This window comes from Rutilus rutilus (genome assembly GCF_951802725.1).
Source record: "Rutilus rutilus genome assembly, chromosome: 1".
Lineage (NCBI taxonomy): Eukaryota > Metazoa > Chordata > Actinopteri > Cypriniformes > Leuciscidae > Rutilus > Rutilus rutilus.
In genome coordinates this window covers 5877691-6010213 of record NC_140209.1, presented here as the reverse complement: position 1 = coordinate 6010213, position 132523 = coordinate 5877691, and the positions used below count along the sequence as shown (strand labels likewise).

The window sequence follows — 132523 nt, the reverse complement described above, 5'->3', positions numbered from 1 at the left end:
AATAAACTGGTCTGCCGGAACATACGGTCAAACTTCATACAAGCTGTCAACTCATCCGCCTTGTTGACAAGGGAGCGGACGTTCCCCATAATAACCGAAGGTAGAACAGGTTTGTATCCCCGGCGGCGATTTCCTACCCGGACACCTCCTCTGCTGCCCCTCTTCCTTCCTTTAGCACTAGGCTTAATATCTGTCAGATCAGCATCTTGATCCAGTGATCCTGGTACAGAATCACGCAGTTGAAGAAGCTCATGCCGGCTGTACGTTATGAGAGGCGGGCCAGGCTCTCTCATCACCTGGAATGTTGATGTTGTTTGTGCGGCTTTCCAAACAATCAGTGTCCACAGCCACAGAAGGCAAACAACAGTACGATTGTTGAATACAAACATAATTATGTCGTCAGGGATCGATCACGCTAATAATCCAGAATTAAAAACTTCCGAGGAATAACAAAAACACATAAAAAACACAGATGTTCTGACACAATGGTAGCAGAGTCGCCAGCAAGGGGGCGGCGCCTCCGTATATGGTTATTATGTGTGTGTGTGTGTGTGTGTGTGTGTGTGTGTGTGTGTGTGTGTGGGTGCGTGCGTGCGTGCGTCAATGAAAGCAGCATGGTGTCTAATGTAAAGGAGTAGCCCGAAAGGTTCGGCCTATAATTAAAGGGACTATAAAGCCCATGCAGAGCGGCCGGGATTTACAGCTTTTGCATCGTTCAAACATCGGCCGGAGATCATTTGCGATCAGATGCCGACGTCGGGGCGACATATTGCCGATTAGCAAACGCTCTCTGACATCGGCCAGACGTACGTGTGCTATCTGGGATTTGTTTGTTATAATATATATTTATATTTATGTTATTTGTTTGTTATTATTCTATTGTTGCGGGCCAAAAGCTAAATGGAAAGGATGTATTACTTTATGTATTAAAGTTCAATAACATGGCTGAACCCCCACCCCCCATGTATTTTTGCATAATTTGTATGATTTTTGTGTTATGAAAAATATTCACTGTACAATAACTTCACTGTTACGCAGTGTCTTACAGTTAGGTTATATTTTTCATAATAAAAATCATAATTATGCATTAATTACTATCTTACGGTAGGGTAGTGTAGATTAACTTTGTTTACGGCTGACAGAAAATGGCGGTCGGTGCACTGGCCTGCTTATGACTGCATGCTTCAAGCCAAACTGTGTCGCACTCAACATGTCCTGCCGTACGCGTTTTTTTAGAAAAATCTATTCGTTTAGTCATTCCAAACAAAGTCTGATTTCAAAATAGCTCTCTACTTTTGATTATCGCCGTAAAATCGCCCATTTTGTGTTTAGTTTCGGTTTCGTTTCATTTCGCTGCTTTCGTCTGCATCCATTTCGCCTTATAAATTACTACGAAATAAAGTTGATATTGCAAACTAAACGTTAACGGGACCCCAAAACACATCACAATATTACACTAGTCTGCCCTTGTAGCAGTCCAGGGGTGCGTTTCCCGAAAGCATCGTTGGCCAACTATGCTCGCAAGTTCCGTCGTTACTAACATAGTCCAACGATTTGGTGTTTCCCGAAACCATAGTTCAAACGAACATCGCAAACTTGTGTGTTTGGAACGACAGCTCTTGACCTGTGGTTAGAAGCAGTTCCTTGTTAGTTTGTTGTGTCGACGTCATTGATTTCGCAGCAGCTGGGATGTGTGCTATTCAGAGCTATCGACCCTATAGCCTATTTCTTTCGAAGCTTTCACCATCCACTTTAAGTGATTTGGATGACTTAAAGTCGAGGTGCTCAGGTTTTACACAATTTACTTTCTTTATTACAAATTATTTGAAACGATATAAGAGCGTGACGATCGCAATTATTCTCCCTTCGAAGTGCCCTCCGAAAGGGTTATTTATGCCGGTTGGGACGCAGCCTTGGTTTCGTTTGTGCGAAGAAACGGTGAGTGTGCAAGTGAGTAGCTTTGTTAAATTCCCAAAGACAAATTGTCATATAACAATATTTTACAAAAATTATTTTAGGGGTTTACCCTTAAATATTAAATTGTATCTGTACTGTAGCCTACACATATACGCAACATATGCAGTGCTTAGCGCTAAGGAAACGTAGGCTAATTTACATATTAGGCTATTTAAAATATTACACACTCAAACCACAGTATTTTTTTATATATAGTCAATGAATTAAGAAATTTTTTATAAATAAGCAGTTTTGTGTAGTAGAATATAATATTCTCATGGCGTTATAAGAAACAAATACATATTTATTGTTTGCAAAAGTATTTAAGTGAAGTCTGCTGGGGGGAAACATAGCTAAACAACATTATTTATTAACACAAGTTATGTCAGATTAAATTAAACAAATAATAGAAAACACAGTATCCAAACTGTATAATATTAGCCTACCATCCAAACATATTCTGAATTAAAAGTTCTCTGACTTCTGCTCCTGCAGGATGCATTCTGCCTTGATGTGGGTTCAAAGGATCATTATCATCATCATCAGAAACAGCATCTTCCTCACCATCGGCTCCAACGGCACCAACTTCCTCCTCAGGAAGCTGGACATTTTCCCTGACTGCAATGTTGTGGAGAATTGCAGTAACCACAATAACAGAACAGCTTTTGGTGGGGTTTAGCTTCAGGCCACCACTGGACTTGCTGAAGCAGCGAAAACGTTGTTTCCACAGTCCTATAGTCCTCTCCACTATAGAGCGTGTCCTTCCATGGGCCTGATTAAACCTTTCCTCTGCAATGGAGGCTGGATGCTGCACAGGTGTCAAGAGGATATCCACTGTCTCCCAGGAGCCAGCTATCACCAAAGCCACCTTCTTCAGCCATCTGGCAAATTGCAGAATTGGCCCATGCAAAAGAGTCATGTGTGCTTCCAGGACATTTTGGCACCATGTCAGTGAACATTCCCTGGTGATCCACACACTACTTGAACATTAATGGCTGGATAGCCCTTCCTGCAAATGTACAAGGGCTCATTTATTAGGGCTTAATACTGGGATTAGGGTGCCATCAATGATGCCAATCACTCTGGGGATGTTGTCAATATCATAGAATTGTTGATTGGCCAGCTGTATTTCCTCAGGAGTTTTGGGGAAAACCAGGATGCTCTTCATCAGCTGTAACAGCAAAGGTGTTACTGTTGTCACAGTTTTGCTGACTGAAGACTTGCTGAGCCCCAGGCCATCACCCACCACCTCCATAAAACTTCCAACAGCAAAATAACGCAGTGTAGCTAACAACTGCACCTCTGGACTTAAGGCCTAGTTTATTCTTGTTGCCCTCTGAAGGTGTGGTTTCACTATCTGAAATAATTCAAGGATCTTGGTCCTTGGAAGACGGAATTTTCTTAAAATTGCATCATTAGATGGTGAGTCAAGAGGGGTCAAATTTGTCCTTATGTGGGCATTTATATAAACTGATTGACTTCTCAGTCGCCTTCTGTGCTCCAGCTGTAAGAATCTTTGTAAAGCTGCCATTGTTGAGCACTTGAAACACACATACACACTGTTTTATTAGGAGAGGCATTAGTACACCAGCTTTTGATGCACCAGAGTTAATAGAAACACCTTAGCTAATAACCATTCTATATTAAATTACTACAATTAATTATTACCATCTTTGATCTGTTATAGTAATATGGTACAACATTAATATATTGTATATGTTGATTTGTTTTAAAATAGGCTGTTGTCATTCTGTTATTTCATATTTTTCATTCTTCTCTTAAGAATGGTCTAAGTACTTTGTGTTATGTTTGGCTTATATTGTCATTGATGATATTAATTTTGTGAATTAACAAAATTTTCATTTACTTTATGGTTTATGTGATGGTGGCTCACCACTTCAAAATAAAAGTTCCATTCCATATGTTTCATTATCAGGCTGATAAACTTAATTATTTTCAATAAATTCTCAATAAGAAGGTTTGTATGAAAGAAATAAAGTCAAACTGGACTGAAATAAGTCAAGTTGCTGAGATCTAGAGAGATATGTTAGTGTTTAATGTCATGTGATGTGACGTGTTTTCAGAAGGAGATTTTACTGTAATTTTAAGGTTTTTGTTTGGTAGCCGTTGCTGCCAGTCATTTGACTGTTTTATCATCTAACTTATCATCTAATTCGTTATTGTATTAATTACAGATTATATTTGTAATTTTACATACGTTTGAATGTAATTTAGGAAAACAGAAAAGTAGGCTACTGTATAAAAATACACTATTTGTTCTGTATAAAATAGTAACTGTCATTAATGTCATAATATTTAAAACAGACGAGTTTAGAGATAATTTTACAGAGTTTTGACAACAATTTAAGATAAAAGAAAACAACCTGAAAAAAAAAGCAGTTATTTTCTGTAATTTTTTTTTTTTTTTTTTTTTTTACAGAGTACAGTGTATTTCCTGAAGATAACGTGGTTCTCAACTTTTTGCCCCCTATAAGGACATATTCCAGGCCCCCCACAGCAGACTCTTATGGTAGAGATGGGGAAATGAAGCCTCATGAATCACTGAGGCTTTCCCCTGACTGTTTCAGGAACAGATTCAAAGCTTCGAGAGTGTCGAGAACTGGCCGAGAACAGCGCCACCTGGTGGTTATTTAAAATAAAGCAGCCAGAAGCCTGTTTTAAAAGCTCTGGCAGATGAAGCAACCACAACACACTCCATAGTTTCAATGTTATGTGTACAAATAAAAGCCTTACATGTTTGTGTTTGATTTGTTCATTAAATAAATTAACTTTACCATTAAAGTGTGACAATAAAATATAATATAAGCTTATATAAATCAATAAGATTTAATGTAGGCCTACTCTCTGTCTCTAGGACATTGTCTGATAGGATCATCTGTTATTAAATGTGCTTATGACACTTGTTACTGATATTGCTTATGTTAGGAATGACAGAAAGGTGATAAAGTTTTTAAATATTTTTATTTAGAAATAAAAGTTGTTTCACAGTGTTGGGGCTGAGTCTATTTCTCCTCTTAGACAGTACTTACCCAGCCTTAGAGAACACTCTTTCACATGGTACTTCCTTTTTTTTTTGGCTGTTGCCATTGCTCTAAATACAAACCCTTCACCAAACAACACCAACACCCTATCCCCTCTCCCCTAATCCCACCCTAAACCCAAATACCAACACCAAATTACCTAAAATAACCAAAAGTGCAAAGATTTTACAAAAACAAAAAGACAGAACAACAACAAAAAATAATAGCCTAAGTGGTGAAAAATTAATTTTGGTTATTTATATTTATGTAATATATTGATTAACTTTCAAAGTACAGCACTCTCCTCACAAACCCATCAACCAGACTGAGGCAACAATGACTCGTTAAATACGATCTGGAGTTTGAGCCTTCTGACACCCAAAGCGAAACGCGCACGTGACAGGACAGAAAGTGAGGCTTCGTTTGTCGTCGATCACGTGACTCAAGTAAACCAATACACACCCCGATACAGGGCTTCACTAGAAATTGTGTCGCTTGTGTGATCTTTAACAGTTATTGCATTAATGGTAATTGATGAACACCATGTGCTGCCAGTTTATGTTTTTTTTTTTTTTTACAGTGTATTTTAATGTCATTTTTTTTATCATTTCCCAAATTACACTAAGAGACTAATAGAGAGTTAGAGAGCCTTTAAAGAATTATACAGGGGTTTAACGGGTTCTTTGTGGCAGCGGTGCTTTATCCTTAAACCCCAAAGAACCACTGAAGAGCCGCTGAAAAAACACAATGGGTCTCATTCATGAAACACGAGCAGAACGATTTTTTTGTGTAAATCATGTGTAAAGTGGTTCTGGCGTAAATTTTCGGATTCATTAAAATGTTCGTATTTCCCAAATGTTTGTTGGTACGAAATAAATCTACACCTGGTCCCAGCCACGCGTAAATAGTGCGTTTAACATCCGAACGTTTTGCTCATTAATAAGGCTGCCTTTTAATTCACCGTAATAGGGTACATATTTACACAGCATTTTGAAAATATATATATAGTAATTACATACGGTTTTTCTTTTTACTTTTATTACGAGAGCCAGTAATAGCATCTGCAAACGGAACACAAGTCCGCAAGTCTTTTTTTATTTTTTATTTTTTTATTTATTATATTCAAGCTGTTTATTCTTTTTTTTTTTCTTTTTTTTTTTTTTTTTTACAAGTCCGCGGCGCAAGTTACAAGTGTTGCAGTCAAGCTTCATGTCGAACCATTTTCTTTTCACTTCTGGGACTGTTCGATTAACAGATGAAACTCCATTAACTGCATCTGTAATATGCTGCCAAGCATTTTTACCTAAAGCATTTAGGTATTACCTAAAAAATCCTTTTTTTAGGACCTGATACTCCACTATGTATACGCTTGAAAATAAAATGTGGCGTTTTGAATCAACTTCTGATAGTAAAACTTCAATTTCTGCATCTGAGAAATTTCTCTTCTTCATTCGCTTTTGAGAAGACATGTTGAAATCCTTCGTTTCGTGTCATAATATGATGCCCATATATAGTTGTCAGTCGGATTTAATGGGTGGGATTTATGGTAATTAAGAATGAGCGTGCACGCGCGTCCCATTTATGACTGATTGGAATTCATTAACACCAACACACATTTCACTATCAAATCTGACGTTTACTAAGTATTTGTGGATCAGGAGAAGAATTTTTGGGAATGTCTCTTTACGCGCAAATCACTCACATATTTACTCGTATATTTACGAATGTTTCATGAATGAGACCCATTTTCTGTGTGTGTACAAGACCATGGAGCATTAGAGAATTTGATCACAGTATTGTGTAATAAACATTATTTTTATGAAATACATTTTAGTAATGTCTAAGTAATGAATTGGATGAATATCTGCTATAGATCGTTACAGTTTTATACTTTCAATTCCAAAAATGTAATTTTACGATACGAGAACACGTGTGCACGATTTACCATCTCCTCTCTTTCACTGCTCTGTGTGCAGGGAAATAAAGTCGGCTGTCATCCACATTTCGAGTGTGTGTGCTAATGAAGGGTGGGACAAACCGGGTCGAATAAAAAGCAAAGGTCACACCAGCTTTTTTCCATTTTTCAGCCTTTTTGCCTGGTAAATGTGGTACATTTAGGCCTAAACATTTGCATAATAATATCGTTAATGGTTGTTTATTCCGTTATATATATGTGACGTCATTCTAAATGTAGGCCTATTGTTCAAACAATGTCTTTGTGTAAATACCGTTAATTCAGTTATAAATGCGTGACGTCATTTGCGCTAAGGGCTTGCCTGTAAGCGCACAAGCTCCCTCTCACACACGCTGTAACGGTCACCAGCTGGAGTGCCCTTGAGAGCCACCAGAGGGCACTCCACACCAGACTGTCATGTTCACTCTCAAACTACATTTCCCAGAACTCACTGCCCGGACTCATCAGCACTGATTGCATTCACCTGTGTCTCATCACCCTGTTAGTCTCAGCCTATTTATCACTCATTCACTCATTCACTCACTGCGAAGTTTTGTATGTTGTTGCACTGCACTTCTGAGCATTTTTCCCTGGTCGTTTTGTTTTGTTTTGTTTTGTTTTGTTTTGTTTTGTTTTGTTTGTTTGGACTGTCTACTTGTGTTTTGACCCGTTGCCTGTTTATTGGATTTCGTCTTTGGATTACCCCTTAATAAAGCTGCATTTGGATCCTCAACCTTCGTGTCTCGGAGCAGTCGTAACACACGCTGAGAGAGCTATAGTTAAACTACTACTGCTGATATACTACTACTACTGATAATAAATAAATAATATTTTTTCATAATTATAGGCTCATGAATCTTTTATCTTTTGATTAATCAACCATGCATTTTTACAATGAAAATAAAACATGTAGGAAAAAAGAGGAAATGTCAGAAATCACATTCAAATTATAATTAATTACAAGAATGAAAATTCATAATATTATTATTAATGCAAATCAATGTATTTTAAACGTGCATACACAATATTTGACTCATTCAGTAATATTTTGTATTTTCTTTGCTTTGTTTGTCAACAGCTGCTAAAGAACACGCCCCAAAAATATCATCAAAAGTAGGCCTAAGTATATTTTTTGACTGACTTTTAGACATCTTCTCAGTATTTGCATTTAGAAAAGTCAATGGTCATAATAATAGCTATAATTGTTGTTGTTGTTTTTTTTACTAAGATATCTGTTATGTTTTTCCTTACCCCCAGAATGGCCCATCCATACGCGACACCTGATAAAGTGTCAGTTAAATGTGTTAGGACACATGTATTACCACAGCTGTCTCATTTGTGAGCAAAGGCTCACAATTTGAAAATGCATCATTCTGTGCCCTCACAGATGGGAATAGGGCCATTCTGCATAAGAAGAATGGTCCTACTCCTGAATTTGAGGAGGGACACTCATATAATAAAAAACTGTTGCAAGGTGGAGAAAGTGAGTAGATATCTATGTATTTATCTATCTGTCTGTATGTTCATCCGCTCTTTTTTTTAATATGGCATTATAAATTAAGAGATACTGTACATGTTATTGTACTAAACCACTGTGCTTTATTTTTTGCAGCTACAGAAACCAAGGATGACCAGGATGGACGTCCCGATTCGAGACCTCAAGCTGAGGTGTGGGGAAACCCTTCTTGACGTCTCTCTATGGAGGGAGCACTTATCTATCTATCTATCTATCTATCTATCTATCTATCTATCTATCTATCTATCTATCTATCTATCTATCTATCTATCTATCTATCTATCTACCTATCTATCTACCTATCTATCTATCTATATTCTTTTTTTCATGATTGGAACACATTCATTCCTTATCTAACACACACTTGCACTAGTAATCTGTAAAAAAATTTTTTATGAATCCAGATTGAAGAGATCGAACCAACTGAAGAGGAGATCGAGGTACTGGGGGTGACTGAGGTGGAAAACTCCTGCCACATTTTTCAAATTCCACAGCAGCTGTACTACGGTACAATAGAAGCAATAATTAGCGAGCTGCCTATGAAGATTACATTGGTGCACAAAAATTACAGAATTATTAGTTTTAAATAAAAATCGGAACAGTTTTAAAAATGTAAATAGTTTTTTTTTATGTTAGTAAGTTGTAAGTTATGTATGTTTAAGTAATTAGTTATATAATGTTTATTATTATTCAGATGTTTTTGTTCAGTATATTCATTATTGTTTTTTGATATATTGTTCCATTGTTTACTATATATATATATATATATATATATATATATATATATATATATGAAGAGTTCAGATGCAAAAGCCTCTAAATGCCATCTGAAATTTTCTTATAGAATGATCATTTTTATCAAGCTCGTATATTTAAATTCAATAATTTCACTTAAATGACAATGAAGATTACCTATTATTTGTAATTTAAGTGAAATTACTGAACTTATATATACAAATATATATATACAAATATACAAGCTTGATAAAAACGATCATTTTATAAGAAAATTTCAGATGGCATTTAGAGGCTTTTGCATCTGAACTCTTCATATATATATATATATATATATATATATATGTTTTTTTAATATATTGTTACATTGTTTACTATATATATATATATATATATGTTGTTTTTTATATATTATTACATTGTTTGTTACTTTATTATATATATATAGCCTATGTGTATATATATGTCTATATATATATATATATAGTTATATATTGTTATTTATTGTTTTATAAAAAAAACATATTGCACAATCATTAAGGATGTGTCTGTGACTTCACCACCCCACAGATGGGGTTCAAAAACATAAATCTTAATGCTAATGGCCAAAATTTTGAATATTAAATTTTTTAAATACTTTAAAATATATATCTTATACTAACCAACGCTGTAATATTTTGATACAAAATTCAAATATTATTACAATTTAAAATAACGATTTTCTATTTTAGTAATATATTTTCTATAACATGGTTATATATGGGAGCACCTGGAGATGCTGCTTGGTATAGGCCTACTCACACTTTATGCGGCACACTTATCAAGCTGTCGTCATCAATGAAACAAGTAGTGCTATCTGTATTCAGGTACAGATATTGAACAATCAAATGTAAAATAAGACTATACTCTTCTTCACTGTATAAATGAAATATAATTCATGTAATTAATACAATTTATCTATGTTAAATGAAAGTTATTCTCTTTGCTGTTTGATTAACATTGGTGGTGGTACCAAACAGCTGTTGGTATATTAGGCTGCTATCAATTGCACAGACAATATCGGTTTTCTTTCTCAACAGTTCAGTGTTTATGAGGATACTTGCCAAAACAGGCATTTTGACTTATTGTATAGCCTATATACTAATAATATACTATACTACTATACGTGTCTGCGTGGCTCTGTGTGCGCGCTCAAAACAGCGCGTGAGTTCCAGTCTTGTTCTTGGCTTGATGTTTAAACTGACAGGACTTAAAAACACATGCAAATGGTAAAATGTCACTCTATGATTTCACTCTATAGCTAAATTAATAAACTCTGAACTTTTAAACTCATTTAAATGTATAAACTCTAAACTCAAAAACTCGTACACTTATAAACTTATAAACTCTAAACTCATAAACTGAGTGTGCGTGTGTGTCTGAGTGAGTGTGTGAGCGAGTTAGTGAGTGTGTGTGTGTGTGTGTGTGTGTGTGTGTGTGTATGTGAGCGAGTTAGTGTGTGTGTGTGTGTGTGTGTCTGTCTGTCTGTCTGTCTATCTATCTATCTGTCATAAACTTCAAACCACTTTAAAGTTCTTAGGTTTAAAGCTCCCAGCTCCCAAGCAACTCCATAGTGCGATATTATATATTTTTGATTTTGGCAGATCAACTCCTCACACTACAGTTCATCATCAGTGAAGCTCCTCCCACATCAGTCACATCATCAGTGAAGCTCCTCCCACTGCAGTCACATCATCAGTGAAGCTCCTCCCACTGCAATTCTCCAATAAATGCTGTAAATCCCCATCAGCTACAAGTGAAGACGAGCATCAGAGCATCAGGAAGAGCTGAAATCTGCAAAGACTGAGTTTATTAAAGAGGACAGAGAGAACATGAGTGATCCAGAACCCTGCAGAATGAAACACACTGAAGATCCTGAAGAACAAAGAGGTTGGTGTTTATTCTTCATTCATTCATGATGCTGAAGAACATTCATGTTAGAAACTATGTCTAGCCAGCGGCTTGTTCTCCAGCAGCAGTTGAAGATACAATAGTTCCTTTGTATTTGTGGATAATGACTCTGGTCACGGCTCTCTCATGTGGTCTGAGAGATGCAGAGATGAACAACAACCTCTTTATTCAGTGTGTGACAGTTGTGACAGTTTTATATAAAAAAAAAATAATAATAATAATAATAAAAAAAAAAATATATATATAAAAACATGTCTGTATTAAAGGAAAAATTATTGATAAACACATATTTGGACTCAAATTACATCCAGTTTATTAGCAACACCGTGCACAAGCGTGAATATCCGTCTTTGATCTCACAGGTGTCAGATCCACTGCGAGAAGAGAGAACTGCCGTTGTGCTTTCTCTTCGTCTTCCCCTTTAAGCATTCGCGCTTAAGGCCTCATTATGCTTCTGCGTCAACTCCACGGCGTAGCTACGTCGTCACTCCTACGGCGTCGTGGCTGTTTTATGGTTCTGCGTCGGGTTGCATTGCATCGCGGTGCATTTCACCGCCAGAACGCTAGGTGGGGTGTGGTTCGCGAATCTCTTTGCTAGTTTGTTTTGGTTCCGTGCGCTGGTTCCGCGCGAGCGAAAGAGAGAGAGTGTTGTTGCCCGTCTATGGTTGTTGCAGCTGGAGCTAATCGACTTGAACAACAAATGTAAATAAACTTTTTTTCAAAACAACCATTGATCTATTAATGTGCAATGAGTAAAAAAGCACGCCAAGAACAAAGGGCAAAGGTTTAAGTATACAATAAAAAAAATAAATAAGAGTAATAGGTACAAGAAACACACAATATAAAACTGAAACACAATATAAGTTAACCGTAATATAAAACATTATCTAAGAAAATGAACTATTTACAATAGTGCACTGAATCACGAGGATGCAAATGTTCAGTCTTGCTCTCTGCTCTCATACACCAATCACAGCCCTTGCGGTCTGCGTCGCCTCGACGCGTAGTTACAATTTTTTGGAGGTGCACGTCGAGCTACGGCGGAGGGGTTGGAGAGGGGTTCGCGGCGACGCAGAGGGGTCTGCGGGGGTACGCCGTCGATTCGACGCAGAAGCATAAAACAGGCTTTAGTCTCACTGTGGAAGCAGACGGGATCACGGGAAGCACAGTATCTTTCACTCTCTCTCTCATACACATGTGCTATTTACCGTCTCTTGTAACTTTATCAGAGTGAACATCGTGTTAAAACATTGTTGATAAATACTTCAAGACGTGTATCCGTGTAATTAGCGAACTCTCTCGTTGAAACTGGCGCTTTTAATCGTGATCTGTCTATCTCTTCATTCGTGTGTTTGTCCATGCAGGAGTGAGAGAGCACTTGTTTTGCTTATTTTGCCTCTTACTACTCTCCTTTAAGGTATGTTTGTACTCTTAATGGTTATATAAGTTGTTTTAAGTTTCAATGTGATTGAATAGCAGTCTAAGATATAATATTTGTTTGATTAACATCATCAGTTAGGCTCACTCTACAGAAACGTCCATTTTTGGTATCCTCCTGAGTCCCTGCGTCCTCATATGAGGACATTACATTTTTGCCTCTTGACACAATGATAGTCAAATTTGTAAATCTTAGACATGTTGGCCACATTTAGGGACACTGCCCACACCATCTTGTGGTGATATAACAACATTACACCAATGTCAGTGAGAAGAAAATGGCTGGAAAATCAGCAAAATATCAGCAAAACACTTCCCGAAAGAAAAATGACCCAGGTAAAAAATCTATTCAAATTATATGAATGAAACAAATGTATTTATGTACAATACTGTCTCCATCATCATATGGGGATTAAAATTTGACATATTTTAGTAATAGTAGCACTCCAGGACATCAGTAAATGTGAAGTACTCGTTTGAGGACATTGGGACTATATTACGTTATTTATTCTACCATGTGGTTAGCTAAACTTGGGAATTTTTAGACGGATCACAATAGCATTGAAAAAACAACATTTGTCTGTGTGTGTATGTGTGTGTGTGTGTGTGTGTGTGTGTGTGTGTGTGTGTAAGCATGAATTATTGAGTTAACATGGAAAAACTGGTTTGCTGTAGTGCAGAAAACTGGTAAAAATCAAGAATTTCAAAATGAAAGTGAGCCAATAAGTGGCCTTCTACTGCTCCCTGCTGGCCATTACCAGTACTATTATAAAATTTTATAATAGTAAATAATAATATATAATAGTAAAGATTTTGTCAAGTGTTTATCACTTCATTTGTACTGACACTTCACATAATTGCTAGTAAAATGGTAAATTATAGACCCACTGTCCTTGCATGAGGACATCTTAATGGTAAAACATAGACCCACTGTCCTCGCATGAGGACATCATTTTCTGCAAAAACTACTTCCAGTACAAAAACAAATTTTAGTTATTATACTTATTAGGTCCAACTTATCCCAAATAGCAAGAACAATTATAAAATGCACACCAGGCAAGCTCTCGGGTCTCATTTAAGGCAAGATGTCTTAAAATTGATTTTTTTTTCTAACATTTAAACTTACACCACATTATTAGATTGCGATTTTGACTTTATGAATACGCATAAATGACAGCTTAATGATTTTTTATATTCTTTGTACATTTATTTAAAGACCGCATGTACCATTTTTTTTGTCACTGGTGTTACCTTACTTCTTTGGCAATATTAAAGGTTTTTATGAAATATTATTTCTAATTTTTTTCAGCACATGAAGTCAGAGTTAGCGAAAAATAATAATAATGCAACAAATAAGGAGATTATGTTTTATTTATTTTAATCAGGTTTGTTAAAAGTGTGCTTGAATGAGGTTAGTTCATCTGCGCTACCATCTATTTGCTATAACAATGAAAATATTTGAAAACCAGTTAAAATCACGTAATGATGCAATCCTTTAAATCTTAACTTTTGAGTGTAGCAGAATTAAATGGATGTAACATTATTACTATGTCACATGTGACATTGCATTTAATGTGACAGAAAAAAGACAGTGACACGATAAAGTTTATCTATAAATGGAAGTCAGTGACAATGAACCAGTGGAAAAAATGGAAAACCAGTGACAATTTTCATGAAAAATTAATTTTACAAAATGGCTGCTGCAAGGTAACAAACCACATCTTGTTAATCATGACATACTAACTAAATCAAGTAGTTTAATCTATTTGTATTCTAGTTTTTTACAATTACCTAACAGTAAAGTAGGTCATACCAGTGACTCCATTAAAAGCTTCATATGAAATCATGAGATAAATGAGAAGATTTCTGATAACTGAAAAGAGACAGTGGATCTAGCATGGGCTTTTCTTCATAGATATTCAGGAAATTGGAAGAAGAAAGTCAAGTGATGTCATCAGTGTGATTTTTATTTCAAAATAAGAGATTTTTGTTTAACGGTAACACCAGTGACACAACTCCAGGGGACCACTACTTTCATTATAAATTTTATAATATTTATTCTGCTTTTTTTTTTTATATATATATATCATTTACATAATATATTTGATAGTTATGTATACATTATTGCATTTTAAATGGTGTAAAAATCTGTTATTGACCTGAAAATAAAGCATTTCCCCTCTGTACATGACTGTGGGGACGAGCACTTCTGTGGTGCTTGGAATTCCATATAATTAATAAAAATCAAATATTGCCACATTGATGGCTCAAGAAGGTGTAATTGTTCAAATAACATATTGTTTTATTCTAAAATGTAAAGAAATTGTAACCCTAAAGTGTTTTTTAAGTGTAATATTTCTGTAAAGGCTAGGGACAGAAAAATGGACATTTTCATAGAATGACCCAGTTACCGTATGGTTCAATCTTATTCAATGACACGGCATGATTGTACCAAAAAGACTTTATATCACACAACACACATTTTCTTGATGTGTTTACATGATGGAGTGTTGCAATTATGCTTAGTATTTTTTATTTGCATTAACATAGTTACTTTTTGTGAAACACTGTTATATTTTGTTGCCTACGGTATTCATGTCTTTGAGCATTCACGCTTGCGGTGTGTTTTTGCTAATTTTGCCTCATACTACTCCTAAGGGATAATGTACATCCAGCCAGACGTTCTCTCAAAATAACCCCCGACAGCATAATTAAAGAACTACACAAAATATTGATTTGACTGAGTTTTAATGCTTTATTTAGCTCACCAAACGCAAAACTTCCACAAAGAAAAAACATTCCTAGCACTGCTGACTACAGTGACCTGGATGAGCCTGCGGTATCTGTTCTCAGCGGTTGTTATCTGGGAATAATATACCGCTGGATGTCGATATTTACCAATCAGAATCAAGTATTCCACAGAGCCGTGTAATAAAAGAGAATAAATTCCATCACTCATCCCATCCGTGCGTGATCATGCTTCTCTCCTGAGGATCTGCTTGATATCTGCTATAGTAGCATGAACACGACGGCTCACAAAACTGTCAGATTAACTAAGGAATATGACATCTATTCGTTAAGTTTAAGTAAGACGTCTTTATAAAATATGTGGGTTTATGTGTTAACATGATGCAAACAGGTCTATTTGATGTGCAGTTTAGCCTAAACATACAGAAAACGCGTTTCAAAACTGCTTGAAAGTATGCTTAGCAGATGTTTACACAGCTTTCCAGATGAAGTGTTGAAAAAGGCTACAGAAGTGGACGTGGTTAAGCTGGAGGAAGAGGAGAGACTGACAACACAGCAACCGTTTCTGATTCAGACCGTTTCATTTCGCTCTCATTAAAAGCATCAAAGCTTCACACAAATGCACGCTGCAGATTACTATTATAGACTTATTTTGCTGTGGTATACTGGGACAAAAAATCGGCCCTGGCATTTTGACTAGAGACCGGCCCACTATATGATCATCAACACCAACGATCTTTGCACGCCCTTAAATATATGCATACCAACTCCTATTCCTTAAAACCACTAATGTCATGTAATGAGTGGAGTATAGGAACGAGTGAGAGTTAACAGATGAAATAAGTAAGAATTTGACATTTATTAATACAGTTGAACTATACTCCACAGTGGTGAATCCTAAAACAAGCTATAAGCTGCGTTGGCATAGCAATACCAGTGTTTCCCACAGGATGTGTGTTAAATCTGTGGTGGGTGGACGCCGGGTCTTCTAGGGGGGTTCGGGGGCATGCCACCCTGTGAGAGAATGTTGTGCATTTTAATGTTAAATTCATCAATCTGGTGCACTTTGAGAGTTCAAAATTAAAAGCTCCAACCCATATTCAGTGTGCAAATTAAACAGAAAAATTGAAACCTCTTTTAGTTACAGTGTCTATTTACATTACACCTAGGCTACTACATAATAATAGTTATAATATTAATCCAATGACAGTAATAGCCATATTTTGTAAAACAAATGCACTAAAAAATAAAGGAAACTTTAAGAATTAGTTTTGTACCAATTTCTATACTTGCCGGTCTGTCAGGGAAAAAAACTAACGCTGAGTTTTTTTGACCAGTGCATTACACTGGCACTAACCCAGCGCCGCCAATTAAGCAAAACAAAACAAAACGAATGGGCCGCCGATGTACAAGTTTATGGGCCGTAAAAAAAAAAAAGAAGAAAAAATAATAATAATAACAATTATGTTTTTGAGTATGAGATGTATCGGACCAAAAAGCACGTCGGCCCACCGGGAAAGTGCCCGGTATGCCCGATGGCCAGTCCAGCCCTGGTATACAGTGTTTCCCACAGGATTTAGTGAGACTGTGGTGGGTGGACATTGGTTCTTCTAAGAACATTTTGTACATTTTAAATTTAAATCTTGTGCATTTTTAAAGTTAAATTGAGTGACTAGATCAATGAAGAAATTTGTTCTCTTGTAAACATGTTTGTGCTCTATAAAATTTTAAATATGGATATGTTTCTTACACGAACGCATCGCTTTGCTTCAGAAGGCCTTTATTAAACCCCCGGTGTGTATATATTTTTTTTATTATTGATGGATCTACTTTTTGGGCTTCAAAATCATGTCCACTCTTCTTTCCCATTACAAAGCTTGGAAGAGCCCCAGGATATTATTTAATATATAACTCCACTTGTGTTCGTCTGAATGTAGAAAGTCATATACACTGGCATGCTCCCCCAGAAGAAAGTTTTGTACATGTAATTTTTTTAGTTGATTCTTAGCAAAAAACACTTAGTTCTTTCAAAAATATATGCTCATTAATGTATATTTACTTCTTTCAAGTAATAAAGTTCTCGTTCTCGTAAGTTTATAATCTGCCATTGAAAGTACATACGGGTGAGGGGTTCGAATGCCGGTCGCCATGTTGCCCCTCCATCTTGAAACTACATTAGCCAAAGAGGGACATGCCTGTAAATTCAAGCTTCGCCTTTTGCGTTTTTCACTCAGTGACACCGTGACGAATGCGAGGGGGGGATTACTCGCGAGTTGCGACTGCCGGCAGATTTGAAAGATAGTGTGGTGTGTGTGTGTGTGTGTGTGTGTGCGCGTGTTCACTCACATTTGAAAGAGAGAATTAAAACGTCAACGCGACAGGCAAATCAGCAAGACCAAAGTCAATATTGGAGTAACTTTTCCCAGATGGAAAGAGCTCATGAGGAGCAAAGATTTTAAAACGGACGCCGAAGTTGCCCGCTTTCTTCTCGACAGGTAATTCAGCCTATTTGTGTAAATTAGAAGTTTTATAGTTGCTTGTCTAACCATAGCATGGTTGTGCATAACGCCAGATGGACCTCTAGTATAACTTCATCGTCGCGTCAATGGTGAAAAAGTATTGTTTACCTTGTAACATAAATCTGTGCTGCGACGGATCACAGGTGATGAATAGTTTTAAAGGCGCATTTTTTTTAAGATGTATATAAAAAAGACACTGTAAATTTTACTTATTTTTAATTGCTTTTTCTTTGTACACATTGTAACATTAGCCTAATCTGATTATGCTGGGATAGCCGATTCCAAGGGTGATGTTAACCTCCTGACATCTGTCCTGTAGTTTTATTAATTTTAGACGTATTATTGTTTATTATTGTCATGGACGAAGTCGATAACTGGAAGCCATGTTAATCTTGGAATAATACGGCCACCGTAGGAGTTAAAACGCCCTCGGAATTGAAAGGAACAGAAACTAATATTCACTGGGTAGTCATATACAATTTCACCGCTAGATGGGGGGAAAAAAATTCACACAGTGTAGCTTTAAAGACACATTTATTAATCCGGTGCTCTTTGAGAGTTCAAAATGATGAGCTCCAACCCATGTTCAGTGTGCAAATTGAACAAAGAAAAGTGCATGGACTCAGTGGCGGTTCTACATTGAATTACACCCTGGGCGAGACCCCTTTCGAGGGGTAGCTCGAATTATTAATTATTATTAAGCATAGCAAGAATCATAGCAAAAAGGCTAACAAATAAGAGTTATACCCACCAATTAATATTACCCCTTCATTCATGACATGGATACCGTAATCATATAGAGAAAACATAGTTGCATACCTTTATCTTTCGCTCGTTTCTAAATTGGGAACCTAATGGCTTTGACCTTTCTTGTCCATCTCTTATTTGGCACTCTACATCCACAATCAACAGATCCCCTGATCCCCCCATAACTGTCACTCACGCTCACGAGTCACGACCATAGACTGTAAAAAATAGGTTACGACCAGAAGTCAAGACTAAACCAATTCACCTTGGTGGTGGTGACCAAGTAATCGTTTTGTATGACCTATTTTTATTAGCCATTCAGACCATTCAGAAAAACAAAAATGTGCAGGAAATATAGAGGCCCGTATTTATAATATTATGAATGAAATGTGCGTTATTTGGAAGAAAGTCGAGGTGTGACTGACTTCGATAACTATATGGACCCCCCCCCCCTTGTCTGTTCCATTTGGGAGAGACCCAGAGGTGAACTGTCATCCGCGCCCGCGCCTCCGCGCCCCCTCCCCTTTCCCCTTCTCAAACAAACAGCTTCTGTGCGCGGCATCTTCTCAGCAAGCAGGGGCGCCTGCAGCTGAGAGGGGGCGCAAATTTGCCAATTCCCCACACAGTGAAATGATAGATAATAGAAACCCGCTTCGCGGTGCAGATTTTTTTTTTCTGCGCGTGCCGGCGGTGCCGCCCCCCCAAAAATGCCGCCCCGGGCGATTGCCCAGTTCGCCCATGCCTAAAACAGCTACTGCATGGACTTGTACCTGAACTTTAAAGTTTTAGCTTTAACTCACACCTGAATCTGCTGTCAAATATAAATCCACACGCCAACCGCTCTAACCTATGATATTCTTTGATTTAGATATCTGATCATCACATTACAATTCTTCAAATTCTCAGTGTTAAAGGTGGTATCAGTGATTTCAGGCCCAATTTTTTTTTTATCACATTCATCTAATTTTTCCTAACGATCCGCTAGCTGCCCGCCCCATAAGCATGCCGTCAAAAAATCACGTCTTTGTAGGCAGCCTAGGCTCTGAGATCTGCACACAAAAACAAATGGTTTCACCAACCACTCAAAACCAAAACAAATAGTTTTTGTGTGCAGATCTCAGAGCCTAGGCTGCCTACAGAGACGTGTTTTTTTGACGGCATGCTTATGGGGCGGGCAGCTAGCGGATCGTTAGGAAAGATTGGATGAATGTGATCATTTTATTTTGGGCCTGAAATCACTGATACCACCTTTAAGCATGATGATATGGTAACATATCGCACTGAAGTAGGTCACAAGCAAAATTACATTTCCTTAGCCTATAAACACAGGCTTTACTCCCTTCAAACTTAAAATGTCACTGTTTCAATACATAATTGTTTCATGAAAAAAAAAACGCTTATCAGAATAATTCCTGTTAAGTTTGTGTATAGTTTTAGTTAAAGGGCTCCTGAAATCCGAATGTAAGTTTTTTTAGCTTTTCGTATGAATATGTTAGGCTTAAGGTTATGAATTCAAAACTCTCTCACTTCCGCTAAAATGGATCAGGGAATTCTATGACATCACCGCTGACTTCAGCTTCTCATCACATCTTCTGTCCAATCAAATGCTCTCTAGGATCTAAAGCTCCGCCCCCTCTGCTATAAACACCACCTGGCCAAAGCGGCCATCGTTGACACGTCGCGGCGCAATATGCAGGCCTGATAGCACTCCGGCGCCACGCCGGATTTCCGGCGTGTACAGGCGTGTCTGCGAAAAAAAAATATATAAAAAATCAGGTTCGCGTGATCTGACAATTATCCCAAGATCTGAGAAGCGCTTTTTTACTAAACCACACCAGTAAGCCTACTTCAGCCAATCGGTAATAGGGTAGGGGCTGGTCTTGGGTTTTGGCCAATCAGATTGATTCAGCAGTCACTCCACGTGCGAATTTGTTTTGTGTTTCACATACACTACGAATGTGTTTCCCACACTGGCAGCGCGAAACATAGCCAAAGTAATGGAGTGCAACTTTATTAAGCCAGGGGAAGACACCAAACTTGTCGATAAAGGCATAAAGAATAAATGGACTTGGATAGAGGAGGTGGGTAGAGCTGGTGTCAAAAACTCCAGCAACCAGGAGCATGTTTCTGCACTTTGTGCAGTGGCACACTGGCTATCATTTTTAATGGTATTATTTTAATGTTTGTGTAAACAAAAAGTCCATATTGATGCTTTATTTGTTATTTGCTGGTTTTCGACATAAAACTTGGTGAATTGATTTCATTGTGTAGTATTAGTACTTTTTGAACAGGATTCTGTGATAACGTGATAATTTGTCACTATAATCATGAAATGAAATGTTCATGCCATTTCATCTCTTGTTATGATCAACTAAAATCAACTAATTATGTGGTTTTTTTACAGTATAATATGCAAAGTACAATTTTCTATAAAAAAATGATATCTGATTCTGTTCTTTTCTCTGACACGCGTTGTCGGGTGTGAAAGGTCAGCCGTTTGTTGTAGTCCTTTTCTTTAAAAGCAAATATCTTCCTTTGCTTTGATCTTTGAGCGTTGTAACTTTGCAGATGTTGTTTATGCTCAGACAGCAGCATTACACACTAACTAAAGTAGAAAAGTAAAATCATATTCAACCACCCCTTTATGTATGTTAGTAATAGTAGAGATTTGAAAACGCATAGTGTAAGAGGGGTCACAAACAGAAAGATCAGATGAAAAGTTGTGTAGAAAAAGAAAATTTAATAAACAACAAGAAGTTAATACTCAAGTGCCTTATCGGTGTCCTTGCTCGGTGGAGTCGCACAGATAGAGTCGTTGGTCTTTACACTCTTCGGTCTTCAGACGAGGGCTGCTGCGGTGCACTAACCTATTTTATACATGCCTAATACTTCGTTATTGAATACAGAAGGCCACGCCCTACTATTTAGCCAAGCGAAACTCGCATAAAAAAAGTCACGACACACAAACAAAAGCCACGCGGGCGCGTTTTACCAGAGAAAAACACAGTAAATAAAACAAACTTTCCCAGCAACTAAGAGCCGTGCTAAAATCTACTGGGAAAAGTAAACACTCACAGACTGATGTTCTCTCCTGTTGTTCGACTGCTTCTTCTGTGCACTCTAAACAACTATGGGACTCAATGAGGATAGCAACAAATATGAAACGGACAGGGAAACCCTTGCATGTCATAGATGAACTGACAAAAGCAAATGAGTTGAATTATTTTTATAAGAGGTTTGATAATCGTGATTTCTTGGTTGAATGTGATATGGTGCTTTGCAGTATTGTTCTAAAGTATTATTGTCAGAAAGATCGGATGAAGAGTTGTGTACTTTCTACTCGTCTTTACAAAAGAAAAAGTTTATAAAAAATGTCAATAATTATTGTTATCGAACAATATGAAACATTATATCGTGATATATATATATATATATATATTGCTATATTGCACAGCCCTAATTGGTGTCCAAATTATGACACCATTGTATATTTTTTTATGTATTCATATTACATTATATAATTGTTGTTGATCAAATATATGTAATAGTTCTCACTAGTGAAATATGGTATTTGTATATAATGTTTTAAAAATAATAATTGAAGATCAATGTACCTCATTCATGTAAATTTTCAGGGACGTATAATTTATAAAAAGGCATAAAAATTGTTATATTTATAGCACTTGTTTACTTTGTTACATTATGGTTCACTTTTATGTCTATTCACTTCATATATCTCTTGGAATTGTTTTGTTGTACTGAAAATGAAATCATTTTTCTCTTTGATTTCAGACCTGATGGAAGAGATCGAGGAGAGTGAAGAACTGAGTGAAGTGGAGGAGGAACATCATGTCCAACCTGGAGGAAAACCTTTGAGTCGCTCAAAGACTAAAAATAATTTTTTTAAGAAAAGAAGATCCAAGAAATCTTTCACCTGCACTCAGTGTGGAAAGAGTTTCACAACTAAACAAAATCTTGAGATTCACATGAGGATCCACACCGGAGAGAAGCCGTTCACATGTGATCAGTGTGGAAAGAGATTTACATTAAAAAATTATCTTCAAGTCCACATGAGAGTTCATACTGGAGAGAAGCCGTACACATGTGATCAGTGTGAGAAGAGTTTCACATGCAAACATCGTCTTAAGTGTCACATGAGAATCCACACCGGAGAAAAGCCGTTTAATTGTGATCAGTGTGGGAAGTGTTTCACACAATCAGGACACCTTAAAGAACACATGAAAATCCACACAGGAGAAAAGCCGTTCACATGTGATCAATGCGGAAAGAGTTTCCCACAAAAGCAGACTCTTAATGTTCACATGAGGATCCACACCGGAGAGAAGCCGTTCTCATGTGATCAATGCGGAAAAACATTTCTTAGTGCATCAGACCTGAAGTCACACCTGACAGTTCATATGAAGGAGAAGCCGCATTCATGTTCTGTGTGTGGAAAGAGTTTTTCACGGCTGCCAACTTTACATAGACATGAGAAAACTCACACAGGTGTGAGAGAGTACATGTGCTTTGAGTGTGAGAAGACTTTTACTACAGCGGACGGTTTAAAACTGCACCAGAGAATTCACACTGGAGAAAAACCTTACAAGTGTTCACACTGTGACAAGAGATTCAGTCGATCAGAACATCTGAAAACACATGAGAGGATCCACACTGGAGAGAAACCTTACAAGTGTTCACACTGTGACAAGAGATTCAATCATCCAGGACATCTGAGATCACATGAGATGATCCACTCTGGAGAAAAACCTTACAAGTGTTCACACTGTGACAAGAGATTCAGTCGATCAGAACATCTGAAAACACATGAGAGGATCCACACTGGAGAGAAACCTTACAAGTGTTCACACTGTGACAAGAGATTCAATCATCCAGGACATCTGAGATCACATGAGATGATCCACTCTGGAGAAAAACCTTACAAGTGTTCACACTGTGACAAGAGATTCAGTCGATCAGAACATCTGAGATCACATGAGAGGATCCACACTGGAGAGAAGCCGCACACGTGTGATCAGTGTGGGAAGAGTTTCTCTATTAAAACTCACCTAAAGCAACACATGAAGATCCATGCAGTGGAGAAACCACATCACCTCAGTCTGAGATCATGGTAAGTTATTTTATATCTTTATGTGCTGAGCAACAAAATCTGGAATCTTGAAGTTAGTTTGGCTTGTGTGTAGGGCTGGGCGATATGGCCCCAAAAAAAAATCACGATATTTTTTTTATATCAGTCGATATCGATAATTATCACGATAAAAGTCAAATCTTTATTTCTTTCAAGAATAAAGGCAGATTTTTGCTCCTAAGTGAAAGTTGTAGAAACCAGAGCGTTAATTGTGGGTTTAAACTACTCTTTATTGTCAGAACATATCAGGACAAACACTTGCCAAACAGGTGAACATTTCACAAATCTGAGGTAGAACATTCAAACATTTGTTATTTTTCCTTAACAAAATAAATATCTTTATTGGACAATTCATTTCTTAGTTTCTGCATGTGCTAATTTTTATTTGGTCAAATGTAATATTCTGACTGTTTGAGTTTTATTAAACTTAACCATTGGTCATCCAGTATCATGCATTTAGATCATGACAACCTCACCATCATGGCAAAATGTAACTTTATGGTTTCTATGGTATTTGTATGAAAAACAGTAGCCTAAATACATTATTAAATACTGTAATTATATTCCATCAGTCCTTTAATACATTGTCTACATTAATAATATAATACAATTCAATATGTATATCCCACATTTCATGGTGCAGTTAATATTGCTAGGCTAATGTTACAGTAAATCCATGGTAAATGATGGGAATTTGTTGACGGAAAACCCTTCTGACAGTATCGTTGCGCTCAGTGTTTCTCCTGTTTGTCAGCGCTGTTTCATCTGCCTTTAAACTGGTTCTGCCTTTAAATCACGGAGACGTGTGTGCTCTTCGCTGAATTCAAGCGCTTCTCGCTGGATCTCGTGAGCGAGAGCGATAAGAGTAAACGTATCTGCTCTGGTGAGCTCGTGCTGCGCTGCTGTTTGGACTTTGAGCCGAGCGGATAAACGGTCCGTGTGGTGCGCGGTTCAAATGAGTTTCGTTCCGCTTTTGGCGCATAAACATTATCGAACATTTATCAAACTCTTGTTATCGTTTTATCGAGAAAAATTATATCGCGATAATTATCGTTATCGTTTTATCGCCCAGTCCTACTTGTGTGCTTTTCCTGCAGCAGCTTCACCATGTGACCTTTATTTTTCATATACATTTAGTCCATAGAAATTGTAGTTACTGGTAGATGTTATGTAAGGGATAATGTAGAGCGAGGTGGTTGTTATAGCGAATACAACCCCGACGGGTAGAATTCGCTATAACAGCCGCCTCGCTCTACATTATCCCGCTTATTACATGGCTGCCTACCAAATAAATCAATAATTTTACACAAAATATTGATTTTAAAAAGGAGTTTATTGATTTAAAAATGACTGTATTGCTTCCGCTAAAGAAAATAGTCCGTTCCGTCTCTACGGTTAGAATCCTGTGTCCATAGCAACGCTCTGTTTTTCATGGCAACGGTGTGTTATACTTAGCAGTGGTGTGATATCAAGAAATAACACACCGCATTCTACATTAGAATTCAACCAAGCCATGTAATAATGGTAGATGGTATACAGATGTATGTAGACATATATATAGACATATTGGTAGATGTTTTCACACAGTGACCCTCATTTACTAAACAAGTGTACAACACAAAATTGGCATTTATCAATATGGACTTGAGCAGTAGCCATGTTTAAATCTCACGTTAGGTCTGAGATTGTGTTATTGTAAACGCAGTCTGGTGCAGGATTGGTTATGGGTGCATTTACTGTACATTATTGTCCTGACCAACAAGCGCTCAATAACCACACAATTAAAATGTCAAATTAAAATGAAATGCAATAGATGAGTATCCGTGACCCATTAAAATACCACAATATTTTTTTGTTTAGCTTTGCATGCACAAATAGCAGCATCAACAAAACATTAGGATTCACACATCACGCAGCTGCAGCGCTTGTGTGAACGGAGAAAAGCGTCTCGGTTACGTATGTAACCCTCGTTCCCAGAAGGCAGTGGTAGGAACCTTGGGCACCGATCCGGGCCGGGGTCTCAGGATCATGTGAGAGTTAGCCGGGCCGAATTTTAGGCACGATTTGTCGACCAAAAAAGCATGCAGGTCCCCTACCCTCTCTCTGCTGATTGCAAGGCTCAAAGGGTGGTCTCTGAAGTGCCGAAAGGACCAGAGACAAATCCCAAAAGGGTATCGAGAGTCGGCGAGGTGGATTTAGTCTCCTCGCTCCCCTCAGGAACCAGGGGCCGGTTGCACCAGCTGTGCGTAAGTTATAACTTAGCCTAGTTTTGACGTAAATGGACACTAAGTTACGACTTGCGCACTTCTAAATATTTTTGCGTTGCACCATTAAACTTAGTTGAAGCGTAACTCTACGTATAAACGAAATATTTACGGCAGCCTCCGATCAGGAGTAACGGATGGAATAAAATATCAGACAGACTGAACTGCATCAATAAGCTCTTGATCAAGTAGCCTTAATGGAAACTTACCATTACCGTTAGTAACGTGAGGCAAAAGAATGAAGGATAAACTGAAATTCACAGCATTTCAACACAACATCTGCTCACGTATTTGAAGGCTGCTATTGGATCATCGAGGCTAAACGTCATATTATGCGACTACGCATTACTTTACAGAGAGCTTACGACCTACTAGCTACGTTCTGCCTTATGAACAAATGGTGCAACGGAATAAAGCTCAGAGTTAGTTACAAACTAGCTAGTAGTTACTAAGCCTCTAGTGTGGACTTTACTTTCCAATTTAAGAAAGAACTTACGAACGGCTGGTGCAACCCTACCCAGATGATCAGGTTGTGCTTTCCTAACGACTTACCCTCAACTGCATCGTGATGTAAGGGGATAGCGGCAACATACACTTTAAGGGTGGAGGGAGACAGCCTTCGCACCAACCCTTCTTGCAGGACGGAAAGCACAGCTCTGAACGAGCAAGTTCGGGGGTTCTCCTTCTTCAACAAGAAGAACACCACTCAAAGAACAGGTTCCACTTCAATGCATAGAGGCGCCTCGTAGCGGGGGCTCTAGCGGAAGTGATTGTGTCAAATATCGCCTGGGGTAGGTCACCTAGAACCTCTGCGTCCCGTCCAGGGACCAGACATGGAGTTTCCAGAGGTCTGGACGTGGGTGCCATAGGGTGCCCGTGTCTGAGAAAACAGGCCCTCCCTCAGAGGAATGGGCCAGGGAGGGGCTGTCGCGAGGAGCACTAGTTCTGGGAACCGGGTCCGGTTGGGCCAATACGGCTCATGTTTAAATCAGGTGTGTTTGATTAGGGATTGAAAGAAAACGTGCAGTGCTGGGGGTCCTTCAGGAGCAGGGTTGAAGAACACTGATCTAGAGAGTCATTACCAAACTAGTGACTTATAACACAAATCATCTTCATGGCGTTAAAATAGTTCATAACCGGCTCAGCAGTTGTTGACCAGATTTGATGAGATTAAAATGACTATTGAACTCATCAGTGATCTTGACTTTGAGCTTAACTTTTCATTTCATATTTGTCTCTCATTTGAAATATCACATGATATAATGTTTTTTTTCTTTTAGACCTGATGGACGTGAACAAGAAAGGAAAAACAGAAGCCAAAAAATCTGTCTCCTGCCCTCAGTGTAAATCAAGGCTGAAGATTCACATGAGAGTTCACACTGGGAAGAAGCGGCTCAGGCTTTCACTCTGAAATCACATCTTACATGATTATACTGTACTGGATGAGAACTCAAATACTGCTAAACTTCACATTAGCATCCATTCCATCATGTGTGTTTCAGTGCTGGAAACTATGAAAGATTCTTGTAATACTAATATGTTGCACAGCTATCAACATATCATATACACAATCATTTCAATCTTCCAAGTCCCAATTTATAGAGCCCAAACATGGTTCTATTATAAAATACACAGTATCAAAACAATAGTATTAAAATGGGATGATATGTCCCAGAGCGAGTTAAATATAACAAATAATTGTGTCTGATTTGCCTCAGTTGTTACAACAGTAGGAACAAAGAAAGGCCCTAAGAAAAAGACCATCTTTAAACATTGGCTTAGAACCATACAAAGGGACAGGAAACTGTAAGGAACATGTCCTACATATCTCCTTATTCACCCAGGGAACTGTGATGGGACGTGATGGATGGACACTTGGAATGCAATGACTCAATTTGTCTCACTGTGAGGCGGGAGGAAGTAGGAAGGCAGGAATTAGTAATCGCCTTCCCAACTGGAAGTTTATGTTTCACATGGTCGGGTGATCAGTCCTGCGATGGGCTACGTCTTCCACTGGTATCTTTCCGCTCGCAGTGGGGGAAAACTGGATCGCTTTTCACCAGTTGCAGAGCCACACTGAGAAAGAGAAACCTCTTCCCAAAGGCCTTGGCATTAGGTTGTTGCTATATTAGATTGGTATTTGTGTATAGACTGTATCTAGGGTCAGCATATACAGATATATACTTTAGACATGTTATCTGTATTCATTGTACATTCATTGCTTCATCCAATTTGCTGCTCATCTACTTGGAATTCATTGTTATCATTCATTTGTGTAGTTGTTTGTAGTTTCTGTTTGATTATTGATTCAATTTTCATAGTAGTTTAGTAATTTTCCTTAGTAGTATTTAGTGAGTGTGATATTTCTCTCATCTATATTTTTTTTTAATAAATTCATTCTTATAGCAACTGTGTCATTCTTGTGTTGATAATCAGAGGCTCTACAAGCTCACCAGAATCTCACTAAATCCTTCAGATTGATCAGATGATGAACTTCCTATACTTGCTATTCAACAATCTTCCATGACTGTTCTTCATTGTCAAGGTGAAATTCCACAGTTGGTGCCCTGTAATATAGGAAGGAATCATCTGAAACTGTCACACTTGCCTTAGTGTGAACAAAAACTAAATTAATAATAATTAATACCAAAAACTAAATTAATACTAATATAGAGACTATAAATCACTACAACACCATTTTCACTAGTGCACTGAGGCATCTTCTCCATTGACTTGTATTCCAACCTGTCTCCTCATTACAATGTAAATGCATTACTCCTCATTACAGTAAACTGCATCTACATATATGTGTATCTGTGGCTGGCAAACCTTTCTGTGGTAAACGCAGAGGTAAGTGCACTCCCTCAGACAAAATTCAAACATTTTAACCATTTTGACCAGATGCGTTTCAAGATATTTTAAATTATATTTAAATTTAAATTATATTAAATTATATAAAGAAAGCTCCCTTTCCTATCGCCCGAGCTGTCAATCAAACAGCGCGAGTGTATCTGGACACTTGCCAAAATTCAATCACAGCAGTGGGCGTTTACACTGAAGCCTCACAGCCTATCACAGCAGTGGGCATTTGCAAAGTCTCACACAGACACGCCCCTTAATACATTCAAATCAAAGGCTAAAACCAGGCTTGGAAAAATGCCTTTTATTTCTAAATAAATTGTTGATGTTAAAATAATACTAACATTATAAGGGAACCCCAGGGACCATTATGAAATAATAAAATAATGCACTCTATCACCAATTTAAGAGTTTTTCCTAAGTTTGCAAATATAGCGCAGTCTAGCTTTAAAAAGCATCTGATATTTTATGAATACTTCAACTTTGATGACAGCCAACAGCACCGCCCTAAGAGCTGATAGCGGAGAAAGAGAAAGTAAAAAAAACAAAAAAAACAGCATCCTCTGAGCACGTAACAGATGTGCATTTGATCTAATATAACTTTAGAATGTTAGGAGATGCATTATATGAATGCTAGGCTAAAGAGATGCATCCTTAATCTAAATTTAATCAACAAGACGTTTGACTAATGGATGTCGTCGCCTAGAGTTTTTCCTTCAGAATGATCTGAAAATCATCCTGCCTAATCATTCACAAAACAATACATTGATTTCAATTTTGTAAGACACTTTCTGTTTGGAAAGGCAATATGGGCGTCAATGATCCAATACCATCATGCATATTTAGTGATTCACACCTGAGGAGACAATGGGGCCCGCATACTTAATGAGCCATTCATTCAGGTGTGTCACTGAGCCACAAGAAAGAATGCAAGAGCAATATATATATATATATATATATATATAGAGAGAGAGAGAGAGAGAGAGTAATCAAATAATATATTTTCCCACAAATTGTGCATGCAAATTGTATAATATCCAAGGAAAACATGTCTAGTAATTGTGCAGTTAATTCTCATACTGTATTCTCATAGTTTCTCATATTCTCATTTTCAGTTTTGGAATATGTATCCTCTCCCCAAATTTGTCACTAATAAAACACAATAAAAATTATTTAAAGGCGTCATATAATGGTGACGTCACAAAATCGACGCCCCTCCCACGATTGTGATTGACAGCACTGCGTTTCAACACAGACCCGCCCTCGCTAGTGAGCGAGCTGTCTATCATCATAGTGCATTGATATGCTGGAGAAGAATGGCGTCTAAGTGTTGTACGATTGTGGCGTTCTGTTCTTGGGTGTAGCCTAATAAGGAACACAGCAGTCATTTTGATGTTTCTGATGGAATATTCCTAAAGCATTGACGCGGGGTTCCCTCGCGGGGATTCCCCACGATCAAAGCAGTCATTTCACACCAGACTGCTTTACAAAGGAGGGTCAGTAAAGCTGGTTTTGCTAAGAGGTTGTTCCTGAAAATAGGATCGACCAACTATTCGTGTTCCTGCTGCACCTCCAGAAGAACTGAAGTGAGTGTAACGTTTTATTAACCTTTATATTAATATTTATATTAATCTTTGCCTATCGCTTGCTGCATGCTTCATGATGAATGCGGCTGTTTACACTCAAGGTACATTACAGCATGTTTTCTATGTAGGACGTTCTCAATATAATTCATAATCCCACGTTTATAATGAACAATGCGTTATGGTTATTGTGTTATTGTATTAGAAACGTATACGCACAGAACAGAGGGCGGGGTGAGCAAAGCTCATTATCATTTAAAGACACATGCACTTAAACGGCGTGCTGAAAACAGAGCTGTTTTTGATCAGGTAAAATAAGTGTTTTCTTACAATACTAATGAGAATTTTTCATTAAAGTATATTACAAACTTTTAATTTAGACCCTAAAGAATCATATTAGCTTGTACAGAAATGGCATTATATGACCCCTTTAAAGGAGTCATAATGTAGAAATTTCACTTTTCCACGAGAATCAATGTATGTTATGATTGCATAATGATTATACACTGGCCGGGAAGCCGATATTTAAAAGTGAAGCGTTTGTTTACCTCGGGGTTTGTAAAATAGGCCACGTGCACGCGCACGAAAAAACGAGATTTTGATTTCTTCCCCTTCTTGACGTCAAGACGGGGGAGGATATACCAAATATGGACACCGCAAACCTATGCCGCGGGAAGCCCGCCCCTCTCCCCCTCTCCCCCTCAGATTCAGTTTAGTTGACTCGAGAAAGATGGAGAAATCGAGTGCACACCTGAGATGCTCTGTGGGTGACTGCCACAAACAACATGCAAATGTGTTTTATCTACCAAAAACGGACAAAACTATCAGGGAACAGTGGATGAAATTCATTTTTAATGACGCTGTCCCAACAACTCTTTCAAGTGGCGTATCGTTAGGTGTGTGTGCTAAACATTTTACACCGGAATCTTTTACAAATTTGGGGCAGTATCAGGCGAACTTGGCCTCGAAGCTCCGTTTGGGAAAAGGTGCCATCCCAACCATCAGGGACTTGCCAGAAATTGAAAAGGTAAGACTGTGTTTTTATAGCTCTACTGTGGTTAACAAATAGCTGCTAACTGCTAATGCGGCTATTGTATGTAACGTTACCTTCGAGGTAAACACGGGGAATGGACTCTACGAATGCTAGCCACATCTTTCCACTTTGTTTTACACTAGCAGCTACAGTAGTGACGGTACAGGAGTCCATGCTCAGTGGCTAAAACTGTTTAAATGCAAGTATGAAAACAATATACCACTAAACATTATTAGCCAAACTCATGCAAAACATGCAGTTTGAAAATAGCTTTCAGTTAGTGGGGCTTCTGTAAGAATGTATCTGGCAATGGTGTATTTTTTCTTTTTTCTTTGGTTGTGATTACAATTTCACTAACAATAAGTACCGTCACATTTATTGAGCTATTGCAGTATTTTGTCTATGTTTTTGTACCGCTTGGAAGTAGTAAAATACATTCCTGCAACCAATCAACGCGCCCCTCATTTGCATTATTATAATGACCGTCCACGACAGCCAAAACATCGCATCAGATCTCGCGAGACAATAATGCCTTTAGAAATAAGGGTCTGAGGGGCTCTGTGTTGATTTTTTTTCCACTTTTCTTTTTTAGAAGTGCCTAAAATACTATAATAGAGCATTTGGGTATCCAAGGTAACACAACATTATGACTCCTTTAAAGAAAAGGCTTATATTTATTTACCTTTTAATAGTTTGTTTACATCTACCTTGTAAATATATTTTTTTATTAAACAGGTTACAATTACAACAACAATTCAAGTGTAATCTTTCTTTGTAAAAACTAAAGTATACATTTTATCATACATATTTCGGTAACACTTTAGAATACTGTATCTTACTTACTGCATAACTAATAAGTAATTATTGAAGAACTAATAGGTAATTATTCATTAACTACTTCTTCACTACTGTTAACTACTAAGGAAGATGTGTTAACTAATCAGTATGTAATATATTTTTATGATTGTGTTAAGTAACAGTTAGTTAATCAATAAATAATGAATTATGTCATAACTCTTGAAAAACTACTACTAATTATCTACTAATTAAGGTTCAAGAAAAATAACTAAGAAGTAACTACTAATGAACAGTCATACAAAACTAACCTCAGATTAGTTTTTATATTTTATATACAGTACTGTGTGTGTCTGTTTTCCTCAGCATAGAATGCCATTGAGTAAATTCATGTTTGAGGCAATGACTGAGGGAAACTGAAAATATAGGGAACTTATTTGTAATTCATAAATAATTATCAAATAATTCTGCAGGAATTACTTAGAACCTGGAACAGTATTCTAAAGTGAGAATATAGGGAACTCATTAGTAATTAATAAATAATTATCAAATAATTATCCAGGAATTAGGCTACTTATAACCTGAAACAGTATTCTAAAGTGAACATATAAGGAAATTAATTGGTAATTAACAAATAATTATTAGATAATTCTTCAGGAATTACTTGGAACCTGGAACAGTATTCTAAAGTGAGAATATAGGGAACTCATTAGTAATTAATACAGAATTACCACATACTTCTGACTCAAATCAAACTTACTGAAAAAAACACATTATTAACGGTATTATCTAAACCTTTGTAAAATAGATAAGTTATCATACCATTATGATACATTTTGCTAATTAAATAAAAAGTTTGCTTATTTGCAGATCAATATATAGCCTAGTAAATGTCTGCACTTATCTTTCTTATTAGTGCTGAAGAATGACTAAAACTGGCTAGAAAATAAAATAAAAAACATTGATCAGTGCTTTTTACTTTTCAAGTAATTACCTTTGTACATTTACTAAGGTAATTTTGAAAATGAATTGGCCAATAGTTTATCATTTTACTGGAGTAATATTTTATTGGGTTATCTGTACTTTTACTCAAGTACTTGATTTGTGTACTTCATCCACCACTCCACTGCTAAAATAAAACGGTTTATTACCACTGTGTATGACTGTTCATTAGTAGTTACTTCTTAGTTATTTTTCTTGCACATTAATTAATAGATAATTAATAATAGTTCTTCAAGAGTTATGACATAATTCATTAGTTATTGATTAACTAACTGAAACTTAACACAATCATACATTTCTATTACATACTAATTAGTTAACACATCTTCCTTAGTAGTTAACAGTAGTGACTTAAGTGTTAATAAATAATTATTTATTAGTTCCTCAATAATTCCTTATTAGTTATGCAGTAAGTAAGATACAGTATTCTAAAGTGTTAAGGATTCATTACTTTGAATATAGCCTACATTGGAACAAACACTATAATAACATATTATTTGATGACTTTATTTTTGACAAAACATACTATATTTAACATATGAGCAAAAATTGGCAAACAAAAAAGCTTATTTGAGGTGGCAGATATTTTAAAGTAAAAAATTATAATCTATCCAAACTTGTCAACGAAATGTTGTCTTTCATATGTCTGTAACATGCCTATCGTTTTTATTATAGGGAATATACAGTTTAATTTGCAGTTTAATACGTTGCTTATACAAATACATTTTATTTAAACATATTTCAGTCGATTTTTACTCATCTCAGTATAGCAATATAGTTTGCTAAAAGCTGTTCATTCATTCACACACAGAAACGCGATTCACTTGAGAATGAATAAAACTTACCACTGTATTCCTCAGCTCAGCTGGATCCGGTGCTCCTCGAAATACCAGCACTTCTGAGGTACATTTTCCATTATTATTATTACGATAGTACTAATACAATATAAATATATATATATATATCACAATACAATATGATAAAAAATACTTCATTTAAAAGAAGAGAATTCAAGCTTCATGCCTGTGTGCCTGTGTGACTGAGTATTCGCTGAGTTATTGTTCATTTTCGGACGCGTTTCAGAATGGACTTCACTGACAGAGAGAAAGCAGAACTCGCATCATGTTTATTTTTATTTATTTGGCAAAAAGCACAACACTTGGTTTTTATTGTGAGTATACACAAAAAAAATACACACTTAACAGGATCGATTGATGTACAACACAAGTACGTAAGATCAAAATCAAAATCAGCATTTTGAATCTCTTTCGCACTGATAAGGAAAAAAACGAGCAGATCACGCCTGCGTGATTGCCGACCTCAGGGGGTTAACCTGCAGGTAAGGGCAATCTATGATTGTAGTAGGTTCTGGGAATGTTGTAGAAGGATTTAGAGGTTACAGCGATATACAAACACAACAGAGTTTCAAAAATACGACAGATGACGAGGTTCAGGCTTTATCAAGCTTATATGCAGAGGACTCACACAGATGTTTACATGCACAACTTTTGTTTTAATCTGAATGAAGTCATTTTAATGAATCCAAATGTAGTGTTTACATGAATGCTAAATAAAGTAATATATAATGCTCAATCATCACTCAGTTAATCACTTAATTAGCTCATTAACCTTTAACACTCATATTTTAACAGAAATGCAAAGTAGAAAATTTAGTAGAAAATGCAAACATACTACATAACATATTAGATTTCTTCCACAATTCCCCTCTTTTTATCATTCATTGATAACTATTATAATAATACACCAAATTTAAGTCATCACATTTATACTCTTCATCCCTGATTTTCATAAAAATGATCAGTCTCTTAAATTTGTGAAAGAAGATTTAAAAGCAAGTAAATACTTTATCTGAATGAATAAACACTGTTATCGCACTCCTGACACTAGATCAGACCCGCAGTCACTTAAGTATAAACAAGAAATAGTATAGATGTTAAGAATAGAAAAAACATATCTTAACTCAATTAATACATTTCACTGTAACTTCTGCTGGTCGTGTCGTCATCGAATTTCTGTGGTTTTGGACATACATCTTTGAATCGATCCTCATAATTAGACATTTGAAGCATTTGATATGAAACTTTACTTTTCACCATTCTCTCCACTAAAGCTGAAATACATTGTATAACACATGGCGCACACACTAACACCAAAACTCTTATCTACTATAACTGGCAGAACTGTATGGCATATCCAATATTATATCCCAGAGGTTGGTCAACCATTCAAACCAGTTATCATTTCTTCTCAGCATTTCCCGTCGTGCTTTTGATCATCAGTCGGTGGATAGAAACGGCAGAATCCGACACGGCCACCTCGCGAGAGTTTTTTGACATATGACAGCATGACATCAGAGCAAGGTGGGCCGTACTCGACACATTTATAACTTTATTACATTAATAAACTCTCGCGAGTGCGGATTCTGCAGTCGAGCGCAGTTGCTCTCCACCGACTGATGATCAAAAGCATGATGGGAAACGACTTGCTGACGACACAGCTTAATGCTTATTGGTTTAAACGACCGTGATGTATTGATCTCTTTTCAAATGTTTGATTTTCATGTTTTATGTGTATGTAAGGCGGTATATATATCTGTGTTGTCCACAAGGTGTCCCCATAACGCTATTGAATTAAAACAGATTCAAGTGCCTTTAGCGTTGTTTGGGCCTCGTCATGTACCGTAGCGTTGATACGGGAGTATTGCGTCATCTTTTCCTCAGTTCATGTTGTCAACGCTATAGGTAAGCCATGTTAATGGTAGTGGGGAAAATCAATGTAAAATATAGTTGTTGTTTTCGCACTAAAGATCAGTTAATTAAGATATTTTGTGTTTTAAACTGTAAAAGACCTAAATGCAGATTAATAGAGAGTTGAAATGGTTTGTTTTTCCTTTAAAATGTGATTAATGCATGGTGGCTAATGTATGATAAAACAAGCAGCACAAGCTTACTGTTGAATTGCATATGCATTGAAATATACTTTGCTGGTTTAAAACTTAAGCTGAGTTCATGTTGTCAACGCTATAGATGCCGTGCTGTGGAATAAACGGTCAAGCCACAATCCCGAACCAATCTGTGTCTGAGTCCCCGCTTTCTACCACCACCCACGAATATATAACACAACGCAGAGCAGCGGAGGTGCTAGAGTCCAGTGAGCATGCGGAGAGAGAGAATCAGAGGGTTACATCTTTGGTGCCGTGACCCGGATTGTGGCACTTCTAGACCGAAGAAGAAGAGAATTCTACAGCCAGTGGTTTGAATACTGAACTATATTAACAAACTGAAATTCAAAACAGGACTGGTGATTTTGGGGTTACATATCTGCCCTCACAGCTATATCCTTTACAGTCTGCTGGGTAACATAACTGTTATTTAACTGTTTTAAATATCAGCAATTTGCTGTGATGTAAAATTTATTTGATAGTTTTATTGAAAAGTGAGTTTTTTGTTTTTTTTTGTTTTTTTCTATTGAGATTTGTGAAACTATTTACTGAAAAAGGTTACTGTGCATCTGCTTAATACTCAGTGAGACTTTAGTTTAAACCGTTTAAGTTTAAACTTTTCATTTTAGTTGAGGAGCAGTTAACTTTCTTGGATAAGCTGGTTACATTTTTCATTGTGCTCACCTCACTGAAACATATAGCTTACTTTAGAACAAATTTATTTATATGGGATTGCATTATTTTACATAGATTCAACATCTCATAGAACCTAATTACTTTGCATTACATTACATAACCTGCTTGCACATAGTAAACACATTGTGATTTTAAGATGTCGCAGACCTATGCAAACTCCCCACAAGACATACAGTGCTCCTCCACCAGTGCATCTAGTCTCCCGACGCCAGCGGGGCATGTCACCATTGGCCCACCAGCCCCTGTGAACTCGCCCTATGCTGACCAGTATGTGTCGCCAGCCCATGCACGAAGGCTGACAGGCCCTGGGGCCTCAGGGCAGGTACCGCCACTTTGTTTCGACGACAGCCCAGATGCAAGACCAGGTGGCCAGATAGATATGACGATTGATGCCTCTGTTCGCAAACGCAGTAGACATGGGCCCTCAGAAGCTATGCCTTGGCAAGATTCCACACATCATGTCATTGTTGAGAGGCCAGTTGTGCAGCAGTCGCTCCAACCCTACCCAGTTGCTGTGCCACATCCAGCCCAGCCTATTAGGCCTGGCCCCCAGGTTTACCCAAGTTATTCATATCCCCCGTCTGTGCCCGCGCAGAGTCTTCAGAGCCCACCAGTGACGAATACCACGGTTAAGCACGTAGCTGCTGAGCAGGCCTTTCAAGTGCATTCCCCTGAGGCCACATTTCTCACAACTCCAGTTCCAGGCTATAGTGGAGCCACCCCACCAGCCCCATCTGCAAATGCATGGGCTCCCAACATAACTCAACACAGCCCTCGGGTAGCGTTAGACCAGGCAGCCACTGATGCTCCTCCTGAGCTATCTCCTCAACGGACACTGATTCCAGCTTCCCACCTCAACATGCATGTTGACGCTCATTCTCCATACCACCCTTCTCCAGCCCCCCCTGTGCCTGCATCTGCCAGCCAGTATGCCCATCCACACGTGACACAATTCATGCCTCCTGCTCGAGCAGTCGCCAACCAGTGCCTTCCTATGACAGCCTATGGAGGTTTCATGCAAACTCATCAGGTGAAAAATGTTCAAGTCTTCACAGGAAATCCAGACTGTAAGATACTGGTGGAAGACTGGATTCGCGACATGCAATATCTCTTGGAGGCAATAGAGCTCCCAATGCACCTCCGCTTCTCCACTGTTGTGCGACACCTGGGGGGTGAAGCCCGAAATCTCATCCTTAACTTACCTCCACATGATCAGACCCCTGAGAAAGCGCTGGAGGAACTGCGGGCCGAATACAGTGACACTCGAGGATCCCTAGATCCTCTGGCTGACTTCTACGAGCGGAGCCAGAATTCAGGGGAGTCTGCCTGTTCTTATGCTATAGCACTGGAGGCAAAGTTGAGAACAGTAGAGGAGAAGCAAAGAGGAGGTAAGCCCTTCCTGGATCGAGATAGCAAACTAACACGGCAGTTCATGAGAGGCCTCTCCGACGAGGAGGTGTACACCAGAATCGCACCAATGGCACCCAGGCTCTTCAGCTTCCGAGAGCTGCAGGCAGAGCTCCGAAGTCTAACTAGAGAAACTAAGAAGTTTCAGATGCGTAGTGCAGCAAAGAAAACATATGCTCAGGTGCATGTAACATCAGGAGGGGGTGGAAACACCAAGATAGATAGGCCAAAACACACATCTGAATTATCAGAGCTGACAGAAATGGTTAAGAAGTTAGCTCTCATTCAGGAAGAACAAATGGCTAAGCTGTCACAACTAGAGTTGAGAATGACCTCTTCTCCCCTTTCCTCCCCATTATCTGTCCAGCCAGCAAAGGGAAACGTAAGCCAGAGTACAAGTTTTGTCTGTTACCGGTGTGGAGAGCCGGGTCACACAGCCAGAGTGTGTCGAGCAGTGCTTCCAGATCAGAGCCCAGCTGAAGCCCAGCAGCCTAAGGTTACTGCTGACGGACACATGCACTCTGCTCAACATTTAAACGCTTAGTACCCATGGCAGCGGGGGCATCCATGGGTACACAGCAAGGGCCCCACCCACCTGTCAAGAGGATTTGCACTGAAGGAGGGGAAACACCACTAGTGGGACCCAGGAACGAAGGGGAAGTAGAAGTCAATGGAAAGGCATGCAGGGCTCTAATTGACTCTGGCTCGCAGATCACCAGTATTACACACAACTACTGGCAGAGCCACCCAGCTCTAAAAATGAAGAAGCTACAGCCTTCTAAAATACAAATAGAGGGTGCAGCAGGTCAGACCGTGCCGTATCAGGGCGTCTTACACATCAACCTTAAAGTGCTGGGGAAAGAGCTCAAGGCTGTACCTACCTTCGTCGTTCCGGATTCCGACTATCAATCATCAGTCCCTCTGTTGGTGGGAACCAATGTCATTCGAGCCTCCCGAACCCATCTTCAAGCAGCTTTTGGCCCGCAGTTTCTGTACCAGGTCAAAGAGAAGCATCCAGAGTGGTACACAGCCTTACTGAGGGTGGGAAGCGCCGAGCAAAGTGAAATGCATGACGTTGTAGGCCCTGCTGTTTACACTGGCCGTACAATAAACATCCCTGGTGGAAAAGAGATGGATTTAATGTGTAGGATTAAAACTGGTCCCCAAAGGAAGATTTATACAGCCCTGATAGAAGGCCATCCCTCCTTGCCGCTACCCCAGGACATCCTGGTGGCCAAAGTGCTTGCAAATGTGAAAAGAGGTTGTGCTCCAGTTAGAGTGATGAATCTTTCCCAGCGAGTCATTACAATCAAAAGACACACAAATCTGGCCAGCGCAGTTCTTGTGGACAAGGTGGTGGAGTTCCCAGATAAAAAGCATGGCGAAGCTGGGAACAGAGGGGCATGTCTAAGTCTGGACCAAGTGGTGGCTAGCTGCAGGGTTGACCTAAGTGAAGCAGCGGTTGAAAGTGAGGACCAACGTGCTCTACTCAAGGATCTGCTGGACAAAAATGCATCTGTGTTCTCCCAGCATCCCATGGACTATGGTCACACCACAACTGTACAGCATGAGATTCCGCTGGTTGACCCGAGGCCTTTCCGACTGCCGTACCGCAAAATACCCCCCTCCCAGTGGCAAGATGTGAGGCGGTTATTGATGGACATGGAGACAGCAGGAGTCGTTCGCCCCAGTAAAAGTCCGTATGCATCCCCTGTGGTGGTGGTGACCAAGAAGGATGGATCACTTCGATTATGTATCGACTACCGGAAGCTCAACGCCTGTAGCACCCGAGACGCATTCCCTCTGCCAAGGATAGAGGAAGCTCTAGAGGCTTTAGGGCAAGCAAAGTACTTTTCCACCCTAGACCTTACATCGGGCTACTGGCAGGTAGAGGTCGCAGAACATGATAAGTACAAGACAGCATTCAGCACTCCCATGGGTCTGTTTGAGGCCAATAGAATGCCTTTTGGGCTGCTAAACGCACCCTCCACCTTTCAAAGGCTGATGACATCCTGTTTTGGGGACTTAAATTTCACCCATCTACTTATCTACCTTGACGATATTATCATTTTCTCAAAGTCCTTTAATGAGCATCTAGAGAGGCTCCAGCTGGCGTTTGATAGACTTAGGGAGCATGGTTTAAAATTGAAACCCTCCAAGTGCCAGCTTGTAAGGAAGGAAGTGCAGTACTTGGGTCACTGGGTGTCAGCAGAGGGCATCAGGACAGACCCAGAGAAGATCAGTAAGGTCAAGGAATGGGTGAGGCCTACTAATCGTATGGAAGTGCTCCGGTTTTTGGGGTTTGCGGGGTACTATAGGAGGTATGATAAGGGCTACTCTAACCTGGCTGCTCCATTATACCGCCTTACCTCCGGTGACCCTAGAAAGAAGAGGGATCCAGAAAAGCCCAGGCCCTGACCTGCCATTTCTGTGGACTGCCGACTGTGAGGAGGCCTTTCAGTCTTTAAAAGATAAGCTGATAAATGCACCAGTGCTTGGCTATCCAGACTACAGTCAACCCTTTCTGCTGCAGACTGATGCCTCAGGAATGGGGCTTGGTGCTGTGCTAGCGCAGGTACAAGATGGAGTGGAAAGGGTCATTGCGTATGCGAGCAGAGGCCTAAGCCCACCTGAGACGAGGTATCCAGCACACAAGCTTGAGTTCCTCGCGCTCAAGTGGGCCGTGACAGATAAGTTCCATGACCACCTCTACGGGCGCAAGTTCTCTGTTCTGACCGACAATAACCCTCTGAAATATGTAATGACCTCAGCCAAGCTCGACGCCACAGGTCAGCGATGGGTTTCTCATCTCTCCATATTTGACTTTGACATCCAGTATCGGAGGGGACAGGACAACTCTAACGCTGACGCCCTCTCACGTATGTCCAATCAGGAAGTGGCGGAGACCCTGCAGTCATGCCCGCAACAGGTGAGGGCGGGTGAACAGAGACATGAGGAGGCACATACCACCCAGGAGCCTGGGGAGGGCTCAGGAAAGGACATAGCAGCAGTCACAGAGGAGCCTGAAAGCGGTCAGTCACTGGAGCCCAGTGAGGCGTATGTGGATGTGGGGATGGAGGCTCTACCTGCTATGACCACACAGGAGCTTCGAGTGGGACAGAAGGAAGACACAGTTATCGGTCCCATCCTCCACTTTAAGAGCAAGGACCACAAACCAAGCCACAGTGAGAGGATGAAAGTGGGCACCACTGGGGGCCTCCTCTTAAAAGAGTGGAGGAGGTTAGTGGTAAAAAAAGGGATCCTGTATCGCAGCATCAGAGACTGCCATAAAGGGGTGGTGGAGCAACTAATACTGCCAGAGAGGCTGCGTGAAACTGTCAAAACAGCCCTTCACAATGACTCAGGGCATCTGGGATTTGAGAGGACACTACAGATGATAAGGGAAAGATTTTACTGGCCAAGAATGTTTCAGGAGATCAAGGCTTGGTGCGAACAGTGTGAGAGATGCTGTCTTAGGAAAACTCCCACGGCCAATGTCAGGGCTCCCCTTGTCAGTATCCATACCAGTGCCCCCATGGAACTGGTTTGTGTTGACTTCTTAAAGCTGGAGAAGTCCAAGGGTGGTATGGAGAATGTGCTCATTGTTACGGATCACTTTTCTCGTTACGCACAGGCCTACACCACCAGGGACCAAAAGGCAGTCACAGTGGCCAGGGTCTTGTGGAGGAATTTCTTCTGCCGTTTCGGTTTCCCTGCTAAATTACACACAGATCAAGGCCGTAACTTTGAAAGTGCAATAGTGAAGGAGCTATGCAAGTGTATTGGGACCACTAAAACCCACACCACACCCTACCACCCCCAGGGCAACGGGACCACCGAAAGATTCAACCGTACCCTAATGAACATGCTGGGAACACTGGATCTGCATCTAAAGCCCCGGTGGCATGAGCATGTAGATTCAATGACACATGCATATAACTGCTCGCAACATGACTCCACTGGATATAGCCCATACTACCTTATGTTTGGTAGACACCCCAGGCTCCCAGTGGACCTCATCTTCAGGTCCACCACAACAACCCCGCCATGTGAATACAGCGAGTATGTCCAGGCCCTGCATGACACCCTGTCGCAGGCCTATGCCCTGGCTAATCAGACCTTTTTGTCATAATACTATTTCTGCTGTCCTTTTGCCAGCAGAGAGGTGAAGACTTTAGTTCTGGGGATAGGGTCTTAGTCAAGGTCTGTCATGTGGAGGGGATGCAGAAGCTGGGAGATCGATGGGAGAGACAGCCATATGTTGTGGTAAAGAAGCAACCTGGTTTGCCTGTGTACGTGGTGCGACGAGAGGATGGGGGAGCGGAGAGAGTGGTTCATAGGAACCTTTTGACGCAGTGTATGTTTCTCCCAGTGGAACGAGAGGAAGGAGTGATCATAGAAGGGAGCGAGTCAGATGGTGGGACATGTGGGGCAGGCACTGAATCAGAGGGTGAAGAGGAAACAAGGAGTAACGATTCAGAGGAGATGCTGGACAGAGCCCTAATTGGAACCCAAGAAAAAGAGGAAGAGCAAATGGGCAAAGAGGAGGCTGACTTGTGGACAGAGGAATCAAGTAATGGAGAAGGAGTGCTTGTGACTGGTAGTGATGCCGCCCCCACTCAAGGGCCCAACCCCCCAAGAAGAAACCCGAGAAGGAACCGGCATCCCCCAACTAAACTCTCACTTGAGACCCAAGTGGTGAAATTGGAGAGTGACCACCAAAAGATAGAAAGAGGGAGAAAGTTGTGGTTGAAGGCCAGAAGTAAGAGGAGCAGCAGAGAACACGTAGAACCATACTGCATGCACCCTGATAACAGTTAGCTACCCACGCCTATCACACACATCAGGTGCTATTCATTCATTCACAACATGTTTTTATTTTATTATTGTTGTCATAGATTACACCACACTGGAGTTTTGGTTAATTAGATGGCTGGGACGCCATCAATTAAAGAAGGGGTGGATGTAAGGCGGTATATATATCTGTGTTGTCCACAAGGTGTCCCCATAACGCTATTGAATTAAAACAGATTCAAGTGCCTTTAGCGTTGTTTGGGCCTCGTCATGTACCGTAGCGTTGATACGGGAGTATTGCGTCATCTTTTCCTCAGTTCATGTTGTCAACGCTATAGGTAAGCCATGTTAATGGTAGTGGGGAAAATCAATGTAAAATATAGTTGTTGTTTTCGCACTAAAGATCAGTTAATTAAGATATTTTGTGTTTTAAACTGTAAAAGATCTAAATGCAGATTAATAGAGAGTTGAAATGGTTTGTTTTTCCTTTAAAATGTGATTAATGCATGGTGGCTAATGTATGATAAAACAAGCAGCACAAGCTTACTGTTGAATTGCATATGCATTGAAATATACTTTGCTAGTTTAAAACTTAAGCTGAGTTCATGTTGTCAACGCTATAGATGCCGTGCTGTGGAATAAACGGTCAAGCCACAATCCCAAACCACTCTGTGTCTGAGTCCCCGCTTTCTACCACCACCCACGAATATATAACACAACGCAGAGCAGCGGAGGTGCTAGAGTCCAGTGAGCGTGCGGAGAGAGAGAATCAGAGGGTTACATGTATAAATTATTAGGGCTGGGTAAAAAAATATTGATTCCTCGATTTTAATCGATTCTCATTTTTACGAACCGATATCGATTCTTAAATCCCAAGAATCGATTATTCATCCTGTTTTCAGTTGTGTATGTAGCGTGCATCCCATCCAATAAATCACAATAATCTTTGTGCTTTGTTACTATTGATATGAAACAAAGTCTCAGATTTCAAATTCAATCCATTTTCTTACAAAATTCAAAAACATAAATAGCGTTTTGGCGCTGTGGTGTGAGATCGCTCTGGCGCAGCTCTAGAGAAGCACATGATCTTCTCTTCCACCTTGATAATACCAGTTTCAGCGCAAAATAAACATGAATGAGCATCCAAAGTGTGTTAAAGAAAGAGTACAACTGATCGAAATCCATATCATGTTACATGGAGTTGCTCAATCAGTGTTTCAACTGTGGAAAGACGTTAGTAAAACGGCTTGTAAACAATGTCATGTAACGTCACATTTACCTCAGAAAAACTGTATCCAGTGACCATAAACTTGTTAGTCAGCTAGAAAAACTAACTCTAGAGAGGAGCATTTTGCTAAATATATGCACCATATTACATATTAATTTAATGTTCTTCAATATTTAATGCATGTTTGAATAAATCTAGCAAGTTTTTTTTTATGACAGCCACCATTTAAATGTTTACATTTCATATAACTTTATTATTATAAAAATAAATAAAAGTGTAATTTTAGTTTTTATACAAATCAGTTAATTTTTACCTTCAATATTATGGTAGGCTAATGAAGCCTAGGCCCTAGGCTACAACTGACTACCATAGTTTACAGCATTAGTTAAGAGATTTGTTAAAAGATTTGAAATTTACCATGTATTGTGGTCTGATATCCAAAATAATCAATATTGAATCGAATTGGAATCTAAATCGAATCGAATTGCAAGCTTGAAAATCTAAATCAAATCGAATCTGAAATATGTGTCAATATATAGCCCTATAAATTATGTGTGAATATGCCCAACTCTCTGACAGTGCAATCTGGGTTATGATGGCATTTTTTATATTAAAATATAGAAACACGTGTGTATTAATGAAAAAATTATTGATAAACACGTATTTGGACTCAAATTACATCCAATTTATTAGCAACACCGTGCACAAGCGTGAATATCCGTATTTGATCTCACAGGTGTCAGATCCACTGCGAGAAGAGAGAACTGCCGTTAGGAAGTGGTTTCTCTTCGTCTTCCCCTTTAAGCATTCGCGCTTAGTCTCACTGTGAAAGCAGACGGGAAGCACAGTATCTTTCTCTCTCTCATACACATGTGCTATTTACTGTCTCTTTGTAACTTTATCAGAGTGAACATCGTGTTAAAACGTTGTTGATAAATACTTCATGACGAGTATCCGTGTAACTAGCGAACTCTCGTTAAAACTGGCGCTTTTAATCGTGATCTGTCTATCTCTTCATTCGCGCGCGTGTTTGTCAATGCAGGAGTGAGAGAGCAGGACTTCCGGTGTGTTTTTGCTCATTTCGCCTCTTACTACTCTCCTTTAAGGTATGTTTGCACATTTAATGGTTATATAATTTGTTTTTATTTTCAATGCGATTGAATAGCAGTCTAAGATATAATATTTGTTTGACTAGCATTGTTAGTTACCACATGGTTCAATCTACAATCAATGACACGGCATGTAGGTTACCAAAAAGACTTTCTATCACACAACACACATTTTCTTTCTGTGTTTACATGATGGAGTGTTTCAATTATGCTTAGTATTTTTTATTTGCATTAAATTTTGTGAAACAGTGTTATATTTTTTTGCTAACATGTATACGTGCAATTATGGTATTCATGCCTTTGAGCATTCACGCTTCCGGTGTGTTTTTGCTAATTTTGCCTCATACTACTCATAAGGGATAATGTAGGCTACATCCAGCTGGTTGTTCTCTCAAAATAACCCCGGGCAGAGTGATGAGAACGCAAAGCCGAGATATTGTCCCGCTTATTACACTGCTACTTGCCACCATAGACTGTAAAAAAATATGGACGTAGTATCCCTGACGTCACCCGTAGGTTTCTGAAGACCGTTTTTGAAGCCTAAAGTGGGCGGAGCCGGCCGTCGCCATCTTGGCCTCGCGTCACTCCCGGATAACAGAAAATAGGCAAAGAGGCGTGAGTGAAGCTGAGGAGCCTGGCTATCTGAAACCACGCTCACCGCTCAACGTGATCGAGTTGGTTAGCTCAGGCTGGGGAGGTAATGCTATAACGTTATGCTACTTACAGTAACGTTACCAAGTCTGCGACTGCACAGGGCCTCGCGCTAAAGTGACAGTTGATGATGTAAAGCCTAGGGATGCAACGATACCATTTTTCCAGAATCGATCCGATCCGATACCAAAAATTCTGAGTATCGGCCGATACCGATCCATACCGATACCAGTGCAGTTTTTTTTTCATCAAGTAGAATTTCTATAACTCTGTGTTGAACTGATAATAAGAACTGAAAAAAAGAAAAACAACAACAACAAAAAATATATGTGATGCGATCTGGGAAAACCCGTCGGATGTCGCGCAGGGCCGTTTTCAGTAAATTCCAAAATAGTTTGAATGTCCGTTTTTTTTGTCAATTTTTTTTTTCATTAAATTATTATTCTATAACATCTTTTCTCTTATCTCTGAAAATATCGTGGCAAAATTCCCTTGTTTAGTGCAGAAAAACAGCGATTTATAGTGTCAAGCTGAAAATACTCTCTTTCTCTAATGCATTCTATGCGACCATTTTCTCTAACGCCCGGCAGAGGTGAAAAAAACAAAACAATTGCCGTATATCCCATACACCTGTCCGTCTCTTAACACTACAAAGATAGTTTACCTATAAAATAAACTACATAACATGTACAGTGAGTGTGTATTAGTGCGCATTTCGCGCCAATCCTGTTTAAACTATAACGTCACGCAGTTTTATAACAATCGCGAGATGGAGGACAAGAAGCGTCCCGACGGTGACAGTTAATTAAACCTGTTTTCTCAAAATTCCGTTCCAGAAAATCATAGCGATCGACCGACTTCAGATAAACATAACTTTTGCTACCAACAAGCTATGATGAAAATAAAAACAGATTTGGAAAGGGCTTGATACCAGCTTCCATATGGTATCAAAACCTGTAATAGGTAAAATTTCACCATGTGGTGGGTTTTCCCAGATCGCATCACATATGATCATAATCTGACAAATGCTTTTATAAACTAGATTAGTGGATAATTCAGCAGTAAAAATGAGTCTAGAAAAATCACAAGTGCACAATAATTGTATAAAATCTGAACATTTTGTGAAAATGTTTAGTGGGGAACAAATTAGAGACAATAAGTGTAACACTAAATCTCACATTGCTTTACACATTGCTCTTTGTATTGTTGCAAAATACATTCATGAAAAACAAGATAAAATTCAAAAATGTCATGTCAGTCACTTTTTTTTATAGTCTATGGTCCGTCAGCGCGGCATCGCTCGTCAAGTTCATAGAGAGCTTATTCAGTAACTTGCATTTTAAAGGGATAGTTCACCCAAAAATGAAAATTCTGTCAGTAATTACTCACCCTCATGTTGTTCCAACCGCGTAAGACCTTCGTTCATCTTCGGAACACAAATTAAGATATTTTTGATGAAATCTGAGCTTTGTCTCACTCCTCCATAGGCTGCTAGGTGGCCCAAACTTGCTGTCCCAGAAAAGTTATTAAAGAGATCGTTAATAGAGTCCAAGTGGCTACAGTGGCTCAATCTTAAGTATATCAAGCGACGAGAATACTTTTTGTGCGCAAAAACAAACAAAAATAACGACTTTATTCTACTATTCATTTCCTTCTCTCTCGACCTCTAGTTGGTTCGCGTAGTGTTTTTGCGCAGCACGTCTGTGTTACACGTCACCACGTAGGCTCACTATTGGCCGACGCTAGTCATATGTGTGATGCGTGATGACGTGCAACACAGACGCGCAGCGCAAAAACACTACGAGGCCCAGAGAGAAGGAAATTAATAGTGGAATAAAGTCGTTATTTTTGTTTGTTTTTGCGCACAAAAAGTATTCTCGTCGCTTGATATACTTAAGATTGAGCCACTGTAGTCACTTGGACTATATTAACGATCTCTTTAATAACTTTTCTGGGCCAGCAAGTTTGGGCCACCTAGCAGCCTATGGAGAAGTGATCCAGCACTCAGATTTCATCAAAAATATCTTAATTTGTGTTCCGAAGATGAACGAAGGTCTTACGCGATTGGAACAACATGAGGGTGAGTAATTACTGACAGAATTTTCATTTTTGGGTGAACTATCCCTTTAAATTCTGATTTTGGCCGCTTCTCAAATGGGTTAAATCATAGATATATTGCCTATGAAGTTCAAGTAAATGCGCTAGAAAATCCACGCTCATTCAAGGATGTGCATTTATTGCATGGACGGAGAAAGCACCGACACCTGCAGGATTTCATCTGACGGTACATAAGCATATTATAATCTATCTGTTCCGTGAGAGCAGAACGAACAAGCCTTTATTGACGTTTTTAAATCTGAAAACTCCAAAAAGCAACGAAATTGTCAGACATCCATTAGTGCATGTTCACAGAGGAAAACTGAAATACAGCGCTGGTTGTTCTCTCGAACGATACTCGACGACAACGACGGAATCCTAAGCCGTGGGCAAAGTAATGAGTGTATTAAATTGTATGAAATAATCCCGAAAAAAAGCACAAACACTGGCAAGAGATGGCAAGTTCAGCAGCTAAAATTTGCTGAGGTGAAGTGACGGCTAACAGCAGACAAACGGCTAGCATTGACATCAGCGGCAATCCACCTGTCACTCAAGTGGCCAGTGGCCACACCCTTAATTATGCAGAATTTTAAATATTAATCAACTAAACGGATGAGTTATAAAAAAATTCACCCCCCTCACAGTTGTTATGAAGAGCAAAATTAGCTGTATAGACCAAAGCCACATAGAGATCCAGGCTGTAAACATGTTTTTTTCTGCTGTAAAGTTGGTCATTTTGGAGATACAGATTTGACTCACTTCTGCAGCCAGCCTCAAGCGGCCAGTCAATGAATTGCAGTTTAACTTACTTCCGTGTTGGTTTCAAGAGAGAGACGGGGAGGTTGCCGCTTGCTTGCCACATATGTAAATAATTAGACACGAAATATTGATCTGATTGGTCTTTAAACTCAAAGCTTCCGTGGAGAGAGCAGTTTCAGCGGCAAGTTCAAATTAGACGGACATTTAAGAGATACGATATACGGTCATAGCACTTATTACACAGCATTTCACCACATAAACAGTTGGGGATAAGATATATATTGATTTCAGATTAAACAGTTTTAAAATCGTATCTCATAATCCAACAGTGTGAACAATAGCCACAAAATGTCCGCCGCTGCATTTGTATGAAACGAGAGAGCGAGTCTGGATGGCATAATTAAATAACTATACACAAAATATTGATTTGACTGAGTTTTAATACTTTTTTAGCTCACAAAACGCAAAACTTCCACAAAGAAAAAATATTCCTAGCGCTGCTGACTTCAGTGACCCGGATGAGCCTGCGTTATCTGTTCTCAGCGTTTGTTATCTGGGAGTAATATTAGGGCTGCACGATTAATCGAAAAAAAATCACGATCTCGATTCAAACATAAATGCGATCTCATTTCTTAATGATGGCGATTCACTTCCGTGTATTTCCCTGCATTCAGATCATGCTGCATTCACGCGTTATTGGTCACACTCACTCACACAATAACAAAATAGGGTTGTGATGGCTGACCGGCATCACGATGAAAGCTACCATCGTGATCCCACACCCCCAAAGTTAATGAAACGTGTATGATAATAATAATATTCAAGTTGTACCGGCAAAAGTGCGTGTTCAGTGCTGTTCGCGAGTGTCATCAACTAACCGCTTACGTTACTGTGGTAACCTACAGCTCCTGCACTGGAGTCAAGCAGCTGCAGCTTGTTTAAGGTAATGGCGAAAATCATTTTAGAACAGCAGCGAAAATGTAAAAGTAGGCTATATAAACTTTAATATATTCTTTTATTGAAACAGGTGCTTTGCTGTGCTTTTACTTACACTTTTGCGCAGAGAAAATTTTATGTCCTATATGTCGTATTTTTGATAATCCGCGCAGATTTCAGTTGATCATTCTGTTTAAAGTTATTAATAACAAATCATGAATTAAAGAGAAAGAAAAGAGCAGAATGTGCTTTATATTGAAAAGAAATATTAAAAGCGCGATAAGTTGTGAAAGAGAACTGAATTAGGCTACTGACAGGATGCTGTGCGCGCGCTCCGAGCGCAACACGGACACGCATAGTAGCCTTTGTCTTCGGTTGCGCGCCTAAATGACCAAATAAACACAGGAATATATCAAAATGCTAAGTCGAGTATTCCCGTAAACACAGTAGATGTAAGTACTACGTACATTCTGTGCCAATTGGAGCAAAAAGCACAGGTTCTATTTAGTTATTTTAATTTTATTATCGTATATGTTAATGTTCTCTTAAGTTCAGCAACATAAAGCTTTAAAATTATTCACTTTAAGGGGTCTAAAAGAGACAACTTTTTTGTTACTCCTGCACTTTATTATACTGAATGTCCTTTGTTTTTTGTTGTTGTTGTTTTTTTGTACTTAAGTGCAATACATTTTGGTTGAAAAAATGAGAATCGTGTAAGAGAATCGTGATCTCAATTCCCATGGAGAAAAATCGTGATTCACATTTTAGCAAGAATCGTGCAGCCCTAAGTAATATACCGCCGGATGTCGCTTACCAATCAGAATCAAGTATTCCACAGAGCCGTGTAATAAAAGAGAATAAATTCCATCACTCATCCCATCCGTGCGTGATCATGCTTCTTTCCTGAGGATCTGCTTGATATCTGATACAGTAGCATGAACACCACGGCTTACAAAACTATCAGATTAACTAAGGAATATGACATTTTTCGTTAAGTGTAACGCCTCCTAGGACATCATATACTGACGCCTTTGACATTTCGTCTACATCCAACGCACATGGCACCCTTTAGCGTCAATATGTCACGCACAGAGCTTTGTTCGGTTATGGGTAGGTTTAGGTCTGGGGTAGGGTTAGGGTCAGTATATGACGCCTTGGGATGAGATTGGGCTGGTTTATGTGTTAACATCAACACACATATTTCATGGATGCAAACAGGTCTATTTGATGTGCAGTTTAGCCTAAACATACAGAAAACGCGTTTCAAAACTGCTTGAAAATATGCTTAGCAGATGTTTACACAGCTTTCCAGATGAAGTGTTGAAAAAGGCTACAGAAGTGGACGTGGTTAAGCTGGAGGAAGAGGAGAGACTGACAGCACAGCAACCGTTTCTGATTCAGACCGTTTCATTTCGCTCTGATTAAAAGCATCAAAGCTTTACACAAATGCACGCTGCAAATTACTATTATATAGCCTACTTATTTTGCTGCGGTATACAGTGTTTCCAACAGGATTTTGTGAGACTGTGGTGTGTGGGCATTGGTTCCTCTAAGAACATTTTTTACATTTTAAATTTAAATGCATAAATCTTGTGCATTTTGATAGCAAAATTAAATGACTAGATCAATGAAGAAATTAGTTCTCTTATAAACATTTTTGTGCTCTAGTAGTAGTATAACATTTTAAATATGGATATGTTTCTTACATGAATGCATCGCTTTGCTTCAGAAGACCTTTATTTAACCCTCTGGGGTCTGAGGGGTTTTCTGGGCCCTGGAGGTGTTCTGACATGCCCTGACATTTGTGCTTTTTTCAGTTATTTATAAACATGTTAATGGTAAAGGTGAAAATTCACTCTATATAGCACAAACAGGACTACCATAATATGTGCTCAAGATGCATGTATGCGTTTGAATTTTTAAGAGAATAATGTTTATGCGTGGTTATTGAAAAAAATTAAAATGAAAGTTGCTGAAATAAGACCACAAAACACATAATAAATATGTGTCAACAAGACTTTTGACTAATGTATGTTGTCGCTTCGAGTTCTAGCTTCCAAATGATGTGAAAATCATCCTGCCTAATCATTCAAATAAAACAATACATTGATTTAAACTTTGCAAGTCAGTTTTTTTGTCAGAAGAGGTTTATGCGTGGGAGTGGTAATGGCCTATCAATATTAATGAGATTCAGACCAGGGGTGTGACATAGACACATAATGACCCTAATGGCCCATCAAGTGAAGGAGCCTGGAAGAAGTAGAGGAGATTCAAAGGTTTTGTTTTTCAATCTGTTTTATTGTAATTCCTCTATGTGGAGGAACTAAATGTTCTAAATTTGCTCTAAGCAAATCAAATGTGTGCAAAAAAAAAAAAAAAAATCAGTCTGCTATAAACAAAGCAATGTTCAAACAATTCATGTTTTCCATGTCAGAGTGGACTGCCTGTTGCTTGCCTGCTTGTTTGCCTTTGCTCTCTTCGGGACAGGTGCTTGGACATGTTCATTGTCACATCTGTAAAAAAAAAAAAAAACGTGAGCATTTTGATAACACAATTAAATAAATTGTATCATTATCAATCACTAATGGCCACGGATAAAAAAAGAATTTTTTTTTTGTAATTTCACACAAGAATAGGTAGGCAACTATATTATTATGATGTAAACACAATTAGGCTACATTTCATCTGTAAAATATTACGTCTATGCATAGGCGTAATTTACGGGTGGGACATGTCCCCACCACTATTTTCTAAGGTCGATATTGTCCCCACCACTTTTGAAACATCTCGCGGCACGAATGTACCAATACAAATAAACAAAACATCTCCAGTTAATTTGTTTTAAATCAACTGACCAAAGTGCGCGTTGCCGCTGCGATCAGTGTGGCGGATACTATTGTTTGTTTCTGGCTCGCGCACAGTCTTCACTCGGACGCGCACGAGAGACTCTCTATTCGTTCCGGTGAAATTAGAAAAAAATATGCACACAAAGTGTCCCTGCCTGATATACAACCACTGAAAAACATAATCGGTTTAAAAAAAAAAAAAAAAAAATATGTGAGCGCAGTTTCGAACCCAGAACCATTGACACGCTAGGCAGAAGTTCTACCCCTGGACCACTTACATACACACTTTTAACAGTCAACAGCTACATGAATATGAATGTTAGGGATATTGTAAAGTAATTGTTCCTGTAAGGTGTCAAAAGCTAGCCAAAACTAGGGAAAATATAGTCTGAAAATTCAGAAATTAAATGTATATAAAGTTCTATATTATCAGAAAAGGAATTATATAACAGTAAACAACTTACTCTGAACTTGTATCCTCTGCGGGATCAATTCGCTCTTGAAAATGCTGCCGTTCGAGAGGTGAATTCTTCCTCGCTGTCCAGAATCATCTGAAGGGCGTCTTTACCGGAGAAACGAGCCATCCTCTCTAAACGCGATGAACTATCAGTGAATCTGATCTGATGAAACTTTGTGTTTTCAAGGCATTGATCGGGGGGCGTGTGCGAAGCATAGCTCACCTAAACTATTTACCATGTGAATAGCGCCGGGGGCGGGGCGGCCTCAGCTAATTAGAGATAATGAGGGAGAAGGAAAAAAACGGCACCTCTCCTTGCTTTCAAACGGATTACATGAGTTAAACATTTGTTTTTTATATTAATTACTTCACTTAAAAGAAGAGAATTCAAGCTTCATAAAGACATATCTAACGTGTCTGTGTGAGAAGTATTTGCTGAGTTACAATTCATTTGCGGACGCGTTTCAGAATGGAATTCACTGACAGAGAGGAGGGCGGAATTCACTGACAGAGAGGACGGCAGAACTCGCATCATGTTTATTTTTCTTTATTTGGCGAAAAGCACAACACTTTGTTTTTATTATGAGTATACACAAAAATAATACACACTTAACAGGATCGATTGATGTATAACACAAGCATATAAAATAAAAATTAATATTAGTATTTTGATTTTTTTTTTGCACTGATAAGGAAAAAAACGAGCCTATTGCACCGGCGCGATTGCCGACCTCAGGGGGTTAACCCCCAATGTGGATATTTATTTATTATTGATGGATCTACTTTTTGGGCTTCAAAATCATGTCCTCTATTCACTCCCATTACAAAGCTTGGAAGAGCCAGGATATTATTTAATATAACTCCGATTGTGTTCGTCTGAAAGTAGAAAGTCATATAGTCTACACTGGCGTGCTCCCCCGGAAGAAAGTTTTACATTTATTAATCTGGTGCTCTTTGAGAGTTCAAAATGAAGAGCTCCAACACATCATAAATCATCCACACACCAACCCCGCTCTAACCTATGATATTCTCTGATTTAGATATCTGATCATCACATTACAATTGTTCAAATTCTCAGTGTTAAGCATGATGATATGGTAACATATCGCACTGAAGTAGGTCAAAAGCAAAATTACATTTCCTTAGCCTATAAACACAGGCTTTACTCCCTTCAAACTTAAATTGTCACTGTTTCAATACATCATTGTTTCATGAAAAAACACTTATCAAATTAATTTCTCTTAAGTTTTTGTAGAATTTTAGTTAAAGGGCTCCTGAAATCCGAATGTAAGTTTTTTTAGCTTTTAGTATGAATATGTTAGGCTTAAGGTTATGAATTCAAAACTCTCTCACTTCCGCTAAAATGGATCAGGGAATTCTATGACATCACCGCTTACTTCAGCTTCTCATCACATCTTCTGTCCAATCAAATGCTCTCTAGAATCTAAAGCTCCGCCCCCTCTGCTCGCGGGTGAAAACGTAAAAATATTTTATCAGATGTGCTTTTCGTTTAGACGGCGACGGCGTTTTTGGGGCTTAAAAATGCAAAAAAGTGAAACCACCCTCCAGAGTGGAAATCTTAAAAACGCTCCACCGTCACGTTCCCGTCTAAAGGGTAAAAAGTCTGCAAAAAAGTCTGCTAGACAGTGAAGGCACCGATCTGCTCATTGTGGCTCTCGTTGCGTAGGCGTTTATGTCACAGGAATGCGCCAGTACAGGAAAATAACAAATCTAGTTTATTTGGATTATTTTCGGATTATATTTGGAACAAATTCGGATTATTTTTTTCATACGTTTCCATACGCTTCGCCATGTTGTGTTGAAGGAAGGTTGTACGCAGGCGCACGGACTTGGTGTTGTTGTGTGGCAGTGCTTCACATTGCCACCTAGCTGCCTGGAGTGCATATTACATTGAATTTCACGCACTTTTGAGTCACCATATGCACGCAGATTTCCTCCCCATAACGCTTGTCTAAACGCAGAACTTTTGCGTTTTCTGTTCAGATCGTTTCCGTATAAACATAGCCTGAAAATTAAAGAAAAAGAGTTATGCACGTTCATTGCGTTTTACCAAATGAGAGTTCTGTCTTTATTAAAATCAAAACAGTAATTTATCTCCGGACTTGCGACCCATCCCGCAATTAATTGTAATGTTATTTTGTATTACTTGGCCGGCCCGACACGCGGATTATCTGATGCAATCTGCGCATCACTTTTGTGCGCTCTTGCAGAATGTCCTGAGTACCGCTTCGTAATTCTCTATGCAGGAAAAACCCTGCTGTAGCGACAACTTACTGTAAATTTATGCCACTTTGGCATAGCGATCACTTGAATAAACTGTTATCGCGCTAAAAACTGAAGTCGCTGAAGTTCCGTGGGAACTCATTTGTAGCTGGAAAACTAGCCACAACTGCAGAATCTCGAGGTCATGGAAAGGAAGACGATGAAAATTTAAGTTCTTGTATTTTTGCATTCTGTTGCCACAATTCGGAACGGCACAAATGCGAACCATTTCTTCTTCACTTGTGAGCAACTCCGATCTTCACTCCTCACACACGACGCTCCTCCCACCTGCACACTGCTATTTACCTTTTTCCGGCAACAACTGAGTTCCCACGGGACTTCAGCGCGAGACTACAGCTAGCTGTCTAAAACACTATTTAGGTGGCACAAAGCCACTCTTTATGTATATGCCCCCATAACTGCTGTTTTAGCTGAGTTGGAGCTCTGGACATAAGCTGTAGCAGCTCCGTGTTGCAAGCACCAATCCAGTTAATTTATTTTTTCTTCTATAGACAGTACTCACAAAGGTATAACGATCAAGATTAACTTAAAAATTGTCCGGAGTTCTCCTTTAAAGGGATACTTCAGGATTTAGCATTAAGCTTTGTATTAGTAGAAAACCTGTAGTATTTTCGAATTACCATGCTTTCCACCCTCATATCCCCCTGAGACAAGAGATTTATGTATTTTTTGTCTGGAAAAAATCCTCCGATGACGCAAAATGACGATTTTCTGGCCAGAGGCTAAAGACTACAGCCAGTAGATGGTGTTGTTCCGCATGTTTACAATCCGCCCATAGAGGGTGGGATTTCACTCACAGAATGTACACAGTGTCAGCCGTCTTTCTTTGGAAGCTAAGCTAGCAGGCTCGTTTCTGTGGAGAAAGCTGAATAGTAGGAGAAAGCTCAGTAAGTAGGGGTAAACAACAACATCCTCCTTTTCCCGGACTTGTCCGGCGGGCGAGATCGTTTAAAATGTACGGGATTCAGCTTTTGCGTTCTACGGTCGCCATTCATTGTTTACATGCACATGCACCTTTTGTTTCAATCTAACTGAATTCATTCCGATTGGTGAATCTGAATGTAGTGTTTACATGAACGCTAAACAAGTGATCGGTTGATGTGCGTTTTACCATTGCTAAGAAAATTCCCGCTCCTCCGTGAGCGATGCGAGACCCGGCGCGTCTCAGTAATGAAGCCACCGGCCTCGCGCTGTTCTCCCGCGGCCGTCAGCCTCGTCCTGCTCACCACAGTAAACATGATGAAAGAATGGCGACTGTAGAACGCAAAAGCCGAATCCCGGACATTTTGGCCCTTTTCTAAATCCAGGGATTAAAGTGAAAAAAATTCTTCTGACTGAAATTTTTTTTAGGCCAAGTCATATTCCTTTAACTTTTTAAATAGTCGAGACCAATAGCGTTTTAAGGGGAGACGTTTTAAACCGCTTAATTATTGCCAGTAGGCGCAATAAGTAATATATATTTATATTTAAGTGTTTCCCCTACCATTATATAAGGGGGGCGCCCCGCCCTCCTAACGGCTCCCCCCGCCCCCCTTGGAGGTCAAGTAAATTTGATTTGATTTTCTTTATAGCGACAGATTACAATTTGTTATTTTATAAAAAAAAAAAAAAAAACTAAATGGCCCTTAAGTAATATGTTATTTATCTTATTTCCACGATGGCATGTCTTTTCTGTCTGTGTTTACAATTATCCCAATGAGTGCGCACACTTACACACAAACAAACACTTGCGTCACATACAGTTGAGCACTAGCGGACAGAGAGCGCGCGGCTGGAAATGTGTCGCTGAACTGAAGATGGCAACACTCGCTCTACTGCTAGTAGCAGCCGGAGTAGCTCTCCTGCTCCAAGTCTAACGCCCGTTTCACATATATTTCGTTTGCGGTGAGTATTTTTTTTCCGTACCCATGTTAACAGAGCTTTCACACTGCAGGAGGATGCAGTCCGTCGATGATCGATCTGTTCCAGTTGCGGTGCGTATGCAGTGCAGAGATCGTTTCTGCACCGAGTCTATTTCTGCTGTGCTGCAAACGCTGAATTAAAGTGACAGCGCATGTTTCGTGGTCAAAATGAACACCGATTGACCTGAAAATGTAGTAATTTCACCATAAGTGCGATTAATTAAATAAAATGTAGTAATCTCATAAATTTATTTAATTACTACTTTTTTCACTTTAAGACTGAGTTAAAGCAAGGAAAACTACAATTTACCTCAACAAGGCGACATAATGAACAACACTCGTCTTATTCGTGGAGGTGGAAAAACAAGTTCTTTGTGACATGCAAGATTTATTGTATTAAAATTTAAATACAAAAGATTTTAATATAAGTACATGGTTAAATATTTTACCACTTGCTTGAGCATCTTAATATATAATTATATAGAAGTAATGTATTGAATAATACATTGTTTAAATTGTGTTTACGTGAACGCGCGTTCACAGCAGTGGTGCGTCTGACAGGATTATTCTCTCCAATAAATGCATCATAGAAATAAAAACTTCTCATAAAAAAAGCCCATTTAAAATGTATATATATATTGGTTAGTATTTATAAATCTTTTTTTAGTTGTTAGTTAAAAAATAAAACTATTGAAGCTCTGGTCCATTAATATTAACAAATACTTCTATAAATTTAACAAAGGTTATTTGCAAAAGTCAATTTTAAAAAGATTTAAATATGTTTATTTATTTTTTTAAAGAGATATCTTATGTTAACATTTTTTAACTTTTACAAACCATTACCCTCCCAGACAACCAATTTATGTGACAGATAGATAGATAGATAGATAGATAGATAGATAGATAGATAGATAGAGATAGATAGATAGATAGATTGACAATCTGTGTCAATTTTCCCCAAACCAACCAACCAACCAACCAAGGGGAAACACTGATATATATAGGCAAATTTGTTATAATTTGCCTATATATAAAAATGTGTTATAATTTGCCTATATATATATATATATATATATAGACAAATTATAACAAATTTTTAACACACACAAGTACTTTTCCCCTTTACTTAACATAAATTGTAAGAATGTGACTAATAGTAAAGACTAGTACTAATAAATAAACATTAGGCCTATGCTAAAGCTATTAAATAGCAGTCCCAAACTAGTTTTTGTTAATACAATGTTGGTATGAGCCACTACAGTCATTTAAAAATATTAAAAATAACACAAAGAAAAATAGTGGCATTTTGGGGTTAATATGGAAACGACAGTTACCATGGTGACACAATATTAACAATAACTGTTAATGAAACATGGAAACTGCTCCTGGTGAATAGAATGAAATCATACCTGCATTTATTTTATTTCGTGTAATTTACAACGTAACGGCGTTATGCTCGTAGTTTCTTTTGCACTTGATCAGTGAGGCGATACAGCGCGCGCCGCCGCATTTGCGCGTGCAATTGAGTGTGCGCTACGAGAACAGGATAACGGCTGACGGGACAAGACAGTCCGTTTTTCTGAGGTGAAAAACTAATTCAGCGTACACTTATGTCACTGCCTGGTAGTTCCTATTGTGCTGGGTTTTCTGAAGTAACGTTAGTCATGATTCGCCTCTCATAACATGCTCTAAACACGCGCGCAGAGTGGAATAGGAGGAGCGGGGAGCAAGGATTACAGCGCAAATTTGAACTATATCGATATATGCGATATGGTCTAATTCCATATCGCATTTCAAAAATATATCGATATATCGCCCTACCTGCATTATAAGTGTGTCCATGGTAACTGAAATATCTACCTCAGCGCTCAGTTGTAGCCTGACATGCACTTTCCGTGAGCGGTAATTGAAAACCCGGAGTGGATCATGAGCGGAGTGATTACAGAGTGCTTAGAGTGGAGAGAGGAACGTGCTTTTGCTCCACTCCAGGCTTTGATCACATCCCCCTCAGCAGGGTGAATACACCTCGTCTTTCCTATTCAAACTAAAATTAAGACATTTATTACACTATTTGAGAAATGAAAGCCTATTTACGGCCTTAAAATTATGAAAAGTGAATTTAAGACTTTAAGGACAGACTGGAACCCTGCAATTGACGGAAATCCGTCGTAGCGACGGAGAACTTTAATCCCTGTAAATCACTGGCAAACTCATCACGTAGGCTAGCCTTGTTGTTTTCAACTACGCACTCTTACCGGTAGGCGTGGCCTCCTAAGGCAGCGAAGCAAGTGCATTCTGGGAGTTGTTGTCTTTCATCCACATAAGCCAAAAATAAATTTTCTGGCTTTTCTCAGTCTAGAAAGCTCCAAATTCAAAAATTTCTTCACATTTCTTCTACTTAAATGACCTATTTTACACATTCATCTTCCCAGAGGTGAAGTATCCCTTTAAGCAGTGGGGTTACACGAGCCTGCTTAAATGCTGTGGGAAAGGTACCAGTGTGAAGAGAGGTGTTTATGATGAGTGTGAGTGCGGGTACAACCGAAGATGAAATGGCTTGAAGTAGGTTAGTGGGAATAGGATCAAGCGGACAGGTGGTAGGGCGATTGGAAAGGAGGAGATTGGAGACCTCTACCTCTGAAAGTAGAGAGAAGGAAGGTAGAAAGTGTGTGTTAGCTGGTAAAATGTGTGTGTCAGTTTGTGGATTGGTAAATTGGCCGCTGATGGCGGTTGTTTTATTTATAAAGAATGTAGCAAAATCATCAGCTTTTAGTGCTGATGAAGGAGGAGGAGGGTTGAGAAGAGAGGAGAATGTTTTGAAAAGCATGTGAGAGTCTGAAGAATTGTTAATTTTGTTGTGATAGTAAGTCATTTTAGCAGTGGAGATATTAGCAGAGAAGGAAGAGAGGAGGGACTGATAAAGACCAATGTCAGTAGGATCTTTTGATTTGCGCCACTTCCTCTCTGCACCCCTGAGTTTCGAAAGATGTTCACGGAGAACATCAGATAACCAGGGGGCAGAGGGTGTGGCGCGGGCTGACCTGGAGGAAAGTGGGCAGAAGTTGTCCAAGCAGTTGCACTGTTAGTATCTAGTGTTGAGAGCTGATCAGGTGGAGGAAGTGTGGATGAGACCAGAGAGGATAGACGAGAGGGTGAGAGTGAGCGAAGGTTTCGCCGAAAGGTGACCTGTGGAGGAGTGTGTGTTGTGTTCTGTGGCAGGTTGATGTTGAGAGTGAGGAGGAAGTGATCTGAGGTGTGCAATGGAGTGACCAGTGTATTGTCAGTGGAGCAACAGCGTGTGTAAATAAGGTCCAATTTATTACCTGATTTGTGAGTAGCCGCAGTAGATACTCGCTTGAGGTCGAATGAAGCAAGCAGAGTGTGGAAATCAGCAGCCTGAGGTTTTTCTAGGTGGATGTTGAAGTCTCCAAGAACTATGAGAGGAGTACCATCCTCAAGGAAGGATGAGAGTAGCACATCAAGCTCCTCCAAGAAACTGCGGAGCTGCCCTGGGGGACGATATACAAATACAAAATGCAAAAAAAAAAAAAAAAATTAATAGGGCTTGTGATGGTAATTGAATGTGATTCAAATGAGCTGTTGTCACACAGAGGTGGTAAATGATCAAATTTCCAATCGTTTGAGATGAGCAGACCAGTGCCTCCACCCCTACCAGTCAGGCGAGATGTGTGTGAGAAAGTGAAATTAGTGGAGAGGGCAGCCGGTGTGGCAGTGTCCTCTGGTCTGATCCAGGTCTCAGTCAGGGCCAGTAGGCTGAGACTAAAATGACTAGAAATAGATGTAATGAAATCAGCTTTGTTTACAGCAGACTGGCAATTCCAGAGGCCAATAGGAAAAGAGAATATAGTACCCGAAGACACCGGAAAGGTATGCAGGTCGTTAGGATTGGACTGCCTCCGACATGTGACTAGGCCTGTCGCGATAGTCGATAAGTCAATTAATCGCACGATAAAAAAAAATGACCTCGATAATTTTTCCGGCCGCGATAATTCCATTTGCATGCTTTTTCCTCGTCTCTCTCTCTCAGTCTCTACCAAAGAGACTGGATGACCACTCTCGGTTCTTTAGCGTATAGGAGGAGTGAACTCTCTTGTCAGTTGCATGGTCTTTGTGTGGGGAGGCGGCGCGCGGCGCTTGTCAGTCACATGGTTTTTGTGTGGGAAAGCGCCGGCGGGACTGTTTGCGGCGACTGCCGGGAGAGAGAGAAGACGCTAGTTGTGAGTTGCGACAGTGAGCCCGATCACATGAAAATGCGTATCTATACCACGAATGTTATTTCTCGTGCCATTTATACGCCAAAAATAGTTTTTGCGTGCATATGATACGCTCTTTATGGCGTGTAATACGCACGCACTCCTCACCCCTAAACCTAACCAAGTATTTTCAGTGTGTGGCATACACGCAATAAAGCGCGTCTCCGTCTTCCCGACAGTACACAATCACTTGACAAAGTAACAGTGCAAAATTGTGCGATATGGCTTGTTGAGGCTTTTTTTTTGTTTTGTTTACAAAGGTCCTAACTGTCAGTTTTGCCTGTTATGGAATGTATCACTATTTATGCCTAATGTCTAAAGCCTAATGTTTAATATTTTTTGAAGTGCAATTTTGTTTATATCCATTTTATTTATTAACAGACATTTATTTTGTTAACAGACACTAAGAGTCCATTGCTTTTATTGTTTTTGGTTGTTTTGTTCATTTTTTTGGATATTTAAAATGTTTTCCGTTTTCAATGTTTAATATTCTTTAGAAATAAAAGTTTATAGATCGTTGAAAAGGTGTACCTGCATTATTATGCCATTATAATTATATTAAATGAAAATGGTCTCAGAACGACAATATTATTGTTTATCGCGATAATTTCTTGGACAATTTATCGTCCAGCAAAATTTGTTATCGTGACAGGCCTACATGTGACATTTGATTTACGTATGTTAGTAATGGTAGGGATTTGAAAACAAGGGATTTGTAAGACGGGTCACAAACAGAAAGATCAGATGAAGAGTTGTGTACTTTCTACTTTTCTTTAAAAAATAACATTTTTATGAAAAAATTAAATAATTATCGATACCGAACAATATGAAACATTATATCGTGATTATTTTTTTTGCTATATCGCACAGCCCTAATTGGTGTCCAAATTATGACACTATTGTATATTTTTTAATGTATTCATATTACATTACATAATTGTCGTTGATCAAATATATGTAATAGTTCTCACTATTTGTACTGACTAAGTCCTAAACGAAGTCTAGTACTGGTTGCTAATACAGCGAATTAAGTTTAGACGTGTGCCCGTGCAGCCTGACACAAAACAAACGGAGAGTTCAGTAATGTTACTATTATCTAGCGGGTTTATTTTCCTCCATATACCATACAGCAGCAATATCTTAACTCATAATATGTAACCAAAACAACAAACCGCATTGCTCACCACAAAGGCAAGGCACAAAAGCACAGTCGAAAACTGTTTGCTTCCCAAATCAGCAACACCTGTGTCTGGGTTTCCTCTTATTTAAATTACCTATCCAGGCTGATCCGAGATCAGATAAGCCACAAAGCACATACAGCCCCCTAGTGGCACAGGACAAAATTACACAAAATACAAAATGAATATGGCTCATACACTATTAAAATATGGTATTTGTATATAATGTTTTAAAAATAATAATTGAAGATCAATGTACCTCATTCATGTAAATTTTCAGGGACGTATAATTTATAAAAAGGCATAAAAATGATTGTAATATTTATAGCAGTTGTTTACTTTGTTACATTATGGTTCACTTTTACGTCCTTTCAATTCATATATCTCTTGGAATTGTTTTGATGTACTGAAAATGAAATAACCTTTTCTCTTTGATTTCAGACCTGATGGAAGAGAGCGAGGAGAGTGAAAAACTGAGTGAAGTGGAGGAGGAACATCATGTCAAACCTGGAGAAAAACCTTTGCGCTCAAAGACTAAAAATACATTTTTAAAGAAAAGAAGTGCCAAGAAATCTTTCACCTGCACTCAGTGTGGAAAGAGATTCACATGCAAACATAATCTTGAGTGTCACATGAGGATCCACACCGGAGAGAAGCCGTTCACATGTGATCAGTGCGGGAAGAGCTTTACAAACAAACATCATTTTGAACGTCACATGAGAATCCACACCGGAGAGCTGTTCAAATGTGATCAATGTGGAAAGAGTTTCACGTGCAAATATAGTCTTGAGCGTCACATGGAAATCCACTCCGGAGAGCTGTTCAAATGTGATCAGTGTGGAAAGAGTTTCACATGCAAACATAATCTTGACCGTCACATGAAAATCCACAACAGAGAGAAGCCGTTCACATGTGATCAGTGTGGGAAGAGTTTCACAACCAAACAACTTCTTGATGTTCACATGCGAGTTCATACTGGGGAGAGACCGTTCACATGTCATCTATGTGGAAAGAGATTTACATTAAAAAATCATCTTAAAGTCCACATGAGAGTTCATACTGGAGAGAAGCCGTACACATGTGACCAGTGTGAGAAGAGTTTCACATGCAAACATACCCTTGAGCGTCACTTGAGGATCCACACAAGAGAGCTGTTCACTTGTGATCAGTGCGGGAAGAGCTTTACAAACAAACATCGTCTTGAGCGTCACATGAGAATCCACACCGGAGAAAAGCCGTTTAATTGTGATCAGTGTGGAAAGAGTTTCACACGTGAAGACAGTTGTGAGATTCACATGAGAATTCACACTGGAGAGAAGCCGTTCTCATGTGATCAATGTGGGAAGAGTTTCAGGCGATCATCACACCTTAAAGAACACATGAAAATCCACACTGGAGAGAAGCCGTTCACATGTGATCAATGTGGAACAAGTTTCTCACATAAACATACTCTTAATGTTCACATGAAGAGCCACACCGGAGAGAAGCCGTTCTCATGTGATCAATGTGGCAAAACATTTCTTAGGTCATCAGAGCTGAAGACACACCTGACAGTTCATACGAAGGAGAAGCCGCATTCATGTTCTGTGTGTGGAAAGAGTTTTTCACTGTTGCACACTTTACATACACATCAGAAAATTCACACTGGTGTGAGAGAGTACATGTGCTTTAAGTGTGAAAAGACTTTTACTACAGCAAACTGTTTAAAACGGCACCAGAGGATCCACACTGGAGAAAAACCTTACAAGTGTTCACACTGTGACAAGAGATTCAATCATTCATCACATCTGAAAAGACATGAGAGGATCCACAGCAGAGAGAAGCCGCACACGTGTGATCAGTGTGGGAAGAGTTTCTCTATTAAAACTCACCTGAAGCTACACCTGAAGATCCATGCAGTGGAGAAACCACATCAACACAGTCTGAGATCAGTGTAAGTTGTTCGTCTTTATGTACTGAGCAACAAAATCTGGAATCTTGAAGTTAGTTTGGCTTGTGTGCTTTTCCTGCAGCAGCTTCACCATGTAACCTTGATTTTTCATATGCATTTAGTCCATAGAAATTGTATTTACTGGTAGATGTTATGTAAGGGATAATGTAGAGCGAGGCGGTTGTTATAGCGAATACAACCCCGACAGGTAGAATTCGCTATAACAGCCGCCTCGCTCTACATTATCCCACTTATTACATGGCTACCTACCAAATAAATCAATAATTTGACCCAAAATTTATTTAAAAACGATTGTATTGCTTCCGCTAAAGAAAATAGTCCGTTCCGTCTCTACGGTTAGAATCCTGCGTCCATAGCAACGCTCTGTTTTTCATGGCAACGGTGTGTTATACTTAGCAGTGGTCTGATATCAAGAAATAACACACCGCATTCTACATTAGAATTCAACCAAGCCATGTAATAATGGTAGATGTTATACATATGTATACAGATGTATGTAGACATCTGTATGGACATATTGGTAGATGTTTTCTCATTTACAAAACAAGTGTACAACAGAAATTTGGCATTTATCACACACCTGATTCAACTCATCAGCTCATTAAACCATGTGATAATGAGCTGATGAATTGAATCAGGTGTGTTTGATTAGGGAGAGAAAGAAAACGTGCAGTGCTGGGGGTCCTTCAGGAGCAGGGTTGAAGAACACTGATCTAGAGTGTCATGACCAAACTAGTGACTTATAACACAAATCATCTTCATGGCATTAAAATAGATCATAACCGGCTCAGCAGTTGTTGACCAGATTTGATGGGATTAAAATGACTATTGAACTCATCAGTGATCTTGACTTTGAGCTTAACTTTTCATTTCATATTTGTCTCTCATTTGAAATCTCACATGATATAATGTTTTTTGTTTTTAGACCTGATGGACGTGAACAAGAAAGGAAAAACAGAAGCCAAAAAATCTGTCTCCTGCCCTCAGTGTAAATCAAGTCTGAAGATTCACATGAGAGTTCACACTGGGAAGAAGCGGCTCAGGCTTTCACTCTGAAATCACATCTTACATGATTATACTGTACTGGATGAGAACTCAAATACTGCTATACTTCACATTAGCATCCATTTTGTGTCATCGCTCTTTTAACATCTCATTTCAGTAAACCACTTATCAACTCAGCTTGAGTAACAGTGAAATTTACAATACTCACTTTATCTCTGGACGCACACAACTTTAAACACTGAAAGGAACATAAGGATGATCATATAACTGCTTTCAGTGAGGGAATTGCACGGCTCGTTTAAGCTGAAGATGACAGCTCATGCCAGACTGGATCATACATCCACGCCATAAATCAGTGTCATTAGTGAGACTTTCACACAACGTCACTGTGTGTTTCAGTGCTGGAAACTATGAAAGATTCTTGTAATACTAATATGTTACGCAGTTATCAACATGTCATATACACGATCATTTCAATCTTCCAAGTACTAATTTATAGAGCCCAAACATGGTATGGGTTGAGGTTACATTGATCGTTGGTTCTATTATAAAATACACAGTATCAAAACAATGGTATTCAAAACATTACACAAGACAGTAAATTATAACACACAGTGTCCTGGGATGCATGCTCATTTATAGATCAGTTCGTAGATAAATGAATGCAAGGGAAGTCTGTTTTAAGGTCTGTAGGTTCTAATGACAGGGGCCCTGACCACATTCTTAACAGCAATAAAACCAACTTATCTGACCGTAGTCAGGGTAACCGAGAATCTTCTTTCCTTTGTTGGGGGGGATGGGACGATATGTCCCAGAGTGAGTTAAATATAACAAATAATTGTGATTTGTCTCAGTTGTTACAACAGTAGGAACAAAGAAAGGCCCTAAGAAAAAGAACATCTTTAAACATTGGTTTAAACCATAAAAAGGGACAGAAAACGGTAAGGTACATGTCCTACATATCTCCTCATTCATCCAGGGAACTGTGCGCTCACAGTGGAAACTGCACCTGGAATAACAGCCAATGTAATCTCACCCACTAACACAGAAACAGACATCTGGGTGATACCTCAACCAATTTACATCAAGTTTGGACTCTACGAGTTCAGAACGCTGCCGCAAGGACTTTGAGAAAGGTTTGGAAAGGAAATAAAGCATTTCCAAGGTTCTATAGACACTCTTTCATTTAACTGTGTATTTTGGGACAAATCCACAAGCTCCAGATGGTGGAAAGGTGGGACGTGATGGATGGACACTTGGAATGCAACGACCCAGTTTGTCTCACTGTGAGGCAGGAGGAAGTAGGAAGGCGGGAATTAGTATTCGCCTTCCCAACTGGAAGGTTAGCTTATATTTATGTGTCACATGGTCGGGTGATCAGACCGGCAATGGGCTACGTCTTCCACTGGTATCTTTCCGCTCGCAGTGGGGGAAAACTGGATCGCTTTCCACCAGTTACAGAGCCGCACTGAGACTGAGAAACATCTTCCCAAAGGCCTTGGCATTAGGTTGTTGTTATATTAGATTGATATTTGTGTATAGACTGTATCTAGGGTCAGCATATACAGATATAAACATTAGACATGTTATCTGTATTCATTGTACATTCATTGCTTCATCCAATCCGTTGCTCATCTACTTGGAATTCATTGTTATCATCCAGTTGTGTAGTTTGTAGTTTCTGTTTGATTATTGATTCAATTTTCATAGTAGTTTAGTCATTTTCCTTTGTAGTATTTAGTGAGTGTGATATTTCTCTCATGTGTATATATATATATATTTTTTTAATAAATACATTTTTATTGCAACTGTGTCACTCTTGTGTTGGTAATCAGAGGCTCTACAAGCTCACCAGAATCTCACTAAATCCTTCAGATTGATCAGATGATGAACTTCCTATAATGTATATAATTCTAATTCTTTCAACAATCTTCCATGATTGTTCTTCATTGTCAAGGTGAAATTCCTCAGTTGGTGCCCTGTAATAAAGGAAGGAATCATCTGAAACTCTCACACTTGCCTTAGTGTGACCAAAAACTAAATTAATACTAATATAGACTATAAATCACTACAACACCAACATTTTCACTAGTGCACTGAGGCATCTTCTCCATTGACCAAGAACCAGTGAGTTCTATGAAAATATTTGCAATGCACTGTGCCCTAATATAGATGGTATTACAGTTTTTTACAATCGCTATGACAATTCTTTCAATACTTTTAACAACTTTCCTAAACTCTTAACACACCAACACACCTACAACACACAATTGGCAAAACAGTTAATTTCATGCTCAAAATCACACACTGTAAACTAAACTCCAACACTAATTTTCTAAATACAATAAGGCCACATTTACACATAGCCGGGTATTTAGAGAAACTAATATTTCTCCCCCTCCGTTTTCAAAAATAACATCGTGCACATCGTTTCAAAAAAAGTTGTCGTTTACATCAACCCGCATAAATACGCCATCGAGCAACATCATAATTATGCCAAACCTATGGGCGGCAGTGTAGGGAGAAGGATAAAGCCATGCAAGCCAATCAGAATCCTCAAAATCGACAACAACGAATAGCAAGAGCGACTTCCAGTTCCTTTCAAAACAACAGACATGGCGCGAGATTCGTTTGTGCGGACAGACAGCGAAGCAAATGCAAACAGGCCAAAAGCGTTTGCACAAAAGTAAAAATGAGTACCACTTTAACAGCGTCCATGATCAAATAGTAGCCAATCAAACTCTAAACATAGGGCGCTCACATGACGTAAGCATTTTCTGGCGCATAATGTGACGTTTGAGAACCTAAAACCCAGTTTCTCCCAGTTGACACGGCAACACATAACCGGCGTTTTCAGAAATCTCCACTTTGGCCGGAGTTTTTAGAAATAATCGTTTTCTGGGATAAAAACGGCGTTTTCGTGTAAATGACAGGCCAAAACGCAGGGAAATATCTGCGTTTTACCATCGTGTAAATGGGGCCTAATACACTATGCCTACCAAAACACTGCAAACATGTCTCAAAATCAAATAACATAGCCGTCCAACAGGAAGATTTAGTCAATCATAGCACAATGTCATAAAAACACTAACATCAGATGGAATTACAGAAACTGCATTATTGTATACGTGTCAGGTCTGCCCTTATACAACAGACAGTATATTGTATTGATCATAGATTGTGTTTTGCACTGCAGTTTCTTTTGAAGCCTCTCTACATTTTTGTTTTGTTGGGTTTACTGTAGGTCTTTTGCTGCAGAAATTCAATAAAAAAAGACCCATCTCAGAGTGCTTTATAGAATGTACGGTTACCGTATACCATATGGTCATGCGATTGAAAGAAACTCAACACCTGAGTGTGTTTCCTAGATGGGAATCAGCTGTGATTTATATTATTGCATAATTGTTTCTCAGTAACAATAGGATAAAATACAGGGGATATATTTGTGTTTCAATTCACAATATAAACAGCTGTTTACCTTGACTTTAGCCTGTTAGGTTCAGAACATGGTGTTATCTGTTCTGACACACATTGTTAAAGCATCGGTAAATTTGGCAGTAAAAATCCATTTTTTTTCCACACACCTGATGCAAGAAGTAGCAACGAGAAATGTGTTAATAGTATAGCTTTCATAGACGGATGTAGTGCTAACTGTGTTAAGAGTTTTGGAAAATTGTTAAAGGGATACTCCACTTTTTTCGGAAATATGCTCATTTTACATCTCCCCCAGAGTTAAACAGTTGAGTTTTACCGTTTTAGAATCCATTCAGCCGAACTCCGGGTCTGACGGTACCACTTTTAGCATAGCTTAGCACAGATCATTGATTCTGATGAGTCCAGTAGCATTTCTTTCAAAATGACCAAAGAGTTTCAATATTTTTTCTATTAAAAACTTGACTCTTCTGTAGTTAAACCGTGTGCTAAGATCGACGGAAAATGAAAAGTTGCGATTTTCTAAGCCTATATGACTAGGAACTACTCTCATTCCAGCGTAATAATCAAGGAACTGTGCGGCTGTACCATGAGTGCAGCAGGCGTAATGATATGACGCAGCGCCTGAAAATAGGTCTAATAGGTTAGACAAACTTAGTCCCGGTCACGTTGGAAGAAGTTACCGAGCTGGGGACTATTTTCAGGCGCTGCGTCATATCATTACGCCTGCTGCACTCATGGTACAGCCGCACAGTTCCTTGATTATTACGCCGGAATGAGAGTAGTTCCTAGCCATATAGGCTTAGAAAATCGCAACTTTTCATTTCCCGTCGATCTTAGTACACGGTTTAACTACAGAAGAGTCAAGGTTTAAATAGGAAAAATATTGAAACTCTTTGGTCATTTTGAAAGAAATGCTACTGGACTCATCAGAATCAATGATCTGTGCTAAGCTATGCTAAAAGTGGTACCGTCAGACCCGGAGTTCGGCTGAATGGATTCTAAAACGGTAAAACTCAACTGTTTAACTCTGGGGGAGATGTAAAATGAGCTTATTTCCGAAAAAAGTGGAGTATCCCTTTAAAAGTATTGAAAAATCTGTAATCTGCAATCGTAAAAATAAAAAAAAAACTATAGCAGTACTTCTGGAGCAAAACACTGGAGAACACATTGTGCAATGCAAGACAAAGAACTGAATAAACTGAGTGCTATATATAAACAGGCAAACAAAGGGAGCTAAATGAAACACAGGTGAACTTAATTAGTGACTAACAGACTATCATGGTTAACTTGTAGCTCAACATGAGTTCCTATAAGAGCAGCCAAAAGGAACATTCTCTCAACCCCAGGTCAGGACTGCACACGGATTAAGCGTTGTAGTATTTTTGTGACTGCAATATTCAGGCTCCACACGGATTGAGGACGACTTTTCAGCTGTACGGTAGTGCACCTGTGCTGTTTTAGGCTTGTTTTGTTTTTTTCTTCATTCCATTTTCTCCATCAACTGACTTGATTTAGTACAACTAAAAAAAGTTTAGTTTAAGCAAAAGTATAGATATTGTCTTTTATTTTACCTGTCCTTGTGAAAAATATCAGAATCAAAAAATCTTAACTTTATATTTAATATTGAATAACATGTAGGCTACAACAGATCAAATTAAGTGTACTTTAAAGCACAACAAAAAGATTTTTAAAACATAATGTACTTTAAAGTAAAACTCTTAGTTTGGCATTACTTTTTTTTTTTTTTTTTAAAGTGTACATGTACTTAATGTCACTCCTGCCAGCAGAAGCCCTATCATGGCCACCAGAGGGCACTTCTCCCTAGACCTTTTCCATTTCCATGAACCTTTGCCTGGACTCATTTTAGTGTGATTACATCCACCTGTATGTCATTGGTTTGTATCATAGGAACTTTGGCTGGCAGGTGTGACGCTTATGAAAGTGTATGTGTGTACACTTAAGTGGCTTTTTATAATTCATCAGTGTTATTATCTGCAAGTTTTATTTATTATTATTATTATTATTATTATTATTATTATTATTATTGTACTTTCAAGATACTACAGATACACATCCAATACCAATAAGCTAATTTTTTATTTTATTATTTTCACAAGGGTACATAGCAATTCAAGAGTTTTCTTGACCGCAACATGGTGTCGGCCCCCATCTGGTACACCTGGATTACACACGGCCCAGATGTGGGCCGGATCTGGTTGCTGTCTGGGTTCTTGTATGGTTTTTCCATTGCAAACTAATCTGGTTGTGCTATTTTTATCTAATGCAACTTCCATTCTCAAAGCTCCCTGCAACAAAGCTTTGACCTTTTATCAAAAATATTACGTTCTTAAACCAAATGGCATGATTTCACTGAATCCACTTTTCATTGTAGGCTTTAAAGATCAACATGGAGAAAATCATCCTAATATTCCCTCTGATATTGCTGGTGCTGCATATACAAGGAGGAGAGTTCCACAAGGAGGAGTGTTTGCCTGCCGAAGCTCCACAGCCGGAAGTCGTGGAGTTCGACAACACCATCTATGCCACTTGTGAAGTAACTCCCAGCTCTAATTTGCCACGTAACCAGCCAAAGATCTTTGGGCAAATCCTCTTCAAGCAGGTCTTCCCCAATGGAGATTTAGAAGTGAAAATCAACCTCCGTGGTTTGCCTGCCATCGATCGCCAAGAGCGTGCCATGCACATCCATCAGTATGGAGACCTCAGTCAAGGCTGCATCACTGTTGGTCCTCATTATAATCCAAACGGCGTTGACCACCCTCATCATCCTGGAGACCTGGGCAACTTTGCTTCCGAGAAAGGAGTTATAAGGCAGTTCCTGACGCTTCCAGACGCCAAGCTCTTTGGGCCTTATTCCATTCTGGGACGTGCGGTGGCGGTTCATGAGAAGGAGGATGATCTGGGAATGGGTTCAGATGAGGAGAGTAAACTCAGTGGGAATGCTGGACCGATAATTGCTCTCGGTGTGATTGGTATTACTACTCCAAGTCTGTGGCAGAAGACTGAAGTGCCCCCCAAGAAAATATGTGGAGGAAGGCACTGAGAGTCAAAGATGAGGGAGTCGGATATGGTGGAAGGCCAGATTCAAATGGGATAATCATGATTTTCCTTGTGTATTCTTTGTATGTGTCCTACATTAAAGTATATTTCATAACCTGAACATTCCCATGTTTTTTTTTCTTGGTCTTTTCAGAGGCTTTTTGGCCAAAGCTTCCAATAGTAAATGCACTCCTAAAAATAAATGTAGGGTGAATGCAGGCAAAGTGGGCCGTTTAGTTTGATTTACTGTGCTAAATGGGTTAACACTTTCAGAGCATGACAATGGCCTTTAATTAAAGATACACTATTTCTTTAAATGATACAATGGTTTAGGTTGATGCAATATGACACTGGAGGGTGTGGCTAGATCTCAAGGGAGGACACCCTTATTGTTCAAGGTAGACATAACCTCTGACATAAGATTTTATTTTTGAAATTATAAGGTTTCTCGCTAATTGTCAACAAATGGGTATATTATTCTGATAGTTTGTTAGTACAGTTAACAGGGAATCAAAATGCAAAAAAATTTCTTGGTTTTCTTGTAAGGTGTTTAAAGCTAGAATATGTAAGATTTTTGTAATAACCAAAAATCACTTGCAAAGTGTGATATATTTCCTGCAGTTGTGTACTTCCAGTATCCCAAAAGTTCCCAAAGATTTTTAATTTCAGAGAAATTCCAATTTTAAATCAAAGCTGCAAGCAGCATTTATCGGGGTTCAAGTATTTAAGGCCTTTAAGCACAAATGCATAAAAAGACTAAGTTTTATTTGGCAACCATTTAACCACTGACATCATACATGGAAAAGACCATTTCCAGCCAATTTAACATAGGAAATATATGGTTTTCAAAGCTTTTTTAACAGTTATAGCGCCACCTATGGTCCGATCTCCATAAAATTGTGCATGCTTGTTTACAATGTTATTTCACATATGCTCACCAATTTTCATTAAGTTCTGAGTTTTCGTTTAGGATTTATAGGCTTTCGAGTGAATTTTGCCACGCCCATTTTCTAAATGACCGTGTTATAGCCGTCCAAATGCAAAAGTTTTAGCACTTCGTGCTTTAACCCCTAATAATGGCTCGTCCATGTTCACTTGTCGCCTGTCAATGACATAATATCCGCGTTATCCCTGGTTTCCGCTCGTACTGCCATAGTAACCATGGCAACAACTGCGTTACGTCTAGCGGCACGCTCATGGAGTTGTTTCATTCAAACATTATGGACCATGGCAAGCAGACTTTGGGACAAAAGGAGAACTAAAACGAGGATCAATATCGGCGTGGTGTTTTCAAGATCCCGCAAACTTTGACTTGACAGAGACGTCTTGCATGTACTTTATTAGACAGTTGAGCAAATGTTCAAAACCCGCATGGTGTTATCTGTTCTGACACACATTGTTAACGCACACTTTTACACTGAATGTTTGCTGCTTCAATCCAGATGAGTACGTTGTTAGGCTATTGACTGTATGTAGGGTGACCACCCGTCCCGCATTGCGTTGTACCGCACAGCATTTTCACCCCTTGTCCCGCACGTCGCATATTGAGAAAATGTCCCGCATTTTCATCAGTCTGTCGGTTTTTAATGATCATATTAAGAAAACGTGCATGCTTTCTTTTGCCTTTTTAAGAAAGCATTTTCTTTATTATTTTTGCGGCATAGTTTTTCACCTATATTTAACAGCGCTTCCTCAGAAGTAGGCTACAAATACAACCGCCTTCTTTTAAATCCTATCCAATGGTTGAAAGTAAAGGAGTAAACACGGTCACTAGTAGGTTTTGACGGCTGTCAATCAAAATGTGGAGCGGCGATTCGTTCCATGTGTTCCCTGTCAGAAAACAAATGGATAATTCGGTCAATTAAAATAAAAATTTAACAGAATTTATCAACTTGTTGCCAGCTGTGGTTGTTTTGATTCACATACTTTCTAAAAAATATGAAAGTTTTTGGTTTATAAGACATGTCAATGATCTAATGTATAATGTTTTATATTTTATTAGTTCATTATTTATTTTGTTGGATTTTAATTGGACTTGGTCAGAACTGTTTCAAAAATAGTTATCTGCATGATGCTGCTGCCTTTGGGCTCAGTGATGTTGAATTTAAATGACATGTCAAATTAAGACATGTAATGTTACATTGTGATATAATGGTGTTTTCTGGAAGGGACTAAAGAACAAAGCATTTTTATCAGCTGAAAGGCAGAATACAAATGTTTTTTTTTATTAAGTTAGATAAGCATTAAATAACAGTTTCAGGTTATGTTTTAGTGTTGGTAACATGTCCAACATTGTCCAACACAAACGTATAATCGTCCCACATTTGGTTTGTTTGATGGTGGTCACCCTACTGTATAGGGTAAATTTAGTATAGGGTGAACTTTTTGAATCTTGCTCCTGACAAATAACCCAAATTACAACAAAAAAAAAGACTAAAACTAATAAAAAATAAACTAAAACTAAGCATTTTCAAAAAATAAAAAATAAACTAGCAAACCCACTTTAAAAACTAATTAAAACTAAACTGAATTTGAAAACAAAAAGTCAAAACGAAATAAAAATAAAAACTAATGAAAAATGCAAAACTATAATAACCCTGACATAGACGGATGTAGTGCTAACTGTGTTAAGAGTTTTGGAAAATTGTTAAAAGTATTGAAAAATCTGTCATAGCAATCATAAAAAAAAACTATAGCAGTACTTCTTTTAATAAACACAAAACACTGGAGAACACATTGTGCAATGCAAGACAAAGAACTGAATAAACTGAGTGCTATATATAAACAGGCAAACAAAGGGAGCTAAATGAAACACAGGTGAACTTAATTAGTGACTAACAGACTATCATGGTTAACTTGTAGCTCAACATGAGTTCCTATAAGAGCAGCCAAAAGGAACATTCTCTCAACCCCAGGTCAGGACTGCACACGGATTAAGGGTTGTAGTATTTTTGTGACTGCAATATTCAGGCTCCACACGGATTGAGGACGACTTTTCAGCTGTACGGTAGTGCACCTTTGCTGTTTTAGGCTTGTTTTGTTTTTTCTCCATTCCATTTTCTCCATCAACTGACTTGATTTAGTACAACTAAAAAAAGTTTAGTTTAAGCAAAAGTATAGATATTGTCTTTTATTTTACCTGTCCTTGTGAAAAATATCAGAATCAAAAAATCTTAACTTTATATTTAATATTGAATAACATGTAGGCTACAACAGATCAAATTAAGTGTACTTTCAAGCACAACAAAAAGATTTTTAAAACATAATGTACTTTAAAGTACAACTCTTAGTTTGGCATTACTTTTTTTTGTTTTTTTAAAGTGTACATGTACTTAATGTCACTCCTGCCAGCAGAAGCCCTATCATGGCCACCAGAGGGCACTTCTCCCTAGACCTTTTCCATTTCCATGAACCTTTGCCTGGACTCATTTTAGTGTGATTACATTCACCTGTATGTCATTGGTTTGTATCATAGGAACTTTGGCTGGCAGGTGTGACGCTTATGAAAGTGTACGTGTGTACACTTAAGTGGCTTTTTATAATTCATCAGTGTTATTATCTGCAAGTTTTATTTATTATTATTATTATTATTATTATTATTATTGTACTTTCAAGATACTACAGATACACATCCAATAACAAGCTCATTTTTTATTTTATTATTTTCACAAGGGTACATAGCAATTCAAAAATTCAATAGTTTTCTAGACCGCAACATGGTGTCGGCCCCCATCTGGTACACATGGATTACACACGGCCCAGATGTGGGCCGGATCTGGTTGTTGTCTGGGTTCTTGTATGGTTTTTCCATTGCAAACTAATCTGGTTGTGCTATTTTTACCTAATGCAACTTCCATTCTCAAAGCTCCCTGCAACAAAGCTTTGACCTTTTATCAAAAATATTACGTTTTTAAACCAAATGGCATGATTTCACTGAATCCCCTTTTCATTGTAGGCTTTAAAGATCAACATGGAGAAAATCATCCTAATATTCCCTCTGATATTGCTGGTGCTGCATATACAAGGAGGAGAGTTCCACAAACCTCCAGTTTGTTTGCCTGCCGAAGCTCCACAGCCGGAAGTCGTGGAGTTCGACAACACCATCTATGCCACTTGTGAAGTAACTCCCAGCCCCAATTTGCCACGTAACCAGCCAAAGATCTTTGGGCAAATCCGCTTCAAGCAGGTCTTCCCCAATGGAGATTTAGAAGTGAAAATCAACCTCCGTGGTTTGCCTGCCATCGATCGTCAAGAGCGTGCCATGCACATCCATCAGTATGGAGACCTCAGTCAAGGCAGCATCACTGTTGGTCCTCATTATAATCCAAACGGCGTTGACCATCCTCATCATCCTGGAGACCTGGGCAACTTTGCTTCCGAGAAAGGAGTTATAAGGCAGTTCCTGACGCTTCCAGACGCCAAGCTCTTTGGGCCTTATTCCATTCTGGGACGTGCAGTGGTGGTTCATGAGAAGGAGGATGATCTGGGAATGGGTTCAGATGAGGAGAGTAAACTCAGTGGGAATGCTGGACCGATAATTGCTCTCGGTGTGATTGGTATTACTACTCCAAGTCTGTGGCAGAAGACTGAAGTGCCCCCCAAGAAAATATGTGGAGGAAGGCACTGAGAGTCAAAGATGAGGGAGTCGGATATGGTGGAAGGCCAGATTCAAATGGGATAATCATGATTTTCCTTGTGTATTCTTTGTATGTGTCCTACATTAAAGTATATTTCATAACCTGAACATTCCCATGTTTTTTTTTCTTGATCTTTTCAGAGGCTTTTTGGCCAAAGCTTCCAATAGTAAATGCACTCTTAAAAATAAATGTAGGGTGAATGCAGGCAAAGTGGGCTGTTTAGTTTTTTAGTACAGTTAACAGGGAATCAAAATGCAAAAAAAGTCTTGGTTTTCTTGTAAGGTGTTTAAAGCTAGAATATGTAAGATTTTTGTAATAAAATAACCAAAAATCACTTGCAAAGTGTGATATATTTCCTGCAGTTGTGTACTTCCAGTATCCCAAAAGTTCCCAAAGATTTTTAATTTCAGAGAAATTCCCATTTTAAATTAAAGCTGCAAGCAGCATTTATCGGTATTCAAGCATTTAAGGCCTTTAAGCACAAATGCATAAAAAGACATTAAGTTTTATTTGGCAACCATTTAACCACTGATGTCATACATGGAAAAGACCATTTCCAGACAATTTAACAAAGGAAATATATGGTTTTCAAAGATTTTTAACAGTTATAGCACCACCTATGGTCCGATCTCCATAAAATTGTGCATGCTTGTTTACAATGTTATTTCACATATGCTCACCAATTTTCGTTAAGTTCTGAGTTTTCGTTTAGGATTTATAGGCTTTTGAGTGAATTTTGCCACGCCCATTTTCTAAATGACCCTGTTGTAGCCGTCCAAATGTAAAAGTTCAAAAGTTTTAGCACTTTGTGCTTGAACCCCTAATAATGGCTTGTCCATGTTCACTTTCGTTCAAACATTATGGACCATGGCAAGCAGACTTTGGGACAAAAGGAGAACTAAAACGAGGATCAATATCGGCGTGGTGTTTTCGAGATGCCGTAAACTTCGACTTGACAGAGGCGTCTTGCATGTATTTTATTAGACAGTTGAGCAAATGTACATAAAACTGTCATATAGCTCAACATGATGAAATGTTAGAATATGATCTGTATGTTATTCTAATGTTGATCTAGCTTACTGCTAGTCTCATACAGACAAACAAACGCATAGAATAACATTATAACTTTCAACACACTCAAATGCAGTTTAGTGTGATAGTGTAGACCAAGTGAAACAGCGCTGCGTTACCTCACAAGTTTAATTCACCAAATAAACTGACTTGTTAACCCTTTTCCACCAAGGCAGTGCTGGTGCTGGTTCAGAGCTAGAGCCTAGTTTCAAATGGGTTCTTTGTTTTTCGACACCCAAAGTACCAGCTCTGAACCAGGAAAAGTGGTTCTTAAGTAGCACCAAAACATTGCTGGTCTAGAAGTAAGAACCGCTTGCGTCAGGGGCTGGGGGCGGGGTTACCGTGACCAACAAGACGAACAGAAACTCGTGACCGCCATTTTTCAAACAGCAGCTAATCGAGCTAATAGCAGCTTGATTGTAATCTCCGTCTATGCAAGTTACGGCGAGCTGCACAGACACGTTGGATTCGCCGTGTTTGGATGCCGATGTAGGTTCGCAAAGCCATGAGCATCAATAGTAACGCAACGACCTCCATTGGTGATGGAAGGCTTGTTCGAGATGCATCGTGCTTTGATGTCATGAGCCGATCGGTCTGCGAGAAGCCGAACCATTTCGAACAAGCCTGGTGTGTTTGTGTTTGGCGCTGCCACGCTAGCATTGCTGGGCAACATGAGATGTATACAGTGACCTTGTGGAAAGGCAAACCGGATCTTAGAGAGCTCGTCAGACGAACCAACTCCGGACTGGCAATACTGTAGCTCTGGCTCTGAACTGGCACCTGGTTCATGCTGGTGGAAAAGGGGTATTTGTGAGTATTAATTCAGCACTTGCGGGTAGATTGGTAGAATGAAATGTCCTTATTCCTTTATATCCGCCGGACTCGCATGTGGCTCTGATATCTGTCTCTCATTGGCAATGACGACAAGTTCCATAATTCCGCTTATGCGTCATCAACCTACACCTTTGTTATTGTAAGAGGTTAGCAAGCCTGGTTAGTACCTGGATGGGAGACCTCCTGAGAAAACCAGGTTGCTGCTGGAAGAGGTGTTAGTGAGGCCAGCAGGGGGTGCTCACCCATGGTCTATGTGGGACCTAACGCTCCAGTGTAGTGATCGGGACACTATACTGTCAAAGAGCACCATCCTTCCAATGAGACGTTAAACCGAGGTCCTGACTCTCTGTGGTCATTAAAAATCCCAGGATGTCCTTCGAAAAAGAGTAGGGGTGTAACCCCGGCATCCTGGCCAAATTTGCCCCTTGGCCTCTGTCCATCATGGCCTCCTAATTATCCCCATATACTGATTGGCTTCATCAGTGTCTCCTCTCCACCAGTAAGCTGGTGTGTGGTGGGCGTTCTGGCCCAATATGGCTGCCGTCGCATCATCCAGGTGGATGCTGCACATTGGTGGTGGTTGAGGATATTCCCCCTTCCATGTAAAGCGCTTTGAGTACCCAGAAAAGCGCTATATAAATGTAACGAATTATTATTATTATTATTATTAAAATGTAGATGCAGAATATAACGCTTTAAAATATGGACACAATTTAAGTTCATCTACAGTGTTTAGAGAAAACAGACAGAAAAAAAGTTTTACAATATGGTTACCATTTAAAATGTTCCTCTTATTGAATTTTTGTTAGCCTATTTGTTGTTGCATGTGTTGTAGTTCCATTTGTAATATGTTGTAGAGTTCATTAAGATATCTGTTATTCAAATTTCATAAAATTTCATGTCAACACAACATGTTCTAGTTGTTTTGAACTTTACACATGCATTGAGTGAATTGATGAGTATTACTCATCATAGCCTATCTATGTGCTTTTGGGTCTGTTAAATATGCTGTGGAATATGTTTGTGTGATGTGTTAATAAATCATGTGTTTTTAAGATCCAGGATCATTTTTGATAAATTAGGGATGGGTCACATTACCTGAAAAGAAATTTGTCTGGAGTGCATGATCTCAAAATGTTTATTGGTATATACCTTGCAAATAACACATATCAACTGTATTCAAAATGAAATATTAAAGTCGGACCTTAAAGTTAACAAAAGTAATAAAAAGAAATAAACATCTAGGTACTGTATCTATCTAAATGACAAGTGTCCCACCTTACCTGCATTCAATCTACTAAAAGGGGATTTTAACATCGATGCCATAGAAGAATCATTCCCTCAGAAATGTTTACTTCTGCCTTCAAAGACAAGTACAGTTTTTTCAGTACTTTTAACAACTTTCCTAAACTCTTAACGCACCAACACACCTACAACACACAATTGGCAAAACAGTTAATTTCATGCTCAAAATCACACACTGTAAACTAAACTCCAACACTAATTTTCTAAATACAATAATACACTATGCCTACCAAAACACTGCAAACATGCCTCAAAATCAAATCATTTTTCAAAACACTAACATATGTAACATAGCCGTCCAACAGGAAGATTTAGTCAATCATAGCACAATGTCATAAAAACACTAACATCAGATGGAATTACAGAAACTGCATTATTGTATACGTGTCAGGTCTGCCCTTATACAACAGACAGTATATTGTATTGATCATAGATTGTGTTTTGCACTGCAGTTTCTTTTGAAGCCTCTCTACATTTTTGTTTTGTTGGGTTTACTGTAGGTCTTTTGCTGCAGAAATTCAATAAAAAAAGACCCATCTCAGAGTGCTTTATAGAATGTACGGTTACCGTATACCATATGGTCATGCGATTGAAAGAAACTCAACACCTGAGTGTGTTTCCTAGATGAGAATCAGCTGTGATTTATATTATTGCATAATTGTTTCTCAGTAACAATAGGATAAAATACAGGGGATATATTTGTGTTTCAATTCACAATATAAACAGCTGTTTACCTTGACTTTAGCCTGTTAGGTTCAGAACATGGTGTTATCTGTTCTGACACACATTGTTAAAGCATCGGTAAATTTGGCAGTAAAAATCCATTGTTTGGGTCTTGTTTGAGCTTGTTTGTAAAAGAAGTTCAAGCATTTTAAATTTGTGCCAATTGTATGCATTTTGTGTTAAAGCAACGAGAAATGTGTTAATAGTATAGCTTACATAGACGGATGTAGTGCTAACTGTGTTAAGAGTTTTGGAAAATTGTTAAAAGTATTGAAAAATCTGTCATAGCAATCGTAAAAAAAAAAAAAAACCATAGCAGTACTTCTGGAGCAAAACACTGGAGAACACATTGTGCAATGCAAGACAAAGAACTGAATAAACTGAGTGCTATATATAAACAGGCAAACAAAGGGAGCTAAATGAAACACAGGTGAACTTAATTAGTGACTAACAGACTATCATGGTTAACTTGTAGCTCAACATGAGTTCCTATAAGAGCAGCCAAAAGGAACATTCTCTCAACCCCAGGTCAGGACTGCACACGGATTAAGCGTTGTAGTATTTTTGTGACTGTAATATTCAGGCTCCACACGGATTGAGGACGACTTTTCAGCTGTACGGTAGTGCACCTTTGCTGTTTTAGGCTTTTTTTTTTTTTCTCCATTCCATTTTCTCCATCAACTGACTTGATTTAGTACAACTAAAAAAAGTTTAGTTTAAGCAAAAGTATAGATATTGTCTTTTATTTTACCTGTCCTTGTGAAAAATATCAGAATCAAAAAATCTTAACTTTATATTTAATATTGAATAACATGTAGGCTACAACAGATCAAATTAAGTGTACTTTAAAGCACAACAAAAAGATTTTTAAAACATAATGTATTTTAAAGTAAAACTCTTAGTTTGGCATTACTTTGTTTTGTTTTTTTTAAAGTGTACATGTACTTAATGTCACTCCTGCCAGCAGAAGCCCTATCATGGCCACCAGAGGGCACTTCTCCCTAGACCTTTTCCATTTCCATGAACCTTTGCCTGGACTCATTTTAGTGTGATTACATCCACCTGTATGTCATTGGTTTGTATCATAGGAACTTTGTCTGGCAGGTGTGACGCTTATGAAAGTGTACGTGTGTACACTTAAGTGGCTTTTTATAATTCATCAGTGTTATTATCTGCAAGTTTTATTTATAATTATTGTACTTTCAAGATACTACAGGTACACATCCAATACCAATAAGTGCTTTTTTTTTTTTTTTTTTTTTTCACAAGGGTACATAGCAATTAAAAAATTATAGAGTTTTCTAGACAGCAACATGGTGTCGGCCCCCATCTGGTACACCTGGATTACACACGGCCCAGATGTGGGCCGGATCTGGTTGCTGTCTGGGTTCTTGTATGGTTTTTCCATTGCAAACTAATCTGGTTGTGCTATTTTTACCTAATGCAACTTCCATTCTCAAAGCTCCCTGCAACAAAGCTTTGACCTTTTATCGAAAATATTACGTTCTTAAACCAAATGGCATGATTTCACTGAATCCACTTTTCATTGTAGGCTTTAAAGTTCAACATGGAGAAAATCATCCTAATATTCCCTCTGATATTGCTGGTGCTGCATATACAAGGAGGAGAGTTCCACAAGGAGGAGTGTTTGCCTGCCGAAGCTCCACAGCCGGAAGTCGTGGAGTTCGACAACACCATCTATGCCACTTGTGAAGTAACTCCCAGCTCTAATTTGCCACGTAACCAGCCAAAGATCTTTGGGCAAATCCTCTTCAAGCAGGTCTTCCCCAATGGAGATTTAGAAGTGAAAATCAACCTCCGTGGTTTGCCTGCCATCGATCGCCAAGAGCGTGCCATGCACATCCATCAGTATGGAGACCTCAGTCAAGGCTGCATCACTGTTGGTCCTCATTATAATCCAAACGGTGTTGACCACCCTCATCATCCTGGAGACCTGGGCAACTTTGCTTCCGAGAAAGGAGTTATAAGGCAGTTCCTGACGCTTCCAGACGCCAAGCTCTTTGGGCCTTATTCCATTCTGGGACGTGCGGTGGCGGTTCATGAGAAGGAGGATGATCTGGGAATGGGTTCAGATGAGGAGAGTAAACTCAGTGGGAATGCTGGACCGATAATTGCTCTCGGTGTGATTGGTATTACTACTCCAAGTCTGTGGCAGAAGACTGAAGTGCCCCCCAAGAAAACATGTGGAGGAAGGCACTGAGAGTCAAAGATGAGGGAGTCGGATATGGTGGAAGGGCAGATTCAAATGGGATAATCATGATTTTCCTTGTGTATTCTTTGTATGTGTCCTACATTAAAGTATATTTCATAACCTGAACATTCCCATGTTTTCTTTCTTGGTCTTTTCAGAGGCTTTTTGGCCAAAGCTTCCAATAGTAAATGCACTCTTAAAAATAAATGTAGGGTGAATGCAGGCAAACTGGGCCGTTTAGTTTGATTTACTGTGCTCAATGGGTTAACACTTTCAGAGCATGACAATGGTCTTTAATTAAAGATACACTATTTCTTTAAATGATACAATGGTTTAGGTTGATGCAATATGTCACTGGAGGGTGTGGCTAGATCTCAAGGGAGGACACCCTTATTGTTCAAGGTAGACATAACCTCTGACATAAGATTTTATTTTTGAAATTATAAGGTTTCTCGCTAAATGTCAACAAATGGGTATATTATTCTGACAGTTTGTTAGTACAGTTAACAGGGAATCAAAATGCAAAAAAAGTCTTGGTTTTCTTGTAAGGTGTTTAAAGCTAGAATATGTAAGATTTTTGTAATAAAATAACCAAAAATCACTTGCAAAGTGAGATATTTCCTGCAGTTGTGTACTTGCAGTATCCCAAAAGTTCCCAAAGATTTTTAATTTCAGAGAAATTCCCATTTTAAATTAAAGCTGCAAGCAGCATTTATCGGTGTTCAAGCATTTAAGGCCTTTAAGCACAAATGCATAAAAAGACATTAAGTTTTATTTGGCAACCATTTAACCACTGACATCATACATGGAAAAGACCATTTCCAGCCAATTTAACAAAGGAAATGTATGGTTTTCAAAGATTTTTAACAGTTATAGCGCCACCTATGGTCCGATCTCCATAAAATGGTGCATGCTTGTTTACAATGGTATTTCACATATGCTCACCAATTTTCGTTAAGTTCTGAGTTTTCGTTTAGGATTTATAGGCTTTCGAGTGAATTTTGCCACGCCCATTTTCTAAATGACCCTGTTGTAGCCGTCCAAATGTAAAAGTTCAAAAGTTTTAGCACTTTGTGCTTGAACCTCTAATAATGGCTCGTCCATGTTCACTTTCGTTCAAACATTATGGACCATGGCAAGCAGACTTTGGGACAAAAGGAGAACTAAAACGAGGATCAATATCGGCGTGGTGTTTTCGAGATGCCGTAAACTTCGACTTGACAGAGGCGTCTTGCATGTACTTTATTAGACAGTTAAGCAAATGTACATAAAACTGTCATATAGCTCAACATGATGAAATGTTAGAATATGATCTGTATGTTATTCTAATGTTGATCTAGCTTACTGCTAGTCTCATACAGACAAACAAACGCATAGAATAACATTATAACTGTCAACACACTCAAATGCAGTTTAGTGTGATAGTGTAGACCAAGTGAAACAGCGCTGCGTTACCTCACAAGTTTAATTCACCAAATAAACTGACTTGTTAACCCTTTTCCACCAAGGCAGTGCTGGTGCTGGTTCAGAGCTAGTTTCAAATGGGTTCTTTGTTTTTCGACACCCAAAGTACCAGCTCTGAACCAGGAAAAGTGGTTCTTAAGTAGCACCAAAACATTGCTGGTCTAGAAGTAAGAACCGCTTGGGTCAGGGGCTGGGGGCGGGGTTACCGTGACCAACAAGACGAACAGAAACTCGTGACCGCCATTTTTCAAACAGCAGCTAATCGAGCTAATAGCAGCTTGATTGTAATCTCCGTCTATGCAAGTTACGGCGAGCTGCACAGACACGTTGGATTCGCCGTGTTTGGATGCCGATGTAGGTTCGCAAAGCCATGAGCATCAATAGTAACGCAACGACCTCCATTGTTGATGGAAGGCTTGTTCGAGATGCATCGTGCTTTGATGTCATGAGCCGATCGGTCTGCGAGAAGCCGAACCATTTCGAACAAGCCTGGTGTGTTTGTGTTTGGCGCTGCCACGCTAGCGTTGCTGGGCAACATGAGATGTATACAGTGATCTTGTGGAAAGGCAAACCGGATCTTAGAGAGCTCGTCAGACGAACCAACTCCGGACTGGCAATACTGTAGCTCTGGCTCTGAACTGGCACCTGGTTCATGCTGGTGGAAAAGGGGTATTTGTGAGTATTAATTCAGCACTTGCGGGTAGATCGGTAGAATGAAATGTCCTTATTCCTTTATATCCGCGGGACTCGCATGTGGCTCTGATATCCGTCTCTCATTGGCAATGACGACAAGTTCCATAATTCCGCTTATGCGTCATCAACCTACACCTTTGTTATTGTAAGAGGTCGGGATGGGCCAAGCTAGACTGCGCCCACCCCTGAACCAGGACCACCTCGAGGAGCGTGTCAGAGGGAAGAGTCGGAGACAGAGAATAAATTTAACAAGTTTTATTTCGAAGTAAAAGCAAATTGGAAATCCTAATCTAAAATCTTCTTCCTTGTTGCCCTCAGGGATCGAAGGTGAACGATGCAACGGCCGGGCCTCTCCCGCCCTCTTCCTCAGTGCGGACCCTGCAGTGGATGGACGGCGAACAGGTGGATGGTCAAGTAGGTCTTCCACAGGTGGGGATGCGGTTGGCAAGTGAGCGGTCCGGTAAGTCTCCTCTGGTAAGTAGGTGATTTCCGGCCTTCCTTCCTTCACAGGTGCGGAACTTGTGGCGAATGGATATCAGTCAGGTACATATACAGAGTAAATAGATGGAGGACCCACTGTATGGCGACTCCAACACGGCTCACTGTTCCCACGCTCGCCCGCAGAGGAGGAGGCAGGCACTTCTCCAGTACAGGTGGATTACAAAGATGCAGCAGTCTCGAAGTCAACAAGCTGAACGGGGCTTCTTCTGGAACAGACAGAATGAATACTTCAACAGTATACACTTCTCACAGTTGTTGCAGGGGGACGTGCACTTCTCACAATACAGATGGGTTGCAAGGCTGCAGCAGACTCAAAGTCGACAGAACGAACAGGGACTCTTCAGAGGCAGACAGAATGGATGCTTCAGACAGGACGTACAGCTCTCACGCTTTTTCTGAGGGGGATGACCACTTCTCACAGTACAGGTGGATTACAAAGATGCAGCAGACTCGAAGTCAACAAGCGGAACGGGGCTTCTTCTGGAACAGACAGAATGAGATGCTGCAGACAAGTATACAGTTCACATGCGCTGAAAGGAACGAACACTTCACAATGCAGAGGAGTTGCAGAGATACAGCAGACTCGAAGTCGACGGGCTGAACAGGGCTTCTTCCGACATAGACAGAGTGGATATTTCAGACAGAGCGTACCAGCCTTACGTTCGTGACAGAGGGACAGCCACTTCTCCCAGCACAGGTGACTATAAGGATGCAGCAGACTCAAAGTCGACAGGCTGCACGGGGCTCCTACTGGGACAGACAGAATGGATACTGCAGACAGGTATACAGTTCACATGCGCTGAAATGAACGAACACTTCTCACAATGCAGATGAGTTGCAGGGATACAGCAGACTCGAAGTCGACGGGCTGAACAGGGCTTCTTCTGACCTAGACGGAGTAGATATTTCAGACAGAGCGTGCCAGCCTTACGTTCGTGACAGAGGGACAGTCACTTCTCCCAGGACAGGTGGGCTACAAGGATACAGCAGACTCGAAGTCGAGGGCTCCTACTGAAACAGACAGAATGGATACTGCAGACAGGTATACAGTTCACATGCGCTGAAAGGAACAAACACTTCTCACAATGCAGATGAGTTGCAGGGATACAGCAGACTCGAAGTCGACAGGCCGAACAGGGCTTCTACTGAGACAGAATGGATGCTTCAGACAAAGTATACAGTTCACATACGTTGAAGGGAACGAACACTTCTCACAATGCAGATGAGTTGCAGGGATACAGCAGACTCGAAGTCGACAGGCCGAACAGGGCTTCTTCTGACACAGACAAAATAAATATTTCAGACAAAGCGTGCCAACCTCACATTCGGGGCAGAGGGACAGTCACTTCTCCCAACACAGGTGGGCTACAAGGATGCAGCAGACTCGAAGTCGACAGGCTGCACGGGGCTTTTACTGAGACAGACAGTGAACATTGCAACAGGGCATCTCCTCTCCTATTAGCGCAAACAGAGGGGTTAATTCAAATCCCAGATGATAATTCTTCAACATCCAAATAGTTAGAACAGATCAATGTCACAGAACTCTCACTATTGACAGTAGACCAGCATAACACAGGGAGAGTGCACGGCAAAAGGGAATGTACCTTCCACACACACGGCAATTCCACTTCAAGCATATAATGTGGGGGAAACGTCAATCCTAGGCACTGCAAACTCACTTCACAAAATGCAATTTAAAGCCAGCACTCACCCTTTGGTCTCTGTGCGAGGGGGCCGTGATCATCAATACTGCTGAGGATGTTTTGGGATGTTTTTCTTCACATACACAGGCAGAATTCACATCACCATTTTTAATGGAGAGGGAGATAAGAGACCAGTAATGAATCAATACAATCCACTCAGTGATATTTATGATCATGATCCAAACACTCCCAGCCACATCCAATTCAGTGTCAAATACATGCAATTACGAGACTCAGTTCTCAGTTACTTAGCTCTTCTCCAATGCAAACGGGGTATTTCACTCTCCCTCTGTTGTCCTCAAGTCTCTCATCAAGCCAACACTCTCCTCTTCATTCACCAGTACTCCAATAACTGCAACCGCCCAATAAAACGACTTCTCACGGGGGAGAAAGACCAACCACAACCGCCTCTCTCTCCTGCTTTTTATCCTCTCAAATGCTAACAGGGCTTCTTCCAAACTCTCCGAGTAAATTCCCCACACCTGTTGCCAATCTGTTGGGGTTGTCATTTCAACAGACGCACACACAGGCCCGGGGACGGAGTTTCACTCACAAGTGTCCCACCAGAAACACTGCTTCAGCGGGAATAAGTTCCACATGCTTTTTGTCACATCGTGACATTATTGTAAGAGGTTAGCAAGCCTGGTTAGTACCTGGATGGGAGACCTCCTGAGAAAACCAGGTTGCTGCTGGAAGAGGTGTTAGTGAGGCCAGCAGGGGGTGCTCACCCATGGTCTATGTGGGACCTAACGCTCCAGTGTAGTGATCGGGACACTATACTGTCAAAGAGCACCATCCTTCCAATGAGACGTGAAACCGAGGTCCTGACTCTCTGTGGTCATTAAAAATCCCAGGATGTCCTTCTAAAAAGAGTATAGGGGTGTAACCCCGGCATCCTGGCCAAATTTGCCCCTTGGCCTCTGTCCATCATGGCCTCCTAATTATCCCCATATACTGATTGGCTTCATCACTGTCTCCTCTCCACCAGTAAGCTGGTGTGTGGTGGGCGTTCTGGCCCAATATGGCTGCCGTCGCATCATCCAGGTGGATGCTGCACATTGGTGGTGGTTGAGGATATTCCCCCCTTCCATGTAAAGCGCTTTGAGTACCCAGAAAAGCGCTATATAAATGTAACGAATTATTATTATTATTATTATTAAAATGTAGATGCAGAATATAACGCTTTAAAATATGGACACAATTTAAGTTCATCTACAGTGTTTAGAGAAAACAGACAGAAAAAAAGTTTTACAATATGGTTACCATTTAAAATGTTCCTCTTATTGAATTTTTGTTAGCCTATTTGTTGTTGCATGTGTTGTAGTTCCATTTGTAATATGTTGTAGAGTTCATTAAGATATCTGATGTTCAAATTTCATAAAATTTCATGTCAACACAACATGTTCTAGTTGTTTTGAACTTTACACATGCATTGAGTGAATTGATGAGTATTACTCATCATAGCCTATCTATGTGCTTTTGGGTCTGTTAAATATGCTGTGGAATATGTTTGTGTGATGTGTTAATAAATCATGTGTTTTTAAGATCCAGGATCATTTTTGATAAATTAGGGATGGGTCACATTACCTGAAAAGAAATTTGTCTGGAGTGCATGATCTCAAAATGTTTATTGGTATATACCTTGCAAATAACACATATCAACTGTATTCAAAATGAAATATTAAAGTCGGACCTTAAAGTTAACAAAAGTAATAAAAAGAAATAAACATCTAGGTACTGTATCTATCTAAATGACAAGTGTCCCACCTTACCTGCATTCAATCTACTAAAAGGGGATTTTAACATCGATGCCATAGAAGAATCATTCCCTCAGAAATGTTTACTTCTGCCTTCAAAGACAAGTACAGTTTTTTCAGTACTTTTAACAACTTTCCTAAACTCTTAACGCACCAACACACCTACAACACACAACTGGCAAAACAGTTAATTTCATGCTCAAAATCACACACTGTAAACTAAACTCCAACACTAATTTTCTAAATACAATAATACACTATGCCTACCAAAACACTGCAAACATGTCTCAAAATCAAATCATTTTTCAAAACACTAACATATGTAACATAGCCGTCCAACAGGAAGATTTAGTCAATCATAGCACAATGTCATAAAAACATTAACATCAGATGGAATTACAGAAACTGCATTATTGTATACGTGTCAGGTCTGCCCTTATACAACAGACAGTATATTGTATTGAGCATAGATTGTGTTTTGCACTGCAGTTTCTTTTGAAGCCTCTCTACATTTTTGTTTTGCATCGGTAAATTTGGCAGTAAAAATCCATTGTTTTGGTCTTGTTTGAGCTTGTGTGTAAAAGAAGTTCAAGCATTTTAAATTTGTGTCAATTGTATGCATTTTGTGTTAAAGCAACCAGAAATGTGTTAATAGTATAGCTTACATAGACGGATGTAGTGCTAACTGTGTTAAGAGTTTTGGAAAATTGTTAAAAGTATTGAAAAATCTGTCATAGCAATCGTAAAAAAAAAAAACTATAGCAGTACTTCTGGAGCAAAACACTGGAGAACACATTGTGCAATGCAAGACAAAGAACTGAATAAACTGAGTGCTATATATAAACAGGCAAACAAAGGGAGCTAAATGAAACACAGGTGAACTTAATTAGTGACTAACAGACTATCATGGTTAACTTGTAGCTCAACATGAGTTCCTATAAGAGCAGCCAAAAGGAACATTCTCTCAACCCCAGGTCAGGACTGCACACGGATTAAGCGTTGTAGTATTTTTGTGACTGCAATATTCAGGCTCCACACGGATTGAGGATGACTTTTCAGCTGTACGGTAGTGCACCTTTGCTGTTTTAGGCTTTTTTTTTTTTTCTCCATTCCATTTTCTCCATCAACTGACTTGATTTAGTACAACTAAAAAAAGTTTAGTTTAAGCAAAAGTATAGATATTGTCTTTTATTTTACCTGTCCTTGTGAAAAATATCAGAATCAAAAAATCTTTACTTTATATTTAATATTGAATAACATGTAGGCTACAACAGATCAAATTAAGTGTACTTTAAAGCACAACAAAAAGATTTTTAAAACATAATGTATTTTAAAGTAAAACTCTTAGTTTGGCATTATTTGTTTTTTTTAAGTGTACATGTACTTAATGTCACTCCTGCCAGCAGAAGCCCTATCATGGCCACCAGAGGGCACTTCTCCCTAGACCTTTTCCATTTCCATGAACCTTTGCCTGGACTCATTTTAGTGTGATTACATCCACCTGTATGTCATTGGTTTGTATCATAGGAACTTTGGCTGGCAGGTGTGACGCTTCTGAAAGTGTACGTGTGTACACTTAAGTGGCTTTTTATAATTCATCAGTGTTATTATCTGCAAGTTTTATTTATTATTATTATTATTATTATTATTATTATTATTGTACTTTCAAGATACTACAGGTACACATCCAATACCAATAAGCTAATTTTTTATTTTATTATTTTCACAAGGGTACATAGCAATTCAAAAATTATAGAGTTTTCTTGACAGCAACATGGTGTCGGCCCCCATCTGGTACACCTGGATCACACACGGCCCAGATGTGGGCCGGATCTGGTTGCTGTCTGGGTTCTTGTATGGTTTTCCGTTGCAAACTAATCTGGTTGTGCTATTTTTACCTAATGCAACTTCCATTCTCAAAGCTCCCTGCAACAAAGCTTTGACCCTTTATCAAAAATATTACGTTCTTAAACCAAATGGCATGATTTCACTGAATCCACTTTTCATTGTAGGCTTTAAAGATCAACATGGAGAAAATCATCCTAATATTCCCTCTGATATTGCTGGTGCTGCATATACAAGGAGGAGAGTTCCACAAACCTCCAGTTTGTTTGCCTGCCGAAGCTCCACAGCCGGAAGTCGTGGAGTTCGACAACACCATCTATGCCACTTGTGAAGTAACTCCCAGCCCCAATTTGCCACGTAACCAGCCAAAGATCTTTGGGCAAATCCTCTTCAAGCAGGTCTTCCCCAATGGAGATTTAGAAGTGAAAATCAACCTCCGTGGTTTGCCTGCCATCGATCGTCAAGAGCGTGCCATGCACATCCATCAGTATGGAGACCTCAGTCAAGGCAGCATCACTGTTGGTCCTCATTATAATCCAAAGGGCGTTGACCACCCTCATCATCCTGGAGACCTGGGCAACTTTGCTTCCGAGAAAGGAGTTATAAGGCAGTTCCTGACGCTTCCAGACGCCAAGCTCTTTGGGCCTTATTCCATTCTGGGACGTGCGGTGGCGGTTCATGAGAAGGAGGATGATCTGGGAATGGGTTCAGATGAGGAGAGTAAACTCAGTGGGAATGCTGGACCGATAATTGCTCTCGGTGTGATTGGTATTACTACTCCAAGTCTGTGGCATAAGACTGAAGTGCCCCCCAAGAAAATATGTGGAGGAAGGCACTGAGAGTCAAAGATGAGGGAGTCGGATATGGTGGAAGGCCAGATTCAAGTGGGATAATCATGATTTTCCTTGTGTATTCTTTGTATGTGTCCTACATTAAAGTATATTTCATAACCTGAACATTCCCATGTTTTTTTTTCTTGGTCTTTTCAGAGGCTTTTTGGCCAAAGCTTCCAATAGTAAATGCACTCTTAAAAATAAATGTAGGGTGAATGCAGGCAAAGTGGGCTGTTTAGTTTGATTTACTGTGCTCAATGGGTTAACGCTTTCAGAGCATGACAATGGCCTTTAATTAAAGATACACTATTTCTTTAAATGATACAATGGTTTAGGTTGATGCAATATGACACTGGAGGGTGTGGCTAGATCTCAAGGGAGGACACCCTTATTGTTCAAGGTAGACATAACCTCTGACATAAGATTTTATTTTTGAAATGATAAGGTTTCTCGCTAATTGTCAACAAATGGGTATATTATTCTGATAGTTTGTTAGTACAGTTAACAGGGAATCAAAATGCAAAAAAATTTCTTGGTTTTCTTGTAAGGTGTTTAAAGCTAGAATATGTAAGATTTTTGTAATAACCAAAAATCACTTGCAAAGTGTGTTATATTTCCTGCAGTTGTGTACTTCCAGTATCCCAAAAGTTCCCGAAGATTTTTAATTTCAGAGAAATTCCCATTTTAAATCAAAGCTGCAAGCAGCATTTATCGGGGTTCAAGTATTTAAGGCCTTTAAGCACAAATGCATAAAAAGACTAAGTTTTATTTGGCAACCATTTAACCACTGACATCATACATGGAAAATACCATTTCCAGCCAATTTAACATAGGAAATATATGGTTTTCAAAGCTTTTTTAACAGTTATAGCGCCACCTATGGTCCGATCTCCATAAAATTGTGCATGCTTGTTTACAATGTTATTTCACATATGCTCACCAATTTTCATTAAGTTCTGAGTTTTCGTTTAGGATTTATAGGCTTTCGAGTGAATTTTGCCACGCCCATTTTCTAAATGACCGTGTTATAGCCGTCCAAATGCAAAAGTTTTAGCACTTCGTGCTTTAACCCCTAATAATGGCTCGTCCATGTTCACTTGTCGCCTGTCAATGACATAATATCCGCGTTATCCCTGGTTTCCGCTCGTACTGCCATAGTAACCATGGCAACAACTGCGTTACGTCTAGCGGCACGCTCATGGAGTTGTTTCATTTAAACATTATGGACCATGGCAAGCAGACTTTGGGACAAAAGGAGAACTAAAACGAGGATCAATATCGGCGTGGTGTTTTCAAGATGCCGCAAACTTTGACTTGACAGAGACGTCTTGCATGTACTTTATTAGACAGTTGAGCAAATGTTCAAAACCCGCATGGTGTTATCTGTTCTGACACACATTGTTAACGCACACTTTTACACTGAATGTTTGCTGCTTCAATCCAGATGAGTACGTTGTTAGGCTATTGACTGTATGTAGGGTGACCACCCGTCCCGCATTGCGTTGTACCGCACAGCATTTTCACCCCTTGTCCCGCACGTCGCATATTGAGAAAATGTCCCGCATTTTCATCAGTCTGTCGGTTTTTAATGATCATATTAAGAAAACGTGAATGCTTTCTTTTGCCTTTTTAAGAAAGCATTTTCTTTATTATTTTTGCGGCATAGTTTTTCACCTATATTTAACAGCGCTTCCTCAGAAGTAGGCTACAAATACAACCGCCTTCTTTTAAATCCTATCCAATGGTTGAAAGTAAAGGAGTAAACACGGTCACTAGTAGGTTTTGACGGCTGTCAATCAAAATGTGGAGCGGTGATTCGTTCCATGTGTTCCCTGTCAGAAAACAAATGGATAATTCGGTCAATTAAAATAAAAATTTAACAGAATTTATCAACTTGTTGCCAGCTGTGGTTGTTTTGATTCACATACTTTCTAAAAAATATGAAAGTTTTTGGTTTATAAGACATGTCTTATAGATCTAATTTCATGTTTTATATTTTATTAGTTCATTATTTATTTTGTTGGATTTTAATTGGACTTGGTCAGAACTGTTTCAAAAATAGTTATCTGCATGATGCTGCTGCCTTTGGGCTCAGTGATGTTGAATTTAAATGACATGTCAAATTAAGACATGTAATGTTACATTGTGATATAATGGTGTTTTCTGGAAGGGACTAAAGAACAAAGCATTTTTATCAGCTGAAAGGCAGAATACAAATGTTTTTTTTTATTAAGTTAGATAAGCATTAAATAACAGTTTCAGGTTATGTTTTAGTGTTGGTAACATGTCCAACATTGCCCCACACAAACGTATAATCGTCCCACATTTGGTTTGTTTGATGGTGGTCACCCTACTGTATAGGGTAAATTTAGTATAGGGTGAACTTTTTGAATCTTGTTCCTGACAAATAACCCAAATTACAACAAAAAAAAGACTAAAACTAACACTAAAACTAATAAAAAATAAACTAAAACTAAGCATTTTCAAAAAATAAAAAATAAACTAGCAAACCCACTTTAAAAACTAATTAAAACTAAACTGAATTTGAAAACAAAAAGTCAAAACGAAATAAAAATAAAAACTAATGAAAAATGCAAAACTATAATAACCCTGACATAGACGGATGTAGTGCTAACTGTGTTAAGAGTTTTGGAAAATTGTTAAAAGTATTGAAAAATCTGTCATAGCAATCATAAAAAAAAACTATAGCAGTACTTCTTTTAATAAACACAAAACACTGGAGAACACATTGTGCAATGCAAGACAAAGAACTGAATAAACTGAGTGCTATATATAAACAGGCAAACAAAGGGAGCTAAATGAAACACAGGTGAACTTAATTAGTGACTAACAGACTATCATGGTTAACTTGTAGCTCAACATGAGTTCCTATAAGAGCAGCCAAAAGGAACATTCTCTCAACCCCAGGTCAGGACTGCACACGGATTAAGCGTTGTAGTATTTTTGTGACTGTAATATTCAGGCTCCACACGGATTGAGGACGACTTTTCAGCTGTACGGTAGTGCACCTTTGCTGTTTTAGGCTTGTTTTGTTTTTTCTCCATTCCATTTTCTCCATCAACTGACTTGATTTAGTACAACTAAAAAAAGTTTAGTTTAAGCAAAAGTATAGATATTGTCTTTTATTTTACCTGTCCTTGTGAAAAATATCAGAATCAAAAAATCTTAACTTTATATTTAATATTGAATAACATGTAGGCTACAACAGATCAAATTAAGTGTACTTTAAAGCACAACAAAAAGATTTTTAAAACATAATGTACTTTAAAGTAAAACTCTTAGTTTGGCATTACTTTGTTTTGTTTTTTTAAAGTGTACATGTACTTAATGTCACTCCTGCCAGCAGAAGCCCTATCATGGCCACCAGAGGGCACTTCTCCCTAGACCTTTTCCATTTCCATGAACCTTTGCCTGGACTCATTTTAGTGTGATTACATCCACCTGTATGTCATTGGTTTGTATCATAGGAACTTTGACTGGCAGGTGTGACGCTTCTGAAAGTGTACGTGTGTACACTTAAGTGGCTTTTTATAATTCATCAGTGTTATTATCTGCAAGTTTTTATTATTATTATTGTACTTTCAAGATACTACAGATACACATCCAATACCAACAAGCTAATTTTTTATTTTATTATTTTCACAAGGGTACATAGCAATTCAATAATTCAAGAGTTTTCTTGACCGCAACATGGTGTTGGCCCCCATCTGGTACACCTGGATTATACACGGCCCAGATGTGGGCCGGATCTGGTTGCTGTCTGGGTTCTTGTATGGTTTTCCGTTGCAAACTAATCTGGTTGTGCTATTTTTACCTAATGCAACTTCCATTCTCAAAGCTCCCTGCAACAAAGCTTTGACCTTTTATCAAAAATATTACGTTCTTAAACCAAATGGCATGATTTCACTGAATCCACTTTTCATTGTAGGCTTTAAAGATCAACATGGAGAAAATCATCCTAATATTCCCTCTGATATTGCTGGTGCTGCATATACAAGGAGGAGAGTTCCACAAGGAGGAGTGTTTGCCTGCCGAAGCTCCACAGCCGGAAGTCGTGGAGTTCGACAACACCATCTATGCCACTTGTGAAGTAACTCCCAGCCCCAATTTGCCACGTAACCAGCCAAAGATCTTTGGGCAAATCCTCTTCAAGCAGGTCTTCCCCAATGGAGATTTAGAAGTGAAAATCAACCTCCGTGGTTTGCCTGCCATCGATCGTCAAGAGCGTGCCATGCACATCCATCAGTATGGAGACCTCAGTCAAGGCAGCATCACTGTTGGTCCTCATTATAATCCAAACGGCGTTGACCACCCTCATCATCCTGGAGACCTGGGCAACTTTGCTTCCGAGAAAGGAGTTATAAGGCAGTTCCTGACGCTTCCAGACGCCAAGCTCTTTGGGCCTTATTCCATTCTGGGACGTGCGGTGGCGGTTCATGAGAAGGAGGATGATCTGGGAATGGGTTCAGATGAGGAGAGTAAACTCAGTGGGAATGCTGGACCGATAATTGCTCTCGGTGTGATTGGTATTACTACTCCAAGTCTGTGGCAGAAGACTGAAGTGCCCCCCAAGAAAATATGTGGAGGAAGGCACTGAGAGTCAAAGATGAGGGAGTCGGATATGGTGGAAGGGCAGATTCAAATGGGATAATCATGATTTTCCTTGTGTATTCTTTGTATGTGTCCTACATTAAAGTATATTTCATTACCTGAACATTCCCATGTTTTTCTTGGTCTTTTCAGAGGCTTTTTGGCCAAAGCTTCCAATAGTAAATGCACTCCTAAAAATAAATGTAGGGTGAATGCAGGCAAAGCGGGCCGTTTAGTTTGATTTACTGTGCTCAATGGGTTAACACTTTCAGAGCATGACAATGGCCTTTAATTAAAGATACACTATTTCTTTAAATGATACAATGGTTTTGGTTGATGCAATATGACACTGGAGGGTGTGGCTAGATCTCAAGGGAGGACACCCTTATTGTTCAAGGTAGACATAACCTCTGACATAAGATTTTATTTTTGAAATTATAAGGTTTCTCGCTAAATGTCAACAAATGGGTATATTATTCTGACAGTTTGTTAGTATAGTTAACAGGGAATCAAAATGCAAAAAAATTTCTTGGTTTTCTTGTAAGGTGTTTAAAGCTAGAATATGTAAGATTTTTGTAATAAAATAACCAAAAATCACTTGCAAAGTGTGATATATTTCCTGCAGTTGTGTACTTCCAGTATCCCAAAAGTTCCCAAAGATTTTTAATTTCAGAGAAATTCCAATTTTAAATCAAAGCTGCAAGCAGCATTTATCGGTGTTCAAGCATTTAAGGCCTTTAAGCAGAAATGCATAAAAAGACTAAGTTTTATTTGGCAACCATTTAACCACTGACGTCATACATGGAAAAGACCATTTCCAGCCAATTTAACAGGAAATATATGTTTTTTAACAGTTATAGCGCCACCTATGGCCTGATCTCCATAAAATTGTGCATGCTTGTTTACAATGTTATTTCACATATGCTCACCAATTTTCATTAAGTTCTGAGTTTTCGTTTAGGATTTATAGGCTTTCGAGTGAATTTTGCCACGCCCATTTTCTAAGTGACCGTGTTATAGCCGTCCAAATGCAAAAGTTTTAGCACTTCGTGCTTTAACCCCTAATAATGGCTCGTCCATGTTCACTTGTCGCCTGTCAATGACAATATCCGCGTTATCCCTGGTTTCCGCTCGTACTGCCATAGTAACCATGGCGACAACTGCGTTACGTCTAGCGGCACGCTCATGGAGTTGTTTCATTCAAACATTATGGACCATGGCAAGCAGACTTTGGGACAAAAGGAGAACTAAAACGAGGATCAATATCGGCGTGGTGTTTTCAAGATGCCGCAAACTTTGACTTGACAGAGACGTCTTGCATGTACTTTATTAGACAGTTGAGCAAATGTTCAAAACCCGCATGGTGTTATCTGTTCTGACACACATTGTTAACGCACACTTTTACACTGAATGTTTGCTGCTTCAATCCAGATGAGTACGTTGTTAGGCTATTGACTGTATGTAGGGTGACCACCCGTCCCGCATTGCGTTGTACCGCACAGCATTTTCACCCCTTGTCCCGCATATTGAGAAAATGTCCCGCATTTTCATCAGTCTGTCGGTTTTTAATAATCATATTAAGAAAACGTGCATGCTTTCTTTTGCCTTTTTAAGAAAGCATTTTCTTTATTATTTTTGCGGCATAGTTTTTCACCTATATTTAACAGCGCTTCCTCAGAAGTAGGCTACAAATACAACCGCCTTCTTTTAAATCCTATCCAATGGTTGAAAGTAAAGGAGTAAACACGGTCACTAGTAGGTTTTGACGGCTGTCAATCAAATGTGGAGCGGTGATTCGTTCCATGTGTTCCCTGTCAGAAAACAAATGGATAATTCGGTCAATTAAAATACAAATTTAACAGAATTTATCAACTTGTTGCCAGCTGTGGTTGTTTTGATTCACATACTTTCTAAAAAATATGAAAGATTTTGGTTTATAAGACATTTCAATGATCTAATTTCATGTTTTATATTTTATTAGTTCATTATTTATTTTGTTGGATTTTAATTGGACTTGGTCAGAACTGTTTCAAAAATAGTTATCTGCATGATGCTGCTGCCTTTGGGCTCAGTGATGTTGAATTTAAATGACATGTCAAATTAAGACATGTAATGTTACATTGTGATATAATGGTGTTTTCTGGAAGGGACTAAAGAACAAAGCATTTTTATCAGCTGAAAGGCAGAATACAAATGTTTTTTTTATTAAGTTAGATAAGCATTCAATAACAGTTTCAGGTTATGTTTTAGTGTTGGTAACATGTCCAACATTGTCCAACACAAACGTATAATCGTCCCACATTTGGTTTGTTTGATGGTGGTCACCCTACTGTATAGGGTAAATTTAGTATAGGGTGATCTTTTTGAATCTTGCTCCTGACAAATAACCCAAATTACAAAAAAAAAAAGACTAAAACTAATAAAAACTAAACTAAAACTAAGCATTTTCAAAAAATAAACTAGCAAACCCACTTTAAAAACTAATTAAAACTAAACTGAATTTGAAAACAAAAAGTCAAAACGAAATAAAAATAAAAACTAATGAAAAATGCAAAACTATAATAACCCTGACATAGACGGATGTAGTGCTAACTGTGTTAAGAGTTTTGGAAAATTGTTAAAAGTATTGAAAAATCTGTCATAGCAATCGTAAAAAAAAAACTATAGCAGTACTTCTTTTAATAAACACAAAACACTGGAGAACACATTGTGCAATGCAAGACAAAGAACTGAATAAACTGAGTGCTATATATAAACAGGCAAACAAAGGGAGCTAAATGAAACACAGGTGAACTTAATTAGTGACTAACAGACTATCATGGTTAACTTGTAGCTCAACATGAGTTCCTATAAGAGCAGCCAAAAGGAACATTCTCTCAACCCCAGATCAAGACTGCACACGGATTAAGCGTTGTAGTATTTTTGTGACTGCAATATTCAGGCTCCACACGGATTGAGGACGACTTTTCAGCTGTACGGTAGTGCACCTTTGCTGTTTTAGGCTTTTTTTTTTTTTTCATTTTTTTTTTTCATTTTCTCCATCAACTGACTTGATTTAGTACAACTAAAAAAAGTTTAGTTTAAGCAAAAGTATAGATTTTGTCTTTTATTTTACCTGTCCTTGTGAAAAATATCAGAATCAAAAAATCTAAACTTTATATTTAATATTGAATAACATGTAGGCTACAACAGATCAAATTAAGTGTACTTTAAAGCACAACAAAAAGATTTTTAAAACATAATGTACTTTAAAGTAAAACTCTTAGTTTGGCATTACTTTGTTTTGTTTTTTTAAAGTGTACATGTACTTAATGACACTCCTGCCAGCAGAAGCCCTATCATGGCCACCAGAGGGCACTTCTCCCTAGACCTTTTCCATTTCCATGAACCTTTGCCTGGACTCATTTTAGTGTGATTACATCCACCTGTATGTCATTGGTTTGTATCATAGGAACTTTGGCTGGCAGGTGTGACGCTTCTGAAAGTGTACGTGTGTACACTTAAGTGGCTTTTTATAATTCATCAGTGTTATTATCTGCAAGTTTTATTTATTATTATTATTATTATTATTATTATTATTATTATTGTACTTTCAAGATACTACAGGTACACATCCAATACCAATAAGCACATTTTTTTTATTTTATTATTTTCACAAGGGTACATAGCAATTCAAAAATTATAGTTTTCTAGACCGCAACATGGTGTCGGCCCCCATCTGGTACACCTGGATTACACACGGCCCAGATGTGTGCCGGATCTGGTTGCTGTCTGGGTTCTTGTATGGTTTTCCGTTGCAAACTAATCTGGTTGTGCTATTTTTACCTAATGCAACTTCCATTCTCAAAGCTCCCTGCAACAAAGCTTTGACCTTTTATCTAAAATATTACGTTCTTAAACCAAATGGCATGATTTCACTGAATCCACTTTTCATTGTAGGCTTTAAAGATCAACATGGAGAAAATCATCCTCATATTCCCTCTGATATTGCTGGTGCTGCATATACAAGGAGGAGAGTTCCACAAACCTCCAGTTTGTTTGCCTGCCGAAGCTCCACAGCCGGAAGTCGTGGAGTTCGACAACACCATCTATGCCACTTGTGAAGTAACTCCCAGCCCAAATTTGCCACGTAACCAGCCAAAGATCTTTGGGCAAATCCTCTTCAAGCAGGTCTTCCCCAATGGAGATTTAGAAGTGAAAATCAACCTCCGTGGTTTGCCTGCCATCGATCGTCAAGAGCGTGCCATGCACATCCATCAGTATGGAGACCTCAGTCAAGGCAGCATCACTGTTGGTCCTCATTATAATCCAAACGGCGTTGACCACCCTCATCATCCTGGAGACCTGGGCAACTTTGCTTCTGAGAAAGGAGTTATAAGGCAGTTCCTGACGCTTCCAGACGCCAAGCTCTTTGGGCCTTATTCCATTCTGGGACGTGCGGTGGTGGTTCATGAGAAGGAGGATGATCTGGGAATGGGTTCAGATGAGGAGAGTAAACTCAGTGGGAATGCTGGACCGATAATTGCTCTCGGTGTGATTGGTATTACTACTCCAAGTCTGTGGCAGAAGACTGAAGTGCCCCCCAAGAAAACATGTGGAGGAAGGCACTGAGAGTCGAAGATGAGGGAGTCGGATATGGTGGAAGGGCTGATTCAAATGGGATAATCATGATTTTCCTTGTGTATTCTTTGTATGTGTCCTACATTAAAGTATATTTCATAACCTGAACATTCCCATGTTTTTTTTTCTTGGTCTTTTCAGAGGCTTTTTGGCCAAAGCTTCCAATAGTAAATGCACTCTTAAAAATAAATGTAGGGTGAATGCAGGCAAAGTGGGCTGTTTAGTTTGATTTACTGTGCTCAATGGGTTAACACTTTCAGAGCATGACAATGGCCTTTAATTAAAGATACACTATTTCTTTAAATGATATAATGGTTTAGGTTGATGCAATATGACACTGGAGGGTGTGGCTAGATCTCAAGGGAGGACACCTTTATTGCTCAAGGTAGACATAACCTGTGACATAAGATTTTATTTTTGAAATTATAAGGTTTCTCGCTAAATGTCAACAAATGGGTATATTATTCTGACAGTTTGTTAGTATAGTTAACAGGGAATCAAAATGCAAAAAAAATGTCTTGGTTTTCTTGTAAGGTGTTTAAAGCTAGAATATGTAAGATTTTTGTAATAAAATAACCAAAAATCACTTGCAAAGTGTGATATATTTCCTGCAGTTGTGTACTTCCAGTATCCCAAAAGTTCCCAAAGATTTTTAATTTCAGAGAAATTCCCATTTTAAATTAAAGCTGCAAGCAGCATTTATCGGTGTTCAAGCATTTTAGGCCTTTAAGCACAAATGCATAAAAAGACATTAAGTTTTATTTGGCAACCATTTAACCACTGACATCATACATGGAAAAGACCATTTCCAGCCAATTTAACAAAGGAAATCTATGGTTTTCAAAGCTTTTTAACAGTTATAGCGCCACCTATTGTCTGATCTCCATAAAATTGTGCATGCTTGTTTACAATGTTATTTCACATATGCTCACCAATTTTCATTAAGTTCTGAGTTTTCGTTTAGGATTTATAGGCTGTCGAGTGAATTTTGCCACGCCCATTTTCTAAATGACCGTGTTATAGCCGTCCAAATGTAAAAGTCCAAAAGTTTTAGCACTTTGTGCTTGAACCCCTAATAATGGCTCTTTCTAATAGATATCTAATAGATTTAGTCAATCATAGCACAATGTCATAAAAACACTAACATCAGATGGAATTACAGAAACTGCATTATTGTATTCGTGTCAGGTCTGCCCTTATACAACAGACAGTATATTGTATTGATCATAGATTGTGTTTTGCTCTGCAGTTTCTTTTGAAGCCTCTCTACATTTTTGTTTTGTTAACATTTACATTTAGTTTCTGTCAACATAAAACAAATTAATATTTTCGTTTTAACCCTGGTACGTGTTTAAGGCGCTGGTGCAAAAGAACACAGGAACAAAGGTAGTTTAAATTGAAGAAAAATAGTACATTTATTCACAATATGATAACTCAAAGAAAGAGAGAGAGAGAGAGAGCGAGAGAGAGAGAGAGAGAGAGAGAGAGAGAGAGAGAGAGAGAGAGAGAGAGAGAGAGAAACAAAAATACCGTACACAGGGAGAAGGAACCTGAGCGGGGCTAAATCAAAGAAAGAAATAAAACAAAACCCACAATATAACCATCTCCCCTTCCCAATAAGCTACTAATTCAAAAAAAAAAAAAAAAACATCTTCAGCATTCAACATGCCCTACTTAAACTACTTAAAACTCAAAACATACAATGGTGGCACCCGCTCCTTACCTAATGGTTTTAGCAACGTGTTTCCCTAGAGATGTTGCAAAAAATGGAAGTCGCGTGACACACTTCCCTGGTCACTACTCCCTGGTCGGCTGTAAACCAATATAAAGAAAACATAAAGACTTCAAGTTTTTACATGCTTTGAAAAACAACAAATCACTGAGAGAAAACAAACTGTTGGTTAAAACAATTGAAAAGATTAAACAAAGAATCAACCCATTCAGGTGTAACCGTCGAAATGATGACTGACAGCCAACAGCACCGCCCTAAGACAGCCAACAGCACCGCCCTAGAGGAGAAAGAGAAAGTAAAATAAAAAAAACAACATCCTCTGAGCACGTAACAGATAGTCATGTGCATTTGATCTACAGATGGTGGACAACCAGAATGCCTATTACCGCCACGCCAGCCGAAAATAAACCAGCTGCATTTCAAAGTCATCCCCGAAATGACCGCCAGGTGGCGCAAAGGGACATTGTGCAAAACAGCAGCAATTGCCGTATTTTAAAATGTAAGTGGGTTAAATATAAAACCCTGAGCCTAATAGGCATATTTTTCATATATATAAATTGGCCTATTAGGCTACAACAGAATAGAACCAAAGATAGAATCAATTTTAGAACTGAAAAAATAGAATCAAAAGTTAAAAATAGAGACGATATTAGGAGCAATGACGCTGAATATTTTTACTATTCTATTGAGGAATTAGATACGGTAGGCTAAATGAAGAGCTCTCGTGAGCGATACAATTGCATAGTAATTTATAGTGATTTCAAAAGCAGTCCTTAAAAAAAAAAAAACATGGAGTAGTGTGGCATAATTTTTGAGAGATTACGCGGAACGCGTTTTAGTTAAGATCCTGGTTTCAATGCCCTTAATGTATATAGGCTAGGCTACTGCTTTAAAAAAATGTCACAACGCGTTTTGAGATTGTTTTGAATTAAACATTGAAGTTTAAAATGTAGTGTTTTGGCACACCAGGCCGAGTGGCGTACGCATTGTTCAAAAATCAGGTTTTATTCGGGCATGTTGAATTGGCGTTAGAATTTTTTTTTAGATTTATTAGATTTAGATTTTAGATTTCGTTAGATTTATTTTCTCATAACAGCTAAAATAACTTAATATATGCCTTGTCTTAATATGACCTACTTAATATAGGCAATAGACATATAATAGCCTATATAATAAATTAGCAAAACTTGGCCACTAAATATTTAATTTTCAATTATTTTAATTATCACAATTAAAGTTTTAATTTTATTAAATTGAACAAGCGCAACAATCAGCATTTAATCAAATATTCTAAAAGATGTATTATTAATAATAATGTTATTTCAACATAATATTTCGTTTTTTCGGCATAATATGTGTGCATGCAACAAGCAAGATGTGCATTTGTAAATCCGGTGATGCGTGCATTGATTTTTATCAATAAACTAGTGTTTTCTGACAGTGTTGACTGCAAAGATAAAGTTGACGATCACCATATTTGTAGTGAACGCACCTAGAGAGAAATGCACATAAAGACATAATCAGAGAGTAGCCTTTTTCTTTTCGTTTTGAATTATTTTGTTTGAAGACATTTCAAGCTTTGTGTATTTGATGTATTTATCATGTCTGTGTGAGGCATACGCTGAGTTTCGTTAAGTTAGGAGGATGAGATGCGCTCCAGCTGACGTGCAATGCAAGTGACCGCGCGGGCGCCTCCATGATTAGTGTCTGTTATATTTGCTTCTCTTACTTATTAAATCCAGGCAATTGGTTGATGAAAAATTGATTAAAATTAAGATACAATTTATAGAAAACGAAATTCACTTTAAAGAAAGGTTTTCTACTAAACAAAACTTAATGAAGTGGTCAAAATCATGTCTGACCCACTCCATATCCATCTCTCGATATAGTGCATCCAATCTTACTCGTGCTGTTCACTTTTCATAGATGGAAAAAAAATAACATTATAATATTTTAACAAATATGATACTAAATGAGATTATTTAATGGCTACAACAGTATAGTAGGCCTATAGAATCTATTTGTACAAATTGCTGCACATTAATTTAATTAAATGAAACCTTGTAACGAATTCACATTGTAGGGTAGACTGTGTACAGTTGAGACACCTTAAAGGGATAGTTCACTTTGAAATTAATTTTTGATATGTTTTAGCTTACCTCAAGGGCATCCAAGATGTAGGTGTCTTTGTTTCCGCAGTAGTTTCAATTTTGATATTTTTAGGTCAAACCGTTCTTGTCTGTCAGTCATATAATGCAGGTCTATGGTCACTGTCTCAAAACTCAAGCACAGAGTCCAAATTAAAACAATTCCCCACGTCCAAATGAAACAATTCCCCATCATAAGTACACATTGATGGCCTAAGACACGAAACGAGCGGTTTGTGTGAGAAAACGAACAGTATTTATATCGTTGTTATCTCTTGAAAACAGCACACGTCTAAATGATCTGACGGCGCGGGCGGGTATAGATATATACATAGATGTCGCCTTGGCTACTTCAGTTCATTGGAACGAAACCGTAGCCAAGCGACATCTAGTGTATATATCGGGCGGGTATAGATGTATACACTAGATGTCGCCTTCGCTACTGCAGTTCATTGGAACGAAACCGTAGCCAAGGCGACATCTATGTATATATCTATACCCGCCCGCGCCGTCAGATCATTTGGACGTGTGCTGTTTTCAAGAGATAACAACGATATAAATACTGTTCGTTTTCTCACACAAACTGCTCGTTTCGTGTCTTAGGCCATCAATGTGTACTTATGATGGGGAATTGTTTCATTTGGACGTGGGGAATTGTTTTAATTTGGACTCTGTGCTTGAGTTTTGAGACAGTGACCATAGACCTGCATTATATGACTGACAGACAAGAACGGTTTGACCTAAAAATATCAAAATTGAAACTACTGCGGAAACAAAGACACCTACATCTTGGATGCCCTTGAGGTAAGCTAAAACATATCAAAAATTAATTTCAAAGTGAACTATCCCTTTAAATAACTTGCGTTCGCAGCAAGCACAAGTATTGTGATATAGAGACCAGACCTCTTGGAACTTTAATTGAATACATAGCGTTGGTAAAGCACACTGCAATTACATCCCTACAAATTTATTAGGCCCTACTGAAAATAAATGTATAGAATTTAAGCAAAGTAGCCTAAATGTTAAGACTGTAAGCCCTTTGCTTTTTTACGTAGCCTATAAAGGACTCTTATAGCCGACTTTGTGTTAATTTAATTTGTAGAGGATTTTTTTTAACTCAAACATTAACACTGAAATAAATGAAACTAAATTATTGTACATTTTTTGGCACACCACGACGAGTGGCGCTATGCATTGTTTTAAAGCCAGGTTTTATTCTGGCATGTTGAATTAGTGTTCGACAAACGCGGCGGCGCGTTCATTTGAATGAAGAGCGCTTCTCGCTCACACACACTGGAACGTTAGGCCATGTCGCAACGAGTGAATCGTGGCCGAGTGGTTGAACTTACGTTACGATCATTTAGATGACACGGGTTCGAATCCCGAACTAATTTGGACTACTGATATTTTTATATTAACCTATTAATTCATTTTATAGTCTATTGTTGATGCAGAGAGATTTGTCTAGTTTTAAAACATAGTTTTTTGCTTACAGCCTATTTACAAAATAAAATCACCATGCATTTCCATTTTACACTAAGGAACAAATATCCAAAATATCCAGCGCGAGAGAGGCAAAGAAAAACGCTTGTTCTTAATTTATGTTGCTTTGAACTTTTTTCGTTTTGTGCCGTTTTAATTTTTTAATTTAGCTGCAATTTCTTTGACAATAGAAATTTAAAATGTTGCAAGAATAAGATTCTGTGTTTCTTATTTTGCATCACAAAGGGAATAAACTCTATTGATGCAACCCTGTTTAAATAAATAAACTGTCCCGACACTTTATTCATACCTTGAAATGTGCGATGGGTTTTCATGTCATCATGTCATCTTCGTCCGCTTATCCAGGGCCGGGTCGCGGGGGCAGCAGTCTAAGCAGAGATGCCCAGACTCCCCTCTCCCTAGACACTTCCTCCAGCTCTTCCGGGGGAACACCGAGGCGTTCCCAGGCCAGCCGGGAGACATAGTCTCTCCAGCGTGTCCTAGGTCTTCCCCGGGGTCTCCTCCCAGTGGGACGCGCCCGGAACACCTTCCCAGGAAGGCGTCCAGGAGGCATCCGGAACAGATGCCCGAAAGCATCTTTTGCAGCGATTTTTGTGTGATCATATCAGTGAACACCCCTGACCACTCGGTGAGTTTCACGTCTTTGTAAACGAAAGTTTAATGCGTTTTAGGAAGGATTGTCCCAGTGCACCTATACACCCATTCTAGAGGTTTTGGGGAAAGCAAAAGAAACCTAAAATTCTCGGGACTGCAGCGTCTGTCCAAAATTTAATCTTAACCGTTCTATTTCATCAGAAACGATCTGTAAACAGGGCTTTAAGTGTAAAATACCGAACTTGTCCTTTAAGCGAATATTATTTATTATCCTTATGAGCGCTGTCGCTGTGGTGTGGTCGGAAACCAGATTGAAAATGATTCAAGTATCCATTCGAGCATAAGAATTTGTTCAGCTGACAACTTTTTCAATGGTCTTGCCTATGAAAGGAAGATTTGAGATCGGTCTATAGTTGCCTAATATGGTCTTATCCAGATTACTCTTTTTCAGGAGGGGCTTGACAACTGCAGTTTTCAGGGAGTTTGGAAAACTCCCAGAGAGAAGTGAGGCATTTACCACTGTACACTTAAGTGGCTTTTTATAATTCATCAGTGATATTATCTGCAAGTTTTATTTATTTATTATTATTATTATTATTATTATTATTATTGTACTTTCAAGATACTACAGGTACACATCCAATACCAATAAGCACATTTTTTTTATTTTATTATTTTCACAAGGGTACATAGCAATTCAAAAATTATAGTTTTCTAGACAGCAACATGGTGTCGGCCCCCATCTGGTACACCTGGATTACACACGGCCCAGATGTGTGCCGGATCTGGTTGCTGTCTGGGTTCTTGTATGGTTTTCCATTGCAAACTAATCTGGTTGTGCTATTTTTACCTAATGCAACTTCCATTCTCAAAGCTCCCTGCAACAAAGCTTTGACCTTTTATCAAAAATATTACGTTCTTAAACCAAATGGCATGATTTCACTGAATCCACTTTTCATTGTAGGCTTTAAAGATCAACATGGAGAAAATCATCCTAATATTCCCTCTGATATTGCTGGTGCTGCATATACAAGGAGGAGAGTTCCACAAGGAGGAGTGTTTGCCTGCCGAAGCTCCACAGCCGGAAGTCGTGGAGTTCGACAACACCATCTATGCCACTTGTGAAGTAACTCCCAGCCCCAATTTGCCACGTAACCAGCCAAAGATCTTTGGGCAAATCCTCTTCAAGCAGGTCTTCCCCAATGGAGATTTAGAAGTGAAAATCAACCTCCGTGGTTTGCCTGCCATCGATCGTCAAGAGCGTGCCATGCACATTCATCAGTATGGAGACCTCAGTCAAGGCTGCATCACTGTTGGTCCTCATTATAATCCAAACGGCGTTGACCACCCTCATCATCCTGGAGACCTGGGCAACTTTGCTTCCGAGAAAGGAGTTATAAGGCAGTTCCTGACGCTTCCAGATGCCAAGCTCTTTGGGCCTTATTCCATTCTGGGACGTGCAGTGGCGGTTCATGAGAAGGAGGATGATCTGGGAATGGGTTCAGATGAGGAGAGTAAACTCAGTGGGAATGCTGGACCGATAATTGCTCTCGGTGTGATTGGTATTACTACTCCAAGTCTGTGGCAGAAGACTGAAGTGCCCCCCAAGAAAATATGTGGAGGAAGGCACTGAGAGTCAAAGATGAGGGAGTCGGGTATGGTGGAAGGCCAGATTCAAATGGGATAATCATGATTTTCCTTGTGTATTCTTTGTATGTGTCCTACATTAAAGTATATTTCATAACCTGAACATTCCCATGTTTTTTTTTCTTGGTCTTTTCAGAGGCTTTTTGGCCAAAGCTTCCAATAGTAAATGCACTCTTAAAAATAAATGTACAAATCCATGACAATGGCTTTTAATTAAAGATACACTATTTCTTTAAATGATACAATGGTTTAGGTTGATGCAATATGACACTGGAGGGTGTGGCTAGATCTCAAGGGAGGACACCCTTATTGCTCAAGGTAGACATAACCTCTGACATAAGATTTTATTTTTGACATTATAAGGTTTCTCGCTAAATGTCAACAAATGGGTATATTATTCTGACAGTTTGTTAGTACAGTTAACAGGGAATCAAAATGCAAAAAAATGTCTTGGTTTTCTTGTAAGGTGTTTAAAGCTAGAATATGTAAGATTTTTGTAATAAAATAACCAAAAATCACTTGCAAAGTGTGATATATTTCCTGCAGTTGTGTACTTCCAGTATCCCAAAAGTTCCCAAAGATTTTTAATTTCAGAGAAATTCCAATTTTAAATCAAAGCTGCAAGCAGCATTTATTGGGGTTCAAGCATTTAAGGCCTTTAAGCCTTTAAGTTTTATTTGGCAACCATTTAACCACTGACATCATACATCGAAAAGACCATTTCCAGCCAATTTAACAAAGGAAATATATGGTTTTCAAAGCTTTTTAACAGTTATAGCGCCACCTATGGTCTGATCTCCATAAAATTGTGCATGCTTGTTTACATTGTTATTTCACATATGCTCACCAATTTTCGTTAAGTTCTGAGTTTTCGTTTAGGATATATAGTCTTTCGAGTGAATTTTGCCACGCCCATTTTCTAAATGACCGTGTTATAGCCGTCCAAATGCAAAAGTTTTAGCACTTCGTGCTTTAACCCCTAATAATGGCTCGTCCATGTTCACTTGTCGCCTGTCAATGACATAATATCCGCGTTATCCCTGGTTTCCGCTCGTACTGCCATAGTAACCATGGCGACAACTGCGTTACGTCTAGCGGCACGCTCATGGAGTTGTTTCATTCAAACATTATGGACCATGGCAAGCAGACTTTGGGACAAAAGGAGAACTAAAACGAGGATCAATATCGGCGTGGTGTTTTCAAGATGCCGCAAACTTTGACTTGACCGAGACGTCTTGCATGTACTTTATTAGACAGTTGAGCAAATGTTCAAAACCCGCATGGTGTTATCTGTTCTGACACACATTGTTAAAGCACACTTTTACACTGAATGGTTGCTGCTTCAATCCAGATGAGTACGTTGTTAGGCTTTTGACTGTATGTAGGGTGACCACCCGTCCCGCATTGCGTTGTACCGCACAGCATTTTCACCCCTTGTCCCGCACGTCGCATATTGAGAAAATGTCCCGCATTTTCATCAGTCTGTCGGTTTTTAATGATCATATTAAGAAAACGTGCATGCTTTCTTTTGCCTTTTTAAGAAAGCATTTTCTTTATTATTTTTGCGGCATAGTTTTTCACCTATATTTAACAGCGCTTCCTCAGAAGTAGGCTACAAATACAACTGCCTTCTTTTAAATCCTATCCAATGGTTGAAAGTAAAGGAGTAAACACGGTCACTAGTAGGTTTTGACGGCTGTCAATCAAAATGTGGAGCGGTGATTCGTTCCATGTGTTCCCTGTCAGAAAACAAATGGATAATTCGGTCAATTAAAATAAAAATTTAACAGAATTTATCAACTTGTTGCCAGCTGTGGTTGTTTTGATTCACATACTTTCTAAAAAATATGAAAGTTTTTGGTTTATAAGACATGTCAATGATCTAATTTCATGTTTTATATTTTATTAGTTCATTATTTATTTTGTTGGATTTTAATTGGACTTGGTCAGAACTGTTTCAAAAATAGTTATCTGCATGATGCTGCTGCCTTTGGGCTCAGTGATGTTGAATTTAAATGACATGTGTAATGGGAATTTTAATTGTCACACTCTAGGTGTGCTCCTGATTTTTCAATATAATGATTAATGTGAACACTGTGAGACAAAGGGGGAAACAGCTGAAAAGGGAACCTCTGACCCCTTGGGATCAGAGGTGGTCCCATTTGGGACTTCTGAGTTTGTAGGAATAAACTCAGCAGGATTAGGTCACTAGCAGAGAAACCTTCCCTTGTTTAGATAAGGGCCTATGAGCAGAAGACCTTGAAGGTACTATAAAGGCTCTTCTGCCCTCCCTCCCTTAGTCGCACTTGTTCCACAGACTGTACTAATGACTTCTGTGTGGCAACTGGGCCTTCTTGCAAGAATAAAATACTTTTTTAATGATCATTTGAATTTCAGAGTGTCTCTTACGCAGTTGATGATTGTTTAATGAAAAATTGCCACTACAATTTTGGTGTCAGAGTATGGGATGAGTTTTCCTTGAGGGCTTTCCGGGTCTGATCAGCGGACAGTGGAGGGAAAACGCCCTGAAAGCAACAGGCTTCAGTCTCACCTCGAAAAATATTGAGAGAAGGAGAACCAGCCGCTTCAGGCCCGGGAGGACTTCCAGAGGGAACTCAAAAAAGAACCCAAGTGGCGACAGAAAAATCTCTGGTAAGAGACAGTAAATTCATTTACTTTTGGGGAATTGAAAATAATTTATTTTGAAAAGAAAATGTTATGGTGAACCATAATGGCTGTATTTGAATACTGAAACTAAAGCTGTGGTACGAGGAAGGGGAGGCTTTTAAATAGGGAACGGAGATTGAGACCACAAAAAGGTAAAGATATTGTCCAGACCGAAGCCGAGTACTCGTGACTAGAAATTGATTCAAGGAGCTGAAGTAATTGATCAATGGAAGGAAGTTTTTAAGAAGGGCAGGAAACAAAGACCTCACAGGTCAAGAAATTTCCAGGCCAAAACTGGGCCATCCGGAGAAAGACATTGGCCCTCATTTATCATTCTTGCGTAGAAACGGGCGTATATGTTGGCGTAAGATTATGCTTACACTCTTCTCACCGCCTGATTTATGAAGCTGTGCGTACCTTTGAAATCCAGGTGTACGCAATACCTGCGCTTGATAAATGCCGCGGCTGAAAACGAGCGTCATTAGAATAACACGCCCCTATATATTCAAGTGTCCGCTCCCCCCACGCCCTCATTTTACGCCATGGACACACGGAAGACGGCAAAGAAGAGAAACTTCTTTGAGAAAGAGAAAGCGAAACCAGGGAAGTGGAAAGAAACAAAATTAATTTCTAGATTTTTATTATTAATGACGCTTATTGTTATTTAGAATGTCGTTATTATTATTATTTGTATTATTATTATTATTATTATTATTATTTAAAAGAAGAAGAATGTATTTTTTTATTATTTTGTTAGTCTGAATAATTTTTTTGGTCATTGAAAGCCTTTCATTACTAAACCCAGTCCGTGCACACCTGCCGGGCCTAACCCTGGCCTAACCATCGTTTCAAAGAATAGTACAACGGCGAGCGCGTCGAGTATAAACGCCTCGTCCGTTTGGGGAGGTGCGCGCGCAGTCTGCGGAGACTCGCGCTGCGGAGCCAGGCGAAAGTAGCCTATAAACAAGGCTTGAAACGTCAGGTAAAGCGCACAGGCTCGCAACTTAAGGAATACACATGCCTACAATTCAAATGCTTTGGTAAAGTCACACAAATTAAACATTGAAGTCCATGTTGCACAAAAATAAACACTGAAGTTTATAATTACTATGTTGTTTTTTTTACAGTGGGTCATAATATATCATATCTTTTTGTTTGTCAGTGCGTTTTGTGGTGTTAGGAATTGTTTTTCTGCGCATTCCCGCACTCAAAACGTGCGTACACCACCTCGTGAGCTGGCGTAGGATTTGAGCGTGCCGTACGCCAACGTCCATATTGATAAATCTCAAAGTCACCGTGGTTTTGGGTGTACGCCAGGTGTACGCTGGAAATTTGGTGTAAGCACTTTTGATAAATGAGGGCCATTGAGAGTAAGCGGGAATTAATTTCAACCCTGCTGACTTTGGGTGAAAAGTCGGTTAAAGCGCGCTGAAAATTGAAAAGCCACAGGCCGTAGTGAAAGAGAGAAAACAGCCATCATGGGAGCATCTAACAGTAAATATTGCACACGTCATGGGAAAAAGGGCATAAATTATGGAAAAGTCAAATTAAGTGACATAAAGATGAGGAATGAACAAAAGTTTTATTAAGCAGAATGGGGAACAATTATATTTTAGTGGTAAAATAATGATGTCTAGAGAATTTTCATAACAAGAGTTGAAGGAGCAAGCAGCTATAATGGCTGTCTGTGCGATTTAGGAATTGAGATATGAGTAATAATATTTTTGTGAAACAGCAGAGATAAGTGGGACTGAGAAAATAATGATGTTTTTAAGAGTCCTGAAACAAACAGTGAGACAGGAGAGAGCAAACGCTGTAAGCAGCTGTGCTCTGAAGCTTTGACTTCAAAGAAATGTGAAGTTAAAAAAGAAAATGTTTAGTGAAAACCCCTTAGAATATGTTGAATGATTTTCTGTGCAGTTTATGAAAATGAATGTGCTGCCAATGATAATGATGAAGATTATGATTTGGCTATTGTGATTGAATCCGCCACTGGTGGACTGTAAAAGAATACAGAGAACTGCTTATCAGTGGATCTGTTTACATTCCTGATCGGGACACACTGCTGCAAGGGTGTGCAGTAAGTTGGAGCCGTTTGCAAGCTCAATGATCAAACTATAGGCAAGGTGTCTGAACCCACCAGATGACAGAGAGTGTTTTAATTGTGGTCAGCAGGGCCATTTAGCCCGTAATTGTAAATGGACACTCAGAAAAGAAAGTGATAACGTGAAAGTGTATTAATGTGGGTTTGAAAGTAGAACAGTATTTAAATGACGATATTAAAGTTTTCGTCTGAGAAAGAACTAAGAATGTATCACAAGCAGAGAGGGCAGCCTCAAAAGTTAGTGTGAATCCTAATTGGAGATTGATAAACTCCTAGAAAACAAAACATTGAAGTAATTGAGAACTTGACAACTAAAATTGAGATGAAATGTGATCAAATAAGTAGAAGCAGTATTACTGGATTAATAGTTGATAAATGTAAAATGTAGAAAGGCATATGATTAAACAAACAGTTTGTTAATGTTTTGAACGTGGAGGAATAGTTGACCATGAAAGAACTAAGAGCTGATGTTTTGAGTAGTTAATATCCTATACCATGTGTCAAAATGATTGATGGCTTCCGGTTGTCATTGACCTTCCGGTTGACCTTTCCGGTGTCCTTCCGGTCTCTATTGTTCTGGATTGACCTATTGACCCTCCCTATCCGTCGATCATCTGTTTTGACAGTTAGTTTTGACCTATTGCCCCTGCCTATCCCTTCGATCATGTGTTTTGACAGGTTGGCCTTCCGGTGTCTTTCCGGCATATGTTGTTATGGTTTGCCCTATTGACCTTGCTTTGATCATGTGGTTTCGACAGTTAGTTTGCCCTATTTGAACCTTTTTATCCCTAAATCATGTGATTTGACATAAAGTTTGAAGGCTCTGTTATATATATATATAGGATATGGGATATGTGTCAGCATCTCCTCAGCATTCCTGAGTACATTGTGAGCCCCTTTGGAAAGTGAGAAAAAAAGACAGAGTATTGTGCCTGTGTGTGTGTGTGTGTGTGTGTGTGTGATTGTGCGCGCGTCCTCTGACATTCCTGAGGTAACAGTGAAAGTGAGAAGAAAAAGACTGAAAGTGTGTCACACAACCATTGAAAAACAATTATACAAGCAGTTAAATGTTTATAGAGCGCTGAAGAAAAAAACATTGTACAGGTTATGAAAATCAGTGTGGTGTCTATCACACAAAAGAATAAATGAATAAGGATTTTACTAAATACTAAAAGCTACCGCAAAAAAGTTGAAAACATTCTGTTCTTTTAAAGTATAAATGAAATGAGTATAAAATAATTTAACTAAGGTTGAAAAACATTATATTCGTTTTAAATTGTATAAATTAATTGCTTATAATATAATATAAAATTACATAGTGGTTCTCTCTTACAGCACCATCTGCTGGTCTCTGACTCCTAGGGTTTATTCATCGATCAGAAAGAGACATTGTGTTAGGGCTAAAATCATAATCCTAAAATTTAAAAAATGTTTTAAATGTATTAAAAGTCGTAATAATGTTTTTAAATTCAATACATTATTAAAACTGGTAAACCAAAAACACTGTTTTTCCTGAATGAGCTCACCAGAGCACTCAGAGTGGTGCTCGTGCATGCGTCTATGAGCGCGTTCTCTCTGGCTGAGTTCAGACCCCCCTCGCATTCCAGAGCAGTGAAAGTGAGAAAGGGGTTTCCTAAATATCGCACTAACTAAAGTTGAAAAACATACTCAATATAAAATAGGGTATTAAGACAACTATTTCGTGACTTAACGCTGATGTAAGCGTCTTTGTAAAACAATCATTATCTCTGGTGCACTGGGTTGAATATGGTAGTCATCAAAAAACACAGATGCTGGACATTTTTGCGGATGGTTCGACAGGTTAAAATAAATTATAGCTAGTTAGTTAGTTAGTCTATATCCTGCTTTGCACTTTCTATGCTGAGTTTGCGGTCTGTATTTGCTGAATCGGCTATAACACTGATACACAGCGGTCGTATTTTCTCTGGTATTGACAGGCATTTGTTTAAAACACAGATGCTGGTCATTTTTGCCGGTCGTTTGACAGTTTGAAATAAATTATTACCTCTTCACTAGGATGTGGGAATCCTGCCTCGTGATAAAGCATTTCCTGGGACACGAATTTATTCCTTATACAATAGCCCCATCTCGTGGCGAAAGTATCGTTTTTCACTACAGTTTCACTACAGCCAACAGGCCTATAAATAAAACGTCTGGATTTCAGCCAAACCATCAGTTTTGTCAACTCTCTACCCTGACCATCTCTGCTCACCTTTTCAAGATGCAAAAAAGTAAGTGTTTTATATTATTCTGCTGTTTTTCTACATTAGGAATAATTCATACTGGTTTTAATCATTGATTTAATAGTTGCTGACCTGCTATTGCTGCTGTGTTTAATCTAAAAAGATTGTTTTAACTATTGTATTTCTATCTGCTGGCTGCTGTTTTAACTTTTGGGTTTAATCTGTTATTTTTATCTGTTGGCTTTATCTGTTATTTTTGATCTGCTGTCTGCTATTGCTGCTTTATCTGCTATTTTTATCTGATGGCTGCTATTACTGTTTTTAACTACTGTCTTCTGTTTTTTAACTGATTTGTCTGCTATTGCTGCTTTTATCTGTTATTTTTATCTGATGTTTGCTGTTTTTAACTCCAGTGTCTGCTATTGCTGCTTTTATCTATTGGCTTTATCTGTTATTTTTATCTGATGTTTGCTGTTTTTAACTCCAGTGTCTGCTATTGCATGTTTCATATGTTAAAATCTTTATAGCTATATTATTTTCATCGTTGTTATATTAATCAGGTAATTGTTAATCTTTTTATTATAATTTCGTGCGTTTCCACATCGCATTACCCATGACTTTTATTATGAAAACACGTGGCTTCCCTCGGCTATTATTTTGAAAAGATGCTGCCATACTGTTGTTACATTAGTGTTTTAATCATCCTATGTTGGTTTATTTTTTACCCACTGCAACATTGTTTATTTAAAAGAGCACTTATTTGTCTTAATATCAGCTAATGTAACGTTATTGTGCAATCAGCGCGATGTTCTAGCCATCTGATCTCATTTCTGCATCCTATTAGGCTTCGTGGCCTAGCATCATTTGTGTGCTAATGGGGGTTTATGTTCTATGAGTTCTACGTGTTATTGTTTATGGTTCTGAAGCTAGGTCGATTTGTTTTCGCGATGTTTTAAAATATAAAAGCCTGTTTTAACACTGTACAATGGTGAGACGGTCCATTCACCATGTTTGTTGTTGTTGTTTAAACCGACGTCACGTAGCTCCCCCTAGCGCCGGGGAGGTAAGAACCACATCCTGTTTTGGTAAAATTGTTCCTCGATTGTGGTTGAAACCGAATACATATAGCGCTCTGCTGTCATCGTGTGGTCGTTTTTGTTATTGCACACGGCTTGTTAAATATCTCTATCGTCTGGTTGTTATTGCTATTACACTCTGTTTGTAAAATATCTCCATCTTGTGGTCGTTATTGGTATTGCACCCCGTTTGTAAAATATCTCCATCTTGTGGTCGTTATTGTTATTGCGCCCCTGTTTTGTGAAATAGAGCCATCTTGTGGTCGTTATTGATATTGCATCCTGATTGTAAAATATCTCCATCTTGTGGTCGTTATTGCTATTGCACCCTGTTTTGTAAAATATCTCCATCCTGTGGTCGTTATTGTTATTGCACCCTGTTTGTAAAATAGGTCCATCTTGTGGTTTTTAATTGCTATGACATGTTGTTTTGATTTATTTTAGGATTGATAATCTGTTTAACTAAGTTAGTTTTAAGGGCCATCTTGTGGTTTTAATTGCTATGACAAGCTGTTTTGTGAAATAGGTCCATTCTGTGGTTAGTTTTATTTATTTTAAATTTATTTATCTTTAAATATATTTTATTTAGTTATTTTATTTATTTTTAAATCTATTTATATTTAAATTTATATTTATTTTAGTTAGTTAATTTATTTATATTTAATTATTTTAAAATTTATTTATATTTAATTATTTTATTTATATTTTATTAATTTTAAATTTTTGTAAATTCCATGCTGTGTGTGTGTGTGTGTGTGTGTGTGTGTGTGTGTGTGTGTGTGTGTGTGTGTGTGTGTGGGGCGGGTCGTGTCATCAAATTTGCTAAAAGAACAAGCATTTTAGATTCAAGCGTTAGTCGCGCTCTCAAGGCTGAAGGATCGAGATCCGGGTTGCATTACATGTTACATGCGTATGTGTTTTATTATTCACGGTTGATGTGTATAAAATCAGCTCACCAAATTGTCTTTCATGCATAAACAGGTTTTATATTTTCCAGGCTCGAATACCACGAATATTGAATTGGTCGCCTTCCAAGCCATTAATGATGCATGTGAGAACTTATCTTTTATATTGTTTTATAAATTAAAATGAACTTATTTCAATTATTTTAACTAAATTTTTAATCCGCAGTATCGGCTGTGGTAGATCTTACGAAAGATGATGATGACGGTGAGAGTGCTGGACCGAGTGGTGAACCTTTGAGAAAGGTCAGAAAGACCGTCGGTTCCAGTTCGCACAACGATGATGGTGAGAGTGCTGGACCAAGCGGCGAACCTTTGAGAAAGACCATCGGTTCCAGTTCGCCCGGTACCCCACCAGCCGTTCCACTTGCCGCCCCACCCCCCAGTCCTATCACCCCACCTACCAGCCCTCCTGCCACCCCGCCTGTCATTTCCCCTGGTACCCCGCCTGTCAACCAGTCACCCGGTCCATCTACCAGCGGGGCAAGCAGTCAGCAACCCAGTCCTGACACGACTGTGTTTTACGGTAAGACTAACTACATTATCAAAAGTTTAAAAATCCAAAATTGAACCGGACCATTAAGATTTTTGTTATTTTTCTACACAACAGGTTCAACCGGTGTGACGGCCTGGGATAGTGATCAACTGGAAGCATGGGAGTGTGGTTCTTGGGGGAGTGGACGCAGCGATGAGGTAGAGGCCATAAACACTAATCAAACAATTGATGAAAACAGTGATTTTCACCAATCATCGGAAGAAGACGAAGGAGACATTGAGGATGAAGAAGTAGCGTCAGCAGCAGGGTCTCAGACGGTTGATGATGACGGTGCTACTCCTCTGATGCGCACGCTTATCGATTCAATAGAATCATTGAGACAACAGTCTCGTGATGCACACAGCGAAACACAAAACCGTATAGAGACAGTGAACGTTCAGGTTTGTGACACACAGATCGAAACACATAGTAGATTAGCCTCATTGAGCTCTGATCTTCGCAGCTCTCAGCTGGAGGTACATAGCAGAGTCGATGCGCAAGATCGATTTATTCAAAATCTGGCCGATGAAATATTTCGACGTATCAATAGAAACGAACGCATGTTCACCGAATACCATCGTGAACTGGTACTTTTGGTTCATCATCTTCTTCTCATTCTCGTCGAACAGTCAGATGAGTAAAATAGATTTGTTCATGTATTGATTTTTATACACTCTGATTTTATATTGTACTATTTCATGTATGCTTTTTTTATACTTTATATACTCTGATTTTGTACTATTTCACATATACTCTGATTTTGTACTATTTCATATTTGCTTTTTACATATACTCTGATTTTGTACTATTTCATGTTGAAGTCTGAGATCTAAAATGGACGGGTCAGACGACACAGAACTGTCGCCGGATGAAATTGAAATGCTAAGTATACTGCCCGATTCTTTAGAACAGTATTTGTTTAATCTAGAATCCCCTGCTATGTTGGATCTTTTTGAATTAGCTGTAAATCCAAATATGAATTTGTTTGATCCTCTGCTAAGCCTAGACAACGACCCCGTTGTACAACATGGCGGTGTTTTAAACAGCCCACCATCTACCGACCCTGATCCTGACAACACAGAGCACCCTGCCGATAATGATACTTCACAACCGTCCGCATCAGGTAATGTCGATTCTACTACACAGACTCGATTAAGCCGTACGGACACTGATAGATTGATTCGCGAGGGTGGGTTCGTTAACGGATATCATGTTTTACCACGACCTCGTTTCAATAGCGTAACGTTGAGAAGGAGTACGAATCTGAGAGAGATTAACTCTACAGATTTGGCCTCTTATCACATCCGCTTACACGATATGTTGAGTGAGATTGTTTCCTATGCTAGAGAATTTGACCCCAATGCCCCCGTAATCAATATTACATTGTCGGCTCCCAGTCTCCAAACACCCGTCAGTGGGGTTTTAACTCACGGTAATAATTACGACGCGGATTCACTTCTCGATCAAATTGAAAAAGTTTTACAGAGCAACAATCGGCTACTATCTGACGACGCCGTTGAAATTGAAGCGTCAGTAGCCATGAACAGACAAGGCGGAGGTCGCCGGAAACTCACGGACCTGGCCGTCGACCAAGTGATCAAAAGAAAAAAGACGAGTTTATTCTGCCCCGCAAATATTTCAAATAATTTATGCTTCTCCATCTGTCTCGCCCGTTTCCTTAGCCCCCAATTACCCGAGAGTGAGTTAGAAAAACTGGCTGTCGTCATCCAAAACAACGTCGGCTTCTCAATCCAAGACCGAATCGGTCTTGACGACATAGCCTCGTTTGAACGTGCGCTAGACATTAAAATCGTTGTATTTCACAGATCTAACGCCATGGTCTTAGAAAAGTACAAAAATTCTGACGAACCCCACCCAAAAACGGTCTTCCTGTATCTCCACAACGATCATTACTACATGATACTGAATTTGACGGCGTTCATGGGTTCACCATACGTATGTCCATTTTGCTACAAAAGTTACACCAACCGCAGAGACCACAGATGTAAGCACGTCTGCAATGTGTGTTTTGACGCCGATTGTCACACGTTTCCTGTAAGAACTATACATTGTCCCGATTGTTTGCGTTTCTGTAAATCTGCCTATTGTTACGAAATGCATAAAAAAAACTCACCTCCCGGTCAGGAATACCCAGCCTGTGATATGATTAAATACTGCAAGCTATGTAACAGACGTTACAATGTTAAACCGGGCGACAAGAAAAGTAAACATATGTGCGCCCCGGACAAATGTGTGCATTGTCGCGAACGTCTGACGGACGAGGGTGAGCATCAATGCTTCATACAACCTCTAGAGCCTAAGGAACCCTGTGAGAAATACATCTTCTACGATTTTGAAACGCGTTACGAAAATGGTAGGCACGTGGCTAATTTTGTTTGCGCCATCACATTTAAAGGGAAGAAATTTACGGCTCAGGGTACCGACTGCATAGCTAAGCTAATCAACCACTTCAGACAGCCTCGATACGAAGGCTACTGCTTCATAGCTCATTACGCCTCCAGATTTGACTCCTTTCTAATCCTGGAGTATTTTTGCAAAGCCGGGATCGCGCTTGAGGTCATAATGCAAGGGTGCAAATTAGTCTTGATGTACGATGAGTCGTTTGCCCAACGATATATCGATAGCTACTCATTTTTCCCATTCGCTCTCGCCAAAATGCCCGCGGCGTTAGACTTAACGACGACTGAAAAAGGCTACTTTCCCCATCTTTTCAACAGGGTGGAAAATGAGAACTATTTCGGCCCATACCCCGACAAAAAGTTCTACAACTACGATAACATGTCGGATAAAGACCGAGTAAAGTTTGATACGTGGTACAGTACGGTTGAGAGTAAGTTCTTTGACTTTAAAAAAGAACTGTACGCGTACGGCGTTAACGACGTCGTCTTATTACGCGAAGGGTGCTTGAAATACAGAGAGTCTTTCGTACAATGCACCGAACTTGACCCTTTTGGCTTCACGACGATCGCCAGCTGTTCGATGGGGGTCTTCAAAACACATTATCTCGCCAGAAACACACTCGCCCTCACGCATAACAAAGCGTACGTCCATCAGAATAAGGCCTACTCCAGCGGTTCGATCGAATGGCTCGAGTATGTAAAAAAGACTCGAAACGTGGACGTTCACCACGCCGTAAACCACGGCGAAGTATCGATCGGTAAATACTTTTTAGACGGCTACTACGAGCAGGACGGTGTGAGGCACGGCTTAGAGTATGCGGGTTGCATCTTCCATGGTCACTGCTGTCGCTTTGAACCCCACGAGTTGCACCCGTTGTCCGGAGTGCCCTATGGGGTTCTCAGGAACCAGTTTGACGATAAGATTGAAATTCTGCGGAAAGCGTACGGTTTGCAAATCGAAGTTCTTTGGGAATGCGAATGGACCGACATGAAAAAGACCGATCCCTCCGTGATAGAGTTTATGGCCGATTATTCCGCCCCAGAGAGATTGAACCCACGAGAGGCCCTCTACGGGGGGAGAACGAACGCCTATAAACTGTATCACAAAGTGACCGGAGATGAGAAAATAAGGTATCTGGATTTTACTAGCTTGTACCCTTTCTGTCAGGCCAGGAAAAGCTACCCGATTGAACACCCCCAAATCATTTTCACAGATTTTGAACCGATTGAAAACTATTACGGCCTTATCAAAGCGACCGTGTACCCTCCCCGTAAATTACTGCACCCGGTTCTCCCTTACAGATGTCAAGGAAAACTCATGTTTCCATTATGTAGAACCTGCGCGCACGACCAAAACCAGACCACGAGCTGTACCCACACGGACGAGGAAAGGTCCCTCTCGGGGTGTTGGGTCAGTATCGAACTTTTAAAAGCCGTCGAGAAGGGTTATGTGGTAGCCAAGATAGACGAGGTTTGGCATTTTCCACAGCGGTCAGACACGTTGTTCGTCGAATACGTAAAAACGTTTTTGTGTTTGAAACAACAAGCGTCGGGCTACCCGTCCAATGTCGTCACGGATGCCGAGAAAGAGACTTACATTCGAGAGTATTTTGAAAAAGAGGGGATTAAACTCGACCCCGAAAAGATCAAGTACAACGCCGCCCAGAGGGCAATCACGAAATTAATTCTGAATAGTTTGTGGGGACGCTTCTCTTTAAGACAGAACTTGCCTCAAACAACTCTGGTGAGCGACCCCGAAGATTTCACCAGAATTGTTTTTGGTAATACCGACACGTTGGCGTATTTCTCATTCATCTCAGATGATGTGGCTCTTGTCCAGCATAAACCACCCAAAGAGGATGTTTGCAAGGCGCGCGACGTGAATGTTTTTGTAGGCGCTTTCACTACCGCGCACGCCCGACTGGAATTGTACGAATTGATGGACAGACTAGGAGACCGACTGCTATACTCTGACACAGACAGCGTCATATTTGTGTCTAGGGAGGGGGACTGGGAGCCTCCTCTGGGGGATCATTTAGGGGAGCTGACTAGTGAATTAGACCACGATGATTATATAACTCAATTTTCGTCGAGCGGCCCCAAATCGTATGGTTTTGACACGGCCAAAGGTAAAGTGTGTATGAAAGCTAAGGGGATAACCCTGAATGCTAAAAATTCCCGAGCTATCTGTCTCGAATCCCTGATTGGTCTGGTTGACAGCTATGTGACGTCGCATGATAGATCCAAATACATCCTGGCTCAGAGCGAAAACATTGTGAGAAATAAGAAGACTTTGACATTGCACAACAAATCAGTCGTTAAAAGGTTCAAGGTGGTGTACAATAAACGTAGACTCCTAAGCGATTTCTCGACGCTTCCTTATGGCTACTGATCAGATGATGCACAGAGGCTCTCAGGATGTTTCCGATTTTGATTTCAGACTTCAACACCCTTTCAGTTGTGTCGTGAGTGGGCCATCCAACTCTGGAAAGTCTTATTTTGTAAAACTTTTGTTGGAAAAAGGTTTGAATATCATTTCCAAGAAAATTGAAAACATTGTTTGGTTGTATGATTGTTGGCAGACTTTGTACGATGATTTACTTCAATTGTATGACATTAAATTTGTGCAAGGAATACCCCAGACTCTGAATGATGATGATTTACTGCCTGTCACCAAGACAAACCTGCTCGTGGTGGATGATTTAATGGAGCAAGCTAGCGCTAACTTGGAACTTCAACGCGTTTTCACGCAATACTGCCACCACCGCAATCTCAGCTCTATTTACATAGTGCAAAATTTATTTGCACAGGGTAAGTCCAGCCGAACCATAAGCTTAAACGCCAATTATATGATCCTGTTTAAAAATCCTCGGGACGTGCATCAAGTGGCTATGCTAGGGCGTCAAATGTACCCTGGAAACACAAAATACTTTATGGAGTGTTATCACGACGCGGTCGACCGTCCTTTCGGATACCTAATGATAGACTATAAAGCAAAAACTCCGGAGCAGTACCGTCTCAGAACAGGATTGCTTTCCGACCGTCAAGTGGTTTATATTCCGAAAAAAAGAAGAACGTGATCAATCGTCATGTCCGCCAGACTTTGTAAACATCTACCCGTGTTAAAACTGCTACATAAAGCCAGTCCTAAACAACGACGCCTTATTTTACAATCGGCGTCCGACGAATTCATTTTAACGCTCTGTGAAGTGGCTCTTAATATCCTATATGGCACAATTCCGGTCAACAGGCAGCAGTACCAAAAACTGAAAAAGAGAAAAGCGGATATTAAATTTGTAGCCAATAAAAAAATTGGCATAGCGGCCAAGAAACGAGTCTTCAACCAGAAGGGCGGATTCCTGTTACCGCTCCTAAGCGTCGCTGTACCCTTTATTTCGAGCTTGATAGCAAATCGATAGGATGGAGTATGCCGAGAAGATGTATTTAGTCCCGCACCATCAACTGGATAAGATCAAGAGCGAAAATGTTCGTGAGAACATTCAACGGAGCGTGGAGAACGATTTGGATGATACCATAAGAAATATTTTACAGCGGACTGATTTGAATACTTACGAAAAAGCCAAACTTTACAGCAATTCCCTGAGCAGGTTTTTGGCCATCGTTAAACAAGGCGATCGTGAGAGTAGTGTTTTAACGCTTTCGTTACCCCATACCGATCTCGGTCATAAAGATGAACCACCGACTGCTGCTAACGTCGAAGACGGTAAAGCCGAGGAGGCTGTTGTCGACGAAGTTCTGAAGAATGTACCTTCGAGAAGTGTGAAAAACAGCAGATACATATTAGACAAGATGTCTAAAGCTAAAGGACTAAGCGCATGGAACGAATCGGGGGAGTTTGTGTTCAAGGGTAAAGTCATACAAGGTTCACACATGCTCGATTTGTTAAGAAATGTTACGGCCTCGCACAAAGTTAGGGATGACCGGAGACCTCTAGGCTGGTCAGAGTTTCTACACGCCTTTGCCGAATTAAACATCCCATTTTCTACAGTGCCGAATCAACAGGTCAGACGCACGATTAACTCTCTAAAGAGTAAACCTGTAGAGCCCGCATCACCTCCTGTTAGACCTTCAAAAAAAAAGGCCCGGAGATATTCACCTCGCTTGGCTCCAGAGTTCAAAGACTCACCATTTAAATCACCGTCTTCCGAACGAGGACAATGGTTAGAATTTTAACGACTTTCTGTGAGCATTAAATAAAAGACGATAAAAAAATATAATGGTTTTAAGATTTTTTATTTATACATCAAACACGTCTGCACACAATGAACGCAGGATAACATTTTATCATTACAAACATATGGTCTTAATCTCTTCACAAAGAGGGACACCATTTTATCATTTTTGATATAATCATCGGTGTATAGTTTCATCACGTGGTTATAGTCGCGACCTCTGGCTAAATGATACAGAAAAAACACACAATGCTGCCCGCAGGTATCCGATGAAAAATCCTGGACACATCTGTCGGAATATAACACGTCCACGTCGTTGGTTGTTAGAAAGTTGTTGATAGTGATTGGAAAGCGGGGGCTGTTGGGTGGATTACCGAAGCTGTCAAAAAAACAAGCGGTTCCCTCTTGGGTTAAATAAACCGCGACCCAATGCTCCCCCGGCAATCGAGCAGGGTGGGTATTAATGATACCCATCGACGGTAAGATCCTCAACGGTTTTTTGGGTAGTTGATCGCTCGGTAGAACTCCGAGAAAATGAGTCCTGCACGTTATTTTATCCATGATGGCGGTGAGTTGTAGCGTGTTCATCTCAATAGTAGTCGAGCAGTACCTGTCTGCGGTTAGACACCTCAATGATGCTGTCGAATACGGCGTAAATTAATAAATTAACGGTATTCGGCAACGGTTGTCTGAAACGAGCTTCGAGTCTGATATTTCCGGACTTGATGAGGGAAATGTGCTGACCGCAGTCTTCATCAGGCGTAAGATTAAATGCATAAAGCGTGTATCCGTTCAGGAAATCGACCCTGTCGATAGAGAGCGATTGATTTTTAAGGTGTCTTCCTGTCGTCATCGCCAACTGATAAAATTCGCGTACTGCCGAACCAGCTTCGAAATTTGGTTGTAGAGGCTTGGCGGGGAATTGTTGTCCGTCGACGTAGACGGCTAGGAACTCCAGATCATAATGTTTGAATGCGAATGGATTTTTTCCGTAGGACCCTGTGAATGCGTCATTGTCGACCATGGCAATGACGATAGATTTTGGTAGGGTTCCTAAAAACAGATTTTCTTGATTTGAAACACGAGTCCCCTGAGGTATGGAGAAATTTTTTACACACACCCTATCTATGGGGTACTTGGCCGTTGTCGAGAGTAACGCCTGAGCATGCCCCAGTCTCACCGGCGGTGATACAGAGACTTTCTTGACAAATAGGGACGCCGACTCTATTTTTATTTTGTAAGCCACGTCGTCGGACCTCATCAGACAGAATTCATCTTTTGCTCGAATGAAGCGTATCTTGATGTCCACGCCGTTCAACATAAGTTTTTCTTGAAAGAATATATCGCTGTGTATAGGGGCCAGCAGTTCCACCTCATTGCTTTCGCTGGTGTAGACCGCTCTCATCGTCAACCCCGCGTTACGACCTTCGGGGTCAGCCACATCCATGTGACCGGCTGTGTCTTTGTAAAACAGTCCGGCGGAGAAAAGAGATTCCAGAGCATCTTTACTATAGTTGATCAGACTCTCGATGATACAGCGGTAAGGGTAAGTCGAGGAACTCTGGGATATCAGACGGTCGCCGAGGGTCACGTCGACTTGTGAAAAAATTGTGGCTCCGGGGTAATTTATTAGACCCACCTTCGCAGGGTTTGCGATGTCTGCTCCATTTGGTCTCGTGATTTTCAGACGTGTATAGAGCATCGTGTTATTTAGATCCACGTAATCGTCGCCGTTGCCTGCGATAAAAAACTCTAATGGTGCGGTGTCCGATATGGCGGATAATGGGGCTACTTCTAAATACCCGTTTTTCTCAATAACAGTCTGCGTCATTGGAACCGTAAATAAGTCCAACTCGGACTTGATGCATTCTCCCGACATACGATGCAGTAGCGCCATGTTAGAATATGGTTTTTACAGATCTCTTGACCGATGCTTTTCGACTAACAGACTTGTTACGTTTTCTGCGTATGACTGGACGCTTCTTTGTTCCTCGTGTTGTTTTCTTCTTCTTACCCAATTGACCACGCCTCCTTACACCCGGTGGTTTAGACATCCTCTTACGGGCCATGACCATCAGCCCAGATCCGTCTTGAGCATTAGCATTATTGCTATGCGCACGCGTCAATACGTTTGAGACGACGTCGGACACTATATTTTTAGCGGCGGATTTTAGGTGGGGTTTCGCGATGCTAAATCCTCTTTTTAACAGAGGTATGGCCATCCTGAACAGACCTCTGAAAAGTCCTCCTAACCCCGCGCCATACATAACCCCTCCTCCGGCATAGCCTGGTAAACCCCCGCCTGCCTGATTTCGGTAGTAGCTGACATAGTCCGCGGTCTCTCCAGGTCTATAATATGCCATTTTTTGGTTTAAAGTGTAGTTTTACGATGACTTTCCCGTAAGAAAATGGTATTTCGCAGTTTTGGTCGTCCTTCAACTCTATGGTAATGCTGCTGATGTGATCCTTGTTGATCGATGCGTAATGTGGGTTGTCGTATCTAGCAATGACCGTGTCGGTGGTTTTACCCGATATATGTACGCATCTCAAAAGGGGGACGTAAGAATCACCGACCGATTGATATTGGATGATGTCGGTGTAAACGTACATTGTGTAGAACCCGGCGTTGATATCGGATTGATGAGGAGCGTACGTGATGACGCTCGTAGTAAAATCAGCTTCATCATGGTAGGCCGAACGTCCGAGAGCATCGTCCGGTATCATTCCTAAAATAGTGGCCAGTCTCCCGTAGAAGCTGACTGAAACGTTAGGCCTCGCGACCAGAAACACGTTGTTTTTTAATTCATCGTGATTCAATACGGCCGTCGGTGCGAGAACTTGATTTATCGCACGAAGGATCGCACGAATGTTTGCGTAGTACCCCCCGCTTATGTGTAATTTCCTCGATACAAAAAACCCCGATAAGTCTTTTTTTTTAAACGGTTCGGTGTCTTGAGGGGATCCGTTATTCGGGGGTCCGGGGGCGGTGTGTAGGCTGAAATACCCATCTTCGTCCTTAAAGTTATACCAACTTCTAGGATATTCGATTTCGGCGAGTCCCACCTCCCATTCTCCTTTCAATTGTATAGCTTTTGCTAGCCTGGTTGTATAGGCGGATATGCGATTTTCTGGATAAACCGACCTCGATGCATTGCACGGCAGCGTGACGTAGAACCCGTGGTCATCCATGACGTTCCTTCGCTCGTATGACCCCCCCATTAAACGTCAGGGTGTTTTAAGTCCAACAGTGTTTTTTTATCTATATAACTATTAAATTTTGAAGGCCACCCTAGCCATTTCACTAAAACAAGAGTAGATTTCCCTTGTTTTTTCTGACCTAAAATCTTTTCCACCTTAAAAGATTTGTTTTTACTCACAATTATTTTTTGCAACTCTTTTTCATAAAATACCCCCTCGATGACATCACCGTCATAATCGGTGAGTCTGTAGACCGGGGGTTGTCGCGGGATACACGCGGATATGGTGAAAAATTCTTCAGTGTAGTTCTGCTCATAACCTTTGGCGAACGGACCTCTCACTTTAGAAATCCTGACGACATCGCCGACTTTGAAATTAAATACGGCTCTCTCGGTCTTCTTTATATCGCCGTACAAGTTTTGAAACACTTGAACCTCGTTTACTTTGTTGACGTCCACGGGTCTCATTCTGATACTTCGGTGATAACTGGTGTTGTACCCCTGCATAATGTCTTGTAAAACATCTATGTATCGTCGGGAATTTGTAGCCGTTAAAAATCTCCACATACGACTTTTTAACGTTCTATTAAATCGCTCCACGACGCTGGCTTTCAAATCGGTGGCGGTAGCAAAATGATTAATATCGTGCTTTTTCATTACATCTTGAAATTGTTTGTTAAAAAATTCCTTTCCCTGATCCGTCTGCAATTTCTGAGGGACACGGCCCTCTTCGAGGATAGACTCGAACGCTCTAGTGACTTCGGGCCCGCTCTTATTCTTCAAAACGCGAGCCCACGCGTACTTGCTAAATACGTCTATGCACGTCAGCAGATATTTATTACCGTCGTTATCCTTAGTGTAGGCAATCATGTCGACTAGATCGGCCTGGAACTGCGTATCGACCCCGTACACAACCACTCTATTTCGTTTGTATTTTATAGGGGCTGTTTTGTGCAATGTGTAAGCATCCTCACCGGCCAGCCATTCTGAAACCTTTTTATCGCTTAGACGGACCCCGCTTTCTTTTAAGACGGCGTCCTTTAATCGTTTTTTACCCCCTAAAGAGCCGGGGTTGGAGGGTGTATAATAAGCCTTTTTCATGAGCTCCGACATGCTGTCGTTTCAACCGCTGCAAAAGAATAACTCGTACATGTGGTTTGAATCAATCTTTTATTAAAAAAGTTACAGGATACATGATATAAGTAAACATGGATAAATGATGTTAATATAACACAAGTAAAAATGGATATAATAGAAGAAGATAGTAATAATGATTATAATACAATATAGTATACATGGATATAATAGAAGATAGTAAAAATGGATATAATAATAATAATAATAATGTTAGTACAACAAAATCGAAGTAAAATTGAATATAATGATGTTAGTAAAACACGTAGTAATAACGACGTTACATGGACCGTAAAACACAGAAAATGAATCACTGATAGTCTAACCAGAAAAGAAAATCACGACAGGCCATCATGTTTTTGTCTAGGATGTAATCGACGTACATTTCAACAATTTCGCCGATGGCGATACTGATTTCGATAATTTTAATAGCATCGTTCTCATCATCATTGACGTCATATTCTTTTGAACTCAAGCTCATTTCAGTACACACATCCGTCACATACGTACAAGTACAGAGCAGATCGTTGATCCCGAGTGGGGATTGTGATTCACACAGCATATCTAGAACCTGTTTTATCATCACACCGGGCGGATCGGCCCCATGAACGCATTTGTCCGTCAAATAATCCCATGAATTAGCCAGTCCTCTTATATACACCATTTGTTTCTTGAAATTTGCTTCACGCGTACTGTCTTCCATAAATGGATGACCATCGCATGATGCGTCCGCAATAATCTTTTTCATCAGTTTGATCATCTGTCGTCTGTAATGTCCTTTAAACAGGAATTCCATACAGCTCTTTAGGCTACAGGCAGCACCCATACTGGTGGGGTCTTGGTCACTCTCCATTCACGATCGAGAGACCTTCCCAGAGATCAACGACGTCGTGCACTATTTCCTCGCAGGGTTTGTCCAGAAGTCTCGCGCTGATTTCTTCTAGCTTAGAGGCGATGAATGGTTCGTCTTTTAATTCATGCAGAATAGTCCCGACTGTTCCTTGAATACGGTGAGGGTGAGATTTTAACCCCAACCGTCCTAGGAGAATACCGATGATGGCATGAAAATAGGGTCTAAACAGTTTGACTGAAAGTTCATCAAAATGTGTGTCAAAGTAGTAGTTAGGAGGGTCAAACAGGCAGGAATGTTGCAGTTGGCTGGGATGATCAATCTCACACCCCTCGCAGTCGTTCTTCAGTTTCTTGCCGATGAGATGTTGGAGCAAAACCACGGTCGCGGCTTTTATGATTTTGAACCCCACGTCACTGAAACATCCGTCTGTGACGTCGAAGCCATGATTAGCATGAGGCAGGGTCCGGTCGATTTTAGATGCGTTGTACGATTGCCGATCGTTATGGAGCCTGAAACTTTTGTCTGGCCCGTGGGGACAGTCGCAATCGATCCCCGAATCCTCGTCTTTGTCGGGCTTGATGTTGTTACCCAGACCGTAGTAGAATTCATCGTTGGGCGATGGTTCAGGGTTGATAATGTTACCCGGACCCCAATCGTTTTCAATGCACGATTCAAAGTCTATGCGACGTTTGATAGTTTTAGCCTGAGCCCAGTCTTTGTGATGATCCGTTGGTCCGCGGGCGTTGTCGTCGGGAGGGTCGAGAATGCTGTCGAAAGAGATTCCGCAGCTGCATACATGATCGGGTTCTGAAGCTGCGTCTTCGGCCATGGTTTATAAATGATGCATGGGGGTCTGGTTGCCGGAATTTATGGTCGTTGTAGTAAAGGGGTGGAGACGCCGTAGCAATTGAGACCTGATTTATAAACGACGCTTGGGTAGGTCTGGCCGTCGAGCTTTATGATGACTGTAGTGAATGGGCGGGGACGGCAGAGCGTATGTACTGCTGCGTGCGCATCTCTCAGGGTGAAACAGCTGCGTTTTAATTTTGCTGTATCCGTCATGCATGTCGCACCATTTGAACATTTTGTTGATGATTGAAAAAACCCTATTCAGCAGATCCAGATCACACCACTTGAACAAAAATTGCATTTCATACAGATCGTGATGCTCGTTAGGCAGGATGTGCCCGGACCGAGTGTTGTTGAGCTTTGTCTTGTCTTTACAGCAGAATATGTAAACAGAATCATTCGGCTTCTTTTGAGTATGGTCACCTACCACACGGTACCGAACGTTCGGCGTCACCCCGTCCCATTCCGCCACGTACAAAGGCTCTTCACCGCCGTCGTTCAGATCCTTCCAGACACGTTTGTAGAAGAGAGACCAGTCTTTTTCAGGAAATACCACACACGCGTCTTCCGCAGCCTGAAACTCGCCGACACCGTCAGTGGTGTAGAGCGTAATAACGCGGGTTGGTTTGTGAAATTTGTACCCGAATACACGGTTACTACACATCATAAATTCAGCTTTAGTCCATTCCGAAATTTCATGGAGAAAACTTGTCAAACGGATGTGTCCGAAAGGTTTTCTCGGTGCCATAGTCAGACTTTCCATCATCCTGCTGGTCAGCCCCGTCTCTGGGGGTTGAGGGGAGGATAAACCATTCATACTCATGTAGCTCATGTTTCTGCTGGTTGTAGAACACACCGACCCCATTTATATACAATGTACTCAGGAATGCTGAGGAGATGCTGACACATATCCCATATCCTATATATATATATAACAGAGCCTTCAAACTTTATGTCAAATCACATGATTTAGGGATAAAAAGGTTCAAATAGGGCAAACTAACTGTCGAAACCACATGATCAAAGCAAGGTCAATAGGGCAAACCATAACAACATATGCCGGAAAGACACCGGAAGGCCAACCTGTCAAAACACATGATCGAAGGGATAGGCAGGGGCAATAGGTCAAAACTAACTGTCAAAACAGATGATCGACGGATAGGGAGGGTCAATAGGTCAATCCAGAACAATAGAGACCGGAAGGACACCGGAAAGGTCAACCGGAAGGTCAATGACAACCGGAAGCCATCAATCATTTTGACACATGGTATAGGATATTAACTACTGTTTTGCTTTAAGAAGATAAGCTTGTGATTGGCTGAGACAGTTTGCTTATCTGAATCTGGTGTCTGCTGTGGCTGAAATGGCCATTGCCACAGAGACACAATCTGACTGGAAATTTGTAATGTCTAAATTCCCTGATGTGGGCAAAAGACAAATGTAAAATATGGTTGTTTAAAAAAAATACATGTAAATTCTGGCAAAGATGCCTTACGCTGGGCTAGAGTTAAAATATGGTAGATAAAGTTTGATTTTAGAAGTTTATGAGAATGCAGTGTACCAGT

General features: G+C 39.4%; 8 protein-coding genes across 17 annotated transcripts; all 8 read left to right on the top strand.

The window, feature by feature from the left end:
• Nucleotides 1–10907: 10907 nt before the first annotated feature.
• LOC311302558 (uncharacterized protein) lies at nt 10908–67565 on the top strand. Of its 2 annotated transcripts, none has more exons than XM_084428541.1 (3): nt 10908–11131; nt 63326–64817; nt 65761–67565. In XM_084428541.1, the coding sequence occupies exons 1-3, from the start codon at nt 11074–11076 to the stop codon at nt 65825–65827; spliced, it is 1617 nt and encodes a 538-aa protein (XP_084284667.1). In that variant the 5' UTR covers nt 10908–11073; the 3' UTR covers nt 65828–67565. The 2 variants fall into 2 exon arrangements, with proteins under 2 accessions (XP_084284667.1, XP_084284668.1); XM_084428542.1 differs by lacking the exon at nt 10908–11131 and adding an exon at nt 45198–45478.
• A 2949-nt stretch (nt 67566–70514) lies between these two features.
• On the top strand, nt 70515–72357 carry LOC311298435 (extracellular superoxide dismutase [Cu-Zn]-like). Its single transcript, XM_084421346.1, has 2 exons — nt 70515–70708; nt 71668–72357. The coding sequence occupies exon 2, from the start codon at nt 71683–71685 to the stop codon at nt 72334–72336; it is 654 nt and encodes a 217-aa protein (XP_084277472.1). The 5' UTR covers nt 70515–70708; nt 71668–71682; the 3' UTR covers nt 72337–72357.
• A 2859-nt stretch (nt 72358–75216) lies between these two features.
• Nucleotides 75217–76980, top strand: LOC311298424 (extracellular superoxide dismutase [Cu-Zn]-like). Of its 2 annotated transcripts, none has more exons than XM_084421325.1 (2): nt 75217–75334; nt 76288–76980. In XM_084421325.1, the coding sequence occupies exon 2, from the start codon at nt 76303–76305 to the stop codon at nt 76957–76959; it is 657 nt and encodes a 218-aa protein (XP_084277451.1). In that variant the 5' UTR covers nt 75217–75334; nt 76288–76302; the 3' UTR covers nt 76960–76980. The 2 variants fall into 2 exon arrangements, with proteins under 2 accessions (XP_084277451.1, XP_084277452.1); XM_084421326.1 differs by having other exon boundaries at nt 75241–75339.
• A 4343-nt stretch (nt 76981–81323) lies between these two features.
• LOC311298414 (extracellular superoxide dismutase [Cu-Zn]-like) lies at nt 81324–83144 on the top strand. 2 transcript variants are annotated; one of them, XM_084421306.1, is made up of 2 exons: nt 81324–81517; nt 82455–83144. In XM_084421306.1, the coding sequence occupies exon 2, from the start codon at nt 82470–82472 to the stop codon at nt 83121–83123; it is 654 nt and encodes a 217-aa protein (XP_084277432.1). In that variant the 5' UTR covers nt 81324–81517; nt 82455–82469; the 3' UTR covers nt 83124–83144. The 2 variants fall into 2 exon arrangements, with proteins under 2 accessions (XP_084277432.1, XP_084277433.1); XM_084421307.1 differs by having other exon boundaries at nt 81423–81522.
• A 6960-nt stretch (nt 83145–90104) lies between these two features.
• LOC311276566 (extracellular superoxide dismutase [Cu-Zn]-like) lies at nt 90105–92033 on the top strand. Of its 2 annotated transcripts, none has more exons than XM_084386273.1 (2): nt 90105–90293; nt 91245–92033. In XM_084386273.1, the coding sequence occupies exon 2, from the start codon at nt 91260–91262 to the stop codon at nt 91914–91916; it is 657 nt and encodes a 218-aa protein (XP_084242399.1). In that variant the 5' UTR covers nt 90105–90293; nt 91245–91259; the 3' UTR covers nt 91917–92033. The 2 variants fall into 2 exon arrangements, with proteins under 2 accessions (XP_084242399.1, XP_084242398.1); XM_084386272.1 differs by having other exon boundaries at nt 90105–90298.
• Nucleotides 92034–94736: 2703 nt separating this feature from the next.
• On the top strand, nt 94737–96549 carry LOC311289554 (extracellular superoxide dismutase [Cu-Zn]-like). 2 transcript variants are annotated; one of them, XM_084407658.1, is made up of 2 exons: nt 94737–94925; nt 95860–96549. In XM_084407658.1, exon 2 carries the CDS (start codon nt 95875–95877, stop codon nt 96526–96528), a length of 654 nt encoding a protein of 217 aa, XP_084263784.1. In that variant the 5' UTR covers nt 94737–94925; nt 95860–95874; the 3' UTR covers nt 96529–96549. The 2 variants fall into 2 exon arrangements, with proteins under 2 accessions (XP_084263784.1, XP_084263783.1); XM_084407657.1 differs by lacking the exon at nt 94737–94925 and adding an exon at nt 95584–95729.
• Nucleotides 96550–99305: 2756 nt separating this feature from the next.
• LOC311276554 (extracellular superoxide dismutase [Cu-Zn]-like) lies at nt 99306–101135 on the top strand. Of its 2 annotated transcripts, none has more exons than XM_084386250.1 (2): nt 99306–99494; nt 100461–101135. In XM_084386250.1, the coding sequence occupies exon 2, from the start codon at nt 100476–100478 to the stop codon at nt 101130–101132; it is 657 nt and encodes a 218-aa protein (XP_084242376.1). In that variant the 5' UTR covers nt 99306–99494; nt 100461–100475; the 3' UTR covers nt 101133–101135. The 2 variants fall into 2 exon arrangements, with proteins under 2 accessions (XP_084242376.1, XP_084242377.1); XM_084386251.1 differs by having other exon boundaries at nt 99392–99499.
• A 15242-nt stretch (nt 101136–116377) lies between these two features.
• LOC311288786 (uncharacterized protein) lies at nt 116378–123358 on the top strand. 4 transcript variants are annotated; one of them, XM_084406379.1, is made up of 4 exons: nt 116378–117725; nt 117813–117866; nt 117947–118303; nt 118388–123358. In XM_084406379.1, exon 4 carries the CDS (start codon nt 119147–119149, stop codon nt 123122–123124), a length of 3978 nt encoding a protein of 1325 aa, XP_084262505.1. In that variant the 5' UTR covers nt 116378–117725; nt 117813–117866; nt 117947–118303; nt 118388–119146; the 3' UTR covers nt 123125–123358. The 4 variants fall into 2 exon arrangements, with proteins under 4 accessions (XP_084262505.1, XP_084262507.1, XP_084262504.1 ...); XM_084406378.1 differs by having other exon boundaries at nt 116378–117866.
• Nucleotides 123359–132523: the final 9165 nt, after the last annotated feature.

Coding starts and splice junctions, on each gene's coding strand:
- LOC311288786 (XM_084406379.1), top strand. CDS start 119,147: ATGGACGGGTCAGACGACACAGAACTGTCGCCGGATGAAATTGAAATG.
- LOC311298414 (XM_084421306.1), top strand. CDS start 82,470: ATGGAGAAAATCATCCTAATATTCCCTCTGATATTGCTGGTGCTGCAT.
- LOC311298435 (XM_084421346.1), top strand. CDS start 71,683: ATGGAGAAAATCATCCTAATATTCCCTCTGATATTGCTGGTGCTGCAT.
- LOC311276566 (XM_084386273.1), top strand. CDS start 91,260: ATGGAGAAAATCATCCTAATATTCCCTCTGATATTGCTGGTGCTGCAT.
- LOC311289554 (XM_084407657.1), top strand. CDS start 95,622: ATGGTGTTGGCCCCCATCTGGTACACCTGGATTATACACGGCCCAGAT. Junction 95,730..95,859: donor TTCCGTTGCAAACTAATCTG/GTTGTGCTATTT, acceptor TTTTCATTGTAG/GCTTTAAAGATCAACATGGA.
- LOC311298424 (XM_084421325.1), top strand. CDS start 76,303: ATGGAGAAAATCATCCTAATATTCCCTCTGATATTGCTGGTGCTGCAT.
- LOC311276554 (XM_084386250.1), top strand. CDS start 100,476: ATGGAGAAAATCATCCTCATATTCCCTCTGATATTGCTGGTGCTGCAT.
- LOC311302558 (XM_084428541.1), top strand. CDS start 11,074: ATGAGTGATCCAGAACCCTGCAGAATGAAACACACTGAAGATCCTGAA. Junction 11,132..63,325: donor AGATCCTGAAGAACAAAGAG/GTTGGTGTTTAT, acceptor CTTTGATTTCAG/ACCTGATGGAAGAGAGCGAG. Junction 64,818..65,760: donor CAACACAGTCTGAGATCAGT/GTAAGTTGTTCG, acceptor TTTTGTTTTTAG/ACCTGATGGACGTGAACAAG.